Source organism: Tamandua tetradactyla, chromosome 12 (genome assembly GCF_023851605.1).
Source record: "Tamandua tetradactyla isolate mTamTet1 chromosome 12, mTamTet1.pri, whole genome shotgun sequence".
Lineage (NCBI taxonomy): Eukaryota > Metazoa > Chordata > Mammalia > Pilosa > Myrmecophagidae > Tamandua > Tamandua tetradactyla.
Genome location: NC_135338.1, coordinates 9,068,204 through 9,212,382, shown reverse-complemented (window position 1 = coordinate 9,212,382; position 144,179 = coordinate 9,068,204). Strand labels below are relative to the sequence as shown.

Below are 144,179 nucleotides of genomic sequence, written 5' to 3'. Positions count from 1 at the left end.
GTTGCCTTTACTCACTTAGGAAGAAAAGAGTTTTCAATATGGTCGTGCTGTACACAGAGAAACTATGCCAAATCAAAGAGGCAACTGTTTCCAGAGAGTGTGGAGACTGGCTTTGTCTCTTGTTCTAAGACCAGAAGTCCTGAATCACTGCCAGGAGCAGTGGACAGCAAGGATGGGTGGTAAAAGGCAGTCACGTCATCTAGCACAGACCTGGTTCTCCAGAACTCTTTGCCCCATTCTGCTCCAAGGAAAAATGCAAATGGGCCATTCTGGTGAAATGCAAGACGAGTAGAATGCAGTACAACCCTGGAAATTAGAGCAAGGGGAGAAGCTTTCTTTGGTGTCAGGCGTGAGGTTGGCCATAGCTAAGCATAACGGAGAGGGGATCAGCTTACTTTTTAGAACCAGGTTGTTAACTGTATTGTTGTCATGCTTTTTTTCCTGCTAAAAATTCATAAAATTGTCATTTACTGATGTAAAAACAGATGCATAAAGAAGACTCATGGGGAGAGGGGAGAAATTAACTAAACAATGAAATCAGTCACAGAGAACCTATAGTATTATAACTGTTAAGGGCCATAAGTTAGACATTTCAGCCATGGGAGGGGACCAAAAAGATATAAGAATATCCGAAAGTCTTTCTTTTTAGTTTTCCTTGTGGGAAATTGCCTCAGATCACTTAATTTTCATCTGTAACAGTACATTTATACAAACAGCTTTGAGCAGAGTGCCTCTTAACCTTTACTTCTACTCCATTTAACACAAATATTTTGAGGAACAGACTTTGGCTCAAAAGCAACATTTCATAAAACTCAGATATATTCTTTACACAGCACTTTGTCGAGCCTATTCCGCAGATTACTCTTTCTAAAACTGTGCTTTGAAATCAAATGAAACCCCAGAAAGCACAGATTCTCTTGGTTCATGACCTCATGTTTTAGCAGAGGAAAAGTGGCTTTTGTAGCCCATAAAATGTGTTAATGTAGGGTTAGAAATTCTATCCTTCTACTTATACTAGATCCAATCGGCAGAATGGATTAGGCCTTAAATAATCTGACATTAGTATTAAAACAAATATTTTAAAACATGTGTGTCCATTACTGGGATATTAACTATGGAGCTTTATTTCCTGGAGTTGACATATGCTGACCCCAAAATCCTTTAGTAGAAACCGTCACTATATGTGAACTTAGGCAGAGAATTTAGATTATGGCTTACATCACTTTTTCAATTAATGGCAGAGCAAAGATTTGATGACCATTCAAAAACTGATTAGTGAAAGAGATTAAAAAGAGGATACCTTGTGCCACACTTCGCTTCACTGCCTTTGAAGGTGTACGAATACAGTGCTCAGTGAGCAAATAGCCTGTACATCAATGCTCAGATTTCACAACTAAGCAAAGATGGACCTGGCACAAAAAGTACATCAAAGCCTCAAAAGACCACTAACCAGTCCAATTATCAACAAATTGGAAGTGGCATTGTAGCAATGGCAAACTCCAAATGATACCCGAGAAAGCATCGGAATCTCTGAGAAGTGGGCAAAACTTTTATTGCCGGCAGTCTCAGAGAACTCCCATCCAAAGTCTGAGCCCTGAATATTCTTTGCTTCCAGATTATATGGGCTAGTAAGCAAGGCAGGAGTCACTATGGGAATGGGTGGTAAACACTTGAAAGGTACGGAATTTCTTTTGTCTGAGATGGGACATGGGCAAATGACCCCTGTTCCGTGGACTGACCAGAAACAGTGTCTGAGAATGTGACCAGAGGCAAGCAGGCGCCGCAGACATTTTGTTTTACTTCCTGCTTTCTACATACTTTAGGAGTACATCATTTCATACATAAAGTCATCAAGTGATATGCACAAATGCACAAAGGAATATGCATAAATTCATAGTTATACGGTAATAATACTGAGGTTAAACTTATGAACTACCTCATTCCCCCCTTCCGACGATACTATTCATCACAGTATATTTTATAAGACAGCACCATTTCCATTTGTGGAGACTGGCTCATAGCCATGATAATTTGTAGGGTTTGGGTTCCTAAGATGAAGTAGGTGGGAGGCGGTTTTTCTGTCTGTTAATGCCACTATGGTTTGACTCATGCTTTTGAGTAAGCAAGGAAAGAGGCAGGGGAGGATCAGACATATACCAAGCAGCATTAAAACACTTCCAATCAGAGTTTCAAACCCTCCAGAAGTTGAGAACCATCCTCCGAATAGGTTTTTTGGGGTCCCAGCCATTCCAGGTTTGAACTGGGATGTGGGCTAGGGTTCTCATGTGATTGGTCATTTCCCCTATTACCTTCCCTTTGGTCATCTAATTCCAAGCAACAGTTGGAAAGGTTGGATTTTCCACATACCCCAGCTTCCTTGGCTAACAGGTAATCAAGAGCCAATCGATTCTGATAGACGACTGTTCTAAATTTTGTTTGTTGCCATGCCAACATTCAGAGCATGGGCAGTTTCGTTTGTGATTGGTTTCACCACTGCCTGAAGCCAAATGATGCAGTTTAGCATGTAAATTGGGGGGTGGTATCCCCATAACCCATCCTCTGTCCACATTGCCGGCCCATAATACTGGATAGTGCGCTCAGGTGGCCACACCTTGTTTTTCCAGTTCCTTATTTGTGTGCCTCTTTTTTTGGACCCAGCTATTTTCTGATGCATAGACAGGGTATCCTAATAGCTCCCCTTGCTTTAGGGGAATTAGGAAGAAAGAAGGGCAGATGGTTTCTAACACACAGACTCCTGACCATCCTTCAGGCAATTCAGAATAGGCTGCTCTGCCACAGATCCCATACAACCCTTCGGGGGCTTCCCAAACACCTGCAGCTGATATATCACTCCAGAAACCTTTTTGGGTGGGGAAAGAAGCTAATGGTGACGGATCAGGAGCTGTGTGATATTTATTTGAACCCCACCATTCGGTGGCCTTTCTACTCTGATTATAGCACTGTTACCCCCAGACAGACAAGGCTTCCAACAGGAACCAGGAAGTTGCTTCCCCATCTGGCTGTGTAGTTTTTTCCAATTATAGAAGTTGTCAGGTCCCATTTGCTGGGGCTGGGCTAGGAGACGGTTACATTTACTTTTCCTGTTGGCATTAGCTCCCTTGCCTCCCACGGCCATTGGTCCCCCATATTTGTTCCTCCACAGATATAACGGAAGGAAACATTTAGGGAGAAGGCCACCTGCTCTGCTAGCTGAAAGAAGAGATTTTGAGTGCTTCCAGGAAGGGCTGGGGGCTGTTCTTGTATTTCCTTATAGAAGGAATGGAATACTTAGGATTTTTCTCGGATGTAAGAATTCGTGACTCTTTTTATATAAAGGATGGGGCCATAGGTGGATTTTTCTTTTACAGAGAGCACTGGGACATCTTTGTCCCACCAGGTATTATGAATGCTTAGAATGGTAAAATTGGTGAGATTTAATTTTCTTTGTGGGAGGGTACCCCAGGGGCTCCCCACTAGGTTTAATTCACAGTCTCTGGCTGAGTCGGGATCAGGGCAAACCATTTGAGTATAAAAAAGTAAAGACGCTGCTTGTTGGCTTTTTGGAACAGTGGTTTTGCTTACTACTGCTTCTAGTTTGAGGTTTTCTCCCCAGGATTTTAATTCTGCCATAGCTACGTGCTCAGGCTTGCTGGGGTCAAGGCAGATGTAGTGATGGTCTTCTCCAGGGTAGCAGATTGAGTAAATGGATTGATTGTAGGGACAGAAGCCCTTGGGGATACCTGACAAGAGTAATGAGTAAGGAACACTAGGGTAGAGGTAATGGTGTTTCCGGTTTGGGTTGTACGGATGCACTCATAGCAGGAATCCGGGGCAGTGAAGGGACAACGGGAAAGGGGAAACAGGATTCAGTACAAAACAACCTTTTCTTTTTTTTAGCTTATATAGGAAGGGAGAAGTTACCTGGGTACCAAGGATCCCTCCAAATTAGGGTAAAGTTAGTTCTTGGGAAGAATTCCAGGAGATCTGCTTCTAGGAGGGCTAATACCGCTAAGTGAAAAATAAACACAAAGAGTAAGATAAGGACAATTAGTCCGCAGACCCTGCAGGCTGGGATGTCCATGCATCTATTCTTCAATCTTCAGCTGTGCATCAAATTGACCAGCCGGCTTCCAGAGTGGCTGGAGCAGGGCAGGCAGGTCTTTCATGCAGAGTCGGATGCAGTGAGTTCTCTGGGTCAGTTTGGCACTCGCAAGATGGAGTTGAGCCGTGTCCAGGCTTCAGCCGGGAGTGGCGGATCCAGGAGGTGATCTCGGCAACCCTGACAGCTGTAGGAGTAGAAAGGAGGACCGTTTAGGGCCCTAACCAAGGGGTGTTAATGCCGGAGTTTTCCAGTCTTTTACCCAGACTAGCAAACCCGGGGTAAAGGAGTGCACGGGGGTGTTAATTGCAGAGGGAATCTTTCATTTGCCCGGCTGTGCAGCTGAGACAGCTTGGAGCTTAGGTCTTGGCATTGCCTTTTTAAAGTTAATGCTACAAATTGTATAATATTTCCTTGGAGTTCTTTTATCAGTGGCGGAGACCGTCCAAACCGAACTTCAAAAGGGGAAAATCCAGTTTGTTTTGTGGGACTGCATCTTATGCTTAACAAGGCTATCGAGAGAACATCAGGCCATTTTAAAATTGGTTTCCTGACAAGAGTTTTTTCAGATGTGACTTCAGGGTACGGCTCATTGGCTCCACTTTTCCTGAACACTGTGGTCTATATACCGTGTGGCAGTTTCACTTTATGCAGGTGGCTTTGCTGAGATTTTGTATGATCTGGGCCACAAATGCTGGTCCATTGTCAGAGCCCGGGAGCTCAGCAGGCCATACCTCGGAATGATTTCTCTGCACAAGAAACGGACCACTTCCTGGGCTTTTTCTGAGTGAGCGGGGATGGCTTCTACCCATGCTGAGAAAGTACAGACTCCTACTAGCAAGTAGTGATACCTCCTGGCCAGGGGGAGTTCTGTGAAGTGTATTTGGATGTCATCAAATGGCATGTGTCCCACCCCTTGAATTCCCGCGGGTGGGGGCTTGGCCCTTGTCAGGGGTTATTTGGAACACAAGTCATGCGTTTAGCACAGACTACTCCGGCAAGCTGGTGCAGTCGAGGGATGTAAAAGTCCTGTTGGAGAAACTGCTCCAGGGCTGTTTTTCCCATAATGAGGATTTTCATGAACTGGTGAAACTACCACTGAGTGGAGTGCTTCTGGGACTGCTAACCCGCCATCACCGAATTCCCACCACCCATTCGGCAAGAGGGCACTGCCCTCTTGGCTCAGCCAGGAACGCCCAGTCTCAGAATATTTGGGCTGTCCTGGTAGAAGCTGTTAAGGAGGAGTGGGCTCCCCTTAAGGCTGCTGCCTTGACTTCCTTATCTGCCAGATGGTTCTCTCAGGCTACCGTTGTGCTCCCTGACTGATGCCCAGGGCAGCGGATGATGGCAGCCTTCCCGGGGGCCCCTACTGCCTCCAGCAGGACCAGGATCCGTGGGCTGTGCTTTGTTTCCTTCCCTCAGGCATTGATTGATCCTCTTTCTTTATAAGAGGGCCCCATGCACCTGAGCGGTGTTGAATCTCTACCAAGATGCGTTGATTCAAGGCACGAAAAAGGAGGCCAGAGAAACAATAAATATGTCAAAAACCGCTGAAGTCCTGTGAAAGCCACACAAAGCCCCTAGCCAGCTCCACCAGCGCCTCTGTGAAGCCTGGAGACTGTACACTCCTTTTGACCCTGAGGAGCCAGATACCCACAAACTTGTTAACGCTGCATTTGTCGGGCAAGCCCAACCTGATATCCGGTCCTCACGGAGCTTACAATTTCCATGAAGAATCATTAAAGGGTAAATGATGGCATGTTAGAAAATAACACTGTCAACAATATAAGCCACAGTGTATCATGCACATGCCAAAGTGGAAGAGATGGCATATGTGCCCTCAGCTGGTGGCAGGCAGCTCATAGCCAGTTGAAACTTTTTGAGGAGGGTTTGTGAGAGATGAATAGGGCAGTGGCATGCTGGGGGAAAAAAATAGTTCTTGGGGTGGGGGAAGCTGATTTGTAACATTTGCCAATTTCCCTGGTGTAAATACTCCCACTATGGCTGATTAAAAGCTACGAACCTATTATTGAACAATAGTGGAAAAGAGGCGATCATGATTGGCTCTGGTGAGCCAGAGCAAGCTGCCTCCAGCACACCCCTAGATGGGAATTGTACAAATTGTGAAGATTTGTTTCATTAAACTAGTGTTTTGAAAAAAAAAAAAAAAGGATGCGTTTTAGGTCTTGGTAAGAAGTAAAATACATTTTGCCTTATTATCTTACCCTGCCCCAATCCCAACTTCAAGCACAGTTCAAATTATAAACTAAAAATGCCTCCAAAAATTACATTGAGGGCGGTGCAACAGTGGCTCAGTGGCAGAGTTCTGGCCTGCCATGCCAGAGACCAGGGTTCAATTCCCGGTGCCTGCCCATGCAAAAAAAAAAATCCTGCATTGAGGCCCTTCCCATAAAGGTGACAGTGTTGACCTAGCACCAGCAATGCCTTTGAGGTGATTTTCCCAGGTCTTGCCCTGATCTACTTGATTTTTTATCCTGTAAACAGAATACACATTTCCAAGACAATGGACCCAGAATAAAGTTATATTCAAGCACAGAAGTAGACTGAGTTTAAAACTTAGTAGAAGTTGGCCAATTTGTTCTCTCTTGTGGCTAACTGATTGAAGTATGCAATGGCCCCACCAATTCCTGATCCCATCACTCAAGAAATTTTAAAATGTCTCTGGTAAGTCTGACTTTACTTCATCCTGACTGCTGAAATAGAGGCTTTGGAAACTAAAGCACTAGCAAATTTCCTGTGTCAGGGGACATTCAACTGCAGCAGTTCTGGAAACGTGCATGCATACAAAGAAATGAACTTGACTTAAACATATCTAGCAATTTTCCAAGTGCAAACAATTGGCTGAGAAGGTAAAAAAGGCAAGTGACCCATTCATTTATTCATTCATTCATTCATTCAATAGTAAAAGGATTGAGATAAAGCCTAGTTTCCCTTACTTCAACCCTTGCTTCTTTTCCCTTTTCGTTCTCCTTTCTCTCTCTCTGCTTTTATTTGTGACCTTCCCCTTCCAGGGGAACCTTGATTAACAGACAGCCTACAGGCTCACAGAAGCAGCTCTTGAAAGAACTGTTCTGACAGTTGCTGGGATGAGTCTGTGCCGAGCATTCCAAGCAATAAGCATGAGAATCCAGAGCAATCTTCAACCATTCCAAACAGAAGTTTTGTAGAAGTTGGAGATAAAGAAAATTGCTCTGATCTGATCAGCTGGATGAGCCTTTAACCTCTATTTGAGTCACTTGAACTATTTATTTCTCTAGCACAACAAATATTTATTGAGCATCTCTTCTGGCTGGGCACTAATCTAGGGGCTTGGGGTACATCAGTGAACAAAACAGACAATAAAAAGATCCCTGCCTGCCCCCATGAAACCTATATTCCAGTCTTCCATAAGACCATGGATGACTGATTTGGGTTGGAGCAGCAGGTTCTCACAGGTAAATCAGAAAAATAAAGGCTGGAAGCAGAACTCCAGGATTCTAGATCCCCTGATAATTCCCCAAATATTGTGGTTGTACATCATCCTCTCTCTGACTTCTCATTTCCATCCTTTACTAGACACTGCACTTTCTAGAAAGGACCCCTACAATACAAGACTTTCATGAATAGCATGAGGTGTGCAATTCTAAATATAAACCTTAATGCGTTTGACAGAAGGAATGAGGAGAGCAAACACTTAAGAAAAAAAAAAGGCTACTTAACTCTGTGAGTTTAAATATAAAGCACCCAGCTCATAGTGTTTTGTAAGAATTACTAAGGCAATAGAAGGCTACCAGGATGGTCTTTTATTGTCTAGAATTGCTAAAAAGTGGACTGACTTTTAATTGGTCTTATTACTGCTTTAAAATTCTCTCCAGACAATACCCCTCCTTTTTGCCTGCACCCAGACTCACCCCTCCCATTATCCCCTTCCCTGGTGTACCACTGCCCTTTCTAGAATTTGTTTCTTACATTCATCCCATCTGTAAAATCTTTTCTAAGCAGCCCATGTCAAGCCAAGTCCAAGTATGTTTCTTTTATGATCTGCAGCCATTATAAGCTATACCTCTATGCCCATAGTCAAATGCAACCTTAAGTGAGTTGATTACCCCCTTCCTGCGTATCATGCATCTCCTCAAGCAGAATGAAATGAAGGCAGGACCATGTCCGGCACCCATCACCTACCGAATCACCTGATAGATGCACATAATGACTCACCAGCTGGAAGTGTAAGAGGGTGTGGATGAATCCGTGCAAACCAGCACACGTCAAAAGTTCTGCTCCTCTCATTGTTACTAAGTCCATTACCAGCCAGCTTGTGCCCCAATTATGTTCCCTGCAGAGATTTCAGCCACGTCCAGCAAAATCTAATGATCCAAGGCAGTAGCCCTCAGGTATCTCTACTGGAGAGGCCAAGTTGCTTCCCAGCAGGGAAGACAGAGTGAAGTCAGCAAGCACCACCAGGTAACAAAGTTTTAGGATGAAAGGGCAGAACAATTCTGAGTATAAAGTGGGGATTTACATCTGGGTCAGAGGGAGAGAGGGAAGAAAGTAGAAGCTTATCAAGACATAAGGGCCGACCTTAACTTCCTAGGGCTGCAGGAACAAACTACCCCAAACTGAGTGGCTTAAACAACAGAGTTTTTTTTTTCTCATAGTTCTGGAGGCTAGAAGTCTGAAATCAAGGCGTTGACAGTGCAATGGTCCCTCAGAAGCTCAAGGGGGAAGATTCTTCCTTGCCTCTGCCAGCTCTGGCAGCCCCTGGACATTCCTTGGCCTGTGGCAGCATAACTCCAATCTCTGCCTCTGTCTTCAAGTGGTTGTCTTCTCTCTGTCTGTGTCTCTGTGTCCAAATTTCCTTCCTCTGATGACACCAGTTATGTTGTGTCTACAGCTCCCCTCGTCCAGTATAACCTCATCTTAGCCTGATAACACCTGCAACAATCCCACTTCCAAATAAGATCACATTCTCACATACTGGGATTAGGACCTCAATATATCTCTTTGGGGACAGAATTCAACCCACAGCAGGGCCCAACAAGTACTGCCAGGACCTTTGCAACAGAATGTGTCTCACAAACGGTTGGGAGAAGCCCACAGCCCTACTTGACCCCAAATCACTGCGCAGCTTTGGCCACATGTCTCCAAAGGAGCAACACCCCAGGGGGAGAAGAAAGTATGGAGAGGGCAGCAATCCCTAACCAAGAAGTGATATCTGGCAGAGTGGCCAAGCCCAGCAGGCACCACATATTAGGTTTAAAAAACCTAAAATTTATTGAAAGCACACCTTGTTCTAAGCACTATGCTAATGTACTTTATTATTATTATTATATATATGTGTTTTTGGCATGGACGGTCTCCCAGGAATTAAACCCGGGTCTCCAGCATGGCAGGCAAGAATTCTGCCACTGCGCCACCATTGCATCGCTCTATGCTAATGTACTTTGTACACGTTATTTCATGTACTACTCACAATCCTGTGGGGTAGTTTGGCCTCACCACTACCAAATGTCAGTCAGGATGATAGCTGGCTGGATTTAGTCTGCGTATCTGAGACTCTCCCCAGGAAACTTCTGAGGCACTTGGCGGGATGAACCCTCCAGAGGCTGGGCATCGGGGGAGTATTTCAGGTAGCTGTTGCGTTCGTGGGACCCCCATTCGATTTCACGAGCCCGTGAAACCCTAGCAAATGTGGGTGATAATGATAAAATAATCATTCCAGTGAAGGAGAAGGTAGATGACCACAAATCACAAATAAACAAAGTAGTCCACACCCCAGTTTCTGGAGGGAGGATGCTGAAGTCAGGTCCCCAGGGTGGTTCTGTGACTAGGCAGAAGCTGATTAGCACTGATTGCTGGCAAATTGCTGTCCCCTGCAGAGGTGGGAAGAGGGAAGACAAGCCCTGGGGGTGTGCATGGGGGGTGGGCGGTCTCTCACCCTCGCCCTTCCTCCCCACCACCCCCGGGGGTGGCTAATTAGACGATGCTTGTTACCAGCCCCAAAGAAGTGGCCCCTTCTTAGCTACACTTAACATAAGTGTTTCTCAACCACAGCTGTAGGGTGGAGCCACCCGGGGCTTTAAAAATGGCTCCAACCTCCCTCGGAAAGCATAATTTAATTGGCCTGGGGTGTGGCCTGGACACCTGGATTTTGTCAAACTCCCGCAGGTGATTCTAATGAGCAGCCAAGGCTGCAAACCACTGGTTTAGACCAAGCCCTGGAGCAGGAGAGCTCATGGCACCTAACATTTGTGGAGCGGAACCCAGGCACCGCGCCATAGGCACTTTATGTGGATCGTTTGTAATCCTTAAAATCAGCTCACAAATAGGCATGATTCTCATTTTGAGACATGGAGTAAAATAAGTCTGAAGGCTAAGTATCGGATTATAGCAGGACCCAATCCTTTCCCACGTTACCTGTTAGCACTGCGGGACGGACATGCGCAGTCGTTTCAAACATTGAAAAGACAGATAGACAGAGATCAAGATTATCTTCTCGCACATCTTCATTAAAGATTATAAAGGCCCAGAGGGAAGTTCTGGCTGCCTTTTCTGCCACGTTGCATCATTGCCGTGAAGACCCCTCTCATCAGCTTAAGTCCTTCTCACAGTCATGCTGCCAATACTTATGCAAAGGGTTTGCCTCCATAATTGCTTGTACTTAATTTTTTGCATTCTTACAATGGCACTATGCTAGGCGCTCAGGGATATAACAAAGAGAGAATAAACAGTTCTCTCATTTAGTTGACTAGCAAATAGGAACAGTCATATGGGAAGGAGGGAGAGCAAATTATTTGAAAGGCAGTGAACTGCACTAGCCTCGTATTATTTAAAATGTGGTCCTCAAACCTCCACATCTACCTTACTCAAGAACTTTTTAGAAATTCAGAACCATGGCATATCTACTGAATCAGAATCTGCATTTTTTTAAAGATCCCCAAATGACGTGTGCAGATATTAAAGTTTGAGAAGTACTGCCTTGAGCGATCATGGCATACCTTCAGTCCCATTTTGCTGCTTTAGGAACATCTGTTTTATCCTTTCCACCCCCTAGGAAATCTTCCCTACCCTGCACCTTTTTGCTTTTCTTGTTTTTTTGTTTTTTTCCTTAAAGAGTACTGTTGCAATTCTCTCTGCCCTTCTTTATGTACACGAAACCAAGATGAAGGGAAAACTGGGATCTGGTTCATAAGCAAGTATTTGTGAGGTTTCCTTTGGCCCCAGGTGCCCTGGCACAGCTGCTGATATTTAGTTACGTTCTGCCCCAGCAATTCTAGCATTTGGGAGGTGAAATTCATTTTTCTCTCTCTGGCTTATGAAGCCTGGGGGAAAGGAGGTGAGGAAAGCAGTGCTTGGGGAAAGTCAGTATTGGAAATATCCGGTGTGGCCGCGAGGTCAAACCATTTTTGTTTTAGGTTCTGGGGTTTTATTTAGGCCTTGGCAATCTATCCTTTAAGTGGAGATGGGAGAATTTATTGAATAAGGCAACAGACAGAAGTTTGTATTTCTAAAAGACTCAAGGTTTGACTCACCGAGTCATTGTATTACGTTACACCCTGTACAGAGGTGTTCTTCTCTGTGTTTGGGAATAACTAAGCTTGGAGATGTTGAGTGAGGTTCTCTCAGCCATGCTCTTCAGATATTTGTAACATTAATTGCTACATTTATTAAGAGAACCATGGCCTTGTGTCAGCTTACATGAATGTATGAATTTCATTTAATCAAGTAGTAAAGTGAAATGCCTTCTCCAACCCTAAAACCTCCTCTTTAACAAACCTGTTCTTTTCCTCACTTTAGCACTGAGTACATAAAAACCTTCCCGCACAATTGAACCTATGCAAAATAAAGCCTACTCAAGAACAGGAACGCATCTGTACATATTGGGAATCTCTTTGGAGTTTAAGGGACGTGGGTGACTTTGAAACAAACTATTTATTCTTGCGTAGTGGCAGAATTATGCCATATGATGTTTGCATTTGGGGAAAATTAATTATGATCCTAAGTCGTGGGAGAGAAGTATAATTAAACTGAGTAGTGTCATAAGATAAAAACCAAGATTAAAAAAAAACCAAGGCCTGTGACAATTTCCCCTGTCACTGCCCGCCCTCCTCCCACCTCCCCCCCGCCCCCACTACCACCAGAGGCTCTTAAAGGAACATTTAAAACATAAGTCTTTGTTCCTTCAATCTGTGGTGTTCAGGTCAGGTGGACCCTGCAGCGTGGCTGAAATATTTCACACAGTCACTCACAAATATGTCATTTGACCTGCTGTTCTTCCAACAACGTATGAAAAATGTGTTTCTTGCTGAGATAACTTGACATCAAATAAACATAATCTCTTTAATTCTTTCTAAATAGTTCCATATTTTAAGTCTAAACATAATAGAGCACAAAGCTTCTAGGTTTAAAAAAAAAAAAGGTGTTTTTGTTGTTTTTTTTTTTATGAGTGTTTGTTGTTGGACTTTTTTTCTTGCAGTTTGTGTCAGTTTGATTTTAAGGGTGTAATTTACATTTAAAACCAAGCGGATGTATTTCTTTCTGTTTGGGCACAGACACACAAAAGATGGTGATGCTGTTACCTGGTTAAATGTCTATGGGTACAAATATATATGATAAAGACTGCTATCTTTAATCAAGGACAGATGTTCTTTTTGGGCAGATCTGATGAACCATCTTTTATTTGGTAAACTGGAAGAATGTCTTTGCCAAGGCTTGCAACAAATCAGACAATGTTTCCTTACATAAAATTGGTTCTGGGCCATTGTGTTTATTTATCTGAAATAATGGTACTCATTCAACTTTGTAATAACACTGTCATGGCTGAAGGGAGTTTGCTTTAGGTATTATTTCTATTATCTTCTCCTTCTCCCTTCTTTAAACAGAATCTCCAAGGTGAAAGTCTGTATGTAGCTTGGATTTAAGAAGAAAAGAAAAAACATACGCTTCCCTAAAACCTCTCTGTGTAGGGTATTATTTTGGATTGTTTTAAGGTTTTTCATAATTCTTGTTTGGTTGCCATTGGCATTGAGCATTGAACAAAACAGAAATTGCCTTTTTCCTAGAAGAAAATCATATGGCGCCGAGTCATCACATAGTGTTCTATTAATTTCCTTTGCTGATTTATGAGGTCAGCCTAGCTAACCGTTTTCCCAAACAAGAAACGTTTATCTACTGCTCTCCAAGAATGGATAAATTTAGCAACTTGGAAGTGTCTGCTTTGCTTCACCACCACTAGAGTATGCTCTAGTGCCATTAGATCCAGAATGCTTTTCTTCAGATCGTTGGCAAGGTGGATGGATAAAATACAAAAAAAAAAGCCTTTAAATCTAATAACCCAAGTAGTCCTTTTAAGTGTCTTGGTAAGACTGGTTTATAGCCACCAATTTGGTTAAGGTAGAAGTGAAGACTTTAATTTCAATATTAATCCCTGGCAATAAGTTGGTTGAGTTGATCCTTTATATTTGAATTAGCTCCCACTTAGCTCTAATGACTTGGTGAGAAATATTCTTTCCCCATTCATCCACAAGCTGTCTTTCCAAGAAATAACTTTTTCACTTTATTTATAAAATAAGCATCACTTTGGCACCACTGCATAGATGTATTTAGGGTTTCTTGGGCAGAATTGATTCCTTTGGATAAAAGTCTGCAGATATGGATAGGTCTTCCATTATTGTTTGTTTCCACCATTGTTTTTGTTTTTGTTTTTCTTTTCAATCCCAGCTACCAGCTAAATGGCTGATCTTCATCAAATGGCAGGACATTCTACAGACGAGAAGGTTTTAACTTGAGTGTCTATTGCCCTTGTCTCAAGTCCCTGGCAGAAGACCCTTCACCCAATCCTTGGATGCCCTGGTTTGTCTACTGGTGGCTGGTTCTAGTAGAGAAGGGCACTCTACTCATCAATGGGACTCTAGGGCATCCTAGCAGGACGTCCTCCTTCTTATATGCTTATTAAAACAGAGCACTATCTTCTGTCTTTACTCTTTGGAAGAAAACAGATCACTATGACTCTCTCCAGGCATTGTGGACATTCAGTTCCCCTTGTGTCCAGTAACCCAAGTCTTTTGCTCTTGGGTCTTTAAACAGCTTCAGACCCAGTAATTTCCTCCTTATAGATGTCAGCCACTGTTTCTCAAGACTATTTGTTTTCCTAGATGTCTAAGAATTTCCCTCTGCTCAGAGTTCATGACCTCCACCTTGGGTCTCACATTCTCCTTCTGACCAGAAGGTAGCCCAAGGCCTCTTCACAAAGCATGTAGCTGGGTCTTCTCAGACAGGTGGAGGCCCAGTTCAGAGTCCAGCCCTGCAGGTCACTCTGAGGCAATGTGCCCCTGGAACAATTACTGTCCAGAAAGCCCTCTGAGGTGGTTCATTATGCCAGACTCCTTTTGCCCCTGGAAGAGGTTGGAGTCACCCAATGGTCCCATGAATGTCTAACCTTCTGTGATACTTGTTGTTCCCTCGTCCTATGAACCTTAACCAGGTTAAGGGTAGATAGCATTCCAGCCCTCTTTGCAGCTGGAGGTGGTGGATAATCTTCAATTAAAGTTTTCTCTTGTAAGTTTTTGTTGGGGGCACAAAAGGGTGGCTTGGGAGATTTTAGACTCCCCTCCCCCATAATCTCCACTTGGCCTCTTTCAAACCCCACCTCCTAAAAACAAAAGACAGGCTCTAAATAACACCAGTGCATTTGCTATGTAATTTCAGCTTTAACCCAAGTCACGTAGAGAGTGATTCCCTCCAACTTTCGATCAGAACCCCGCCCATATAGACCCCTGGAGCCAGCATTCTCCTTGTGTGGTAAAACCCCACTCAAGAGACCTCACACATCCTTCAGATTTCCCTTCCAGAGACTTAGGGGAGCTAGCCCTTACTGGACTCCAAGCTTCCAGGGACAAATAGGCACAAACTGCCCTAACTCGTGATTCTGAGATTCTATCAGGACTGGAACTCCCCAGATGTCTGGTTTTATAGCACCGTAGAGGCTTTTGGTGATACCCATGAAGATGGTCAACAAATGACCACGATACACCCCTTGTTATCTTGAAGTTCCTTTAGGTTTTGGGCTCACGTGACTTACAGACATTCTTTGGCCAAATGAAGTAAAGGCAGGGCCCTGCCCCTGTTCAAGATAATGGAATAAGACACTTCAGTGCTCTATTCCCCCCAGGAGCTTTGAACAACCAACAGGAACTGGCAGAAACATCTTTCTCAAAGCTCCAGAAAACAGTTAAAGGATGGGGGCACAAATGAAATCAGAAACAAAGATAAATGATAAAGATTGAGATGGTACAATCTAGGACTGCCTAGAATGTATAATGATAGTGACTAAATGTACAAATTTTAAAATTGTTTTTGCATGAGGAAGAACAAAGGAATGTCATTACTGCAGGGTGCTGAAATTAGATGGTAATTAATATTTTTAAATTTCAACTTATGTGTGACACTAAAGCAAAAAATCTTTATTTGGTACAAGATTTATATTTTGACCAGTGCATTTCCTAATATAACTTGTGTAGATAGTTTAATTGAACACCCTAAGTATATGGAACCTTGAGTAGGACATGAGATTTTGTTAGTTTGTCCAGAGTGATGCCCCGATAAATCCCAGAGTGATTTGATCAGTGAATGAAAAAGCATTTGCAAAGTTCTGTTTGGGAAATGGTGAGAATGGGGGAAAATTCAACCTCCCCAAGTTGAACTCTTGATATTCTCGCAAGCAGTGGGGACAACCAAAGCTATACGCTGAGCCCCTAGTCTTGGGGTTTGTTCATATGAAACTTAACCCCACAAAGGATAGGTCAAGCCTACTTAAAATTAGGCCTAAGAGTCACCCCCAAGAGACCCTCTTTTGTTACTCAGATGTGGCCTCTCTCTCCAGCCAACACAACAAGCAACCTCACCACCCTCCCCCTGTCTACGTGGGACATGACTCCCAGGGGTGTGGACCTTCCTGGCAACGTGGGACAGAAATCCTAGAATGAGCTGAGACTCAACATCAAGGGATTGAGAAAAACCCTAGAATGAGCTGAGGCTCAGCATCAAGGGATTGAGAATACCTTCTCGACCAAAAGGGGGAAGAGTGAAATGAGACAAACTGTCAATGGCTGAGAGATTCCAAACAGAGTCGAGAAGTTATCCTGGAAGTTATTCTTACACATTAAGTAGATACCACCTTGTTATTTAAGATGTAATGGAGAGGCTGGAGGGAACTGCCTGAAAATGTAGAGCTGTGTTCCAGTAGCCATGTTTCTCGATAATGATTGTATAATGATATAGCTTTCACGATGTGACTGTGTGATTGTGAAAACCTTGTGTCTGATGCTCCTTTTATCTACCTTGCCAACGGATGAGTAGGACATATGGAATAAAAATAAATAATAGAGGAAAAAATGTTAAAATAAATTTAGTTTAAAATGCTAGTGATCAGTGAAAGGGGGGGTAAGGGGAATGGTATGCATACATTTTTTTTCTGTTTTCGTTTTATTTCTTTTTCTGTTGTCTTTTTATTTCTTTTTCTGAATAGATGCAATTGTTCTAAGAAGTTATCGTGATGATGAATATGCAACTATGTGATGATATTGTGAATTACTGATTACATATGTGGAATGGAATGATCACATGTTAAGAATATGTTTTTTTCTTGTCATATTTTTTTTAAAATTTAAAAATTAATAAAAAGAATAATTAAAAAAAACAGTTAAAGGATTGCAGTAATAGGGCAAGCACCAGATCAAGAAAAAGACTACATAAAAGTGGTAGGAACCTTGTACAAAGAGTGTATGATCTCAAGGTATAAGGTGGAAAATGGTATTGCATGCTATGGGCTGTATTTAACAGGAAAACATCAAGCGTACTACAGCAATACCAGGGGTACATGATGGGGGGAGGGACAAGAGTTGGGGTAGGTTTGGGTTTTCTGCTTGGTAAGGGTGTGTTTATAGGTTAACTTTCTCTTGGGAACAATGAAATTATCTAAAATTAAGAGTGTTGATTGGCTGTTGATTTTGGACAGTATATATGAGACACAGTAGATGGAGGTGGTTTAAAGATTCACTGACTGAGAAGTAGATTGGCAAACAATGGTGTGAACATAAGATCAAACATGGTGCAAGTACTAAAAGGAATGAAGCTGTGAGACGTGCAATGATGTGAATGAATCTGTGGGACATTTGGTGAGGCAAAATAAGCCAGAAACAAAAGAGCAAATATTGTATGGCCTCATGTAGAAAAAAAAGAAAACTGGGGCCTAGGTTGTAAGCTCTTATAGCAGCCACATTTAGTTCAGAGCAAGTATTATTATCTCTGGATTTTGAGGGACTGCTTTATATATGTATAATCTGGTATTTAGAGATAAGAATGAAGCTGATCAGGTCAGGATTGAGGTAATCCAGAATACAGGGGTAAGGAAGACGTTGCCTGTACTTTAGAACTTCACCTACTGTTTGAAACCAAAGGAAGAAAGTTTTACTGTGTCCAGAACCTAAATTTTCTGTAGCACATAATCTAACTCAACTGTCTGGATAGATCATTTAAACAATCCAAACACAGGGAGCCCAGAATAAGAATGAGAGTTTTAATCCTGTATAGCTTAATGTAATGCCTGGATACATCTGTGAGTATATTAAGCAGATAATCAAAAAGTACTGGCAGACTTCTGGGAAGATGGCTGATGAGAGTAGCTCAAGATTAGCCCTGCTCCATGGAAAGTTTGGAGAAGGGACAAGAGGGTGACTGAGGCGGCGATTCGGGAGTGTGGCTGGCCTGGGAGAGCCTCCTGCACCACATGCGGCAGCCCTGGTTGCAGAGGCCAAGGAACTGAGAGGCAGAAAGCTGGAGCCTGGTGCAGAGGCATGGGGCTGCAGAGCCTGCAGGAGTGCACGGATGGGTACACGGGACTGGAAAGTAAGCCAGGCCACGTTCCTTGGGTACGCTACCCTCACCAGCGCAGCCCTGTGACCGGTGACTCACCCCATACCCTGCACACCTGAACCCCATCACCCACTCCCATTCCCCGCAATCCAGGCACCCCCACCCCACCAGCCCCCAATGCACGTGCCTGCCCCCCACCCCCACCCCAAGTGCAGCCCAACCCACCTGTCCTGCACCTCTCCAGAGCACTACCGCCCCCTCCGTGTTTCCTGCAGACTGTTGCCAGTGCATAAAGTTTGCGGGCACTGACCGCCACACCTAGGCTACCCCTGCCCTGCCCATAGTGTTGCACAGCCTCATCCCGCCCTCCCTGAGCTCAGCACATCCGTTTATGGCACTCCCAGACCCATACATGCACAAGGGTCCCCAATCATGTCATTCAGCTCTGGGAACCACATTTTATAGCAGTCCTAGAACCGTGCATGCAAACAGCCCTCAGCTTCAATTCTCAACTCTGAGAAAGTACCGACCTGTGCAGCAGGGTCACATCTGCCCCCAATCCACGAAGGCATAACACTGACCTGCTGCCACAGCTCTACATATGCACATAAAGGGCCACGTGCCTTAGACCAGTGCACACCAGGGTTATGCCCCCCAGACCGGTGCACCTGCACAGCTACATCCTCCCTGGCCACTGGGTGCCCACGTTCACAAGCATCAGCGTAGCATCCACAACCTTTACCCATACCTACCCTGAAACAAATCATCCTGCTGAGTGCTCCACCCCATGCCCTGCTCCCTGCTGTACAACCATCCTGCAAACACTGAAAGAAATCCACTCCCAAAGTAAACCAATCAAGATATCTACATGCCACAAAGACAGCAGAAGATCACTAAGCATATCACAATGCAGACAGATCTAGCCCTGCCTAATGACCAAATTAAACCCCAGAGGAGACACAGATATTGAAACAACTAATCAAAGATGTTCCTACAACTCTACTTAATAAAATAAGTGGGACAGCAAATGACATAAATGAGATCAAGAAGACAGTAGAAGAGCACAAAGAGGAATTTGAAAGAATAAGTAGAAAAATAGTGGAAATCGCAGAGATTAAGGACTCTGTTGACCAAATAAAAAGCATACTAGAGGCACACAACACCAGATTTGAAGAAACAGAAGAAAGAATAAGTGATATAGAGGACAGGATAATTGACTTCAAAGACTCAAAACAGCATATGGCAAAAAAGATGGGAAAAATTGAATGGGAACTCAAGGAAATGATAGATAAAACAAAGCACACAAATATAAGAATCAATGGTGTTCCAGAAGGAGAAGGGAGGAGTAAAGGGCTAGGAAGAGTAGTTGAGGATATAATAGGGGAAAACTTACCAACCCCCATGAAGGACGTAAATATACAAGTCAAAATAGCCCAAAGAACTCCAAACAGAAAAAAATCCAAATAGGCCTTCCCTGAGGCACATACTAATCATTCTGTCAAATGTTGAAGAGAAGCAGGAAATTCTGAAAGTGGAAAGAGAAAAACAATCTACTACATACAAGGGAAATCATATAAGACCGAGTTCAGACTACTCAACTAGTCTGAAAGAGAAAGGCTTCCAGCCAAGAATTCTGTACCCAGCCAAATTGTCCTTCAAAATTGAGGGAGCGATTAAAATTTCACAGACAAAGAAGTCTTGAAAGAACTTGTCAACAAGAGACTGGCCCTACAAGAAATATTAAAATGAGTTCTGCAGGCTGAAAAAATAAGACAGGAGAGGGAGGTCTGGAGGAGAGCACAGAATTGAAGAGTACTATTAAGGGTAATTTAAATAATACAAAGAGAAAGAGGGAAAAGAATGTATAGATCTGACAAATAAAATAAAAAACATAAGATGGTGGAATCAACAAATGCCTTTACAGTAATAACTTTGAATGTTAATGGACTAAACTTACCAATTAAAAGATACAGATTGGCAGAATGGATTAATAAACATAATCCAGCTATATACTGCTTACAAGAAGCTCATCTTAGACACACAGATATAAATAGTTTGAAAGTGAAAGGATGGAAAAAGAATTTACACCCAAGTTGTAACCAAAAGAAAGCAGGAATAGCTATACTAATACCGGACAAAATAGATTTTAAATGTAAAGCCATCATAAGAGACAATTAGCATATATTTATATACTAATTAAAGTGTCAATTCACCAAGAAGATATAACAATCATAAAGTTTATGCTCTCAATCAAGGAGCTCCAATGAGACAGATATTGGCAAAACTGAAGGGAGCAATAGATGTTTCAATGATAATAGTAGGAGACTTCAATACACCACTCTCCTCTATAGACAGAACAGCCAGACAAAGATCAACAAGGAAATAGAGAAGTTAAATAACTTGATAAATGAATTAGACCTAACAGACATATATAGGTCATTGCACTCCAAAGCACAAGGTAATATATTCTTCTCTAGTGCTCATGGAATATTCTCCAGGATACATCATATGCTGGGGCACAAAACAGGTCTTTATAAATTTAAAAATACTGAAATTATTCAAAGCACTTTCTCTGATCACAATGGGATGAAGTTGGATCTCAATAACCACCAAAGAACAAGAACATTCACAAATATATGGAGATTAAATAACACTCTCTTAAACAACCAGTGGGTCAAAGAAGAAATTACTTGAGAAATCAGTAGCTATCTGAAGATGAATGAAAATGAAAATACAACTTATCAGAACTTATGGGTTGTGGCAAAGGCTGTGCTGAGAGGGAAATTTATTGCCCTAAATGCCTATGTTAAAAAACAAGAAAGAACAAAAATCTAGGACTTAACAGAAAACCTGGAGGAACTTGAGAAAGAACATAAAACTAACCCCAAAGCAAATAGGAGAACAGAAATAACAAAGATTAAAGCAGAGATAAATGAATGGGAGAACAAAAGAACAATAGAAAGAATCAGTAAAACCAAAAGTTGGTTATTTGAGAAAATCAATAAAATTGATGGGCCTTTAGCAAGACTGACAAAGAAAAAAAAGAGAGAGGATACAAATAAACAAAATCAGAAATGAGAAGGGGAGCATTAACAGAGACCCTGAAGAAATCAAAGAAATCATAAGAAGATACTATGAACAACTATACACCAACAAACTAGACAACTTAGATGAAAGGAACAAATTCCTGGAGACACACAAACAATCTACCCTGACTCAGAAAGAAATAGATTATCTCAACAAACCAATTGCAAGTAAAGAGATTCAATCAGTCATAAAAAATCTTCCTAGAAAGAAAAGCCCAGGGCCAGATGGCTTCACAGGGGAATTTTATCAAACATTCCAAAAAGAACTAACACCAATCCTGCTCAAACTTTTCCAAAAGATTGAGGAAAAAGGAACTCTACCTAACTCATTTTATGAAGCTAATATCATTTTAATACCAAAACTGGGTAAAGATGCTATAAGAAAGGAAAACTATAGGCCAATCTCCCTAATGAACATAGATGCAAAAATTCTCAATAAAGTATTAGCAAATCAAATCCACAGCACATTAAAAGAATTATACACCATGACCATGTGGGGTTTATACTAGGAATGCAAGGATGGTTCAACCAAGAAAATCAATTAATGTAATAAAGCAGTTTAACAAATTGAAAGGGAAAAATCACATGATCATCTCAATTGATGCTGAAAAAGCATTTGACAAAATTCAGCATCCTTTTCTGATAAAAAAGCTCCAAAAGATAGGAATCAAAGGTAACTACCTCAATATGAAAAAGGGAATATATGAAAAACCATAGCCAGCAACATACTCAATGGAGAGAGATTGAAAGCTTTCCCCCTTGAATCAGGAATGAGACAAGGATGCCCACTGTCATCACTATTATTCAACATTGTGCTAGAAGTTCTAGTTAGAGCAATCAGGCAGGACAAAAAAATAAAAGGCATCCAAACTGTAAAGGAAAAAGTAAAACCCTCATTATTTGTAGATGATATGATACTATGCTTGGAAGATCTGAGAAAACTACAGCAAAGTTACTTGAGCTAATAAACAAACACAACAAGGTGATGGGATATAAAATTAATGTGCAAAAATCAGTAACATTTCTATACACAAGCAATGACCTAGCTGAGGAGTCAGTTAAGGAAAAATTCCTTAACTGCAAAATAGCAACTAAAAGAATCAAATACTTAGGAATGAACTTAACTAGGGATATAAAAGACTTGTACACAGAAAACTACGTAACATTTCTAAAACAAACCAAAGGAGATCTAAATAGGTGGAAAGACATTCCCTGCTCATGGATAGGAAGGCCAAATACAGTTAAGTTGTCAATTCTCCCCAAATTGATCTGCAGATTCAACACAGTACCAATCAAATTCCAATAATGTACTTTGAGGATTTGGAAAAGCTAACTACCAAATTCATCTGGAAGGGAAAGAGACTCCGAATAGCTAAAAGTATCCTAAAAAACAAGAACGAAGTGGGAGGATTAACACTCCTTGTCTTTAAAACCTATTATAGAGCCACAGTGGTCAAAGCAACATGGTACTGATAGACAACACAATACTACCTAACTGTAATACAATTATGTTAAAACACAGAATGAAGCTGCATGTGAGAATGATAGATGGGGGCATAAATGAAATCAGAAAGAAAGATAGATGTTAAAGATTGAGATGGTATAATTTAGGAATGCCTAGAGTGTATAATAATAGTGACTAAATTATTAATTAATTTATAATTAATAGTCACTAAAATGTACAAATTTTAAAAATGTTTTTGCATGAGGAAGAACAAAGGAATGTCATTACTGCAGAGTGCTGAAAATAGATGGTAATTAATATTTTAAAATGTCACCTTATGTGTGAGACTAAAGCAAAAATGTTTATTTGGTACAAGATTTATATTTTGACTAGTACAATTCCTAATATAACTTATGTAGATAGTTTGATTGAACACCATAAGTACTTGGAATCTCAGGTAGGACATGAGATTTTGTTGGTTTGTCCAGAGTGACGCCCCAATGAATCCCAGAGTGATTCGATCAGTGAGTGGAAAAGTATTTGCAAAGTCCCCTTCAGGGAATGGTGAGAATGGGGAGAAATTCAACTTCCCCAAGTTGAATTCTTGATATTCTCATAAGCAATGTGGACAACCAAAACTATAGGCTGAACCCCCAGTCTTGGGGTTTGTTCATATGAAACTTAACCTCACAAAGGATAGGTCAAGTCTACTTAAAATTTAGGCCTAAAAGTCACCCCCAAGAGAACCTCTGTTGTTGCTCAGATGTGGCCTCTCTCTCCAGCCAACACAACAAGCAATCTCACCACCCTCCCCCTGTCTACGTGGGACATGACTCCCAGGGGTATGGACCTTCCTGGCAATGTGGGACAGAAATCCTAGACTGAGCTGAGACTCAGCACCAAGGGATTGAGAAAACCTTCTCGACCAAAAGGGGGAAGAGTGAAATGAGACTAAGTGTCAATGGCTGAAAGATTCCAAACAGAGTGGAGAGGTTATCCTGGATGTTATTCTTAGGCATTAAGTAGATATCACCTTGTTATCCAACATGTAATGGAGAGGCTGGAGGGAACTGCCTGAAAATATAGAGCTGTGTTCCAGTAGCCACGTTTCTTGATGATGATTGAATAATGATATAGCTTTCACAACATGACTGTGTGATTGTGAAAACCTTGTGTCTGATGCTCCTTTTATCTACCTTGTCAACAAACGAGTAGAACATATTGAACAAAAATAAATAATAGGGGGAACAAATGTTAAAATAAATTTAGTTTGAAATGCTGGTGATCAATGAAAGCGAGGGGTAAGTGGTATGGTAGGTATAATCTTTTTTTTTCTGTTTTCATTTTATTTCTGTTTCTATTGTCTTTTTATTTCTTTTTCTGAATTGATGCAAATGTTCTAAGAAATGATGAATATGCAACTAAGTGATGATATTGTGAATTACTGATTATATACGTTAATGTTTTATTTTGTTTGTTAAATTTTTTTTAATTAATAAATAAATTTTTAAAAAAAACAGCATGGTACTGGCACAAAGACAGAAGCACTGACCAATGGAATCAAATTGAGAGTGCAGAAATAGACCACCAAATCTATGGGGAACTGATTTTTGACAAGGCCCCCAAATCCTCTGAACTGGGACAAAATAGTCTTTTCAATAACTGGGCATGGAAGAACTGGATATCAATAGCCAAGTGAATGAAAGAGGACCCCTATCTTACACTCTACACAAAAATTAACTCAAAGTGGATCAAACACCTAAATATAAGAACTAGCACCATAAAGCATCTAGAAGAAAATGCAGGGAAACATCTTCAAGACCTAGAAATAGGAGTTAGCTTCCTGAACTTTACACCAAAAGCACCAGCAACAAAAGGAAAAAATAGATAAATGGGCACACCTCAAAATCAAATACTTCTGCACCCCAAAAGACTTTGTCAAAAAGGTGAAGAGGCAATCATCTCAATGGTAGAAAATATTTGGAAATCACATATCTGACAAAGGTTTGATTTCCTGTATATACATAGAAATCATACTCAACAAAAGAACAATCAATCCAATAATAAAATGTGCTAAAGATATGAATAAGCATTTTTCTGAAGGGCAAATACAGATGGCTCAAAAGCACATGAAGAGATGCTGATTTTCACTAGCTATAATGGAAATGCAGATCAAAATTACAATGAGAAACCACCTCACACCTATAAGAATGGCTGCTATTAAACACGCAGGAAACTATAAATGTTGGAGAGGATGTGGAGAAACAGGGACACTTATGCACTGCTGGTGGGAATGTATAATGGTGCAGCCACTATGGAAGACTGTTTGGCGGTTCCTTAGGAAACTAAATATCGAGTTGTCCTATGACCCCGCAATAGTACTACTTGGTATATACCCAGAAGAGCTGAAAGCAACAACAGAAACAGACATTTGCACATCGATGTTCATAGCAGCATTATTTACGATTGCCAAAAGATAGAAACAAACCAAGTGCCCATCAACAGATGAGTGGCTCAGCAAAATGTGATATATATATATACGATGGAATATTATGCAGCAGTTAGACAAAACAACATCCTGAAGCACATGACAAGAATGGAAGAGCCTTGAAGACATAATGCTGAGTGAAATTAGCCAGACACAAAAGGATGGGTACTGTATGATTCCACTTTTACGATCAGCATAAAGGTATAATCAGAGACTTGTAATATAGAAGATAGGAGACTTAGAGATGTGTAGAAGCTAGAGATGGGTGAACCATTAGCTAATGAGGTTGAACTCCAATGTAAGGGAACAGATAGGAACAAAGGTGATACTCTAGTGGGTCTAGAGGTAATATTACCATATTAAAGATGAACAAAATTGAAAGGGGTTGTATAGACCTACATGTCCCACTGACTCACGCTAGAAATATGAATGAGTTCTCGTAAGAATTACTTCAAAGATATGATTCTTGCATAAAGAGTGTTTAAGTCCAAGGTACAGGGAATAAATTGCTATTGCATGCTCTGAGTTATGTTCAAAAGGAAACCATCAGCACTACCACAGCAACAGCAGAGGTAAATAATGGGGGGAGGGACAAGAGTTAAGAGGAGGTTCAGATTTCTTATTTGGTGAGGGTGTGTTTATTGGTTTTCTGTCTGTTGGAAACAATGAAATTATCTAAAATTGAGAATGTTGATGGACTGTGGACTTTGGGCCCTCTACATGATGCCCAATGAATGCAGGTGGCTGAATGATGCACTGACAGAGAAGTAGATTGGTGAATGATGGTGTATACCTATGAACAAAGGTTGTGCTGCTACAAAAAGGAACAAGGTCATGAGGCATGCCGTGGTGTGAAGGAACATGTGGGACATTTGGTGGGACAAAATAAGCCAGAAACAAAAGAACAACAATGGTGTGGTCACCTTTAGAAAATGCTTATAAGTAAACAGGGGCCTGGATTGTAAGCTTTTAAAGCAGGCACATTAAGTCTGGAGTGGCGATTATTATTTCTGGATTCTGACAGGCTGTTTTATATATATAACCTGATATTTAGAGATAAGAACAAAGCTGAACAGGTTGGGGTTAAAGTAATTCAGAACATAGGGGTAAGGAAGACAGTGTCTGTATTTTAGAACACATGCTCTTTGAGACCAAGGGAAGAAAGGTCTATTTAGTCTGGAAATAAAATTTTCTGTAGTGCATAATCTAATTCAACCTACCTGTATAGCTCATTTGAACAACGGAAACACAGGAAGCACAGAATGAGAAGGAGGTCCTTTAATCTTGTATAAATTATTGTAAATAATCTGGATACATCCTAGAGTATAATAAGCAGATAATCAAAAAGTATTGGGGAAGGCAGCAGGCAGAGTTCTCGCCTGCTATGCCAGAGACCCAGGTTCGATTCCCAGTGCCTGCCCATGCAGGGGGGAAAAAATAATATTGGCAAATTCCCTAAAGGGAGGGGAGAAAAAATATGGAACTATTAAACTTTTCCACTGGGGAAACCCAGATACTGTGGGGACTTTCAAATCAATAGGCCAAACCCTTGATTTTGACACTTGCTCTTGTGAAGCTTATTTATGTAGCAGAGAAGCTTTTCTACCTACAGGTATGACTATGAGTCATCTCTGGAGGACCTCTTTTGCTGCTCAGATGTGGCCTCTTTCTCTCTAAGCTCAACTCTGCAAGTGCAACCACTTCCCTCCCTGCGATGTGGGACATGACAAGGAGGGATGAAAGTCTCCCTGGCTGCATGGGAGAGGACTGCCAGGGATGAGCCCAGCCCTGGCACTGTGGGATCAACAATGTCATCTGACAAAAAGAGGGGAAAGAAGTGTAACAAGTAAGGTATCAGTGGCTGAGAGTTCAAATAGAGTCGAGAGGCTACACTGGAGGTCACTCTTACACATGCTTCAGTTAGACATTGCTACCTAGCATAGCTTGCCAAACCCCAACCAAAACCATTTCTCTCACTCCTAAAGAATACCTAGGGTATTATATAAGATTCTACAAAGTTTCCATGCACTAGGATAACTTTTCAAAAGCTACAACCTCCAGATGGCTCCCTGGACCAGATAAGTCCTGCAATGCAAAGGAGGGGGGTGGGGGCCAACCTTTCCAGAACATAACTAGTTCTATCCCCCTCTCCCATGTTATCAACAGCCCCCTCCAACATGAAATAGTTAGAATGAACATAGCCCAAATATCCCTAAAGAGTGGGCAAAAGATCAAAGGAGATGGTGGACTTATACAGAGAAGGTCAGGTTTAACAAATGAGTATGACTGCTGAATCATTAATGCTGATATTCCTTTTAGCCTCCAGCACCTTAGAGCAGCTAGAAATAAAAACCAAAAACTGTGGAATTGTAACCCATGCCAAATTCTGAAATCTGTTCTACAATTAATTGTTGCAATGTACTTTGAAATTTATTGCCTTTATGAATATATGTTATTTAAAGAGAAGGAGGAGTATAACAGAGAAGATAGGATTTAACAAATGAGTATGACTGCTGCATCATTATATTGATAGTTCTATTGCTCTCCAGTGTCTTGGAGCAGCTGGAGGAGAAAACAAAAAATCGTGGAACTGTTAACCCATACCAAACTTTAAAATCGTTCCATAACTACTTGTTAAAATGTACTTGGAAACTTATTGCTTTTTGTATACATATTATATTTCACAATAAAAAAAAAACATTAACATCAAAAGTTAAAAAAGAACATTAACAAAAAGAGGTAGGATCTTGGGGTGCCCTTGCTGGCCCCTTTATCCTGTCATTGTCTCATTGAGGAGCTAGCCCACTCTCCCAGTGCAGACCCTCGGTCTCAGTTCCAGAGGGAACACAGTAATCCTTGAGCATGTCCGTCCGTACATCTGGCCTGTCAATCTGGGGGTGGCCTGAGGGACCTGCTGACCCAGAACTCGCCCTGTGTGTAGAAAGTGGCAGAATGCTGTAGCGATCAGTCAATTTGTGTTTCCTGGGACAAGGGATTGCTGGCTGTTAGACATACAGTGCAGTGCCCAGATGGTAAGAAAACTGTTTCCTAGGGAAGAGGGGAAATTTGGAACAATGTAATGGAGGAATTCCTAGATCAACAGAGGCAGGCACGGCAAGGCTCTATTTGGCCTGGACTTAGTTACTAAACTCCTTGTATGGATAAACCCTGAGGGAGAGTACTCTCACAAGTCAATCTGCAAAGATTAGGAAAGGCATCTTCTTTTTATCCTTCCTTTTGTTTTGTTTTGTTTTGTTTTTAGATCCTTGCAATCAAGGAAAGTGCTGTTATAATATTAGCTGGACACTAGCTTAAATAACAGGTATCTGAGTCTAAATGCAATGACACATTAAGATACTGAAATGTCTAAGTTTCAACAAAAGGTTACAAAACATAGAAAGAAATAGTAAGTGATGGTCCAGGTAAAGGAGAAGGTTAAAGTATTGGAAACCATCAATGACAAGGACCAGACCTGGGACCTCGCAGACAAAGGCTTTAAAAAATGGTTCTAAATATGTTCAAAGGGCTAAAGGAACACATGGACAAAGAACAAGGAAAACAATTGAACACAAGGAATATCAATACAGAGATGGAAATTATGAAAAGGAACCATATAGCATTGAAGGCCATAGTAACAAAATTTTAAAATTTCCTCAAGGGGTTCAACAGATAATTGGAGCTGGCAGAAGAAAGAATCAGAGAACTTGAAGGTAAGACTATTGAAATCATCCAGTCTGAGGAACAGAAAAAAGAAAAAAAATGAAGAAAAGTGAGCAGAGCATGAGGAACTGTTGGATAGTAGCAAGCATACCAACATGTGCATTGTGGGAACCCCAGAAAGAGGAGAGAATAGTCCAAGAAATAATAGCTGAAAACTTCCCAAACTTTACAAAAGTTATGAATATATACATCCAAGACACTCAATGAACTCCAAACAGGATAAACCCAGACAGACCCATGCCACAGTATATTATAATCGAACTGTCTAATGCCAAAGATAAAGAGAGGATTCTGAAAACTGCAAGAGAGAAGCCACATGCCACATACAAGAGAGTCTCAATAAAATTCAGTGCTGATGCCTCATCAGAAACCGTGGAGGCAAGAAGGCAGTGGGATAACATACTCAAAGTGTTAAAAACAAAAAAAATTGTCAACCAACCTAGAATTTATATCTGGTAAATTGTCTTTCAAAATTAAGAAAGAAGTTGTCATTCTTGGATAAACTGAGGGAGTTCATCACCACTAGACCAGCTCTACAAGAGATGCTTAACAGAATTCTGCAGGTTGAAACAAAAGGACAATAGATAGTAGCTCAAAGCCACATGAGGAAATAAAGATCTCCAATGAGGGAAATGACATAGGTAAATGTGTGCTAATATGATTGTATTTTTGGTTTGTAACTCCACTTCTTACATCCTACAGGATCTAAAAGGCTAATGCATAAAATATAACAATAAATCAGTTAATTTGGACTCATATTGTCTAAACATGTTACTTGTGATAAGAACTACATAAAGGTAGGGGATGGAGCAGTATAGGGACATAATTTGCATATGCTATTGAAGTTAAATTGGTATCAAAGCAAATGAGAGTATTAGAGATTTAGAATGTTAAATTTAATCCCATGTAACTACAGAGAAAATATGCATGCTCATAGATACAGCAGGTAGAGTACAGGCTGCTGGAGGTGAATGGCTGGAGGGAACGGGGAGTTAATGCCTAATGGGTATAGGTATCTGTTTGGGGAGTTTTAGTAATGGATGCTGGTGAGGACACTTCATTATTGTGAATGTGATTAATCCCGCTGAATGGTATGTTTGGAATGGTTGAAATGTGAAAGTTTATATTATATAATTATTCCCACAATTTATAAAAAGTTGGGGGATGGGGAAGAGCAACTAAATATATAATCCTGGATGGGATCTAGCAAGGGAGGAGAAAAGGTTCAAAGAGACAGTATTCAGATATATGAAAAATTGAAATATTGACTATAAACTTTACATCAATGTTAAATTTCTTGAACTTGATAACTGGTGGTTACATAAGTGATTATCCTTGTTCTTAGGAAATGTATGTAGCAATATTAAATGCTTAAGGAGCATAGTGTTTGCAACCTACATTCAAGTGTTCAGAAAATAGATAAGTAGGCAGATAGTATGATACATCAAATGTGGCACCATGTTGAGATTGGTGAATTTGGGTATCAGGAGGCTAGGGGTTATATAGGAGTTTCCTATGTGGGGTTTGTATTATTTTTGTAAATGTCTGATAAGCAGGAAAGTACTTCAAAATAAAAAGTGAAAAATAAAATCAAGCACATGCACACACAAAAAACAAACAAACATTAGTGCAAACCCAGCAAGCTACAGAAAGTTCTCACCTTGGATTCGTCGGCTTGCTAGTTGTGTAACTAAGATTCACTCAGATTCTGTCTGCCTCTGTTTTCTTTTTTGTAAAATAGACGTGATTAGAGAAGTTAGGCTTGGGGTGGCATACTGCCATCCCAATAGTGAAACTTAGTGCTTTTAACTCAAGCAGAAAATTAGTCTTCTGATCAACATATTTATAGAGGGGTTAATCAGCAAAAATATTCTTTAAAATAGAAAGAAGTGCATTATTCCTTCTTGGGTTTCTACTACTTATCAAACAAGCTGTAATTTCAAAATGACAAAGTGCAACAGAGTTGAAGGGGGTGAAAAATAATGGTAAGAGTCACGCAAAAATAATTTTCTTACCACAATATTAAATTTTCACCACCCCATATCTCATAATACATTGACTTTTTAAATATTTTTTATTGTGAAATATAACATATATATATATACATAAATGATAAATTTCAGAGTACATTGTAACAAGTAGTTATAGAACAGATTTCAAAGTTTGGTATGGGATACAGTTCCATAATTTAAGATTTTTCCTTCTAGCTGCTCCAAGGCACTGGAAACCAGAAAAATAATCAATATAATGATGCAGCAGTCATACTCATTTGTTACATCCTATCTTCTCTGTTATAACTCCACCTTCTCCTTTTATCTTTCTCCCACTCTTTAGGGATATTTGGGCTATGCCCATTCTAACTTTTCACGTTGGAGAAGGTTGTTGAAAATATGAATGTGGGATGGGACTAGCTGATGTTCTGGAAAGGCTTGCCCCTCTGGGTTTCAGGACTTATGTCCTAGGAGGCCATCTGAAGGTTGTAGGTTTCTGAAAAGTAACCCTAGTGCATTTGTAGAGTCTCAGATAAAGTCTTAGCTGTTCTTTGGGGTTGGTAGGAATGGTTTTGGCTGGGTTTGGCAAAACATAATAAATAGCAATATCTAACTGAAGCTTGTGTGTAAGAGCAGCCTCTAAAGTAGCCTCTCTGCTCTATTTGAACTCTCTCAGCCACTGATACCTTATTTGTTACAATTTTCTTTACCTCTTCGGTCAGGAAGGCATTGCCAATCCCATGATCGTGTTAGGGCCAGGCTCATCCCTGGGAGTCATATCCCACCTAGCAGGGAGGGTAATGATTTTATTTGCAGAGTTGGGCTGAGAGAGAGAGAGAGAGAGAGAGAGGGAGAGAGGCAACATCTGAGCAACAAAAGAGGTCCTCTGGAGGTGACTCGTAGGCATAACTATAGGTAGGCTTAGCTTCTCCACTACATAAATAAGCTTCACAAGAGCAAGCTTCAAGATCAAGAACTTGGTCTATTGACTTGGGAGCTCCTAATGTTTGAGACAGTATCAGGGGTTTCCCCAGTGGTAAAGTTTAATAGTTCCATATTTTTTCTCCCATCCCTCAAGGGACTTTTTTTTTCTTTTTTTTCTTTTTGCATGGGCAGGAGTTGTACCCGGGCAATGGATGAGAATTCTGCCATGGAGCCACCATTGCACTGTCCACCTCAAGGGATTTTGACAGTACTTCTCAATTATCTGCTCAACATACTCTGGGATGTATCTGGGAGGGCATTACATTAAGCTATACAGAATTACAAGCCCTCATTCCTGGTGCCAGGGGAAGTTGTGTCTCATAACTTATCTGTAACATAAAGGGTTGTAACTTTAGATCACTGGGCCCCCAACTAGCTAATCATCAGAGTCACATGGGATGCTTTTAAAAAATGTTTAGAACTTCAGTTGTATAGGAACGACTAATTAGAATCTCCAGGTGGTGGGCCCAGGAATTTACATTTTTAAAAAGCCCCACCAAGTGATACTGATGATCAGCCAGGTTTGAGAAACACTACCTTAAGAAACCTGGCGACACTTGATCTTTCCTTAGCATGCCTCTTTTCCCACCCTATGTTATGAAACATCTTGATAAGACTCTTTCAGACTCACCTCTGTTGTTGTCCATTGCCTTCAGCCCTCCTTCTGAAGCATTTCAGGACATGCTCCTTTTGATCTGCAGTCTTGGGCACACACTTCTCTCCTCCTATTTCCTCAGGTGCCTCCTTTCCCATGAGTCACAAGTTTACTCACATGCTATTCTGACTGCTTGGATTCCTGCCCTCACAGCTGGCACTGGCATTAATGGCATCTGCCTTCAAGGCTCGCTGTAGACTTGGACAATCCACATCATCTGAGCAATCAGCAGGAGCCTCCATGCACACTCAGCTCTGAGGCTCGGTCCAATAGTCCTGGCTCTGTTAAATAAGTCCCAGTGTCTGTCACATGACATGGGTGGTGATAAAGGTGAAAGTAGGAAACAGCCCCAATTATTACTGGGTGAATTTCCTGACAAACAAGTGGAATAGAGATAAAAAAATAAAAAAAAAAACCCAGAGTCAAGTGGTTATCCTGGAGGTTATTCTTATGCATTACATAGATATTCCCTTTTTAGTTTATGGTGTATCGGCATGGCTAGAGGGAAGTACCTGAAACTATAGAGCTGTGTTCCAGTAGCCTTGTTTCTTGAAGATGACTGTATAATGATAAAGCTTTTGCAATGTGTGTGCAATTGTGAAAACCTTCTGTCTAATGCTCCTTTTATCATAAGCGTTTCATCTCAGGAAGATGGAGAGAGCAAGAGCATGACCTGACTGCCCGTTAGGGTCTTGTGTTATAGATTTTCAAAGAGCACCATCCAAGGACTCCATTGCCTACACCCAGGGAGACCATGCATGGTCCACAATAAGTATAACTTATACGTGGGATCGCTACTTGTATGGATATATTTTTAACTATTCAATCCATTTTATCAACTATTTTAACATTACAATGTTATACATCTATCCCTGAGTAATTTTTCTTTAGATATTGACAGCATCAAAACAAGTAACCTGCAATAGAAGAAAATCTACTAGTCTGAGAATCAGATAGTGGAAAAGTAACTATTTCTGTGATCTAGGGCAGGTAGAGCCTGTGACATGGAAGGCCCTTTATTTTACTAATTAAATACCTTGATGAATTTGGGTAGTTTAGGGTAGGACCTAAAGCAAACTAATTTGCTCTACAGAAAAGGTGAGAAGAATTTGAATTTGCAGAGGCAATTTTCGTGGAGGGGGTGATGGAGAATGAGGATGAGAGTAAGCAGTAACCTTGGGAGAGGGTTCTTGGTTAGACACTCTCCTTTGCATTCAATCAGAACTCATCATTTTGGCAAAACAAAATTTCAGGGGATAATGGAGAAAGGGCTGAGTTTGGGCTGATGCAGTATTGAAAAGTTAGAGGCAGAGTGGGACAGGGAGGTCTACTCTGGAAATATTGGGAAAGAGTTTAGAATTCCACATACCATGGAATTGGTTTCACTGAGTCTCTATGGAGCAAGGAGCTTCCAAGCTCATATAGGTTGCAAATCGATTGTTTTTCTCATAGATTTTTATTCCCAGCTAATTGCCTTTGAAATGGAAGCAGAAAACATGACTTTTTACTTGCCCTATTTTAAAATCATATCCTATAGCTTTTCTTCTAAATATTAGATAATGATAGCTAATAATTATTATGGATCATAATGAACCAGGCTCTGTTCCAGGTATTGTGCTAGTCACTGGGATAAATCTACAATCCGGGTATTCAAAATTTCTTTTTGATCTGATAGATAAATTTTAATAATTTTTTTGCTGAGTGTTAAAAAAACTTCATTTTGTTATGTCTCTGAAATTGAATGAGAACAAAAAGATTTTGAAAATAACATATATCTGTAAAAACTCTAATTGAAGTATTCAATCATAAGCTTCGCAGATTTTGAAACATTGGTACCATATGTTTGTTATGAGACTTTGCTCTGTTGAGACCAGTAACTTTTCTCTTCCTAACAGCATGCTGAATTAACGGTTAGAATTTTCCAGCCATCCTGCCTCAAATGTGTTTTCTTTGAGAGATGGACTCTAATTCCCCTTTCTTTGAGTTTGGGCTGGCCTTAGTAACTGCCTGACCAAGAAAATACAACAGAACCAATATTCTGGGCCATCTGAGGCTAAGGTATAAAATACTTTGCAGTATCCACCAGGCCTCTTACAGGGCTCTGAGAACACTGAGCTACAACATAGGAAGTTCAACTACCCTAAGATTGCGATGCTGGAGAAGTCATGTGTAAGCCTTCACATTGAAAGTTTCGGTGAAGCCTGTGAGCCCATGTAAGTGAAGGCATCTTAACCTTACCATGTAAGTAAAGGTATCTTGACTCCATCCATCAGCTAACTACTACCCACTGACCTTAGTCAATGTACCATGAAGCAGAAGAGTCACCCAGCTGAGCCCTGCCCACATTTCTGACCCACAAAATTGTGAGGTATAATAAAATTATTACTGTTATATACTAAGTTTTAAGGTAATTTGTTACACAAAAGCAGACCTGTGGAACAAACCATTTCAAAATACTTCATAAACATCTAATTTCTCTACTATGGATAAATTCATATTTATAAATTCCAGTGAAGTGGTGAAATAAGTGGATTTAACAAAATAGTTCAAACAGGAAACAATTGATTTAGGGCATTTATATAGCTCTTAATAAGTTTCAGATTCTTCATATGCATAATAAATTCTAACTCCAAAAAGGTATAGTTTGGGCTATTTTAAAGGTATGTTCTTTTAAAAACTTTTTTTCCTCTTTTTCAGCAAAGTAATAAAATGCATATGGCAATGCAGAACAACTTATAAAGAAAGCAGTATTTTCTACCTTGCCACTCCTTTAGTCTTCCTTCTTCAAGACAATAACTTTCAACCTTTTCTAGTTTTAAATCTTCTCATGATTAGATCCTTAAACAATAGATCTTAGAGTTATTTCTTGATCTATCAGTTTAAGTCATTCTCTATCAATTCCCAAGATGAAATGCAAAGGATTTAGCTCATTTCTACTATCCTCCATAGTTTTTATTTTAACTTTTTAAAATTATTTGCTTTTGTGCTTTTACATAATATTCCTTTTTTTTATGTGAGATATTGGAGTTTTTAAAACAAAACATGAGTTTGTTCCCAACCCTCACCCCCACCCCACGAGGGACATAGTGTCCCTGGCAAAGTGGGACCTGACTCCCAGGGATGAGCCCGGCCCGGGCACCACGGGATCAACAACGCCTTCCTGACCAAAGGGGGGAAAGAAATGTAATAAAATAAGGTGTCAGTGGCTAAGAGAGTTCACATAGAGTTAAGAGGCTATTCTGGAGGCTACCTTTATGCGAGCTTCAGCTAGATATTGTTCATTGTCAAGGTGGCCAAACTTCACCCAACATCGTTCGCATTCACCTTAAAAACACTCATCAGGCCTCTATCTGAGATTCTAAAATAGTTGCATGTATTAGATTTACTTTTCAGAAACCTAAAACCTTCAGAAGATTCCTCAGCCAGATTAGTCCTGAAACCCAGACGTGCCAGTATCTCCAAGAATATCAACCAGTTCCATTCAACTATCCCACATTGTCAACACCTCTTTTCAACATGAAAAAAGTTAGAACGGCCATAATCCAATCTCCCTAAAGACTGGAGAAGGATTGAAGGAGAAGGAGGAGTTATAACAGAGAAGTTAGGATTTAACAAATGAGTATGAATGCTGCATCATTATATTGATACTTCTTTTTAGTCTCTAGTGTCTTGAAGCAGCTAGAAGGGAAAACTTGAAATTGTGGAGCTGTAACCCATCTGTTCTATAACTAACTGTTAAAATGTAGTTTGAAATTTATTGGGTTTTTTGTATACATTGATGTTTCACAATAAAAAATGTTTTTTAAGAATGGGTTTTCAGAACTATGAATACAGCCACTAGACTATGAAACTAACTTCTCTAATTATAAACCTAGAGTAGAATTACTGGTTTTAAGCTGTGTACACTTTCCTCTTTACTAGAAAAATGTCTAAGTCTTTTCCAAGGTGATTGTACAATTTACATTCCTGCTAACATTTTCATTGTTTCACATAGTTGCCAACATTATGCATTAATTTTTGCTATCTTATTAAGTGTGTAGTATCCTGTGCTGGTTTCAAAGGAAGTATGCCTTGTTTTGGTCAAAATCCCATTTCATAAGGGTAGTAGAGTGGTCTCTGTTCAATACTGTATGTTTGAAACTGTGATCGGATCATCTCCCTGGATGATGTGATTTAGTCAAGAGTGGTTGTTAAACTGGATTAAGGGACGACATGTCTCCACCCATTTGGGTGGGTCTTGATTGGTTTATTGGAGTCCTATAAAAGAGGAAACGTTTTGGAGAATGAGATTCAGAGAGAGCAGAGAATGCTGCAGCACCACGAAGCAGAGAGACCACCAGCCAGCGACCTTTGGAGATGAAGAAGGAAAACGCATCCTGGGGAGCTTCATGAAACCAGAAGCCAGGAGAGAAAGCTAGCAAATGACAGCCGTATTCGCCATGTGCCCTTCCAGCTGAGAGAGAAGCCCTGACTGTGTTCGCCATGTGCCTTCTCACTTAAGAGAGAAACCCTGAACTGCATCAGCCTTCTTGGACCAAGGTATCTTTCCCCGGATGCCTTTGGTTGAACATTTCTGTAGACTTGTTTTAATTGGGACATTTTCTAGGCCTTAGAACTGTAAACTAGCAACTTATTAAATCCCCCTTTTTAAAAGCCATTCCGTTTCTGGTATATTGCATTCCGGCAGCTAGCAAACTAGAACATATCCCATTATGATTCATGTTTGCTTTTCTCTAACTACTAATGATGTTGAACATATCTTCATATGTCTACTGAGAATTCCAGGTCAATCTTCATATGTCTACTAAGAATTCCAGATCAATAATGAATCTATAAGATCATATGAGTATCTGACAGATTTTTAAAGATATATAAATATACATAGTCTAATTGCCCTCTAAAATGTTATTCTAAATGGGCATTTTTAAATTTTAAATATTTTTGCATCTTTGCCAATAGGGAAGATAAGAAATGGTTTCTCTATATTTTTTATTTCAAATTCCTTTGATTGCTGGCATATTTTAAAATTTGAAATTCTTTTTCTATGGCATTTAACAGAACACGTGTGTCTTTCTGTAATGCCCTATATAGATGGTTTACTGTGATAATATTCCAGGGATTTATGGTATTGGGACTTAAAGTTTCTAATCAATTTGCACAGCTCTTGATAAGACCAAGACATATTTGCCTTTATATAAAGTGAGTTTTTTGTCATAACGATTTCTAAATTATTATTTTTAGGTTAATTTTAGTGCATTAACCATCTGTGAAGCTACCCTGAATGCTAAGAAAAAATTTAAAAAGGAGAATGATGTCCCCTTTCAGAAAGACGGAGTAGACATACTTTTCCCCATTCCCCCTGCTAAGAACAACTAAAACCCCTAAGAATTATATACATACATACACCGACATACACCGACACATAACAAGACTCTAAAAGGTAGAGAAAATAAGGTAAACTAGATAGAAACTGCTAGACCTGAAAAATGACATGGTAATGAGTTCCCTAGGTTTTCTTTTTTGCCTCATATATCCCAGATTGGGTGCTGAAGAAGCTTGCAACCTGACAATGTCAATGGGCACAGACAAACAATTTCCCAACTGAGAGGCCACTCAAATGATCCTGTTTCATTTATTTTTATTATTGTTATTTTTTTGGTTTTCAGGACTCCCGGAGCCAAATATGAGATACCATGGGCCCACAGATCTATGCCTTCACTTTCCTTTGACTTTGATGTTCTATCTCTTATTTGCAATTTCCCCGGCCTTGAATTTGCATTATACAAATGGTAATGTTCTTTGGATGTTTCAACTTGGCTGGGCTACTGTCTGCGGTGATTCAATCAAGGACTATTCTCAGTGTTGCTGCAAAGGTTGGTATTTTGCGGATGTGACTGAAGTCCATGATCAGTTGACTTTAAGAGAAAGAGATTATCCCAGATAATCTGGGTGGGCCTAATGAAATCAGATGAAAGGCATTAAAATCGGAATTAATGAAGAAGCTATTCCACTTGCTCATGTCTAAGAGTTCTAACCTTCCCTTCCTGACATAGTCTGCCCTACGGAATTCAGACTCTCTTTCGCAGCCCCCAGTGTTGCGTAAGACACTCCCTTGGAATAAATATCCTAATATATATCTTGTTTCTCTGGTTGAAATCTGACCGATATATGTATTTTCCTATTCTATGGTATGTATTATAGTAGCTATCTTTAATCCTTTGTGAAATAAAGTAGAGCATAAATAATTTTAAAAGATAATACTCCTTCTATATTGTATTGGTCTGCCCCAAGATCAAATCCAACCATGACATGTCACCTGAAATTCCTTCTCCTTTATCTCTATTGCTTTCCATCTTCATGCCTCCTTTTCTTTCTTCCTTGATCCTACCCCCTCCAGCCTCCTATACATCTTTACTTACTAATTATTTCTCTGCAAGTACATTCTTGGATTGCAGAAAACAAAAAGACCTACACTACTCATTTGACCATTCGATCCCCATGAATTCCCATACTATTTTTTTCCTTTCACTGTCAAACTTCTTACAAACGTATTCTATTTTCACTTCTTCTAATCCCTCCTTCATTAACCAACTGTTAACCTGGTTTCCATATCTACTACTCTAATGAAACCGACTTCTTTAAATTTCAAGGTTCAGATACCTCCCAGTCACTAAATCCAACCATGGCAGGGAATATCTGTAACATTAGCAGCCTTCTTGGACCAGAAAGTGACATTTCTGTAAGAGCCTCTCTTTACCTTAAGACCATCAGAGAGTTGCCAAACTGACTACTTCCAAACTTCTTTTACACAACAGAATAAAGATCAGCATGAGAATGCCACGGTGGCAAGGTCTCTGTTACTCTAGTAGCTAAAAGCAATTTCTGGGTGGGCCATGGTGGTTCAGCAGGCAGAGTTCTTGCCTGTCATGCCAGAGACCCAGGTTTGATTCCTGGTGCCTGCCCATGCAAAAGAAAAACGCAATTCCTAACAGATATACCAAAAGTTTCTCATTTTTCATGTATTCATTCATTACATAAATACTTGTTAAGCACCTACTTTGTTCAGGCACCATTTTAGGCATAGGTATACACAGTAGAAATGAGACAAAGTCTCCCAGGTTTGAATTGCTGATTAGACTTAGAAATGGGGATGTCAAGGGGCAGTTAGATTTAAAAAAATAGAAAAGAAATTTGTAGGGGTGTGGTATTGCTGTTTATACAGGCATACATACATATATACAAACATAATGTAAATGTTATGACATTTATTATAAGAATTGGCTCACGTGACTGTGGGTCTTGGAAAGTCCAAATTCTGTAGGACAGGCTGTAAGCTGGGAACTCGGATGAAGGTTTCAATGAATTCCCCAAAAGGAGAAGCTGGGTGGCTGAACTAGACAGAATGATTCCTTCTGACGGCTGAAATTTTTAGTTCTCCCTTTAGGCGCCTTCCTTCAGCTGATCAGATGAGACGTCTCTCATCACTGAAGGCGAATGCTGAAGTCCTTTGTAGGCTGTACATGTAATCAGCTAGAGATGTCATCAGTAGGCTGATGATTTAAGTCCATTAAATACCCCCACAGGAATAATCAGTCCAGTGTTTGCTACACCAAATAACTGGACAGCACAAACCAGCCAAGTTGGCACCTGAACAGCTTATATTATAAATTAAAGTGTCAGTAAACTAATCCTGGGAAAGAAGTCAGAAAGAGAGAAGCCTAGAACTAAGCCCTGGGCTCTCCAGAATCTGGAGTTCTGACAGAAGCAGAGCATAAGGGGAGAGGCCAGTGATGGGACGAAAACCAAAAGAGCGTGCTGTCATCCGGAGGCCAGAGAACAACGTGCTTCAGCAAAGAGAGAATAGTCAGATGGTAGAGTCGGATACACAGAGAACTGGCTGAGCTTCATCCTCAAAGGAGATTAACCATGAAACTAAAGAAGATTCAGCTTGGGGGCCCCATCCTAACCAGCACAAGCTTCTTACAAGGCTTGCACCTCGTTCTGTATCTGAAGTTTTGTATTCTTTTGTTTGAGGAGGATTACCCAGGTTGTATAAACTCAGGCCCCAGATAGCCCAGATGTGTCTTTCTTTATTGTCCCTTAGCACTCTGTGACACTCTGACCTCACATGCTTCAATTGACACTTTTTCTTCCTCAGTTTCCTGTGACATCTCACTCTCAGCTCTTCTGCTGTTATCTTCTCATTCTCCTCCCATTTCCTAAATGAAGATACAAGCTAAACTTTGGCTGACCCAACCTTGCTCTCTCTACACTATGTCTTTGTCAATTTCTTCATTCACATTATTCCTATGTGAACAACTCCCAAATGTATACTTCTATCGCTGATCTCTACTCCCAAATATGGGCGGAGAATTATGCTCCTTTAAAAATAATTTTCCATAATAAAATTTATCTTTTGATAAAGTTCAGTACCAAAAGATGAAATGGATAAAAAGGGAAAGAAATATATGTTTAACTCAGTATTATTCATTGGCATGCTCTTTTGGGAAAGACATAGACAACAATCTCTCCTAGAAAGCTATTGCTGAGTAACAAATTACCCCAAAACTTAGTGGCTTAGAACAATGACGATTATTATCTTACAATTTCTGCAAAACAGTTATTGCTAAGGCCTAGCTGGATCTTCTTTAGGGTCTTTCTCAGGCTGCAGTCAAGGTGCTAGTGGAGCTCTCATCATCTGAAGGCCCAAATGGGAGAGGAGCCACTCCCTGGCTCATGCACATTATTGCTGGCAGAATTAGTTGCTCGCAGGTCATTGGGCTGGAGGCCTCCGACCCTCACTTGCTGGTGGCTGGAAGTGGTCCTCAGTTCCTTGTCATGGGGACCTCTGCCTAGAACAGCTCACAACATCAAAGATAGCTTCATCAGAAGGGGTAAGTGAGAAGGTAGGAGAGGGAGTGGCAGCAAGAGGGAAGTCATCCATCACTTCTGCCTTATTTTACTGGCAGAAGCAAGTCAACAGGTCCAGACCCCACAGGAGGCTGGGATCACTGGGAGCCATTGTAGCAGTAGCCTACCTCACAGCCCCTGTCTTCTTGAACTTACACTACAGCTGGAAAAGCATTGTACAAGTACCTGAAAAAGACTAAGGTAGGCTGGCACAATTACTGCCAATTCCGCTACAATTAAGCACCTTGCTCCTCTCAGATTGCATGCAACACATTTTAGATGGCCGCTGATTGTTACTGTATTCTGAGATGTATCCATGGAAGGTGCCCCCTACTCTCCACTCCCAAATAACCACTAAAATAATGGAAAAGTTCTTGCTTAAAATACTTACTTGGAGCCAGGTTATATATGGTTATCCAACAGCCCTCACTGTTTTTTTGCATAGCAGCTGACAGAAAAGTACTGTGTCTATGTTTCATTTCCCAATTTATGGTTTAAAGCCATAAAATATCTCTCTTCATTAAAGTATGATCTACCACAATGTGTTATGTGTATGAATACCGAAATGAAAGTTGCCCAGGTCATCAACAGTGTCTTTCCCCTGCTTTAAGAAAACGCAAAAACGGAAAACTCTCCTACTTTAATCTCTCTGATAATTACGCGGCAACTTAATGATTTTCACACGGCTTATATAATCAATCGCAGTAAACACACACCCTTTACGTACGTATTGGTTTACTTTACAGACATCGTTAACACTGCTTGGTCCTCGAGTGTAGTTCCACCCCGCACCAGAGATGGCAGTAGTTGCCTTTCCTCACTCTCCGTTTCCGACCCTGCTTTTGTCTCCATCAGAACCGACCAAGTCGGTACAAAAAGTGGAGGGGGGATTGGGGGAAGATCGAGTCACACACTGTATACCTGTAGCTGGGCTCGCTTTCTTACGAGATGCCCTCTCCCCCCCCTATAATTAGGTAGTTTGGCGCACGCCGTGAGCAGGTGAACCCCGGTGCGCGGCGCTGCCGGGAAGCTCCGGAAGCTGGCTCCCGCTGGGCCCGGCCTTCTCGCCTCCCCCGAGCCGCGCGGAGAAGGGGGCGGGCCGGCCTGCGCCGGGTGCCCTCGGAAGTCGCCGCGGCCGCTGCGCGGGCTTGCTTCCCTCCCGGCCGGGAAACTCCCTGCTGTCCAGGGGTCTGGGGGCCTCCGCCAGCCCGTGGGTGCTCATGGCGACGGGCAGGGGCCGGGCCCGGGGGCGGGCAGCCGGTGCGGGCCCGCGGCGCTCCGGGAGCCTGTGCTGCGGCGCCGCCGTGTTCGCCGCTGTGGCGGCCGTGTTCACCCTCACGCTGCCCCCCTCGGTGCCGGGCGGAGACTCGGGTAAAGTACTCGCAGGGTCGTGCCCCCTGTCCCCCCCCCTCTTGTCCTGGAGCAGGAAAGGACTGTGTCGGATCCCCAAGGTCCCCAGGACGGGGATCTATGCCTCTTCTGGGGAGGGCTGGTCATCTCGGGCTCCCCACCCATCCCCTGTGCCCAGCGCCGAGTGTCGCGTCCCGGAACTAACTGGCGTGTCACCCTTGTTAGCTCTGGTTTCTTTAGTTCTCGGGGGTTTGTTGGTTTCGCCTGATGGGACTTGACTTCTCCACTTCCTCAGTTCGTTTTTTCTGGTTCTGAGTTTTTGCTTTCCATTCCTTTAGCCCCAAAATAGTACTTACCGAGTCCTTGTAGTGTTCCAGACCAGCAACGACAACCACAAAAGACCACGGTAGTGGTGAGCAAGTCTCTTGGAGGGCATGCTGCTGTGGGGAGAGACCCTTCACGAATTGCTGCATCAGCAACTGCCTATCAAGTGATAATGAATTATGGAGACAAGGAAGCGTGGTTGAGAGTGGGGATGGGTAGTGGGTCCTTCAGAATGAATGGTCAGGAAAGCTGTCTGAGGAGGGGATGTTTTCAGTTGAAACCTGAGTAACAGGAAAGAACAGGCCACACAGAATATTTGGGGGAGAACACTAACAAAGCTGGAAGCCGGATGAGGCTTAAAGCAAGATGCTTCTCTTCAAAAGAAAAGCATGATTCATGGGTCATTTCACAGCAGATCCTTAATTGTTCAAAAGATCCAGGTTTTATTTTGCTGCCAGATTCGTGAGTGTACAAGAATACTTAATGGCCAGTATAACTTAAGGTGGTGAATCAATAGATTGGAGAAACTAAATGTATTAGTTATCTTTTGCTGGATAGCAAATTACCCATTTAAAACAGATGTTTATTATCTCACCGTGTTTGAGGGCAGGAATCTCCATGTGGCCTTGCTGGGTTGGCTGATTCAGGGTCTTTCAGGAGATTGCTGTTAAGGTGTGGGCCAGAGCTGGAAACATCTCAAGGCTTGATTTGGGAAGGATCTCCTTCAGGCTCACTCCTGTGGCTGTTGGCTGGAGATGCCACTTCTTTTCCGTGCAGGAGTTTTCATAGGACAGCTAGTTTCTGTCAGTGAGAGATCTGGCACTGGAGTCTGAAAGTGGTATCTCTTTGTTTCTGCCTTATTTTATTCCTGGTAGTGAATCGGTAAGTGCAGTCTCATTCAGTGGGAGGAAATTACGTAAAACATAAGACAGATCCTTGGGGGTCCCTAGGAGACCATCTTTGAGGCTGCAAACCACATATATGTTTCATTTTCAGATCATTGGTTTTCCTCTGTCTTTCAGCTGCTGTTGGACAAAAAAGTGGTAGTTCCCATTAGCATAGTGGGGAATGGAGTTAGTGGTGTTTCCAAGGTGTATATTAAGCAACTGAAATAACTTTGTAACTGAGAGTTGTGACATTGGAGGGCATTACTCAGACGTTAGGTGGACAGTTGCTTACTGGTTTTTGAATCTGACATATTCGGGTGGGATGAATAGTAGTTAACATTTATTGAGCACAGTGTGCCCTGCACTGTTCTATCCTCCCAGCCACCCTATGAAATAGGTACTATTATTCCATTTATAGATAAGAAAACCGAGATTAAGCTACGTCACAAGTCACACCACTAGTAAGTAGGGCAATCAGGGAAAGAACCCAAGTAGATTGATTTAGAACATGTTTTCTTAATCTCCAGTTTGTCAAAGAATTTCATGAAATTCATTGTTAAATCCGCCATCACATGTGTAGTGATATTTAAAGTCTGTTTAAAATCTGATTGGTGCCTTGTCTCTTTTAAAACTGTATGTTTTTCCCCATAAGAATAAAGTTTTTATTTACCTTGAATTGCCAAACTTTTTAGGTGCTTTAATTTGTTTAATTTGATGCTAAGTTAAGTGAGTGTTTCTAAAATATTTTTGTGTTCATTTTGGGAATGGTACATAAGCTGCTTTCTAAATGTATGCCAGTTTGGAAAATTTGTATAATCATATCTTTGATAGTTTTGTTTGTGTTGAATGTACTGTTCTTAAATTTGTGTTTATGAAATATGCTTTCTATCAATAAACAGAACCCATTGCAAAACCAGTATAAAGCATGCATTCTTCTTCCTGATAAGTCTTACATTATTCTCCTTAAATCTTCACATTTTGTGGCTTGTCAAAATTATTCTTTATGCCACCTAACACACATATTTGATTTACTTAAAAGAGGCCAGGGATGCCTAAGCTACTTTGGAAGGAGGGTGGGAATCTAGGCTTCACTTCTATTTGTTATTCTTGGGGAAAATAAATTAGCTTATATATAAGCTATTCGGAAGATACTGTCTTTAGCAGACTTGATATGAGAACGTAATAGTATACTTAATATAAAAAGTATGCTATAAAGAAAGCTTTATAGTATGCTTAACCTTTTGCAAAGCTTAAGCATCTGCTAACTGTGCTGAGCTCTCCACCCATTTGTGAGCCAGACGAAGGAATGTACTTCAGAATTGCTGGGGGAGCTTGGGCTCCATTACCAGAGGATCTTACTGGATTAGGTAGGTTTGGGGTAGGGTCAATTTTTTTGCATGGGCAGGCACCGGGAATCCAACCCGGGTCTCCAGCATGGCAGGCGAGAATTCTGCCTACTGAGCCACCGTGGCCCGCCCGAGAAATCTTCATTTTTAAAAAGCACCCAGGTTATTCTGATGCAACTCGTTGTACAACTTTGAGAAAAGCATTATATAAAGAACTGGGAAAAAGCAAGGACATCGGAGACTCTGTGATTTTTTTTTTTTTGGCTATTTATTTCCTCTTTTCTCATCACATTAAATTTTGAGAGTCAGATTTCTGTTTGGCTCTTTATCAAGAATACATTTATAAGCTCTGAAAGTAACATCTGTCTAGATTTTTGTTTAACATTTGAAAATAGATGATGGAAGTTTGTTACATTTATCTCTATGCCAATAGAACCCCAACAATAAGGCGTATTGACTCTAATGGTAAAAAGAAATTAGAGAAAATACTCTTTCTTAATATTAAATGTAGTACATGGCGATTCTGAATAGAGGAGAAGGAAGTGTCCTTAAAATATTGAGCTTCCATATACATACATATATAGAGAGATAGATAGATAGATACACACACACAGATATATAAGAGAAAAAATTGATTAAAATGGTTTGAAACTGAAGCTATTTATAACATCTAACCCAGCCTGGAATAAAACTATAAAAACCATATCGTTGGCAGTGACTATAAAGGAGAACAGTTCTTTAAAATGTTTTTAGGCCACTAATAATTTCTTTAAAAAAGGAATATTTATGATATAAAAAATACCTTTGGTTTCCAAAGTGCTCTTGAATATCTCCAGAAAACTTAAGCTGTCCTTCAGTAGGATTGGCTTAGGTGAGCAGTGGCTGTCTTGGGTATGGAGCTTCCAAGCAGTCATTCCCCAAAGACAGGATGTCTGAGTGGCAAGGATGATGACAACGTGATAGGTCTTTCTGTCAACCCGCAAGTGCCCAGCTTGCGTTGGACTCTGTGTGTTGCTAGAGGAGGGAGAGGTCGTGGTATCTTGACAGGCTCCTAAACTAGATAGGATAATGGTTTTAACTTAGTGGGAGAGACAGAAATGAAAACAACTAGAATATAAGGCCGTCTAAGTAAGTGCTAAACAGGCTCTGGCAGAAGGCTCTGGAGAAGGAGGAAGTGATTAATTCTGCCAGGGGAAGAGGGGGGGGTCTGTGAAGATAGGTGTCACTGAGGAGGTGACAATTTACTAGGCTTTGACAGTTTGGGGGAAGGATACTGAGGAAAATATTCCAGGGTGAGAAAATGAGTGATAAGAAGTGCAAAAGAGGAATGCTGCGGAGGAACAGTAGGTGATCAGGTTTGACGACGAGCATAGGATATAACCCTCACAAAGGAATTTGAAGCCATAGAGGGACTGTCTCTCATACTCAGGAACCTGGACAGCAGAATAGCCATCAAGAAATTTTAACTTAGGTATGAGCCAGCCTTTCTTTTGTAGGTGAGGATGGGAAGGTTGGGGAATGAGTGATTTAAGTATAAAGACAAATTGAGAAGGAACAAGTCTATTACTGTAGCCCAGACCTGAGAGGATAAAACTAATTTGTAGCTGGGGCAGTAGAAATTAAGTGTACCACTGAGAATAGGAAATGGACATTAATACATTTCCTAATAGGTAATAGTAACTTTCAGTAAATCATTCATCAATTAATATTGATTGGTTTCCTACTTGATTGCACACTCTACACAAATAGTCCCTGTTCTATACTTAGATACTGTTTAAAAACAGGCATGAAATTACTGCATCATAATTTTAGAAATAATTATTCATGGTGAAGAACTAAAGAAGAAGGCTATGAAAATAATAAAATGAGTTAATTGTTGAAAAAAATGTATATCGGTAGTCAGAGCTAACTGGCGTTAATAAACAGCTGGAAATTGTTTCAAGATACCCAATGTAGTTAATATAGAGAACATATCCAAATGCATGTGTTAAGAAAGTATGGTGGGCCACGATGGCTTAGCAGGTAAGAATGCTTGCTTGCCAAGCCTGAGGACCCGGGTTTGATTCCCGGTGCCTGCCCATGTAAAAAAAAAAAAAAGAAGAAAAGAAAAAGAAAAAAAAAAGTATGGCACATTTTATGTAGTACACAAACCATATGTCTGCACATTTTACATATCATAAAGTTGTGCCTATGGACAGTTTTGTGCTAAATAACCCTGCAGCGTGTCACACTAATGCTCTATGACAGTAAGTGTATATTTGCAAGTGACTACAACTCTTTCAGGAGCGAATAAGTATTTTTAAAAACCCGTATTTACCTATATTGCCACTGACCGGTTATTAAAAACTACCAAAGGTAGGTTGTTCAGTAAGACCTAAGGGAGAAGATATTCTTGGGCTAGTTCATGCTGTTAAATCTCTACAGATTTACAGTTTTATCCAGTCACATTAATGCAAAACCCCAATGCAAGCATTTGGATTTCTAAAACTTTGGACGAGTGTCATTTTCTAATAGTAATTATTGGTTTTACATTATTTTTTCACAGGGGAACTGATCACAGCCGCATATGAGCTTGGAGTAAGTATTAGTTTTATTGTTTAATCAATGCTCTCATTAACAGTTTTAGGAATTAAGAAAGTTTAATTAAGCAGGGGATAAAGTGGATTAATTTATTTTCAAACCCCAGTTTTTACTAATTTATAAGTACAGAATGTGACAATTTACTTTAAGTTTTAAATCCAATTAAACTGAATTATAAAGTAAAGCCTTTACTGTATATACAGTAGCTGACTTATTATCATCCTAAATTTTGTATAAGCTGTGGAGAAAAAAATAAATCGGGTTAACAGTTTTAATAAGTTTATTATTTAATAAACTTTATTATAGTGCATGATCCCTTTAGGCAGGACCTTAGGACTGTCAACGTGGTGGTAATCCAATAGCAGTGTGGTCTTTCACTTTCTAACCAGTACAGCATTTCAGAACCTGCTATTTTTTATTCCAACGGCCTTTTAAGGGGTCCTAACGTACTGTGAACCCAGAGAACAAACTGCTTAAGTACTGACAATGAAACATGTCATCCTTTCCCTAGGTGACATGCCATGTGATAGAAGCTGCCAAATCCACTAAAGAAAATATTTATTTGTATTGGCGCAAGAGGATTACAGCAGAAAACCACTATTCAAACATTTAGTCATTGGTGCTTAATCTTTCTACTGCCTGAGAAAAAGAGTTACTTTTCAATTAAAGCCAGTGTGACTGTTCCTTTACTAGATGAAAACCTTCTAACTGTTGCTAATTTTTCTGTAGGTCGCCCATCCTCCTGGGTATCCCCTGTTCACTCTGGTGGCGAAGCTGGCAATTGTCCTGTTTCCTTTTGGTTCGGTTGCCTACCGAGTCAATCTTCTCTGTGCTTTATTTGGAGCAGTAGCTGCATCGTTACTTTTTTTCACTGTTTTCAGGTAAAGTAGTTAAGTTAAAATTGATTTTGAGTAATTGGCAATGTTGCTTTCTTTTGGCCCAAATACGTCTTTTGCTGCTTAAATGGCTTTCCTAACTCATGTGATTTCTTTTACAAATTGACAATAATTTCATATGCATTTGCCCCCACAAATGATTGCACAGTTGGTTCCACTTCATACAGTGGAGTTAAGGTGTCATCAGTTCATTATCACAATTCTCTGGTTAGGCAGAACTAATGAGGTTTGTCATTTTATGAAGATGCATATGGGCCAGTTAAATTCAACAATATGAAGTTCGTCTTTTTGTAAATGGTAAATATCATTTAATTATTCACAGTATTGCTGATGGGCAACTGCCTATCAGGTCCAGTGTTGGTACCTAATTTTATTACATTCTAAATATGAACATGTGTATTTTTTTTAATGAGGCTGTTAACTGAGGAAATCAATTTCAGATGTGGTCTCAATAACGTTTCACTTTGTTCCATAATAATCGTAATGAAGGTAAGCAAATTCGACCCCACTTTATTGATGGAAGGCTTTCTTAGTTTGGAGACCTACCTCACTTTTTAAAAATTGGTCATTAGTTTAGGATATTGGTAAATTCATTTGTCTGGCGTTTCTGTCCCCTTATTCTTAACTCAGTCTAACTCATGCCTAAGGGGATTATAGTGAAAAATACAAATTCTACTTTCTACAAAGGGAAAAACAAATCAAAATACTTCTTCCAAAAACCAATTACAGATGTTATTAAAAAAAATAGTTTCTGTGTATAAATATAATTTGAAAAGAAATCATTTCAATTGCATTTCTGGACAATAATATTTTTATTTGTGTTAAGGTCATAACCTTGACCTCTAGTTAAATTCTTTCTAAATTCTCATTTATACAAAGGTAATTTTAACTCTAAAATTTACTTTCAAATCTCTTTGTGAAAGCTTTCAGATTCAAATATCATAATTGTTGATCATTTACTGAATTTTTACCTACATAATTGGACTTGTTTCAGTTTGCATCTTATAGGTTTTCAGTAATAGCAAGATCTTTACTGAAATGTGAGATGTTTAAAATTACGTCTCTGCTTGATCAGTGTTCTGAAAACTTTCTTTTACTAAGTGGTTAGAATAATTTTTATTAGAATTATTCCTTCTGAGTCTTTTATAATTAAGAATCTGTCAGCTTTTGCATTGAAAAAAAAACTTATTTTTTATTCTTAAACATCTAAGGTGAAATTTAGAAATTTACCTGTTCTAAACCGAATATGAGTTATTGATTTTCAAAGGATATTTTAAGGCAAAAACATTTATGAAGACTAATATTTGTATTTATTTTTGTAGTTTATCTCCATTTTAGAAGATCCTTTATATAACATATACATATATTTTAAATGCTGTGTAGATATAAATAGCTCCTATGCATACAAAGTGATCAGTTTCCCAAAACCTTCCCTTGTTTTTCAACATAATAGTTATTGATGCCATTCCACATGAGAATCACCATAAAAATCATATACGAAAATCTTTGTCTTTATAGAGTTTGAACAATAATTTTCTTTTGAATTGTCCACATTTTTAGAATAGCTTTCATTAAATATTATGCTTGATTATAATAGATTTTAGATTAGCACACTAGCCTGTATCTTAATGATATATTTTTATTGCTCTCATGTTTTAAATCAAAATTCTTAAGATTAAATTGGGTATATGAGTGGTTTTTTGTAATATAGTACTTTGGAAGTAAAGAGTTGCTTTCATTCAGAAAAGAAATCTAACGATATCATCTCTTACACACATTTTAATATGAAAATACTTCATTATTTTGAATACAAATAATTGACAAGGTACACGTCCTGTGGGAACAACCTAGTTCAAGTGGCAAATCTGTTTTGTCAAACAATAGACACCCTTCAGAAAGGAGCAAGCCATCTCTATGGTAATAAGAGTAACAGTAGCCTATTGATTGACTGGAAGAAGACATTATACAATGTCAGCTGGCTTGTTACAATTTCATTTGTTGTATGACCTGAACTTAACCTTAAAAACCTTTCTTCTGTGAACATAAACCCAATAGCAGGGCACAGTTCCTGTATGGCCATTACAGTGACAGCTTCTTTTAGTTCCAGTGTACAGTAACTGTGTTCTTTACAGGTTGACTCCTTTATCAGAATTTGTTTAGGGGACATTTCACTACTTTATTCATTTACAGACTAAATCATAAATCCATTTTGTTGTTGGATATTGAAGGATTTTGATGCAGGAAACAATTTGATTTCCCCCACCCCTAACCCCCCCCATTCACTTAAGAGAACATTACTGTACATGTGGGATTAGTGCTGACTGGTGTGCAGTAAATTAATTCCTTTAACAGGTTTAAGTTTTTTTCAGGTAATTGTTCACATAACATTCACTATATTTAGCTCTTGGGGTGGACATAAAGACCTTCTGTACCTTTTAAACAAAGATTGTATTTCAAAAGCAAATTTCTGTTTAAATGTGTTGATGTAAAAAGCTCCATTTTTTTCAGTAAACATGACTTAGATTGAAAGGACAATTTATTCGTTGTTTTCAATTACTGTGTAATTTTTGCTTTTCTTGCATCTTTCTCTTGCTTTTAAAAGCTGTAAGATGTCATTAACACTGCATTTTTTTGTCAATCTTTCCTAATGGTTGGCAAGAACTCATTTATGTTTGCTTTGCTCTAATGTAGAAGGCGTAAGAGGAAAACAGCGCATAGAAAGCTATATGTGTCACTGTGGTTTATTGAATTAAAAATAGTAATGTGGCAATTGTTTTTCTATGTATTTATGTATTGTACCCATCAGGGGAATTTTTTAAGCATACATTGTTAGGGTAGTTTAATCTAATCCATTTCTTTTATATGAAATAGTATTCATTTTATTAATGTGTATTTAAAATTATGTAATACAGCCAGTGATTTCTAGGAGCTCAGATTTTCTCCTATGAGTCCCTTGAAGTAATTGATTTTTAAATTTGATAGCATGATGTTTAAAGTATTCCTTTCTATTTGAAACATACAAGTCCTATTAATATAAAATAAAAAGTTGTAGGTAATGTAAATCACTAGTAGGAACACCATTTACCACTGGCTAATGCCTGAATTTCAGAATTATCTTCTAAGATACACTGAGTTAGGTCCTATGTACTGAATAAGAATAGGACTAAAAAATCTCTATCATGAAGCATCTGTGTGTTTACATTTCTTATGTTCTGATGTCACTAAGCGATAGAATGGAGTATGTTGATAGCATTGTATAAAAATTTTCTACCGCAGGGAAGATTGAAATTGCTAATGATCTCAAATGAGGTGTATCATTTATCGTTTATTTTGGTAGTTTCAGGACAGGCAATATATTCTCCATAGATATATAGGAGACAGACATAGGAGTCAGGATATCTCTTCAAACTATTATGGGCCAAATGCTACTACAGAAGCATTCATTCAGTACTATTTATTGAGCACTCATGCGTTTTGAAAGTAAAACTCTTAGTTTTTACCATCAAAATTCAGTGCTCATTTTAAAGAAAGTACGACTTACAGTCATTAACCACTAAAGAAGCTGTTTCTCAAAATTTTCTAAATGTATGTTTTAAGAAATTTGCATAAAAACTTTCTAATATGTTAACATCATGCAATAAGATATCAAAATTCTTAATGTCAAACAGGTTATCAGGAATACATGAGTATTTATAATAACTAAAGGTATATTGAAACTCCCTGCATATTTACAAAGAACTTATGGTAAGTTTCAAGTTATATTTAAATATCTCCTGACAGTTTTGTGCCAGTGTTGTATTTATGGGATTTTATTATTTTTATGTTTTATATTTTTAAGCATTGTCATTATTGAAAATTAATTAAACTTTGGAAAAGTAGCACTTGATTCTGAACACTGTCTTCTATTCTTATAACTTCAGCTAAGATCCCATTCAATAAAGAATAGAAAATTAAAATGCCATACCTTAGAGAATGCAGAATCTCCTGCTTAAGAGACATTTGGATTTTCCAGCTCAAAGAGTATTTTAGATTATTGCCATAGAGAATAATGTGAAGCTCTTCCTAATTTCAGAAGTAACTATTCATAAGTAACAAATAGTCACCAAGTTTTTGTAGTTGAAGAAGAATGGAAAGTACTGGAGCATTAATTTCCATTGAGGAGAATATCTGTCTTGATCCCTGGTTAATTGATCATATATTTTTCTCAAACTCATATTAAAATTGCATTGACTCAGACTGGTTAAGCATATTTAGAGCTCGGTTCATTTGCATTTTCTTATAAGTAGAGTGATATATTAGGCTCTAATAGGAGCGATTCATTTGGAAGGGAAAAAGCAGGTCAAAACTCTCTTTTAAGACTGTAGAGTCTTTTCTGACAGCTAGTCAGAGTTAGAATTAGTTCAAGGAAATGTTAATAATGCACTGCCTGGCCTAATCCCTTTGATATCACCAGGTATCCTCCTGTTCATGGGTTAATTGCTTTAAAAGCGAAGGCAATATTCTGAGCGGTGGGCCGCTTCACCTTTTCACAGCTGTTACCATTGAGTGACAACTAAATCCCATGTGTAAGATGAGGAAGAGCTCAATCTCCAATTGGGAGAAAATTTATGTAAACCGCAATCCCTTCAGAATGTGCGGAAGTCATAGACTTTCTTGATTTACTCTGCTTTTCCCAGAAAGCTCTATTGTTCACTTTCCTAAGTCCCATCAACCCTTTGTAGCAGAATATCACAGCGGCAGCAGATAGCTTGAAATATATAAATGCTATCATAGCTCTGATTAATAGCAGTGCTTATGAGTCAAGTCTGATAACAGTGCAGCTCTCCACTCAATTTCAGATACTGCTAATGGAATCTGTCTTCTCCAATTGTAATATGAGAAGGCCTAATTTGCCATGGAGCTTGGAGCTGTCACCAGTAGGGGATTGTGGGGTCAGATGGGAGCTGCCAGGTTTTTGCCCTGCAGCTTGTATCTCTCACTTTGAATAGAGCAGCCCCCTGCCTGCCAGTTAGCTGATAGGCCGCCGTGGGGTTTATGCTGCCATATACAATAGGAAAGGGCTGCATAGGCTGACTTTATAATTGTGAAGCTAGCTCATATTTCCACAGCTACTGTGCTGCATAATTTCTAATAAGTGGTTTTAACAAACGTCAGATTATGAAAAGTTTCCTCAATTACAAAAACTTATAAAACATTCAAATTGCTAAATCTGTTTCCTGCTGAGATTTTGCCCCTGGAACTAGTCATCAGTTATGATGGCCATAATAATAAATGCATATATTTCTTAAAATTATGGATCATTGTTCAGATAGATTTACTGCTTTTCAAAGTCATAAAAATAGAGACAATCTTAATGAACTGAAAAATTAAAATAAACTTCATAACTTCATGCAAGACTTTGTTATTAAATCTCTATTGTTTATTAAGTTGGTTGGTGTTGTTATGGAAGTAGTTTAATAAACTCGTTCTGTTGATTTTTGCTATTTAGATGTTTTAAGTTTCCTTCATATACTTTTTGATATTTTAATGTTTAAAAAATAATGCAGCGTCTAAGTTCTCAGTTAGTGGAACTTGGTATGATAACATGACTTGATCAGTACCTTTGAGAAGAATATGCTGGGATATATTTTTAACCAATTTCAATTCTGCCACTGAATGCAGAATACATTACCAAGATTGAGTAAATAGTAAATTTTGAGGTCTTGTGTACTTTTAAACATGAAAACAAAATGGACCAAAATATGTAATTTGGAAGTTATTTTAAACTAAGCTGTGCCTCAATTAGATATTGCTTCCTACTATGCAAGTTACTTAGTGTACCATAGAAACTTAATAAAATGTAAATGATGACAATTCCTAAAAAATAAAACAAAACCCAAGTTCAGTGTTTTTCTTTTAGATAAAAGGCATAGGTTGAGGGGATATAAGAAAATTAATTGTTTGAAATCTTGAATAGTTTTGTCATTCATTGGTTAATGCATGGATTTTAATTCTAATGGAAATTGTGTGATTACATTTTATTTATGAAAACTATTATAATCCTATTGCCTCCATTTCACTTGTGCATTTTTCCTTTTTGAAGGCTTGTGTGCTTTTTTCCTTTTTGAAGGCTTTTAAATTTTTTCCTAATTTTGTTCAGTGGTTTTGGATCCAGAGTTATACTTTGTACTTTTCCTTTTAATGTACTATTAGTTAATATTTATGTGGCTGAAAAATCAGGATAGAAACAGTTCTCTTTTTGATTGAACCTGGTGAAATAGAACTAACTTCGATAGGCTTTTATCCGAAGTAAGAATGAATTTTTATAAAATGTAGACAAAGTAGCTTATTTGCAAATTCATTAAAGGTAGAAATGTTTTTAATATTTTTAGGTGTGCTGGTGGTAGATTCAGAAATATAACTTTAATGTAACATACCCTAAATTATTTATTTATGTTAAGTAAGTCTAAATTTAAAAATGAGAATATTTAAATCCTACTGCTCTCTAAATGGCACTGACTGTAATTTGCTCCTGGCATATTAGATACTTAGTACATATTTGTTGAAAGAATGTTGAATGAAGTGGCGCCTGATCAGATGGGTTCAATATTGCATCTTTAAGGAGCTTAGCTCCCGAGAGTGACCGTCCTCCAGTAAACTGAAGAGATAAATACATGGGTGTTGATTACGTGAATGAGCCAGAAGAAAACATTTACATCATTTTTCATTAACAAACCTAGAAAGATAGGAACCTGAGAGGGTGGGGGTGGTAGATTTGCCATTGATTGCATTTTGTTTTATGATGCTTCTTCCTCCTAATCCATTGCACTTCTTTATCATTGATGTAAGTTGGCCCGCAGAGTGATTTACTCCTTAATGATGCTCAAATGCTGCATACTCAAGTTCTGCTTACTTCAAGTATGAGTTCTCTGTGTAGCTGGAGAGTAGTGCGCCCGCCATATTGAGTTTTTGCCTGCAAGTAACACTGATGACAAATACACCCATGAATTTTATGAGGCACGTCAAATGTGTGTTCTGAAAGAATTTCAGTTTCTGTTATTTGCCTTTTGATTGAGGGTTAGACAAACATGTGACTACACATGAAAATCAAATACCATGTAGTGGAAAGAAAAGTATACCTTATCATCAATAGCAAACCTGTGTCAGTGGTATAAATTGTAACCTCCTGATTTATCCATTGTGTCAACATGAATAGTATTCCATCAGTGAGAAAACTACTGCACAATTGGTACCTTTCTTAGGAATCTTGTCTAGGCCTCATGAATTTTGTGGTTAAAAAAGAAAACAGTTGTTTTAGCCATGAAATTCTGATGTTCACATTTGTTCGGATGCTCTTAATAGCCTCACATCTACCTTATCCCAGAAGAGATTGCTGTTTTGTTGATTATGTGGGTGAAATTTCAAACTCTAGTCTCTTGTGCTAAACTCTTAGTATGTCTTTCCTCATTGACCAACTACTGTGCGTGAACTCTGTGATTTTAGTGTTAACCAAAGTAAAAAATAATTAGGAAGATTTATGTATAGCAACATATATTTTTATTTATATAAAATGTATTTATATGAATAAAACATACTATAATAACTTTTGCATTATCCGCTGCTTTGATCTATATCATTACTTTCCTACATTGGTGTGAGACTTTGAGAATTGAGTATTTCTCTCTAACACTGTTGAAATTTGATCGTGATGATTGGTATTAAGTGGCATATGACTGTCTTTTACAATGTAATGGTAGGTGACTGTCTCAATACAATTATTAAAATTATCATGGGTGTTTGAAATATAGTATATGAACTTTTTTCTGTATGACCTCATGAGAGTCTTTCTATAACTCAGATTAGATTCTGAAAATATGTATTTCATTTGCAAGAAAAATTCTCCTTTGACTTTCCTCTATAAGGTGCTATGAGAATTAGATTGAGAATAGTAAATACTTTCTCTCATAGCACATCTAATTCATCATAAGGTATTCTTCAGTTGAAATGGAAAGTAGCTTGGAATATTTTGCAATACATTATTACTTCTGGTGAAAAGAGTTCCTATTTTATTCACAACCTCATTTGAATTTATCTTCTTTTTCTCCAATTTACTATTTTATGGATGTAGTTTCAACAATTTCAGTAGAAAAATCTGTTTTTTAATTTTGATAAATTTATTTTAAGAAGCCACCTTACCATGTTAAGCATAATTAAAATAAATTTATTAAGTCCTTAGTTGCTTTTTAGAAAAGTAATAATTGCTTAAGCATCATTATTAAAAATAAATAAATAAAATGAAAATCGGAAGTAGGACTCCTGAATTGCCAAGTGTTTTTTTATTGTTATTTTTATTTGAGAAAAACATCATCAAACATAGTCTGTAGATAGGTCACATTTGTTTTGTTTGTCTTGTATCTACATCTCATCTGTACATTACACTTTGTAAATGACACAAGACAGCTTGACTTATGGGTTCAAAACAATAATTTTATTTAAAATTGCTTCTTCAACAGTGTCACGTTGGATATGCCTTCCATGTATCTTTTTTAAAGATTATTTTGGAAACTTGTGCTTGCAGTGTTGCAGGCAGTAAGATTTATAAATAGTGTTTCATTCTACAGATATAATTTAACTCTGTCCCCCCAAACATAAATATATATGGTAGCCTTTTAAGGGTAAAAACATGAAGTGAATTAGTGTTCAGTTACGGTTACTCCCCAGAAGAGATTACAACCAGCTTGTCTAAATCACTACAGCAGTGCCTTTCATTGAGGAGGATCGTAATTGGCAAGTCCATAATGTGACAGCGGCCTTAGAGATCAAGTCGAATGGTAGATTTATTAAAGGCTGTAGGAATTCTGTAGACTTATAGGAAAACATCTTTCGTTTAAACTCGTTAATACACAGGTAATAAAAGCACTTGCTTGCTCACCTCTCTTTCTTTACAAACCCAAGACTAGATTTGCCTTCTGTCAATGTGATGTTTAGTAACATCACTTAGGCCATCTGCACACTTAATATTTTTTCTACCTCAAATACACAGTGGCTTATTGATACTATCAGAAGGCTCATTGATATTTATTTATTTATTGTACTAAGATGGAAATTGTGAGGTATTTTGTTTGAAATTTCTCAAAACCTGAGAAAATGCAAGGGGCTTTACCTATCAGTATGTGAAAGGCAATATAAATTAGTACATGAACAAAATGTGACCTATATATGCAATAAAATATTATTCAGCAATAAAAAGGAATGAAGTTCTGAAATTTACTACAGATTGATGAACCTCAAAAATAGTATGCAAACTGAAATGAGTCAGAAACAAAAGGACATATATTGTATGATTCCACTTATATTAAATATCTCCAGTAGGCAAATTTATAGAGATAGAAAGTAGATTAGAGGTTAGCAGGGACTAGGTGGAGGGAGGATGGAGATTCATTACTTAATGGATATAGATGTTCTGTGTGGGAATAGAAAATGGATTATGGTTGCACAACACTGTAAATGTAATTAATGCCACTGAATTGTACTCTTAGAAATTGTTAAAATGGCCAATTTTATATTATATAAATTATAATTTATATTACTAATACTATGGTATTTTACCACAATAAATCTAAAAAAATAAAAGTGTACTTGAATTAAAGTATATATATATATGTGGAAAAATAATTAGTTTTAAAAAAACAGCTTTCCTGGGGATATGTTTTATATATAAAGTAGGCTGCTCTAGTTTGCTAGCTGCCAGAATGCAATGTACCAGAAATGGGATGGCTTTTAAAAAGGGAAATTTAATAAGTTGCAAGTTAACAGTTTTTAGGCCATGAATATGTCCCAATTAAAACCAGTCTATAGAAATGTTCAATATAAGGCATCCAGGGAAAGATACCTTGGTTCAAGAAGGCCGATGAAGTTCAGGGTTTCTTTCTCAAGTGAGAAGGCACATGGCGAACACGGTCAGGGCTTCTCTCTCGACTGAAAGGGCACATGACGAGCAAGGCATCATCTGCTAGCTTTCTCTCCTGGCTTCCTGTTTCATGAAGCTCACCGGGAGGCGTTTTCCTTCTTCATCTCCAAAGGTCGCTGGCTGGTGGACTCTGTGCTTCGTGGTGCTGCAGCATTCTCTGCTCTCTCTGAATCTCTCCTGGCTTTCTCCAAAATGTTTCCTTTTTTATAGGATTCCAGTAAAGTTAATCAAGACCCACCTGGAATGGCTGGAGACACCTCTCCACCTAATCCAGTTTAACAACCACTTTTGATTGAGTCACATCTCCAGGGAGATGATCTAATTAGGGTTTCAAATATATGGTACTGAATAGGGATTAGAAGAAACGGCTGCCTTTACAAAATGGGACTATGATTAAAACATGGCATGTCTAGGGTACATACATCCTTTCAAACTGGCACATAGGCTATACTTTTGGTGGGGGGGGGGGGGGGTAGGCAAGCACTGGGAATCGAACCCTAGTCTCCAGCATAGCAGACAAAAACTCTGCCTGCTGAGCCTCCGTGGCCCACCCGAGGCTATACTTTTACTTAAGCAAATATATTAATATGGCATGGGCTCCAGTGTTATCAGTAGTCAAAAAATAAGTGTACTGGCCTTATATAGAGAGGATTTTGTGTTCCTTAAATCTGGTTTCCATATCATGTTTTGATTAGATTAAAATTTAGAATTCCTCTTTTGACATCAATTTTTTTTAGAGAGATGTTAGAAAAATCTTTCTATCCAGTGCCTATTTAATACAGCTAGTAGGTAAAAAATGGTAGAGATATATACAGAATAATGTGAGAACCTAGAGATTGGCCACCTTCCCTACTCTTAGCATAACTAGTTTGGGGTAAACTTCTTGGAAAAGGTGATGTAAATAATGAGTATTAAGAGTTAGCCAAGGTCATGCATCTATGTGATGATGTTAAGAATTACTGATTGTATATGTAGAATGGAATGATTTCTAAATGTTGTGTTAATTTTTTTTCTTTAATTAATTAAAAAAAAAAAAAAGAGTTAGCCAAGGGAAGGCAGAACTGTTCCATAGATGGAGATCCTCGTGTGCAAAGACACCCAGAGTGAGAGACAGCATGTAAGTATAGGCACTTAGAAGTTACCAATGTTCCTGGAACACAAAGTTTGAAGTGGGCCATGTCAAGAAATAAAGGGCCTCATTTGTCTTGAGGAGGAGCTAGGGATGTATTTTATAATTCAAGGTAGTCATTAAAAGGTTGGGGGGCAGTAAAATATAAGATGAGTTGTGTTTTAGATCCATCACTGGTGACTGTGGTGAGCATAGGACTAGAGGCAGACAGCTTGTGGTGCTATTGCATTGGTGGGAGCCTGAGGTGGTGGGAACAGCTAAAATACAGCAGTGGTATAATGGATGGAGAGAAGAGGATGGGTTTAAAAAATATTTATAAAGTAAAAATTAGTAGGTACATTCAAGAGAGTGAAAAGCTTTGATGATGATACCCAGGTCTCTTAGAAAACTAGGTGGATTATGAAAATCACTAAGATAGAGAATACAAGAGCAGGAATTATTTTCCGGGAGAGGATGAGAAATTCATTTTAAACATGTTGACATTGGTGTTATATGGGACACTGGAGTTGAACTGACATTGGAGTGGCATATGGCAGTCAGTTGGACATATAGGTAAGTCTGAAACTAAGGGAGAGGACAGTGCTGGAAACAAATTTGTGTGTGTGTGTTTGTGTGTGTGTGGCTGGCAAGTGAAATCAGGATAGTGGAGAAAGTCACCAAGACAGCTGATGTAGAATGAGAAAAGCAATTGCCTGAGAGTAGAATCTTGGGAAATACCAACTTTAAAGGAATTCACAGCAGAAGAGGAGCCAGTCAGAGAAAACACAGAAGGAAGATTCAGAGACATATAAGTAAAACCAGAGGAAGGGTCCGAGATGTCAACTCAGTACATTATGGGTTGAGAGGGGGAGCAATCACCAACAGTTAGCAACCCATCAGAGAGGTCCAGAAAACCTATTGTATTTGGCAGTTAAATGGCCATTAGGGGGGCTTCACTGAGAACAATTTCAATGAAGTCCTAGCGTGAGAACAGCTGGTAGAGATTGCAGATATGGACGATGTGAGGCTGGTACTGAGTGTACGTATGACTCTGAAACTTGTCTTCATCACTGACATGAGCTTGCCTTTTTGTTGTTTATCTCCATCTCATTAAGGTGGAATGAAGCATGATCAAATGGTGCTCAGGTAATGACTTGCACAATACAATGAGACTGCTGTCGAGCGGGCTCAGTGAGTGAATAGAAAATCTTTCCCAGAGTCTCCAGAAAATCATCTTCACAATCACTGACATCATCCTTTGACTTGGCGGTGTAAATCACAGACTGAGCTGGCCATTACTGTCAGGGTGGCTCAGATCTTCTGTGAATATATGTGTGATGTTTTGGCACTGGGCTACACATCTGTACTCCCACCGTGCACTCGGCCTGTGGGCTTATTAATACATGGTATACCAGCCACTGCTTAGCTTTCAGGCAAGTACTTGGTTGTGATTAAAATCTTGCAGTTTTTGAGTCCAGCTTTATTAAACTCCTTTCATCATGGGCTGCTCTCAACAGTCGAGTCTAGTCTTGCCCTACTGCCCTGTTCCATCCTCTAACAATTTGATGTTCACTTCCCCAGTTCATTTCCTATTCCCTGGCATGATTTTAACTTCCAGTTCTCTCATTTCATTGACACTCCCCTGCTGGTCTTCAGTTGAACTGAAACCTAGAACCTATTGTTCATCCTTTTTATCCTCTCTGTCAGGCCCCAGCTGACTTCACCTCCTTTCCTGTCCAGTCTTGACCCCATGGTTCATTACTTTAACTTCCTTTCCCTCTTGTCCTTATGCCCACCTACCAAGTAAAGCTCCTAACCCCAGCTGCATTCACCTTCTAAAAGCCTGGCTCAAGCTGCTTCAGCCCTTCACCCAGCCCTATAGACTGCTGATGTCGCCCCATATCCAAAGACTCCTGAGTCTCCAGGCTCAGCTGCCGGTTCATTGCTGCCTGCAAATCCTGTATGTTTCCTTTTCCAGCTTGCTGAGTTTTCCCACAGTAGATGTTTCAAATCATCTCTACTTTTCTTAGTATTCTAGTTGGTTCATGTTACCTGCTCAGTAAACATTGCCTGATGCTGAATCTTAACATAAGGCATATTTTTAAAGGCAGTGTGTTAAAATATGCACATTTTAAGTTCACCATTTGACTTATAAAAGACTGTTGGGGGCGGGCCACGGTGGCTCAGCAGTGCCATGCCAGAGGACCCGGGTTCGATTCCTGTTGCCTGCCCATGTAAAAAATAAAATAAATAAATAAAAATAAAAAGAACCTCCACAGAAAAACTCTCTTAAAAAAAAAAAAAAGACTGTTGGAATGTGTGTATACAGGCATGGCTTATATAGATGATTTTGTGAACATAAATAGTGAAGCAATGGGGCCTCCAAAAATGTTTCATATTCTGCGTTTTCTAGGTATGGTTACACACACAACTTTCTGCTCGTAGCCAGACTACCTTATTTTTCACAAGGCTAAGGGAACTTTAGTATTTATTTTCAGTATTTCCTCGCAAAGTGTCCTTTGAAAACGTAATAGAAATAATAAAATGGGAAGGCCATGTCCTTCAGTCTTGGTTGCAAGCTGTTGATTCTGGCTGTGTTTAGAAGGAAAGGACGGTACTAAATGGATGTTGGGGAGCTCTCAGAACGTCTACGTGGGCTGGATCACAGGCTCCAAGCCTGGAACAGCATCCAGAGGCCTCCCACGGGTACGTTCTAGTGAAGCCCCACTGCTGCCCCGTCTGGGCATGAGACACCACAGCCGAATTCTGACATTGTCACTGAAAGTGCTGCCATCGTTGTCTTGGGAGAAAAGGCAAAGATCTCACCGGTCATGTCTGAGCGGATTGTGTCCCTATTGCTGCTTCTTTGCCTCACTAGTTTCCAATTCAAAGAATGGAGCAGGTGCTTCTGACAGAGTCTAGGCCATGTGTCAGTGTTCTTGCTGCAAGGGAGACCGGAAAAATGAGGATCTTGTATTTTCAGCACGTATAATGGGAGGGAGCCATACCTCCTAAGCATACAAAGAGGTTCCAGCTGCTGAGCATAACAAGAAAAAGAAAAAGTCAAAAGATCCGTTACCCATGTGGTTGGTTTTACATTAGTACTACAGCCCAAATTCCTGTAGACTTAGTTTGATTTCTAAGCAAGCTCATTTGATGCTCTAAAGGTCAAGATTATGGGGTTTGGTTTCTGTTACTGTTTTTTTTATGATAGCTACCTTTTCTTCTATAATCTTACTCAGAAGTCTCACAAATTATTTCCCTGCTACCAAGGAAAATCAGGTGGAAGAGCATTTGGATTAGTCATTGCAAAACCAATATGACCTTAGGAAAGAAATTCAGATTATAGACTTTCCTGATGTGGGGTTAGTTGTCAATAAATTGCTAATGTACGTAACTATCTGTGTAATAGTTTAAGGTGATGGGATAAAGTTTATCACTGAAGTTAATTTTACCTACTCTCTTCAATTTTTAAAACCTGATGAAATATTTGAAAAAGCAGTTAACATGGTTCATAATTCCAGTAATTAATGCCAGCAATTCAAACACTCTAGGATGTCTTCCTGAGCTTAATAGCATGTGTTAAAAATCATTGTAGATTAGCAAGTCTTGTGTTTTCTTCCTGAGGATTCATATATATCAGGACTTTCTCAATTCTCTTTAATTAACTGTTTGGTGATTTTAAACTTTAACTAATTGCTTTTTAAAAAAAGTAGGTTAAAGCAAGCTCAAGAGTTTTAAATACAATTCATACTGGTAGCATGTTGTTTGGATAAAACATAGAAATAAACACAATTCTCATAATTTGCAAAGCTCTCATACTATTCTGCTCTTCAACCCAGGAGGTACATATTTAGCCAAATAAAAGCACTATTTATCATTAATCTGAACAAGTTTTTATTTCACATTAAAACTAAAATAACCATCTTTTAGCCCATAATGTAGTGCCACTAAGTTTAACAGTTTGAATCCTAGATGTGCCAATTTATCACCATAGGAGCTGGGAAAAATTATTTGACCTCTCTGGGCCTCAGTTTCTTCATTTTTTTTTTTAAAGAAAGTAAATAACATCTATTCGTTGGTTTATTGCAAAAATGAAGTGAATTAATATAAGGAATGCACTTAGAATAGTACCTGACTCCTGGCAAAAAGTTCAATAAATGTTAGCAATTCATCTAAAGAATTTGTCGGTCTATTCTTTTAATTTTTAATTTTGACATAATTTCAGGCATATAGATAAGTCATAAGAATATTCCACAGTTTGTATATCCTTCATATTTTATGTGAAGTTTCCCCAAATATTAATATTTATTACATTTGCTTTATCCTTGACTCTGTAAATATGTCTATATTGTTTTGTTTTTAACCATTTAAGAATAAGTTCCAACGATATATCAGATAAAGGTCTAGGATCCAGAATATATAAAGAGATTGTTCAACTCAACAACAAAAAGACAGAGAACCCAATTACAAAATGGACAAGACTTGAACAGACACTTCTCAGAAAAGGAAATACAAATGGCCAAAAGGCACATGAAAAGATGCTCAACTTTTCCCTGGCTATTAGGGAAATGCAAATCAAAACCGCAATGAGATATCATCTCACACCCACCAGAGTGGCCATTATCAATAAAACAGAAAACGACAAGTGCTGGGGAGGATGTGGAGAAAGAGGCACACTTATCCACTGTTGGTGGGAATGTCAAATGGTATAACCACCGTGGAAGGCAGTTTGGCAGTTCCTCAGGAAGCTAAGTATAGAATTGCCATATGACCTGGCAATACCACTGCTAGGTATCTACTCGGAGGACATGAGGGCAAAGACACAAATGGACATTTGCACACCAATGTTTATAGCAGCATTATTTACAATTGTGAAGAGATGGAAACAGCCAAAATGTCCGTCAACAGACGAGTGGTTAAACAAGCTGTGGTATATACATACGATGGGAAATTATGCAGCTATAAGATAGAACAAAGTTATGAATTATGTAACAACATGGGTGGACCTTAAGGACGTAATGCTGAGTGAGATTAGCCAGAAACAAAAGGACAAATCTTGTATGGTCTCACTGACATGAACTAACATTAATGAATGAACTTGGATAATTTCAGTTAAGAACAGAGGTCATTAGGAGATAGAAACAGGGTAGATATTGGGTAATTGGAACTGAAGAGATACAGATTGTGCAGTGGGACTGATTGTAAAAATTCAGAAATGGGTAGCACAATATATACTACCTAACTGTAATACAATAATGTTAGAACACTGAATGAAGCTGAATGTGAGAATGATAGAGGGAGGAGGCCTGGGGGCACAAATGAAATCAGAAGGAAAGATATACGATAAAGACTGAAATGGTATAATCTAGGAATGCCTAGAGTGTATAATGACAGTGACCAAATGTACAAATTTAAAAATGTTTTGCATGGGGAAGAACAAAGAAATGTCAATAATGCAGGATGTTGAAAATAGATGGTAATTAATATTTTAAAACTTTAACTTATGTGTGAGACTAAAGCAAAAAATGTTTATTTGGTATAAAATTTATATTTGACTAGTGCATTTCCTAATATAACTTATGTGGACAGCTTAATTGAACACCATAAGTACATGGAACCTTGAGTAGGACATGAGATTTTGTAGGTTTGTCCAGAGTGATGCCTCGATAAATCCCAGAAGGATTTGAACAGTGAATAAGAAAGTATTTGAATGTCCCCTTGGGGGGGAATGTTGAGAAAGGGGGAAAGTTAAACTTCCTGAAGTGGGAAATTCTTGATATTCTCACAAGCAGTGGGGACAACCAAAGCAATAAGCTGAGCCCCCAATCTTGGGATTTGTTCATATGAAACTTAACTCCACAAAGGATAGGCTAAGCCTACTTAAAATTAGGCCTAAGAGTCACCCCCCAGAGAACCTCTTTTGTTGCTCAGATTTGGCCTCTCTCTCTCTCAGCCAACATGACAGGCAAATTCACTGCCCTCCCCCTCTCTACATAGGACATGACTCCCAGGGGTGTGGTCCTTCCTGGCAACATGAGACAGAAATCCTAGAGTGGGCTGGGACTCAGCACCAAAGGATTGAGAAAACCTTCTTGACCAAAAGGAGGAAGAGAGAAATGAGACAAAATAAAGTGTCAGGGCGGGCCGCGGTGGCTCAGCGGGCAAAGTGCTTGCCTGCTATGCCGGAGGACCTCGGTTCGATTCCCGGCCCCAGCCCATGTAACAAAAACGGAGAAACAGAATACAATAAAAACAAGAAAATGTTTAAAAAATAAATAAATAAATAAATAAATAAAGTGTCAATCAATGGCTGAGAGATTCCAAAGAGTCCAGAGGTTATCCTGGAGGTTATTCTTATGCATTAAATAGAGTTCACCTTTTTAGTTAAGGCATAACAGAGAGGCTGGAAGGAACTACCTTAAAATGTAGAGCTGTGTTCCAGTAGCCATGTTTCTTGAAGATGATTGTATAATGAAACAGCTTTCACAATGTGACTGTGTGATTGTGAAAACCTTGTGTCTGATGCTTCTTTTATCTACCTTATGGACAGATGAGTAAAATATATGGATAAAAAAATAAATAAATTATAGGGGGAACAAATGTTAAAATAAATTTAGTAGATTGAAATGCTAGTAATCAGTGAAAGGGAGAGGTAAGGGGTATGGTATGTATGAATTTTTTTCTATTTTCTTTTTCTGAATTGATGCAAATGTTCTAAGAAATGATCATGAGGATGAATATACAACTATGTGATAAGAAAAAAGTTTATATTGTATGTTGATTGTTTTTATTAATAAAAATTTTTAAAAAAGAATAAGTTCCAGACATAATGCCCTTTTGCCATTAAATATTTCAGAGTATGTTTCCTGAAAATAGGAATATCTTACATATCCATACTACAATTATCAAGATCAAGAAATCATCATCGATAATAATACCATTATCTTATCTACAGACCTGGCTCAGATTTTACCAATTGTTCCAATAATGCCCTTTATCGAAAATGTAATAGAATAAAGAGAGAAGGCAGTATGCTTCAGTGAGGGATTTTCAATCAGAAAATCGCAGATTGTGCATTTCGTTCTGTTGTCATATCCCTTCATTCTCCTTTAATGTGGACTAAATCCTCAGGGTTTTCTATTTGTTTGTTGTTTGACTTTCAAGACCTTGATTTTTGATGAGTACCAGCCTGTTATTTGTGGAATGTCCCTCGATTTGGGTTTGTCTGATGTTTCCTTAGATTTAGGTCATACGTTTTTAGCAGGAATATCATAGAAATGATGCTATAGACATTTCAATGCAATAGCTCAAAAAGCACATGATGTTTGTTCTCTTACTGGTGCTATTGTTATTCACGTGGACACAATTGTGTCTGCCAGGTTTTACCACTGTAAATTTACCATTTTTCCCTTTGTAATTAATCTTCTTATAGGGAGATACTTGGAGGCTGTATATATATATATGTACTCTACAAACTTTTACCAACTAGTTTTGGTATTCATTGATTATTATTATTATTATTGTATGGTCACCAATTGATGATTTCTAATTCCACCATTCTTCTAGTTATGATTTGATTTTCTACTGAAAGGAAATACTTTCCCTTCTCTTCACTGTATTTGTTTGTACCACTATACATTCATATTTTATTTGGGTCCATAAGCTATTACTGTAATTATTTAAATGCTCAAATTATCGCTGATTTGGCTAGTTGAGGTCTTTCAAGCTTTAGGAAGTGAATCTGACGTTATATTTCAGAATACATGGGAAAACTAGAAGACAAGTTAGGAAGCTTAAAATAATTGAATCTAATGTAGTAGGAGTATAAATGGATAAGTGAATGATATGAAAATAATTTGGGGAGAAAGAAATTACTTTAGTGGATTGAATCAGGATCATTGGGAACTCTCAGAGAAACAGGAAACTTCTGATATTTATGGGGGGGAATAGAAATCATCTGCAAATAGAAACTCAAAGGAAAAAACAGTGATACTGAAATTTTGGTGATACTAAAATTTTTATTTAATTTTTTTCTACTATGGTTGATTAAAAGCCATAGAATTGCTCCATAATTTTTTAGACTAAACAGGATGCTGGGAAAGTAATAATTAGGGGCCATATAATGTCATAATTATTTGACACAATAGGTTGTTGAATTTCATAACACTGTTATGAAATAGATATTTGGTAGTGGCCTTCAATTTTCAATAATTTCCATTTTATATCAGTAATGAAAAGTTGTTTTGGTTTGATATGCTGCAGTATATTCAACCACATTATCGATTTCAAATCAAGTCTCTGAATCGAAATCCGGATTCCGGTTTGAATTGAAGTATTGGCATTTGGAAGTGAGAAGTTTGTTTTAGTGTAGCATTTGATTCTCTAGGTGTTATGAAAATTCTCATTTTCCTTCCCCTTAAAAAATATTGTTGTTAATTTCAACTTTGAAGTAGAAACAATTAGAAACTAAGAACTTAGCTGCACAGGAAATCTTTAAATCACCAAATACTGTGACCAAGACATTCCTTGCCATATCTTGGGAGTTAAAGGTTGAAAAAAGTATCTATGTCCAAACATTCCACAAGAAGTGAGAATGAGTGTTCTAAATATATATTTTGTAATTTCATTAATTTTTATAATGAAAAATATTTTGTTCTTAATCTAAAACCAGATCATCATTCTTTTTCATGGATGTAGCAAGAAAATTAACACAGATTTATTTCTCTAGCTATTATCTCATCAGGTGTTCTGAACTGGCTTGAATCTTAGAGGTTACTTCTAAGAACTTCATTCTATCCATAGCATATCAAGTGGGTTTGTTCATTTGTTTCTTAATAGGTTAATATATGGACTTCTTAGTTGAAATTATTACGAGATGGTATATTAAACATATAATGGATTTGGATAGTGCTGGGTGCCTGTCATAATTTCTGCTGCTACAGTTTATAAAAAGAAAAATAAAATCAGTCCTTTTTGTTGGGAAAGAAGATTTCATGTTATCTATATTTGCAGGCTTTCTGGCTCATATGCTGGAGGAATCCTTGCTGCGGGGGTGTTTTCATTTTCTCGTCTAACATGGCAGTGGTCCATCGCAGCAGAAGTTTTTAGCTTAAACAATCTGTTTGTGGGGCTGCTTATGGCTCTTACTGTGCATTTTGAGGACGCAGCAACTGCAAAAGAGAGATCAAAGGTAACCTATTTCAATCAAAGTGAGATAATCTTTTTGTTTCAATCTCTATAGATGCTGTATGTCTTTTTAACTGTGGTTTAGATACCATTTATCAGTTTTGATTATTGTTGAGATAATCTAGGTATACTGGAAGAGACAATGGGCTCAGCTCTTTTACTGTCAGTGGAACCACTGTAGCCTTTATAAAACAAGGGTCATATTCCCCCTCAAAGCTCAAAAGTTTTTTGGGGGATGAGGGGATTATTAAATCCCCTGTAAGTCTTGTGAGAACGATAGGCTTGTTGGTTAATTCCACCATCAGTTGATGTCATCATAAGATGTCAAGCGCTAAATTGACCACCTTAAATTATGTACCATATATAAACTGACTTGCTCCCTAATTGCAAAAATGATCAAATTTGTATTTTTCTTTCGAAGAAGAGAATCAAATGTAACAGTAAAGTAGCTCAGAAGAGATTACAAGGAATTCTAAGGTAACTGCTAGAATAAAAATCATTTGAAATGAGAAGGAGTTCTGTCTCATAAGAGCTTACAATACACATGCCGGAAAATGACAAGTCATCTCATTGTAGGCAGTGTCATCGAAGAATATAAATACAAAAGAGCATTTTGATTCATCTGTGGTTCTCATAAACACAGCTGTGGTGCCATTAGAGTTTATTCCTTTGTTTAAAACAAGTTTTTCTGATTGTAAAAGTAATACATGTTCAAAAAAATTGAAAACACCACCCAGAAATAACCAGATTTCTAAGTAAAAGGTGTTAAGTTTCATTTATTTAATTTAATAGGAGAAAAAGAAAAAGGAGAATGAATTGCTGAACTTCAAATGTAGATTTTATTTGAATGAGAAGTACACAAAGTCCTATTAAAAGTAAAACAGTCATTTAAGAACAAACTATAGTGATTTAATGAGAATGAAAAATATTATTAAAACTAATAGTGATTAATATTAGTGCCTGTTAAAGCGTGACTGCTTGTGCTAAAGACATTGATTTTAATCTTATGTATAGTACATGTGCTTGGTTTTAATATAAATAATAGCCTTTTCTATTACAAATTTTAGGTGATTTTTTAAACCTATTATTTTACTTTTATTTCTTTTCAGATAGCTAAAATTGGTGCCTTCTGCTGTGGACTTAGCTTATGTAATCAGCACACAATAGTACTCTATGTTTTGTGCATAATACCGTGGATCCTCTTTCGACTTTTAAAAGAGAAGGTAGGTTTTTGAACTTTGTAAAAATGAAAATTTATAATATTTTATTTAGGCCCAATATAACATTTGTGCCTTCAGAAAACTTGGGACTTTAATTTTTCTCGAGTTTTATGCAAAGCATAAATAACCTTAGGCCCTAGCAACATTGACTGAAAAAAATAGGATTTACAAAAATTATGCAGTATTGATTGCAGTGGCATCTGGCCTGTTCCATAATTTTCTTAAACTGATTCTAAAGAGAACCTCAATAAAAATAGCCTACAAGAACATAAAACAACAATAGCAAATTTCCTTAATTGTTTTATTATGCATTCTCAGACAAAAGATGGTATACCAATAATACCTCATTTATTCATTAAGCTGTTGATTGCCTACTCTGTGCCATATACTGCTTTAGGTGCTGGAGAGACAACTCTCAACAAAGCAAATAATATTCCTGCCATTGTGAACTAACTAATAAAATCTCTGATAAAAGTCTGTTTTCTCTGAACAGATTTCCCTAGAATTAAATATGATTAATTTTAGTTTCTTCTTTCTCTGCAAGGACAAATGATTGTTAATTAAAATGATGTTATAAAGCAAAGTATGAAAATTACTTTGTTATGACATTGGGAAACATAGGTAAGGAGAAGGCAGAGTTGACTTAAAAAGGATGGATGCCCTTTTTTCTGTCAATCTCACAGTTGTTAAAATAATACATATACAAGTCAATGCTTTAGCCATTTTACGTACTTTATTTATTGTTTGTTTGTGAATTATACCCTAGCTACGTTTATTCTACATTTATTGATCATTTTATTTGTCAATTTACTCAGCTGTATTCAGAATTATAATAAACACATTTATAATAAAATTATTATATAGAAATAAGGAAATATTATACCAAAGTTTTTGATAACTGTATTTATGTGTTCACAAAAGTGTTCACATTTTGTTTCCTAGCTTCTTGGCAGCAAAGCAAAAAAGGTAGCATGGAAGTTATAAAATTCTTATTTTGTGATAAAAAATAAATAAATACCAGGAAAACATAACAATTGACAGGAAAGATAAACTTTTTCTTGGAACTGAATTCTGTTGCCACTCATGTAAGTCCTTATGTAAGGTATACTGAAAATCATAATAGGTGATGTTTTTAATAGTGAGTTTATAGAATATGTGGAGTTTTAGCCATATAATGGTTTTAAAGAGTGTATGGTCTTTCCTTATATAAATCTTGATTTTTAAAATGGAGATATGACATAAAAAACACACCTAAACGAAGACTTTTCTACAGAATACAAAACTGCGGAGGTCCAGTATTGATTCTTGTCAGTCAGGTGGATGCAGAGATAAGGGATGGGTGACAGCGTATCCCATCACTGTTCTTACTCTGCTATCAGCCATCCTAGCCAGGCTTCTGACATGAGCAGGAATCAGAGAGGTATATTCCCTAGCAAGAACCTGGAAAGCAAATATTTTGATTCAGTTGAGTGGAAGGAGAGCCATGTGCTCTGCATACAAACACGCAGCCCTCAGAGTTGATCGTGTGGGGGTCTGGAGGCCCTGGACCGAGGTGAGCTGCTGGTGAATACTGACGTTTTGGGAGCCGTGACTCTTCACAAAATCCTTCATTTCTGTTATTTAAATATCAATGATGAAGCTCTTTCTAAGAAACTAAGGTGGTCCAGTGAAGGGTGGTATGGTCGATTTGAGGCAGATCAGAAAGTCCTGGCTCAGTTGGTCTCAACCCTGGCTGTCACTTAAATTATCTGGGAAGCTTAAAAAGTGTGTGTGGGGGGGGTGCGAGGGTAGTTCAGTGGTAGAATTCTCGCCTGCACGCGGAGACCCGGGTTCAATTCCCGGTCCATGCACTTCCCAAACAAACAAAGAAACCAACAAAACAAACATAAAAATCAACAAATGGTGCTACAGTAATAGTATACTCGCATGAAAAAAGAATGAAATATGACCCCACCATACAGCATACAAAAAAAAATGTGTGTGTGTGTATGTGTGTGCATACACATACATATATACGTTAACGTATTCATGTATGTACATTTGTGCTAATGCCTGATACCAAATAATTTTTATTTAATCGGTGTGAGGTAAGGCCCAGGCACTCCCCAGGTGAATCTAATGTGCAGCTAGTGCTAAGAATCACTCTCCTGAACTCTCTGTAATAGCTCTCATGTCATTATCTCCCTGTTTATTTCCTACACAAAAGGAAAATTCTGTGGCAACTACATTTTACCATTCCAAATTTAACTGTAATATACAGAAACTGCCAAATTACAAACATTTACTTTAATGCCACTTTTATGAATAGCAAAGGCGTGTTGTTAAATTAGTTCTTTCTTTCACTCTTTTCGTGCCCTTATTTTTTATGCATCTCATTACCACTATAGAAATCGCAAATGAAATCAGTACTGTAATAAAAACACTCCATTTTCAATTGAGAATGTTTATTTGAAAATGTTAATATAAATCAATTGCTTGTTCTGTTTCTGTTGAATGTGAACCTTAGTGCTTGTATTCATTCTTATGTATAGATTCCTCTTTTTTGTAAAGGAAAAATTGGCAATTTCAAATTATGATATTTCTGTTAGCCCCCCTTTCCCAGCTACTTAAGTGACCAAAATTTGGATCTTTCTAGTGTACTAGAATTCATATTCTTTTGGGCTTAGACTTCATGAAGTTTGTCAATATTGTCATTGATTTCAGAAATAATATCGTATTTGGGGAATAAGATACATTCTTCAATAAGGTATATCAGGCAACATTGTTATGTATTGCAACCAATTCCTTTACTTTATGTTAATTGAGAAAAAAAAAAACATTTGCATGAGCTTGGAGGTTATGTAATAACTGCTTAATTTGTGCCAAACATATCCATTAAATATCCAAAACTCTCCTAGAAAAATGTATTATCAATGTGTGGTTGTAAGAGAGTGTGTAATTGAAATATACTCCTGATGATGGTGATCAAGTGAATTGGTATTAGAACAATATTTGGGGCATAATAAAATCAGCCAAACAGCACATAATCACTTCCAAGTGGGTTTTATCAGCTATACAATGCTGCATGTCATGACATGGTTTTAAATGTAAAAGATACAATAAACATAATCCTCATGAGTTTTTGCTAATATTATTTGCCTCACTCAGATTTCACCTGCCATGCAAAGGAGTTCAGCCTGATGCAATTTTCTAGTAATCCTCAATAATCAGAAGGTTTACCATAGTATTCTGTGGTGACTTAATATAAATTGGGAGCTCAGCTCTGTGTAAACGTATTTGGCGCTTTCCTTGATGTGTTCTTGAAGTTCCAGGATGATTCGAGTAAAATAAACATTGTTATGCAACTCCCTGTGTTCTGATGCAGGAACTGTCTTTGGGCTCTCTGTTGAAGTTGAGTCTGTACTTCTCTGCTGGTTTGCTGCCCTATCTCTACCTTCCTATCTCATCCTATCTCAATCAAGCCCGCTGGACCTGGGGAGACCAGACAACATTGCTAGGATTTTTGACGCATTTTCTCAGGGAAGAATATGGAACATTCAGTCTGGTAAATTCACATTTAAAGCCCTTATAAAGAAATATGCAGCAAAATGTCAGTGTTCTACCTGGACCTTGATTGAGGAAAACAATAACAGTTGATAGAATTTTTATTTCAGTTGCTTTTGTAGCAGAGTTAGTTGTCCCTTGAAATGTTGCACTTAAGATACTTTAGGAAAAAAAACTGGACTCACTTAATCTGACATCATACTACTGTGGGTAGAATATACTTTTCAGGATAATCAATATTAAAAGGCTCTCCTGCCTCTGTTGGAAGCATTGTGGTTTTGTTAGCATTGGGTGTCACTGTGCGCACTGGATCTGTGAATAAAAATATTTGAAAAAGTTGAAGGAAAAAAAATCTTTAATTTGCTTTGGCCAGAACACTTTTTTTCTTCTACGTGTTTGCTGAATAGTGTTCGTGTTATGTATTTTGTTTTTAAAATTGAAGACATTTTTATAAAAGCTTTATAAATAATGATTTCATTGAATGGAAATATGCTCTAAGAAGTTCAGAAGGTCTTGCTTTCCCTAAGACATCAATTAGGGAAAACATTAAATGTGGTTACAGTAAAGGTTATCTGAAAAATGGAAGGATAAGTAGAAAGATTTTTTTTCTTTAAAATTTTTATTTTAAAATTTCAAACTTACATGACAGTTGCAAAAATAATGCAAAACCCATACGGAGAACTCCATCTTATCCCCACCCCACCCCCAGAGACCCAGATCCAGCAATTTTAACATTTTGCCATGTTATATCTGTCTATCTATCTCTCTATCTGTCTGTCTATCTAATCCATCTACCTAATCTATCTGTATCAGTCCATTTTTTGTGCACATGAGTGTAGGTTTTATGCATCATGCTCCTTGAACCCTAATACTGCCATGTTCATTTCCTAAGAACATGGATATTCACTTATGTAACAACCTTAAATGCAGTTATCAATTCAAGAAATTTTACAGTCTATATTCCATTCATTTTACATGTCCCAGTATTGTCTTTTTTGAGCCTGTTCTCCTCTCTTATTAAATCCTGTCCAGGATCATGTATTATATTTCATTGTCATTGTTTCTTTAGTTGCTCTTTCTCTAAAAAATTGTGAAAACATATATATGGCATAAACTTTCCCGTCTCACTCACCTCCAAGTATACCATTCGATGGGATTAATCATAATCACAATGTTGAACTACCCTCATCACCATCCATTACCAGAACTTTCTGATCTTCAGATGGTTTTTAAAATTTTAATATAGAAGGCTGTATTAGGTGTTTTTTTTCTGGTTTGTGCTTTTTATGTCATACTTAAGTCCCAGAAATGTACATGTGATGTGATATTCTATGATAGGATTTATACAAAATTCTAAACCATGCAAAAACTAAATCTGTTCTGTAAGGATGTATATAAAAGTAGTAAAACTATGTATTTACTAAAGCAGAAAAATAATTATTAGAAAATTCTAGGTAGCAGTTCCCACTGGGGGCTGAGGAAGGAAAGGCGTACAAGGATTTTGAAAGACATCTTTTAGTATTGCTGAAGTTCTGTTTGTTGTGAGTGGTAATTCTATAGTTTTTTTAATAAAACTTTATCCCTCAAATATACATTTTATATTTTTGGTATGTGGGAGATATTTCATAATAAAATATATTAATAAAAGATTATTATTTTAACTTAGAGAAATTGATACTTTGTTTATATACTGGCTTATATTGGTTATTCCATAGAAAATATTGTTTGAGGGCCGTTCAGAGTTGAAACCTGTATAATTCACACACAATTATAAAATTATAGACTAATAGATTATCATAAACTCTAATCAAATTACCCAAAAAGACCATAGAGCTCATAATAGAAATGTAAAAAGTCTGTTAATTCATTAATATGTTAATTATTCCTGCTGGAATAGCTTAACTGTTTTTTAGCCAATGTATTATTTCTTAAATTCTTTCTAAAGAACATCAATGTTTAGGTTTCACAGCCTTATCTTTAAAAATTCTATAAGCTCTGAAGTAGACTTTGAATGAAGAGAGATATTACATTGTATATTTTAAACATATGTCCATAAATCAAGATCGTTAAAACTGAATAGCCTAACAGACTTCAGTCTAATGCTTGTGCAAATGTACTTTTCTTTTTTGTGTTTAGGCCAAATCTGAAGTAGGTTCCAGCATGTCTGAAATATTGCTGTAAGTTTGAAATTATTTTTAAATGAAATATTTTAAATTATTTTGAATGACTTCTCTTTTCGCTTCTTTAAATGATACTAGCGATTTCTGAATTTACCTCTTTGTGAAGAAGTATTTCTGAGAAGCCGTTTTCAGCTCTCCAGTTAACTGTTTTTGTACACTGTCAAATAATATTCTAGCATTTCCTTCAATAAGATAGAGCTTAAATTGAGCAATAGATACAATCATGAGTAAGAATGTTAGATTGCTCCATAACATGGTAAAGCTGAATAAAGTGATAGTAAAGCAGAATGAAGTGATAACGAGGAAATGCTGATAAAACAGAGGGGAGACTAAGCTTCTTGCTATCGTCTCCCCATTGAAAAAGGAAAAAGTGATCCACAGGATGGATCTAAGATGTTCCAACTTCCATTGGAGATAACGTTATCCACTGTGGCGCTCTTGGGTTGGAAAAAGTTTATTCCTTGATCTGACTTTTATGTTGTCTTTCTTTTTAGAGACATTTCGTAACATCATATTTAGCAAAGTTTGGACAGTTATTTCTTATTATTTTTGTTTGAGCTATGTTCTTTGAATTCTTTGCAGCTTAATTTATATAGTGTCTCAAGACTTTTCCTCTAGGTTGTGCTTGTAGTTAAGACCTATTTTGACTTCTGTAGTTCAACCTCATTAGAGCCAGCTTAAGCAAATATATTTTTATCAATGCTATCTGCCAGTGTTCTTGGAAAAATGGGTTAATACTTGCTGTAAAACCCATACAGATAAAGACAACTTCAAGAATATCCATACTAATACTGACATACTTTTATAATGTTTTCCATATAAAAATGATGGAAGAATATGTTTCTATAACACTATCATGATCTCCTAATTAATTGATTAATTTGAGACTCTCAAGGGTATTTGAAAGAACATTTTTAAAATATGGAGAGAATGTTTCAACTTTATATGAGACAGTTCATAGGTTCTCACAATTTCTTTTCTTGTTTACTTACTGGCTTACTTGCATCCCTCTGTCCTTCCTTTCTTTCTTAATAACTGTTCCACCAAAAAAACCCCACGTAATTGTTATAGAAAATTTAGAGAATACAGATAAGCAAAAATAAGATTTAAAGGGCTATAATTCTAGCATGCAATGATAAGCACTATTATTACTGTGTTAACTTTTTTACCTGTATCCTTCCAAAATTTTTATATTTGTATTTGTTTTTGAAAATGGGATCATAATTTTTATATTAGCCTGCTGTTTTTCACTTCACATTATATCTTGAACATATTTCCCTGCCACCAGTTATTCTCATATAACATTTTGATGTTTCTGACATTCATTTTATCTATTTCTTTCTATGACTCTAATTTTTGTGGATCACTTTTTTCTTTTTCAATGGGGAGACGATAGCAAGAAGCTTATTTTCCCCTCTGTTTTATCAGCATTTCCTCGTTATCACTTTATTCTGCTTTACTATCACTTTATTCAGCTTTACCAAAGACTCAATGATTGCTCTTTTCTCCCTACATTCTGGTGACTATAACATTCAGGATTACTGGTATATTTTGCCTTAACAAATTCCATATTAACTCCAAAGAACTGTCAACAATAATCCTAGGCCATACTTCGGACTTTTATTAGTTGCACGTAAAGGTGATCTATTTGGGAATTTAAAGGTCCACTTTACCTTAAAATACAGAAGTTCATTTTACTCAGAAAAAATAGACTGGACAAGAAGGATAACCACCTAAACCCACGCTGATTGTTGGAACCAAATCATATTGTACATTGGAGACATAATTTTAGCACTCTGAGTGAGAGCATTTCTAGTCGTTATTTGTTTCAGATGAACAGGCATGTGGAGAGAGGCAACTCATAACTAACTTACAAGAAAATCCTTGAAATGATGGAACCTAATCATTTACCCTTTTCCTGTCAAGCAAATTAAATTTTTCCCCAATGCATGTCTCTAAATTGCAATCCTGGACAAGGAAATTATTGAATCTAACCCTAGGCAGTAGCCATCTTTTAGAGCTTATATTTAGGCAACAGATCTCCTAGAATTAATTTTGAGAACTGACTTCATTCCTTTTGAAGAATGGTTTAAAATGGGCCCCATGCTGGAATCAATTTTTCAAGTGCATTTGAAAATGAGTAAGGATATCTTCTCGTAGTAGATGAGTCTCCATTAGTAAAATGCACATTGTGTGGTTTCTATGATTATGGCATCACATTTTCTCCAGTAAAATTGCCACTAGGGAGAAGAAAGTTCTTTGAGATGAGGAATATGTAGTCATTTCTTTTTTAATGTTGGAGGCTACTACAGCAACAGCTATTTTAGAATTCCTATAATACCTGGAAAATGCTTTTATCAGTTAGTGGAAGAAGTTAGTTTAATTGTAGAGAAAAAAAAGGATACAGTTCTTGGGATTGCTTAAACACTTTTGAACCAAATAACATAGAAAACAAGGAAGGCTTTTAAGAAAGAAGACAACCTAGAAAAGAATTGTTGGAGATTATTTCTCTTGTCCCCTTTTCTTTATGATCGAATGCCAGAAAACTGTGTGCAGTAATGTCCTTTTCAGTTGCAAAATCACTGGAGGCCATGTCTACATTGCTGACAGAAGAAGATTCAAAACCCCTTTTCAAATAACTTAGCAAGCCAATCAGGAATATCCCTTTTGATATCCCAAAATCAAAAATACAGAATTATTTGTTCTGATTCTATCCCAAATTATATAAATTGGTGACCATATGTTAGAATTGGAAAACATGTGAAAACTGTTTAACTCTTTCTTATGGTATTTTTTCTCCTGAATTTAAAATAGTTATAAAATCTGATCCCAGTCCTTAGAGTTGTTCAGTGCCTAATCAGATGTATTTCCCAAATAATATATTTTTTGTAATTAACCAGATTTGTTTTATGCCAACAATAAATTAAGTTGTCTTTTACAGTTCTCAAGTAACAAATATGAGGACTGAACTCTCATTCAACGTTCAAGCCCTTGCAGTTTGGGCAAATATATGTTTAGCAAGAAAGTAAGTAATGTAATTGCTTTTCCTGATATTTTCCCATGTTCATTAGTTGAATTAATGTTTTACTGTGTCATTGTTGGACATTGCCAGTTTTATTTTATTATTTTATAATAAATGTCTCTGCAATTAAGGGAAATATGTTTTGCTTTCTTGCCAGTTTTTTTTTTTCTGATTATAAATAGGTAATTTAGAGAAATTGAGCAGTGTATTACAATCTAGCTTGTAAGTCATTTAATGTATTAAACTTGTGGTTTTATTCCTTACTCTGCCCATAGTCAATTATTATTGTTCCTTTGCAAAGAAACAAACAGTTATTTAAATTTCTTTGATGTTAAAAGAAAACCTAGGACAGGCCACGGTGGCTCAGCAGGTCTATTTCTTGCCTGCCATGCCAGAGACCCGGGTTCGATTCCCAGTGCCTGCCCATGTAAAAAAAAAAAAGAAAACCTACACATAGCACTATTACCTCCAACCTCCATTAACTTTTTCTTCATTTATTTTCTAGTCTGTTCAGTATTATTTAAAATTTGTAAGTAAATGCATATATGTATATATTTTATAGTTTTGTTTTCTTAGTATTTCATGTTATCTTGTGAGCATGTTTCTCACAATGAAAATATCTAAAATCATTTAAATGTCATGTGCTATTCCATCTTATGACCATAGCAGAATCTATTTAAATGTTCTCCTACTTGAGGATATTTAGATTACTTCCACTTTTTCCACTATTAAAAGTGATAATAGGGTGGGCCACAGTGGCTCAGCAGGCAGAGTTCTTGCCTGCCACGCCAGAGACCCAGCTTCAATTCCCAGTGCCTGCCCATGCAAAAAAAAAAAAAAAAAAGTGATAATAAAGCATCTTTATCCACATTTCTGATTATTTAAAACTTATACTTTTATTTCAACTTACTGGGTCAATGAGCATGAATATTTTTAAGTCTCGATATATATTAAATTAATTTCCTCAAAAATTGTAGTAAGATATCGCTATACTACCATATTCTCACCAACACTGAGATTATCATTTTTAAGTCTTTGTTATAATTTTGATACGTGAAATTATTATTTTATTTTGCATGTGTTTATTAAATTTAAGAAAATTAATAGTTTGCATTTCTTCTGTGAATTTTGACTTTGTACTCTTTGCTGCATAGTTCCAAGTTGTCTACAGTATGTAGTTCAAGTTGATTACCATTTGGTTTGTCTATTCCAACTCAGATATTTAAAGCTAAGATCATTTCCTGTTCCTAGTAAAATATGGAAAGTTCTAGAGATCCAAATGTTTTTCATGTAATTTAAAGCTATGTAATGTGTATTATTCATGCATATAAATATTTTATATGTATAGTCACGCATATGTGTACATATATGTATATTCATGCATATAAATATTTTCTTTTTTTTGTAGGGAGAGACAGAATCTATCATTAGTGTGGCTTTTTACAGGAATGTTTTGCATTTATTCATCATTCTTTGCTTGGAGGGCAAATTTAGATATTTCAAAGCCGCTTTTCATGGGTGTGGTAAGTTTTATTTAGATAAATTGTTTGTACAATTTTATGCAAATTTGTTTTTTGTGACTCTTGTACAAGAACAAATTATTTCTGAAACAGTTAAAATTATATATATATTATTATACACAAGGTTAAAGTTATTGAACCATTAAGGCTAAGGCCTCTTTTTTTTTTTTAACCTTTTTATTGTAAAATGTAACATGTATGAAAAAAACAATAAATTTCAAAGTACATTTTAACAGTTAGTTATAGAAGAGACTGCAAAATTTGGTATGGGTTATAGTTCCACAACTTCAGTTTTTTCCTTCTAGCTGCCCCAAGACAAGACTAAAAAGAAATATCAATATAATGAGTCAGTCGTACTCATTTGTTAAATCCAAACTTCTCTGTTGTAACGCCACCTTTGATCCTTTTCCCAGTCTTTAGGGATATTTGGGTTATGCCCATTCTAACTTTTTTCATGTTGAAAAGGAGTGTCAACAATATGGGAGAGTGGGGTAAAACTGGTTGATGTTCTTGGAGGTACTGGCACCTCTGGGTTTCAGTACTTATCTGGCCTAGGAACCTTCTGAAGGTTTTAGGTTTCTGAAAAGTAAACAGTGAGTGCAACTTTTTTAGGATCTCAGATAGAGAGAGGCTGGGGTGTTCTTTAGGGTTAACAGTAATGATGTTGGTTGGGGTTTGGCAACCTTGGCAATTAGCAATATCTAGCTGAAGCTTACATAAGAGTAACCTCCAGAATAGACTCTTGACTCTTTGAACTCTCTTAGCTACTGACACCTTATTTTGTTACATTTCTTTTCCCCATTTTGGTGAGGAAGACATTGCTGATTCCACAGTGCCAGGGCCAGACTCATCCCTAGAGTCATGCCCTAAGGCCTCTTTTTAATAATAATAATTTTTAAAAGCAACATTTCATTAGCACAATATTTAGATAGAAAAATAAAGTCAAGGTAGGTTTATGTTAGTCACTTAAAAAAATGTATTTGCAAATATAGATGTTACTCCATTTCTCCTTGAGTTTTGTTTTTGTTTTTTCTTTTTAATACCAACAGAAGTATGGATTGAAACTGTAGGCTCTTACCAACATATCCCTTAATTTCTTTTATCACTAGTCCCAGGCCTGAACATAACAGCAACCACATTTCTGATTTGCCCTGGTTACCATCTATCTCTGAGACTAGGATATTTCTTCTTATATAAAAATTCTGTAAATGCAGGTAGCTCCTTCTTGGCAGCTGAAATTAATTGACTATTTTGCTGCATTCAGGAAGTCTAATAAATAATACCCCACTTGATCACCTGGAGTTTTGAATCAATTTAGAAAAAAGATAAACCAGTACAACAGGTAGGAGGATTACCTTTATTACCAGCACACTGAGACTGGAGAATGGGGTTTATATCTGTGGGCAGGGAGGCTGCTCTTACTGAATCTCAGAATTGACAGTCACAGACAATGCTGCACAGGACAGGCCTGTCCCTTCCCCACTGCTGTCACAGAGACAGGGTCTGCCCCTAGACAAGTGATTGAGGTGCACAGTTCATTCCAAGAGAAAGAGAGTAAAGGGCAGAGCTATGTAAGCCCCGCCAGGTCAGCTCCTACACTCCCACAGGAAGAAACAAGTGAGGGGTTCGAGAGAGAGTAGGAAGGTTATATACTAGTGGAGCGTCTCCACGTGGAAGGAAACAGGTATAGAACAAAAGTATTTCTCCACTCTCTCTCCCCTTCTACATATTTTAGAAGCTCAAGACTAAGGCTACACCTTTCTTTAAGCCAACTCGGCAGGTGACCTCACTGCCCTCCCTCTCTATATGGGACATGACTCCAGGGGTGTAAAGCTCCCTGGCAACGTGGGACAGGACTCGCGGGATAAGCTGGGATTTGGCATCATGAGATTGAGAAAGCCGTTTGACCAAACGAGGGAAGAGAGAAATGAGACAAAATAAAGTTTCATTGGTTGAGAGATCTCAAGCAGAGTCAAAAGATTATCCTGGAGGTTATTCTTATGTGTCATATAGATATCCCTTTTTAGTTTATGATGTATTGGGGTGGTTAGAGGGAAATACCTGAAACTGCTGAACTGTGTCCCAGTGGCCTTGATTCTCGAAGACGATTGAATAAAGATACAACTTTTACAAAGTCACTATGTGGTTGTGAAAACCTTGTGTCTGTTGCTCCTTTTATCCAGGGTTGCTCAGATGAGGAAAAAAAATATGGATCTAAAAAGAAATAATAGGGGGGACAAAGGGTAAAATAAATTGGATAGACAGAAATACTAGTGGTCAATGAGAGGGAGGGGTTAGGGATGTGGTATGTTTGAGATTTTTCTTTTTATTTCTTTTTCTGGAGTGATGCAAATGTTCTAAAAATGATCATGGTGATGAATACACAACTATTGATAATATTGTGAGCCATTGATTGTACACCCTGTATGGACTATATGTGTGTGAAGATTTCTCAATAAAAATATTTTTAAAAAAAAGAGCAAGCCCACAGTATTGAAATGAATGTGTGGATCTGAAAAGGGATCAAAAGGGGATGGAGCAGTGTTGAGAAACTGAGAAATGAAGTGACGGGGAGTTAGATTGCGAAGTCAGTTAGGACCCGGCTAAGAGCAAGCTTAGACAGGTAGGTGTGTGCGGTATGTTTTTAGAATGTCCTGGCACCTGACCCATCGCCTGAACTGTCCCCCGGCCGTGCCGTGCCCGGCTGTCCCGCAGGTGGAGCGCTTCTGGATGCAGAGCAACGCCGTGGTGGCCGTCCTGGCCGGCCTGGGTCTGGCCGCGCTCGTGTCCTGGAGCAACCGACTGCTGAGCTGCAGCGGCGGCCTTCAGTGTCTGGAATGGCTGTCAGCAACTATTTTTGTAATTTACCAAATATACTCTAATTACAGGTAAGCCATGGTTATTTTTATGAAGAGGCAGCACTTGAGCCCTGGACATTGGAATATTTACACTCCAGGGCTTCATTTCATCTTTGACTCTCACAGATTTTCAAGACTCCGAGTGAGGCAGCTTAGTCTGAATGTAATCCTTCTTAAACTTTTGGGGTTGTTAAACTGCTTGCACTAGAATCTCAGCGTGGGTGATGTGTATTTCAGGCCATGGCCAGCAAGGGTTCAGGCAGTGCCTGTAGACCATCTGGGTATTTTCCTCTGGAGAACCTGAGATACTTTGTGGAATCGGGAGTATATACATAGTATCCCATGATAGAGAGTAAAGGCATTTGAGACTTTTGCATGCTATAAATTCACTTTAGCTTCCAAGAGTTCATCTTTTAAGTAATGCCTCGCCTTTAACCAGTTTGCCTTGTAGTAGTAAACATTGTTTTTAAATAAAGTTCTAAAAGCTTTTTTCATTATTATAGTATACATCTTTTTAAAATTCTGTTTTACTAATACAATGAAAACCTACCTAACATACAATATGTCCAGGTTTCAGATGATAGTTCATTTATTTCCAGCAGGATTGAAGAGAGTCCTTTGGAGTTCTGTTATAGTGAGATTTGACTGACATTTTAAAAGATTGTTTCCCATTTCAACTTAATTTTAAACACCAAAGTTCTTTATAATATAGGGGCAGAGCCAGTGTTAGGAAGGGTGAGTCCCCAGGAGGCCTTGTGGGAAGGGAGTGCGTGTTCCAGAAGCAACTCCACAGCTAGTTCAAGAAGGGTTCGCCAAGCCCACGGTGTTTTTCTCACCTTTTCTTATTCCTGTCTTCTCCTGGCTTCAGGGCCTTTGGGAGTCCAGCTTCAATTCCATCGATGCTTTACAAGGGTGGGTGGTTTGTTTGGTTTGATTTTTTTTTTATTTGCTCCAGGGGAATGGAATACATAGCTTCTTTGCTGGGTTGCAAAATGTAAGGGATCACTCTGCAAAGTAGGGAATCAACATAGGAAACGGTAATCATTGCATCACTTATTACGAAGGCAGGGATAAAAGTTTGTTCCTAGAGGTGTTAATTTGCTCTATGATGCACAATGATTCAACTTTAGACTGTGTTTCTCATGTAATAGACCTGATAATGACCGGAAGGGAATTGTTTGTTCCATTTTTTGATGCTTTTATTCACTTATGGTCTTTTTTTTTTCTTTTTTCATGATAAGCTCTCAGAATTCATGCCAGGTTTTCTTTGAAGTTAGAAAGTCCGCCTCATTATTTAAAAGAGTTGTACTGCTGTAATTGGCAATAGCAAGTAATGCCTTGGAAGAAGTAAACAACTCCACAAGCTATTCTCTCCTTTCCTTTTCATTGGCCTCATTCCCTAGTGATTTCTTGACCTAGAATGGAGAGAGGAACACAAGGAATCATGGAAGAGGTGGAAAGGGTCAACCTCAGGGGACAGGAGAGTCATACAAATATTAAATTTATGTCAGAAATTAGCAGGTTTCCTTTTGCATTTCTGAAAATTCCTTTGGAGTAATTGGAATTAACGTTAATTAGCTTAAAATCCAATGGAATTGGGAACTAACTTTGTAAAATGAACTTGGGTATGCTTTTAGGCAGAATATATATTAAAAAAAAAGACTTACTCTTGAGCACTAAATGATTCCAGAAGTAAAGGGTTTGACTCATTTTTTCAATTGTACTGTCCGTTCCTTCTGCTTTGTTTCAGGCGGCAGTATTCTCTTTTCAAACATATTCATCATCTGAAAGGATATAAAGTAGAATACTTTGAAATACTAGATGTAGGCTGTGAGAAGGGAAAGGAATGGAGCAGAAAATAAGCCTAATCTTATTACAACTGTAGCAAAATATTGCTATTTTAATGTTTTTGATCCTTTTATTTAGCATTTGTAACCAAACGAACAACTATGTGATTGATAAATTTGCAAAGAACCTCCTAGCCTCTATGCCTCATGGTGCAATTATCTTACTCAGAGGAGATTTGCCAGGAAATTCTCTCCGTTACAAGCATTACTGCGAAGGGTTGAGACCAGATATTTCATTAGTGGATCAGGAAGTAAGTATATGAAAATATACTTAGAATATGATAATAAAAAATAATTTTAAAACATGTTTTTTTAAAAACTATCTTTTTTGACAGTGGATAAGTATAGTTTTCATGATCATTCTTAGATAGGATATATATCACATTCTTCTGCTTAACTAAGACTGTTAGTCATATGAGTTGCTTCTTTCTCGTTTAAACTGAATGTTTACGGATTATTGTATTTCACGTTGGATTCAAATAATATCCTAGGTCTCTATTTCACATGACCATGAAAATGTTTATTGTACGTTTATTTAAAAAAATTTTTTTAATTATTTTTTACATTCAGCCCCTTCAACCATTCTAATTAGTATTGCCACTGGCCTAGGGATTAAAATAAATTAGGTTGAATCTAAAATAAATCATACTGTGGGTTCATAAAGATTTCACTCAGAATAGTAATTATAAACCACAATTCTGCTGTCAAATTTTTGTACAAAGTTTGGATTTCGTTTGTTGATCCTATGACAAAAATATGTTTGGGAAGACTTGTGAAAATTTTGAGTTTCTGGAACTAAAGAAATATGTTTAAATTATGAGATCTGTTATTTAAGCCATAAATTTTTCAAAGGGGGCAAATTTATCTCCAGTATTTTTAGAGCAGTCATCAGGAAAAGAGAAATTCTTAACACTGAAAAAATAAGATGATTAGTTTGACCAAATTATTAGACATAATACTTATTCAGTAAATTTTGTTGAATTAATGAATAATCAGTGATTTTCTGAAGAAAATACAAAAACATTTTCAAATATAGGAAATTTTGCAAATTGCATGTATTTTTTGTAAGACGTTTGCATTTATATCATGTACATAGATAATTCATTTGAGCCTCAGGATAGCTTCTGACAAAAGTTAGGTTATTTATTAATAATATGATATTAAATTAAGATTTTAAATACTGCCAAGCTGGCAGCTACTATGGTTGAGAAGCATGGATTTGAGAGTTAATTAAACATAAATTCAAATCCCCATTCTGTCTTTTCCTGGATGTTTCACTTCTGTCACTTTGTGGGATTAATGTCTTTTTCTCTCAGAACTTCTGTTACCTTATTTGTGAAATGGAAATGATCTTTATATAAGTCCCGATGCTTCTTTTGAAGGCAAGAAACAGTATACCTGACTAAAAAACAGCTTGAATTACGGAGTTTTTATCTTATGTAACAAGATGGGGAGTTTTAGGATTAATGATGCAGCATTTCAATGGGGTTAGTGTTCTAGGGCAGCTGTCGGACAGTTCTCTTGAGTTTTCCCTCAGAGTCACAAGGTGGATGCCCAGTTCTAAACATCATATCCCACATCAACCACCTTTAAAGGCAAGAAGAAAGGTGCTTCTTCTGGGGCACCTTGTTTACTCTTGCTCTCACCCTCTATTTATTGGAATATATGCCCCAGAAGCCCCCAGCAGATCTTCACTCAGGCCCCACTGATGGATATTTGGTCACATGCTTGCATGTAAACTTGGCACCAAACTTGGTACCACTTGGTACCAAAAAGGAATGACCGTACCTGAGCAAATTGCTGCTCAGAGATACCTGATCAAAATCAGGACTGCATTGGTGAGGAAGAAGGTATTAGCTATTGAGTTGGCAAGTAACAGTATCTGATACAATTATTCTCACATTATAAGGTTATTACAAGAATCAAAGGAAGCACATTAACGTCTTAGTACACAGTAGTATTCAAAGTTAACATCCCCAAAACTGACACTTTGGGGTAATAAAATTTAATTCAGATAATATTTCTTGAGTACTTACATTGTACACTCAAATTAAAATTAATCTGTCATTTGCTAGTTGAATGACTTATATAAGGTAAGCAAAACATAAGCATAAATGCTCAAATAATGATCTCCAACTCTAAACATGTAAATAGCAGTCTTTTCTTTAAAAAAAGAGGAAACCTGTTAAAAGTATAGAATCAAGTGTTATTTCAGAGATTTTTTTCTGATATAAATGATTTAATCTAAGGAAAATGTAGAGACATGTAATTAAATCAGGACTATAAGAAGTTCAGATAATTTAGCCAAAGAGGCTTTTAGTTTGAGACCTAGATTATCATATGATTGGGTTTCTCAAGGGAGGGATTATATCTTATTCATCATAGGTTAGCAGTACTTGTTCTTTGAATGAATGAATGGAGTAATGATACATCTCTATATTTTGACTAGGTTGCCTAGTCTGGGCATCAAAGAAATTTCAACTTCAGCAAACACATTTTGAGAACTGTTCTGTGCTAGGCAGTGTGCCAGGTGCAAAGGTACATGGATGAAAAGATGCAGTTGCTTCCCATAGGAAGTGAGTAGGCGAAGAGGTATGTTAGAGGGAGGTACAAAGGGCCATATGAGACTATTGCTGTGCCCATAGAAACTGGGGAGGGCATCCTAGAAGTGATAGGTAAGCAGGCCCTGAAAGTTAAGTATGTATCTAGGTATTAATATAAGGGAAGGCCATTCTGAGTAGTTAGTCAGATGCATGGAGATAAAATGGAAGTAGGTACTGATGTTATCAAAGTTAGTCATACCTTGAGAATAAAATCCAAGGTTACATCATTAGAAAAGTAGTACCACATAGCTTGGCTGTGCTGTATTTTTTTTCATTATGTATGTATTTAATGAGTGTATTCCCATTTTGGAATCTTCTCTTTGTACTTGATAAACTTGCTTTTTTTAAAGGATGACATCACTTGTGATTTTTTTCTGACAGATGATGACTTATGAGTGGTATTTGCCCAAGATGGCAAAGCATCTACCAGGTGTCAACTTTCCTGGGAACCGGTGGAATCCTGTGGAAGGAATATTGCCTGATGGCGTGGTCACATTTAATCTTTATCATTTTCTTGAAATAAATAAACAGTAAGCATTCTTTTCACATAATAGCTTCTCTAAACTCTTAAGCTTTTCTAAAATTGTTTATGTAGCAGCTGTGCCTCATCCAAAAGACCAATTTTCTGTACCTATTTCCCTGTCACCAGTGAGATTATCTTTGTAATTAAATTGAATATCTGTGCATAAATGAGGCCAGGCAGAAATCAGTGTTATTGTTCTGGGTAGAGGAAAAATAAAGACAGATTAGCAAAAACAGCAAATAAGATCTTAGTACATTTCAGAGAAATTGGAGATGTGCCTGCCTACTTGAAGTCATTGCAGGTGGATCGCAAGCAATTATAGCTCCCCCAGATGAACACCAGGACCCGCTTTTAAGTGTAAAGCAAATGTTTTCCAGGAATAATCACTATTAAAAATAGCTTACTGTTTTTTACAAAGGATAAGACATTTTATATAAATAAGAAAAACGCCTACAGTTATGCTGGCTGAGATAAAATATAAGGATTGTGAATTCTGTACTTGAGAACACAAAATTATTCTTAAAATCAAGAATAAATATCTCCTTCGACAGTAAAGCATTGAACCTTTTTTCCTGTCTCTGAAATGCTTGGGATTGTCCAGAACTTGAAGAAGAAAGATCTACCTCATTTTTTCTATTTTTTTTCTTAAAGGGGACTTAAGAATTTCTTCATAAATTCCGTAGTTAAGTGCTCTCCTGCTAAAAAACATAATAATGTGATACTTTTAGTGTTTGGAAGCTGAAGTTTACTGTGGCTCATGAGTAATATTCACGAAGGTAATGGTTATAAAGGAGTAATATTTAATTATTCTATTTTGGAATAAAATATTAAGAACCATTAAAAATCCCAGATAGTCATTTTTTTGTGTGAATTTTATTTAATTCAACCTCACAAACTTGTATTGGTTCCAGTTTGTAGTAGAGCCTGGCAATAAAAAGATGAATGAGATACATCTCTAAATTCGAGTAAACCACAGTCTAGTTGTATTTAGACACAGCTGTGAATAGAAGTAACCATAATATGAGGGGATAAGCTCTACACTTGCCTTATAAAGTATCAGACATAGTAAATGTTCAATATGTGTTTATTGAATGGATGATTTAACTGACATTGTAAACCAAGTGTTCTGGGAGCGGGGATAAGAAAGCAATTCATATATAAAGATATAACTTTTACAGTTTGACTGTGTGATTGTGAAAACCTTGTGTCTGATGTACCTTTGATCTAGGGTATGGATAGATGAGTGAAAAAATATGGATAAAAAATAAATACTGGGGGGTGGGCCATGGTAGCTCAGCAGGCAGAGCTGTTGCCTGCCATGCCAGGCCCAGATTCAATTCCTGGTGCCTGCCCATGCAAAATAAACAAATAAATAAATATTGGGGGGATAAGGGGTAAAATAAATTGGGTAGATGGAAATACAAGTGGTCAATGAGAGGGAGGGTAAAGGAGTTTGGTATGTATGAGTTTTTCCTTTTTTCTTTTTATTTATTTTTCTGGAGTGATACAAATGTTTGAGAGAATGATCATGGCAATGAGTACACGACTATGTGATGATATTGTGCACTGATTGTGCATCATGTATGGACTGTATATGTGTGAAGATTTGTCACAAAATATTAAAAAAAAAAAAAAGAAAAAAGGAAGCAATTAATTCTGCTGGGGTAGTGGTGTTGGTGTTTCATTCAACATTTATTTAATAAATTACTTGATAAATAAGTGTTGGGTATCAAGTGTTCTAAGAACTGAATGCAGAAGATGAATGAGGCATGATCCCTGCTGTTGGCCTTTTTCAGAGAAGGTCTCAGGTGGTATTTTGAATATGAAACAGATCAACTATATCGTCTGGTAAACGTGACAGTGTCTGCACAGACGTAATGTTGGACACTCGAGCAGAGCCTTGAAGGCTAGGTGGAGATTTGTCAGGGGAGTGGGAGAGGACTGACTCGGGGCTGCTGCCTGTGCAGAGCCGTGGAAAGGGCCTGCTGAGCACTGGCTGCCTCGGCATGTTTGGGTGCTAGATGCTAGAGGAGGGGGTGAGTCTGGAAGGATGGTGAGTGGATTAGGGAAGGCTTTATCCTGCAGGCATGGGAAGCCTCATTATGGAAATAACGCGTGCTCCCTCTGGAAGATCTTTATTCTCAAAAAAGAATAAAGACCAGAATTGTCTGTCTTTCAAGAACTACTGTTAACATTTTGGGAAACTTTTTTCTATTCTGTTCATTTTTAACAGAAATTATCTATTTACACACACATGCATATACTATTATTTTACATAGCTAAAATGATATTTTAGTCTTCTGTCCAGTTTTTTTTCACATAACATTATATTGTGAGCATTTCCTATGTAATTAGTAAAATGTCTTCATAACCATCATTTTTTGGCTGTTTAATATTTTCATACAGATGCATGGTAATTTAACATTCTATTATCGAACACTTTTGTTGCTTCTAAACTTTTATATTGTAATATAACATGGTGATGACCGTTCTGGCATATAAACTTTTGTCAATATTTTTGATTATCAAAGGTCACAGGATAAACATTGTTTATTGATGTCAGTTTTTAAAATAAAGCTTTTAATTAAAAAGTAGTATGTATCTGTTACCGAAATAAGAAATTATATAAAACTAGAAAAATCTTATCACTCAGAAACAACCAATGCATCAGAAGTGCATATTATTTACAAAGTTAAAACATAATATAAAAATCCTGCTTTTTTCATTGAATGAGTCATAATATTTTCTTATGTTTTTGCAGACTCTTTGTATTTTTAGTTGGCACATACTATAATTTAATAGATGAATGGAACTATTAGTGGATATTTAGTGTGATATCTAATTTTTAACTATAGAATCAATTGGCTGTAACAAATGCCTTTGTGCATATAGTTGTCGTTTGTGGCAGGAGTGAAATTTTGAATTATTGATAAGAGTCTCAGGAATGGAATTATTAAGTCAAAGGGCATGAATGATTTAAAAGCACTGAATAGAGACTTTTACTCCCAAAGTGTTGGACCATTAGCATCATGTGAGAGCCCTCTAAATAAAGCTAATACTTATTGGGCATCTGTTATGCTTTTAAAATTTTAAATTAAGAGGCCACAAAATTGAACTTTTTGGTGTACAGTTCTATGAATTTTAACATACATATAGATTTATATAATCATCACCACAACCAGGATATAAAACAGATCCAAGACCCTGAGATTTCTCCTTGGCTGTCCCTCAGCCCCTGGCAACCACCGAGCTGTTCTTCTGTGCTATAGGTTTGCCTATTCCAGAATGTCGTATAAGTGGAATCATAAAATATGTGATCCTTGATACAGGCATAATTCACTGAGCATAATGCCCCTGAGAGCCATCCAAGTTGTGTCTATCAGTAGTTTGTTCCTTTTTATGACTGAGTAGTATTCTAATGAGTGGATGTGCCACAATTTGTTTATGCATTCACTGTTGAAGAACGTTTGGGTTGTTTTTGGCAACTAAGAAGAGAGAGTAGCTATAAACATTCAGGTACAGGTTTTTGTGTGAACATGTTTTCAAATCTAGCAGTGTGATTGATAGGTTACTTTTCTTACTGTTTAGTTGTGAGAGTTTTTATATATTCTAAATACAAATCCTTTGTCAAATATGATTTGTGATTATGTTCTCCAGTCTGTAACTTGTCTTTTTTGGGGGGGTGGGGAGGGCGGTGTGTGGGCCGGGAATCAAACTTAGGTCTCCCACCTGCCAGGAGAGCATTCTACCATTGAACCACCTGTGTCTTGGTCTCTTAAGAAAGTCTTTTGTAGATCAAAAGGTTTTTTGTTTGTTTGTTTGTTTGTTTGGGTGCATGGTCTGGGAATCGAACCCAAATCTCCTACGTGAAAGGTGAGCATTCTACCACTGAACCACCCATGCACCCTAATTTTGATGAAATCCAGTTATCGTTTTTTTTCTTTTGTGGACTGTGCATTTGGTGTCTTATCTAAGACCTCTTTGCCTAACCCCAGATCACAAAGATTTTCTCCTATTTTACTCTGAGTTCTATAGTTTTATATTTCACATTGTAAATCTATGCTCCATTTTGGGTTAAATTTTGTAAGATGTGAGGTTTAGGAAGAGGTTTATTATTATTTTTTTGCATATGGATGTTAAATTATCCTACCACCATTTGATAAAAAAAAGATTATTTTTTCTGTATTGAATTGCATTTCCCAAAAAGAATCCTTTTAGAGTTTTAATTGTTATTGCTTTAATCTGTAGATCACTTTGGGGAGATGTGACATCTTAACTATGTTGAATTCTTCCAATCCATGATTATGGCATGCCTATTGATTAACTTAGGTTTCTTTAATTACTTTCACCAGCATTTTGGAATTTTACATGTTTTATTATATTTGTATTTAAATATTTAAGTTGGAAAGCTATTGTAATAGTATTTTTTATTTCAGTTTCCAATTGTTCATTGCTATTATATAGACATGCAGTTGATTTTTGCGTGTAAACCTTACAATTTTGCATGTAAACCTGCAACCTTGCTAAACTTACTTATTAGTTATAGGAGATTTGGGGAAGTTCTTGGCATTACCTCCATATACAAACATGTCATCCATAAAAAGGGACAGTTTTATTTCTTCCTTTCCAATATATATATTGTTAATTTCTTTTTCTTGCTTTACTGTACTGACTAGGACTCCAGTATAATGTTGGAAAGGAATGGTGAGAGTGGAGATCCTTGCCTTGTTCCCAATCTTAGGGCCAAAGCATTCAGTCTTTCAGCGGTAAGAAAGATATTCGCAGTAGATTTTTTTTTAATGCCTGTATCAGGTTAAGGAAGTTCCCCTATATGCCTAGTTTGTTGAGTGTTTTTGTCATGAATGGATGTTGAATTTTGTCAAATGTCTTTTCTGTATACATTGATGTGATCACATGGTTTTTCATTTTTAAATCATTAATAAGATGGATTATATAGATCGATTTTCAAATATTCAACCATCCTTGCATTCTCAGGATAACCCCCATTTGCTCAGGGTACCTTATTCATTTCACATATTGATGAATTATATTTATTAATATTTTGTTGATAATTTTTGCATCAATATTCCTGAGAAATATTGCTCTATAGTTTTCTTTTTATGTACTGTCTTTTCCTGGTTTTGGTATCAGGGAAATTCTGATTTCATAAAATGGGTTAGTGAGTGTTTCTCCTCTGTTTTCTGAAAGCGATCTTATAGAATTCTCATTTCTTCTTTAAATGTGTCTTTTAAAATTCAACAGTAAATCATCTGGGCCCAGATATTTCTTTTTTGGAAGGTGTTTTAATTTCTTGGGCTGCTTAAAGAAGATACCAGGAAATTAGTTGGTTGACTTAAAGACATGGAAATTGATTAGCTTACAGTCTGAGGCTGAGGATAGTTCCAAATCAAGGCATCATCCAGTTGATGCCTTCTTCCTGAAGACTGGCTGCTCGTGATCCTGGGCTCCTCTGCCACATGGCAAGACACATGGAGGCATCTACTAGCCTCTACCTAGAGGGTTTCATTGATTTCAACTTCTTGCTTCCATGGTTTTCTCTCTCTCTCTCTCTCTCTATATATATATATATATATGCATTCTGTTTACAGAGGACTCCAGTGATAAGATTAAGTCCCATCCTGAATGAAGTGAGTCACACCTTAACTGAAATAACCTCGTCAAAAGATCCTATTTACAATGGGTTTACACATAAAGAATAGATTAGATTTTAAAACATGTTTTTTTCTGGAGTACATAACAGCTTCAGCCCACCACAGAAGGTTTTTAACTAAAAAATCAATTTCCTTAATCATCACAGGACCATTCAGGTTATCTCCTTCTTCTTGGGTGAGATTAGGTGGTCTGTGACTTTCAAGGAATTGGTCCATTTAATCTATATTGTCACATTATGTGCATGGGGTTGTTTATAGCATTACTTTATCATTTCAGTGTCTGTGGGGTCTCCATTATTATCCCCTCTTCCATTTCTAATATTGATCATTTTTATCTCCTCTATTTTAATTTGTCATTCTAGCTAGGAGTTTATCAAGTTTATTCATCTTTTCAAAGAACTATCTTTTGATATCAGTGATTTTCTCTATTTTTCTATTTTAAATTTCATCAATTTTGCTTCATGTTATTGTTTCCTCCTTCTGCTTGCTTTATTTTGCTTTTCTTTTTCTAATTTCTTAAACTGGAAAGTTAGATTGTTGATTTGGGGGATTTTCTTCTTTTCTAATGTTGAACATTTAGTGATATAAATGCCTCTCTAAGCATATTTAAGCTACTCTTTGATATGTGATGTTATATTTTCATTAAGTTTCAAAATATCTTTATTTCTCAAGATTTTCTCTCTGACCTATGGGTTCTTGAAAAAGTGTGTTGTTTAATTTTTAAGTATTTCAAATTTTACAGTTATCTCAGAACTATTGATTCCTATTTTGATTCCATTATAGTCAGAGAGCATACTTTTTATAATTTCAGTTCCTTTTAATTTTTATAATTTCTGGGTTTTATGACCCAGAATGTGAACTATCTTAGTGAAAGTTCCATGTATTCTTGAAAAGAAAATGTATCCTGTTGTTATTGGATAGTGTGTTCCATAAATGTCAATTAGATCCATTTGGTTGATGGTATTGTTCAGTTCTTCTTTATCTTTATCCTTGCTTACTTTCTGTCTGCTTGTTCTATTGATTACTGAGAGAAATGGTGAAATTTTCAACTGTTATTGTGGGTGTGTCCATTTCTTTTTCAGTGTTATCAGTATTTGGAAGCTTTGTTGTTAGATGCGTAAACATTAAGATTGTTGTGTCTTCTTGGTGGCTTGACCTTTTTATTGTTATGTAATGTCCCTCTTTATCTCTGGTAATTTTTCTTACTCTTACCTCTACTTTGTCTGGTTTTAATATAGCCACTCCAGCTTTCTTCTGATTAGTGTTTTCCTAGTTTATCTTTTTTTTCACCCTTTTGTGTTTACTATACCTATATGAGTAAAGTGGTTTCTTATAGACAGCATATAATTGGATCTTGTTATATTATCCATTCTGGCAATCTCTGTTTTTTAATAGGTGTATTTAGACCATTTTTATTTAATGTAATGTAGTATTGATGTATTTGGATTAAGTCTATTTTATTTCTTTGTGTTTGTTTGTTACCTGTTTCTTTGTCCACTTTTTCCCCTTTCCTGCCTTTTTTTCTTGATTATCTGAGTATTTTTTAGTATTCCATTTTAAGTTATTTATTAAGAGTTTATATCTCTTTGTAATTTTTTTAGTGATTGCTCTCACAATTACAGTATACATACTTAACTTTTCACAATCTACTTTCTACTTAGGATTAATATTTTAGGATTTCAAGTGAAATGTAGAAACCTAACCACTATATAAACCCATTTTACCTCTCTACTTTTGATTGTAGTTGTCATATATATGTGTTATAATTTTGGCATTCAACAAAATGTACATTTGTATAAATATACAAACATATATATAAATGAACTTAAGAGGAAAAAGAATACTCTATAATGTTTATACAGATATTTACCAGATCTATTGCTCTTCCTTCAATCTTGATATTGCAAGTTTCCATCATGTATCATTTCCGTTCCATCAGAATATATTCTTCTAGCATTTCTTTTAGTGCAGTACTAATGTCAATGAATTCTCTTTGCTTTTCTTCACCTGAAATGTCATCATTTTACCTTCATTTTTAAAGAATATTTCTACATATAAAATTATGTGTGGACAATTCTTTTCATTTTCCCCTGCATTTAAAAAGTATTCTTTCACTTCTTTTTGGCGTGTATGGTTTCCTGTGAAAAATCTTCAATCTTTCAGACCATTGTTCCCCGCATGAAATATGTTGTTTTTCTCTGGATGCTTAACATTTGTTTATTGTCCTTATTTAATTATGATATTTCTGGGCATAAATGTCTTTAACTTTATCCTCTTCGGAGTTTGCTGAGTTTCTTGAATTTGTATACTTAACATCATTCACAAAATTTAGGAACTTTTAGACATTATTTCTTTAAATGTATTTGCTGCTCTACAGTCTTTGTCTTCTACTTCTGGGACTCTGATGACATGAGTGATAGACCTTTTGGTATTGTCCTGTATTTTCTTCCAGTCTTTTTTCTCTCTTTGTTCAAGTTGGATAATTCCTATTGATTCCTCTTCAAGTTCACTGATATTCTTTCTTTCTAATCTTATATTGAGCCCATCCAGTAAATTTTTTATTTTTGCTTTTGATTTTTCCATTTATTCTTCTTTATAGCTTCTATTCTTTGCTAAGTTTTTTTTATCTTTTCATTCATTTCAAGAGTATTTATCACTACTTTTTGGTGCATGGTTATAACAGTTGTTTTAAAGTCTTTGTGTGACAATTCTAACATCTGTGTCATCAGGCCAGTGACCAGATTTATCTCAGGCTACAAGTTCTAGCCTGCCTTCTGTGAGTTGTGATTCCAATCTCAGTTCAGTTTTCAAAACATTTGCATTGCTATTGCATCAGTCCCATTTGTACAGTGCTGGTACTCAGTCTGAATCCTGTGTTTGTCTACCCTGCAGCTCATTTCTCAAAGCCAATTTAGATTTAGGGTCAGATTCATACATGCCAAGATCAGAAATAAGCCTGGAGTTCATAACTTTATGGGGTTGTTCTCTTGATCTCCCTTCCTTTTGTGACTGCTCCACAGCTTTCTACTTCCCTGAGGCCTTCTTTCCAACCCTCTGATCAGAAACCTGCAGTTCGATTTCACTATTCTGACATATGTCCCATGACTTTGTCTGCATCTGTGGTCTAGGAGCTAGAGGACAGAGGGAGACAAAAAGCAATGAAAATATGTCCCATGCTTTTGGAACAGCTCCTTTCATAGTTTTAGACACCTGGCCAAGTGCCACTGGCATCACTGTGCCGCTGCCTCCACTGCCGCCACCATATTCCCTGGTGCCTGCGGAAGGTGAGGAGGGAAAGGTCCAGGGATTTCCTCCACTTTCTAAAAGTCCCCTTTCTCACTCCTTGGGCTAGAAAGAAATGGCTTTTCTTGAAGCTCTTTCTTTCCTCACCTGGTACATACTCTGGTTTTCAGGCTGTTTTTGAGTCCAGATAAGACAATATTGGAGTCGGGCAGGGGGAAATAGTAAACTCACCACTGGCTTGGTAGAACCTTGAATACTGGTCCCCTTCCCCAGTCTTCTACCATTTACTTTGCAGAGTCATCAGATAATTGCTCCATGTATTTTGTGCAGGAATTATAGTTGTATTCAGTGGGAGGGGGAAGGTAGAGTGTGCCTACACCATCTTCCCCAGAACAGACACCCTTTTATGTTTGAAAACTGTGCTTTATGTATGAAATACCAAATTTAATCCTTAATAGCTCTAAAAGGTAGTTATTGTACCCCTTTCACAGATGAGGAGATAGACACAGGTAGTTAAATAATTTTCCTAAAATCATAGAGGTAATTAATGGTTAAAAGTATATAAATATTCTAGACCAGAAAAGTGATTTTCCCCAATATGCTTCTTTTTCCTTTTTTTTCCTACTTAGTAATGGCGATTAAGGCATAACCACAAATTAGAATAGAACTATTCAAATATAAATTTTTCTGAACCAAGTTTGTTTAAACTATTTCTCGTACGTATTTTTGTAGTATTTGAATCTCCTGGTGGTTATTCAGTCTAATTAATTTTATTCAGCAAATACTTATTGTGTGCTAGCTCTGAATTATGCTGCATGGATTTCAGAGTTAATGCAGTTATAGAGAGCCTGTCCTCAGGATACTTCTATGCTAGTCAGGGAGATTTACAAATACAAATAATAATACAGTAATAATGAAAGAGATGCAGAACAAAAAGTACAATGGGAGATTGAGAAAGGAGGGACTACTTATAAGTAGGGGCACAAAGAAAGACTTATATTTCTACCAGTAAACATTTTAAATATATATATCAAAGAGTACATATGTTTATGTATTACATAGTATTACAGGGATTTTCCTTATAAAAATTCTTGTCCCCAATGAATTCCTATAATATTAGAGTCAGCTAAGTTTTATCATCTGTATCTGTTTACTTGCTCTCATTCCCCAGAAGCAGCTTTTTAACACTGAGATAAATTTTGAACAGTCTATTCAGGAAAGATTTAAAAAACACAAAATGTTCACAAACAGTTTAAGGGTAATCAAGGTTTAAGGAGTTAAAAATGACCTATCTTGATCCATCATATTTATTTAACACTTACTACTTCAAATTTAAAATATAGCCTATATTTTTCTGTTTTCAATAGAAAAGAAGCATTTGTTTGCATAGGAATTCATGAAGGTGACCCCACCTGGAAAAAGAACTATTCACTTTGGCCATGGGGTTCTTGTGACAAATTAGTCCCTTTGGAGATTGTATTCAACCCTGAGGAATGGATTAAACTTACAAGAAACATCTACAACTGGACTGAAGAATATGGAAGGTACAAACATCCGTTATATTTTTTATCAGTATAGCAGAGCTTTAAAAAGCCTACTAAATTTTGAGATGCCGTTTTGTCTTGTTTCATTGGTATTAATTGCTATCAGTTATTGCAGGAACTATAGGATCTACTTTTGGATAAGTCATTTTGAAATAGTCTGGTTATTCCCTGCTGGTGATGCTCTGAGCATTTTGACAGTTTTCACCAGGGTGCACCATGTAGCTACTGTTCTCGATGTAACTGCTTTTCTCTCATGAGGCGCAGTGATGATCTCAGGTAGTAACATGTACAGCTGTTCACTATGGCTGAACTAGTCATAAGAATTAAACAGAAGGAGAACGTGTCTTGATTATCCTATGTGAAGAACAGTGGGGAGATGGAAGGGAACGGAAGCCATGGTTGAATGGGCACCACAACAGTTAGATGCCATGGCATCTTCCACTGCCAGCTTCCAGAATGCTATCTTGGCCACCATCCTGTATCTCATCATAGTAAAAGTCGAGGAGATTCATGAACTACGGTTGTGTTATAAAAGGCACTCATTTTCCCATGGTAGTTTCCACATGTATCAACTTGTCATATTTTCCTTTCGTCATGAATGGCAGATAGCTTCTCTGTAAGACTGGCCATGATTTGAGTAACTTTTTCTTTACATTTGTTTGGCGTCAGCTCGAGTATATTGTTTAGGATTTTCAGTTTTCCTTTAAGCATTTCTGCAGAGAGTTTACTCTCTCCCTCATGAAAAATGAGTTGACATTTAAAGAACAGTATAAGCCTCCATTGCCTATTTTTAAATTATGAATTATTTAAAGATTATATAAGCTATTGTTTATAATTCAAGAGCAGACAAGATCATATGAAAAAATGCTAATGCTACAAATACATTTTGTGAATCAATCTGAACAAACAAATCACACTGTGGTGTAACCACCAGAGATGGATAATTAGGTATAAATTTAAGCACTCTGTGACCATACAAGGAAAAGTTGGAAAATCACATATCTTTCCAACAGCTGAAGACTCTACAAGTACACAACATCACTTGTTATCTCCACTCTGTCACAGTCTATGTCTAATAAGAGAAGGCTTAATTAAGAGAGAGAGAAGAATCAGCAAATGATTTGGAGTGTTCTTCCTTCAGCAGTGATTTCTCAAAGCAGGAAGTCCCCTCTCTTTAGGCTGAGCTCCTCGGTCCCCAGCTCGTTGGCTCTTAGCTGTGCCCATAGGGTGATGCAGGCATCACCTCTGCCCTGTTGTCTTCCAAGGGTTCTTAGGAACAGCTGGCTCCTCAGACGCCTCCAGCCTCTTTCCATTAATCCCTCATTTGTTCCCATGAGACGCTGAAGCTCATTATGCAGATTAAGAATACTCTTTCCCACAATTCCCAACATGATTGAATTTTCTAGAAGAAAAAGTTTATTATTTTGGTCCCTATCAGTACTTCAAGATCCAGCCTATTTGGAGGGAAGCGGGGGGGGACCTTATAAGATTAGAAAACAGGGAGTGTATGCCATAACAGTAAATGTAGCTGTCAGAAAATAATCACTGTTTTCTTATAACTACAGGTTTGATGCATCTTCTTGGGAATCCGTGGCCAATGAAGAAATGTGGCAAGCAAGGTGACTAAATGACATTTTTGTGTTTTCAGCCTATTTTCAACATGCAGAGAAGTGCTTTTGTCACTGCCCATTTGGGGAGCAGGGCTGAGTGTCATCATAAAAAATGACATGTATTAAGCGATTATTTTGTGCAAAGCTTATGCTAATCATTATACATGAATAATCTCATTGCATCCCTACAACAACCTATGAAGAGGTTGTTTTTATTCCCCTTTTATAGAAGAACAAACTGGAACTTAGAGATGTTAAGTAACTAAAACCACATAGCTAACAGTGATGAAGTCTCAAATTTACTTCTCGCTGATTCTTGAACCTTCTTATCTCCTACCTACACTGCCTCGATGATTGAGTAGAAGTTGATAAGTACAATCTTGTCTCCACTTTTTAATGTGCCACTTAATTATTTAAGCATTTACTTAATACCTTCTAGAAGCCAGACACTGTGCTAAGCATTGAAGCTTCACATATGAGTATGGCAGAGTTCCTGCCCTTAAGGAGCTCATAGTCTAATGCACACAGACATATTAAAAGAGACTGGGTAAGATCCCACAAGGGTTCCTGGCACTAGAGTAACTAGCCAGAAATCTACAACCTCCAGTTGGGTCCCTGGTCCAGATAAGTCCTGACACCTAGCCCAGCATCCCCAGAACATCAGTTAGAGCCACTCCCTACCCCATATTAGTGACAGACCCTTCCAATATCAAAAATTTAGACTTGCCATACCCCAAACAACCCCAAAGAGAGGTATGGAAAGATCAAAGGTGATGGTGGAATTATACATAGAAGATAGGACTTAACAAATGAACATGAATGCTGCTTCATTAATTGATGCCTCTTTTAGTCTCCAGTATTTTAGAGCAGCTAGAAGTAAAAACCTAAAATTGTGAAATTATAACCCATGTCAAAGTCTAGAATATGTTCTACAACTGATTGTGGGGCTGTGCTTGGAAATTTATAGCTTTTTTGTATATGTGTTATTGTTCACAAAAAAAGGAGGGAAAAAAGTCGATTGTGATGATAAAAAAGTATTTAAACCCTCTAGCCTCTTAAATTCTGGAGCAGCTAGAAGGGAAAATCTAAGAGGATCATTTGGTAGCCCATGACAAACCCTGGGATCTGTCCTGTAACCACTTGTTGAAGAGTGCTTTGAAAACTATTGCTTTCTTATTTCTTTGCTTTGTATATATGTTATACTATACAATAAAAAGGTTAAAGAGAGAGAGAGAGAGATTGGAATATTAAGATGATAGGTGCCATACTTTCCTGTTGTTCAGGAAGAGGTCACATTGTCCTTTATGGAACACCTCATAGTGATGGTACTGATTCTCTTGGTTTAACATCCTTTCATTATTTTTAAATAATCCAAATAAATAACACTAATAAACTTTGGCCTAATGTTAATGTAAAAGTCCTAAGATATGCAGGTAGGGGTGCCATGGCTATATGCAGTGCTTCCTTCAGCACAAATGTACTGCTGCCCACTCTGTGCCAGTGCGCTTTGCGCCAAGAATTAATTTATGGTATAAAGGGTTCACGTAAGTTTAAAGAGGTTTTTAAAAATGTCAGCTCTAAAATAGTTATTACAAAAATAGGTAACTATGATTTATGCAGTTACATTTCAGAAAACAACATATTTCGAGTTGTCATTCTAGTTTCAGGGACGAATACTTGCTTTGAAGATCTGACCAGACATATACTGCATGTTTGCACAGTTCCTCGCTGTGACTGAGCATGGGAAAGCTGGGGGCAAGATCACATGAGAGAGCAGGTCGTTATCTGGGCAGGTGTTGATTTAATCAGTGTGCTACCTAGCAGTTTGGACGAGTTCATGTAGTCAAAGGGTCCAGCCACCTTTGGAGAACTGGTCACACGTGCCTTGAGCAGTCAGGATGGAACCTTCAGGAATGTACTGACAAATCCAGCAAGTCTCATTCTTCCTGTATCTGGAGGACCTTGTAATATGATGGTGAATGTAAGCTTTCCTCTGAAAAGTTTTGGTAATCAGTGTAAATGCAATGTCCTGGGAGCTGTGGGGCCTGGGATAGAGAGGAAGAGTTGCTATTGTTTCTAAGCAAACTTCCATGAATGTGCGAAAGTTAAAAATAATACAATAAAGCCTTGTGTACATTCCTTATCAATGGATGAGTCTGGCAGATTTATCTCTGAATATGAAACTGACGACATGATTTTAATGCTTTTCCTATTTCACCCCCACACCCCAGGATGAAAACACCATTCTTCATCTTTAACCTGGCAGAAACTGCTAATATGCCTTCAAATGTGAAAGCTCAGCTCTACACTCACGCATATAACGTATGTCATACTTTTATATACATATGTTTGGTGGGAGGGTAGTGGTGACTGGGGTAGAGATTGGATATATCACACTAGAGGTTTTTTTCAGTTTAGTTTGGGCATTATAAATCAGTATATAAGGAAAAATACTCAAGTGTTTCGTAAATCATTTCTAAATTAAATGGCTGTGGTAGGCAGATATTGCTCCCCAAAAGATGTTACATTCCAATTCCCAGAACCTGTGACTTTTACCTTACATTGCAAGAGGATGTTGTAGATAAGATTAAGGACACTGAGATGAGATTATCCTAGATAATCCAGGTGAGTCCAAATGTAATCACAACAGTCCTTATGAAAGGGAGACAGGAAAGTCAGAGTCAGAGAAGGAGATGTAACCATACAAACAAAGGTCAGAGAGAGAGATTTGAAGATGCTATGCTGCAGGTCTTGAGATGGAGGAAGGGGCCACAAGCCAAGGAGTACAGGTGGCCTCCAAAAGCTGGAAAAGACAAGGCAAGGGCCTCCAGAAGAAATGCAACCTTGTAGATACCTTGATTTTAGAATTTCTGACCTCCAGAATATAAGATACTTTGTGTTGTTTTAAGCCACTTAATTTGTGGTGTAATTTGTTTCAGCAGCAATAGGAAACTAATACAGTGGCTTCCTAGTAAATGCAACCTGGCTGGTTGCCTTCTATGCAAAAGTCATGACCTTGGCTACACTTCAAATGATGGCTACTTGAGATTTCCTGAGAAGACAATGAAGAGTCATGGAGAGTGGCTCCGTCATTTAACTATAGCCATAGAAAGCTAAATGAACCTTCAGAAGATACAACCACACTGTTATGAGGCTTTTGCTCAAATCAATCTTCTCTGATAGGAAATGGGGGCAGAGAGAAAAGGCTTTCTGCCAGATTATTTTAGCAGGTCCCTGCTTTTCTGTGACTTATAGCACTGGGCTCTTCAGACATCTTCAGAGATCGTCTTGGAGCATGCTCTGTAGGAAACAGTGATCCTGGCAAGGAGCAATTAATAAGAGGGCCTAGGAGCTGTGTGTATGAGTGGTTGAGATATTTCTGCTCTCTAGACCACTGTGAATCTACTCAGTCTGGCCATTTGTGTGGTGCTGAGTCTGAATAGCCTGGCATCCAATCAGTATGACTTATTTTGCTTCTAAGTTTAGTGGTCATTGGTTCATTGTTTATTCCTTCATTCGTTCACAGAGCATTTATTGAGCACACACTCTGTATAAATATTGCATTGGAGGCGATCAAGCATTGTCCCCCTCAGCTAAAGCTAGTGGAAGAGACAGAAGATGAAACCCTCAGTTATAGTTCAGTGTTGTAAGTGCTATGAGAAATATACGAGGTGCTGTGGAGACATGAGAACTCTGCCTAAGTCAGAGTAAGCTGGAGAGGAGAGTGGTGAGGAAGGGAGGAAAGGCTTCCAGAAATGTCACTTAAGTGTCATCTTGGAAGATCAGAAGGAAGTAGCCAGACAAATGGTGAGACGAGGCAGGGAGAGAGGGGAGAGAGGCAGGCTGTAGTGAGGGTATAGCGGAGCTCTCCACGGTGCCCCACTGCACAACTGAAAGGGACCAGCTTATAGGTGGCCTGCTTTGTCCTTAATTATCAGATGTAAGTCAGTTAACCTTCCAGGCCTGGGTTTTATCTAAAAATGTTTTAAAGTGGTTTCTAAACTTTACAGGTTGTCTCTTATATCCTGGACATAGCATAACCTCTAGTACCTGTAATTCTGTGGAAAACAAAATCTCATTGGGGGAGATCTGAGACTTGGTACTATGTAATATTCTCATCGGTCATCTGATTGCATAATCAGTTGTCAGGCCACCGCTGAAGCTGATTCGTGCATTTATGAGCCCTCGGGGCCAGTGAGATTTATTCTTTAGTGAACACAGACTATAGATATCTCCTTTGCATTTGTCCTCAGATCTGTGACTTTTTTATAGGCCAAATAAGGCCAAATGTTTTATGAGTCACAGCCCCAGTACTGGTCCTGCAAGATCCTTCTTGTTAGGTGAAAAAAAAAAAAAGAAAAGGATATTTTTATGATTACTTGCATTATCCCACTCACTTGCTTCTGAAGAATAGTAAGTTCAGGTGACATCACATCATAGTGGAGAAGCAGGAAGTAGCCAACTCCATAGGAATAAATTTGCTAAATTGAAGATATCCCCAAGAAACAGAGAGAATCCACTAAGAATAATGGGACCATAACACACACATAGAGGAGGAAATATAGCTCCACATGATGAGAAATGTCCATTTTAAGATACAACAGATGTAGCTTAATGGGTCATCAAAAATAAATTGTCGACAGACGAGTGTAACGTATGGATTAAAAATAGATAAATCATAGGGGGAGCAAATGTTAAAATAAATTTAGTATTTTTTTTTCTGTTTTCTTTTCATTTCTTTTTCTGAATTGATGCAAGTGTTCTAAGCAATGATCATGATGATGAATATACAACTATGTGATGATATTATGAGTTATTGATTATATATCAAGAATGGAATGATCATATGGTAAGAATGTTTGTGTTTATATGTTGTTGTGTTTACTAAATAAATTTTTTTTTTAAAGATCAAAAAAAAATAATAATGGATTGATTGTGCATCAGGAACTAAGTGCTCTGGAAGAGGGCTGTGTGTCTGCTCTGACATCTAAGACCAGAGCAGGTAAATCACAAGTGAGCCCCTCGTTCTCCTGAGCCGTCAGGGAAATGCTCACTGGAGAGCTCCCACCCGTTTGGGACTCCGCAGCCTCCGAGGAAGGTTTTGACAACTTTTAAGGAAGTGAAGAAACTGCACGGTTGCTGAATGCCAGTATGCCGGGCACGTCACACCTGCTCCCTCAGCGAGGAGAGGCTCGGAAAGGGAGGCACTGCATAGAGGGAAGAGACTGTGGGGAAAGGATAGAGAAACTGAGTGTTTTACCCAGAGCATTAAAGAGTGGGAGGCTGACGTGATAGCTTTGATGTATATGAAACGTGCATGGTGACTCTTTCCTGTTCTCTAAAATAAAAGGAACTAAGGGGAGAATTGCTTTAAAAAGCTTGAAAAGTGAGGCTTATTAGACATCAAAATGACATATTACATGGATTGTGGAATTCTTCGCATGGAAGCTATTTAAAAATAGGTTAGGTCTGCATTTTTCTACTCTGGAGTAGGAGTTGGAGAAATAGATAATCTAATTGGGTCCCTTTCACCTGAAGAATTTCATGAATAATGTTCTAATTCAAAAAGCATTTGTCCCTGGAGAAAGCATTATTGCTTGTTCTGTGTTCTCAGAGTCTGCTGGTAAACCCAATTTCCTATAAATCTGACTTGACTCCACATCTATGAGCCCTAAAAAAGCCATGTCTATCCCAGTTAAGGAAATATGCTATTCCATTATGCAAATTTGTATCTGTTTTTCAATTTGTTAAATTTTGAAGATTTTTTTCTCTCTGAAAAATTTACTATCAAAAATTCTAACTCTGTCCAACTGATACTATCTCATATATTGAAAAGCAAACTTCTGAATTTCGGTGGGCAAAAATACAGCTCTATCTCAATTGTGGTTACAGGGCACTGTGAAGATTTTAAATCTCTTGCTTTAAGGAAGTCTGTTAAATTTTGTTACTATGCCCAGCCCACTTGATGATGGACTCATTTAGGTCGTTTCATTGTTCTTGTTCTATAATGTAGAGAAAATTTTATGTAAATGATTTGGGGCAAAATTTAAATACCATCCAGTGCTTTTTCCAGGCAGTCTTCTAAAACAGCTCATTTTTTTCTCCAACAGCTAAATTTAGAGTTTCAAACCTTTCTGCATGTCAAGTAAATAGCTTTCCATGAATTAGAACTAAATCCTTTTCCCAGAACATCTTTCTGGAGGAAGAGCATTTTGTCCTGACACAGTATGTCTTAGGTTCCCCCAGCAACATCCGAAAAACCCCAGAAGCAGTTTTAGATGAAGCCTGTTCACCTCCTGCTACTGTAATAATTGCAGTAACATCCTTGCATTTTCTGCATGGCCTAGCGCCGATTGGAATTTTACTGTAGGCTACTTGGATTTTTGTTTTTTGTGGGTTTTTTTTGTCTTGTGTTATTAATTCCCCTGTGTTTTCTGTTCTTGAAAAAAAAGTCGAGGAGTAACAACGGGGTCCCCACATTTTGCTGTTTTCCAGCTTTATAAGGAGATTGTCTATTTACAAAAGGAACTCCCGATAAACTGGCACAAGAATTATGCCATCGCCTGTGAGCGGATGCTGCGTCTTAGGAAAAGGGACGCAGACCCTGAACTCCTGTTATCTGAAACCATCAGACATTTCCGTCTCTACACGAAGAAAGCACAGAGCGACCCGCAGCTGCCGGATATTTTAGTCGCTGTGAAGCACCTAAGAAAAGAACTGCAAAGTCTGAGAAATATGAAAAACATCAGAGACAGCAAAATATGAAAACCTGCTTGTCATTCAGCTTCCGAAATTCTGAAGTCCCAAAATTTTTCCTCCAAGAAAAGAAAACTGTATACAAATTGAAAACGAAGTCCTCTCCTGGGTAGGACTCCCAGACACAAGTAATATGGAGCAGCAGTGCTGTTTACGGGGCTGTTTGTGACTGAGATGCGCTATTTAGGCGAAATCCTGTGTATGCCATGTCATCACATTAGTATTTTGGTGGGAATCTTGAAAAATCTTCCTAATGTCACTCTTTCGTATGATGGTGCTTGATTGGATTCTAGAAGAGGGTAAACTATTTTCGTAGACCTAAAATTCAACCCTGAGTGTTTTATGGCTCATGCTTCTTGGGATCAGTTTTGAAGATTAAATTCTTAAAATATTGGGCCGCGGTGGCTCAGCGGGCAAAGTGCTTGCCTGCTATGCCGGAGGACCTCGGTTCGTTTCCCGGCCCCAGCCCATGTAACAAAAACGGAGAAACAGAATACAATAAAACAAGAAAATGTTTAAAAATGTTTCCCTTTCTTCCTTCCTTCCTTCCTTCTATCCTTCCTTCCTTCTCTCTGTCTTTCCTTTAAAAAAAAAAAAAAAAAAAAAAAAAAAAAAAAAATATTAATACCAGGGCAAAGACATTTTATTTTTCCTGCAAGTGAAGTAGTTTTTTGTTTTTGTTTTTTTTTGTTAAAGAGAGATAATGAATCTTTCTATACTTCAAATTAAAATACTCTTTTTTAGTACTATGGTTGGTTATTACCTAATCTCATACTTCAAGCAAAATATCAACCTGGTGAGATTTTGCAAATGTTGAAGTTTTATTGTTTCAGTTACTTCTCTTAAGTCACCAAAAAGGGAAGCCAATTTGATGTTTGCTTATTTCAGTTACACAAGCTGATTGGCAAGTAAAAAAGGATTTTGCATTTCCTTAATTAATTTTATATTTATGTTTTACTTCTATTTGGACTTAGATCTGGGCCCAATAATTAGTAGGGTCCCACTGCCAAAATGCAAAAAAAAAAAAAGGCAGGGGATTGGGGGATGGGGAAGTGGCTCAATAAATTCATTTCTGTTACAAGCATCTTTTATACATATTACTAAAGAGAACAGAGTAAGAAATGCAAATAATAGTTCTTTATTTTATTATGACGGCTAATTAATAGCAACCTGTTTTAATGAATAAAGTCACTCAGAGTCCTTCAGCACTTCCTAAGTAGAGGCCAGAATCTGTAGGGATTCTTTTCCCCCCAGTTGTAGAGCTCCTAGACTCCAAGCACTATATAGGCCCCTGTATAGAAATGCTCACTAATGAAGAGGGAGGGCTAGAAGCTTGTCTGCATTCAAAGATCACTGGTGAGTCATTCAGCAAGAAAAGGCCCCTTACCAGGAATAGTCACAGTTCCGTGGCATTGTACTAGCAAAAGGGTCTGATCAAAGGTCTCCTGTGGAGCTTGCATGGTTCCCTTTCATACAACGACCATAATTAAAACCACTAATTCTCTTTTAAAATGCTGCAGGATGCCATGTAGGCATCTGTCTGGAGTGTCCTTTGTGATGTCATAAGCTGTTAAGGACCAGTGCCGAGGGCTTTTGAGTGGAATGCCAGTCGTGAAGGTGCTCCAAGACAGGGGTGCCTCTAAAAGCTTGACAGGGCCTTGACTGCACAATTCGAGCTGAATTTGCCCCTTGTCAGCTGCCAGTAAATAAATCTCAAAGGGGGAAAAGCTGAAGTTTCATTACCTGATCCGTGGGGCTTTGTTGGTTTTGGCATCACACAGGGGAAGCCCTTGCCCCTCCATTCTCCGGGTTTGAAGATGTCCATTGGAGCCTGCAGAGCCTGGGCAGGGCTCAGAGCGGAACCTTTTGAAGAGTGTCAATAGTTGTAACAGTTCAGCTGTTAGGAAGACAAATAAATGGAGGAGCTCATTAATCCGCTTTTGGCTCTCAGTGCCTTTTTGCCCTTTTATCACAGCCTTATTAGGCTCCTACTCATCTTGAACCAGAAAAAAATGAATTGAAGTTGTTGAGTACTAATTGGCAAAGACTTTTAATCATGGGCCAAGAACTTTCACTGACTTGAAAGTAACTTCTCCACAGGGAAGAGCCAAAAACCTGGTTTACCTTAAAACAAAAACCTGTTGGAGTTCAGTGGGGTGTAAAAATTTAAGGAAGCGTTGATAAATTGTCTAAATTTATCCATTTGAAAGAGATAATATAAGATTATGACTTTTCACTGTTCTAGAAATAAAAAAGGACAATAAAAAATTTCAAAATAAACTTTCTGGTAAATTCATTGTCTTTGTTGGTTCAAAAAGGAGATTGCATGCCTATGTGAGCTGAGCATGTTTGTTTCTGAACATATATGTATGTGAATATTCATCTGAGTATCTACATATACATGTGGTGTTTGGAGAACCTTCTTAAAGGTTGTATTTCCTGTTTATACCCCTAAGATTGGCAAATGAAGTCCTCTTCTTGGGGATGTCTGCTTTTCAATTTCGTGTCTGTACTGTAAAGTTACATAAATAGCTGAAAATGCTTTGTGTGGTGATTATTGCCAATTGGTACGTAGTTTGTTCTGTTTGTGCAACAGTGACTCTGGACCACTCTTCTTGACAAAGCAATGACGTAATGGCCACAAGTAGATAGGATCATAACTATTCAAATTTCTGAACACCATTGGTAAATGAAAAACTACTAAACGGAGCTGAGATTTCGGGCTTCATTCCCTGGTGAACTTCTTTTGAAGAATTCTTTCTGTTCTGTTGTGTGAGTTTAGACGCACTGCTTTCTTTTTCGTTCTCTGGCTCCCCTTGGCTGGTTCACAAACACCATAAAATCTGACAGAAGGGGTTTCCTTCAGACTCACCCGCGACATCGCAGGCAATGCGAAGGAGGTGGCGTCTCGTGAAGGATTTGGCCAGCGCGCTCCTAGCAGCATCCCGGGGGTGAAATGGGTTGGCAGATCTACAGGAACCCCACAAGGCCAACTTCTGCCTGGACTTTGGCCTGAGGAGCAAGTGGGAGCCGGCGAAAACTGTCTGCCCTCTCCACAGGCCTCCGTGCCCTGCTGCCCTGGCACAGAGGCTGGCAGTCACTGGAGGGCAAGTGGAGAAGGGGATCTGTGGCTTCCATCTTATCTAACAAACCACTGGGCATGCACAGCACCCTATTCTTATTCTCTCTGATAGGATATGTGCTTGGTTCTTTCTTTTTTTTCAATGCTGGATGTTGGGGGTCACATTTCATTCCTTTTTCCATGTGACGATCTCATTATTGCAGTTTGCTTGGTTCTTGATCCTAACTTTCCTTTTCTGTTTTTTTTTAAAAGACCCATCTTATTAAAACGCCTATGTTCTATTATTCAAAATGCAGCCAAGTTTACTAGTGAACTATTTTGAAATCTTCAAACAGAAATCACGAAATATTATTTCCATCCATATTCTCACTATTGTTTGAGGATAGAACCGTGCTATTTAGCCTTTATGATATTTAAAGAAAGCCCATTTTGAGTGTTAGCATTATTTAATGATTCTGCTAATTTCTTTAGTCATCAAGCTAGGAGATGAAGTGTCGTTTCTTTAATTTACATTTTGAGAGTTAAGCGATGTGAGTCTTTAATCATAATTCCTACCAGTATCCCTCAGAGTTAAACAGTTGTTTAATATTCAAAAAAAAATTGCATACTCCAGATTGAAAAAAAAAGGATCCTGCCACAGCAAATCTTTTTACTTGGTTTTACTTCTGGTGTACTTATAAATGCACCAATGCAGGGTATTACTTAAAATGCCAGTTCTTCTAACTGGTTCCAAGTCCTATGGTGAGGTAAAGAAAAAACTTTGAACCCAGTAGGAGATTCACACTGCTTTGTTCATCCTCAAATTTGTGTGTGTGTGTGTGTGTGTGTGTGTGTGTGTGTATGCAAAACCATTCTAAAGCTAATACTCACAAATAAATAAGTAATGTTTCCAGGGAATTCTGGGAACATGTAAAGGCCAAGATCTTGGCACTGCGTTATAGAGCAAACAAGGAGCTAAAGATTTAGCAGCTATCATATTGAATGAAGATGTCATTGTCAGTACCCTCTAAAGGTCTGTTTGATTTGGATCAGCATGGATGTAAAAAAACCCTCCAGGAACAGCACAGTATGCTTAACTAGATATAGGAAAGTAAGCTAACAGGAATTTATATTGAGTAAGGGTTGTTTCTAAAAAAAAAAAATCTGATTGCTTTTCAACAAAGTAACATATATTTGGTAGAAATTGTATGTACTAGAAACATTAACTTATGTCATATTACCAAAAAAATGTGGGGGGAGGGGCTGAAGAGGCTCAATATATTTCCGAAACTAAATGTGAATCTAGCAATTGTCGGCCTAGGTAAATGGAGTTATCTGGATCTTTTCTGCAGAATCAGAGTGTTATTAATGAGGGTTAATTTTCAGTAATACATGTTTTAGGATATTTTCTCTTGGAAAAGTTTAATTGATAGACTGGGAAAGTTCCAAGATAAAGGTCAATAACACAAAAGCAAATAACTGGACCATATTCCTTTCCCAATGATCTAACTTCACAGAGCACTCAAATGTCTTCATACGTAGTTGCCACTACCTGAGAGTAATGTTGTTCAATTAAGGTTTAATAAAACATAGACAGAAAAAACTAAATCTAATATTTAACACTTTCACAAATCTGGTATAGGTAGTATGGGGGCGTGCGTAACACATGGAAATGGAGTGCAAGCTTCATAAATTAATAAACAGACCATGTTCAGATTTTTTTAAAGAGTATTATCATCTTCTATTTAGAAATGTTATCTGGAAACCGTTCATTTTGTAATATAACCTTTTTAAAAGGAAATATTTGAGTTTTTTTTTCATCTAAAATATTTGTGAGATGGTTGAATGGAAATAATCTAACCCCTGTGGTTATTGTTTGTATGCGGAAGTGTGTGTATGATTAAAGATGAGTGATTAAAGTCAAAACGGAGACACTGCTTAGGAAATCAGGCTCAGTTTTCCCATCCCTGGATTACGATGTTAGGGACCCACGTGAGTCACTCGGTATCATCTAAAATGCAAGAAATCCCTGTGGAACATGCCATCACTGGGACACAAAAACTGAGAGGGGGGCCATTGAGAATTCTAGGGGAGGGGGTGATAAAAGATGCAAGAGCTAGAATCTTCTTATAGTGTATTCCCTCAAAAATAGGTTTTGAAAGTAAAAGGAGAACATTATTTAATTACTTTATTATTAATAGTGCTTTTAAAAACTGATGTCAAAGAATCAGGAATTCTTAAAGTACTATAGTAGAAGATACAGAAGCGTTAAAAGGTGATGTTTATAAGCTGAAGATGATCCATTTATCAAAAAACTAGGGGCCCTTTGAAGACTTAAAAGACAGTCTAGCAAGTGAGAGGAAGTTTTTCAAAAAGGCTTTGCTTAAGAAGAAAGAAAAAGCAAAGTTCGATTATGTAGTGCTTAAAATAGTTCTGTTCACTAATGGCGAGTACTTTTTAGTGATTGTTTGTCATTATTTTTCCACTAAAATTGTAGAATATTTATTCAGTATGTTGACTGTTCTCTACAGCTAAGTTTTGTTTCGATGACCAGAATTTTAGCCATTAACCTACACAGTTTCTGTATTCAATTAGAGGCATTGCCTCAAAGTGTGGGATTGTGTCTAGTTACAGTGATTGTCAAACTGTGGGTCATGAGGTCATTTTTGGAGGGAATTGACCAGCATACTTTTAATAAAATAGGATAAATATATCAGTGCATCTGAAGTAACAAGGGTAAGGATTGCTTCATGAAACTTTTGTTTCAATTTCATTTCAATTACGCCTGTGTGTATAAATTAACACATTATCACATATTAAATAACATATTAACATATGCATGTCTGTACGTAAAAAGAATTACATATAAATCTTTAAATATGTGTACTGGTCCACAATATAAAATGTCCTTCTTATGGTCGGTAGCACTAAAAAATAAATTTGAAAGCCACTGGCCTCGGAGGACTTATCCAGCTTTATTGAACGTTCATACCAAAAGGATATTAAGGATGTTTGCTTTAGCAGCACATTTACTAAAATTGGGATGATACAGAGAAGATTAACGTGGCCCCTGCACAAGGATGACATGTAAATGCATAAAGTGTTCCATATTTTTAACGTCATTGCACTTTTTAGTAGAAAAACTTCAAATTTCTAGTTTAGCTGCAGAGAGGAAGAAGATGAGAAGATGATTCTAAATCAATCAGAAAACAAGTACAATTTTTGAATTAAAAAAAGGATATTAGGGGATCATCTAGGACAACTAGCAGGACTAATCTAGTTTTATAAATGAGGAACCTGAGGCTTTTCCTAAATAAGTGACTTGGTTAATGTCACACAAAGGCAGTTTCAGACCTGGGACTAGAACACGAGCTTCTCAACTCAATTCGGTATACTTTTCCCTCTCTCATCACAATGAAATGAAAGCACCTACATTCCACCATCAGCACTATGCCACATTAAAGTCCCCAGATAAGGCAGCCATATTAAAATTGTGATAATTCCCTAGAGATCAATGATGTATGAAATCAAAAACTGCAGGAAATGGTCTAAAAGCCATACAAGGAACATCTTTCCCTCCTCTGGCCTTCTGGAATGTCATTTCTGCTTTACCCCTTCCCATTTAGACAAGGCCAGTGGTATCCTAGCTTTTGACAGAGAATTTCCCTGCCCATACTAAATTTAAGAATATATAACCAAATTAAAATGTCCCATTTGGTTCCACCGTGATACTAAAAAGTTTAACAGAAAAGCAAAGGCCTCTTTGAAGATCTAAGTGGTTGGTTTCCGAATTATGAACCTACCAATTAAGAGTATAGACAGCAAAGCTTTCTTTGAAATTAGGCTCTCGAGGCATATCTATGATGTGTAAAATATATGTAATAATAACAGCAATTATTATTGTTATATCTGCTAATCACCAGTGAGATTTATCTCTTGAATGCCTTTAGTGATTGGAACTCACCTAGATTTCCTGCATTTAATGTCAGAGGTGGAAATAATTCACCTCTTCATCTCGTGGAGGCGTATAAATTTGGGGCCACTCATGAGACAAAGTCCCCTTCTGATGTGACCACACTATGTCCACTACGTGCATTTCATGAAGATGACCTACTTCACAGGGCCAGCATTTATGGACAATACTCCCCCCACCCCCTTTCACTTGTCCCCTTGTGAACAAATAAATAGTGGATTTACAGAGCCTATACCTGTTGAATACCGTGAGCTAGTTTGTACAAGGTAAGCATGTGAACTTGTGCAAGAACTAAACAAAACGAGAGCTTTGTTTTAAAGCAATCTCACCAGATCTCATAATAATTGTGCTCAAACTATGGTGAAATGTAATTAGGTGACCTACTTGAAACTTTGCTAAGATAGAGACTCTATGTTACTTTTTTCATTATAGTGCTCCTGGGTTAAATAAAAACCATAACAGACACCTCATGTCACCCCTTAAAGCCTCCTATACCAGTGCTACCTCCCGCAGGAACTCACTATGGCATCCTCGAGAGAGAGGGACAGCTATAGTTCTTACTGCCTGCCTGAGGACACCCACACAAGGAGGTGTGTCTGATACATTCATTTTGTTCCTAAAAGGGCCAAGAGCAGAAACTTTGTCCTTCCCAACATTTCCGGTCACACTCCCAGGTTTCCAGCTGCTCTAGAAAGCACAGACCTTTTCTGGATCACTCTAAAGAGACTATATAGCATAGTACTTCGAGCTCAACTCCCAGCTCTACCACTTCCCGGCTGTGTGCTGGCAACAGATTTCTTAAGTTCTTTGTGCCTTGATTTCCTTTTCTCTAAAATGGGGATATAATGGACTTACTCATGGTGTGCTCATAACGATTAAATGGGCTAGTATATATAAAGTGCTTTGAACAGTGTCTGCTACATGCCAAATGTTCATAGTGTTTTCATTAATGTGCCAATTAAAATCAGTTCTTGCCTACTTTATGCATCCAAGGAAAATAATTTTCCAAAACCTGCTGCTGCTTTGTATCTCTCGGATATTTTTTAAAAGCTCAATAAATATGCATCTAGAAAACTTAAATAACACAATTTAGATTACAACAATAATTATAAATAATATATGTCATTTACATCATATGGATAACCGGCAATTTTAAGAGCATAATCATCAGGCACAGAGCACACGAAGACGTGGAATCAGTTCCATCAACAGGGGAAACACGTCTCAACCCGCACACGCAACCCCACACAAAAAGAAGTAAAGTCCCCTTGTCCCCAATTCATTCACAGCCCATTGCCATGACCATCTCTCCCTCCTTCTGGCTCCCCCAAACCATGACCCACCCTGAACGGGGCTCCAGTATTGCTACAGCTTGCCTCCTCTCCCCAGACTTGGATTTTTCCTTCCTCTACCTTCCCCCAAACAGTGATATTATCCGTTGGTCCCTGGGATCTCCCAAAGAACAGGCTCCTCCCAGCACAGCTTCCCCACGCACTTACTTCCAACAGGGTTGGAAAGAAAGCTTGGAGCCCTCAGCGCCACGGCTGGGCTTCCAAAGTCCTGTTGGAGGACACAGTCATAGATTCCCAAGTAGGGATGAGTGGAGTGTCGGTATGTTTGGCAAGGAGTACTCCATTCATTCATTTATTTTTTATTCATTTAATCATGCAACGTGTTTTGAGCTCCTCCTGTGTACCAGATCTGGATCCTAGGTTGACAGAGTGGTACCAGGCCAACAGAAGAGTCCTGTTCCCCACACAGCTCGCATTCTAGAGGAGGAGAAAGCCAAAAACAAGTCCCAAAATCTGCCCAACGGTCATTATTCATCACTGCTACCTTTTACCCAATTGAGGAAACCAAATCTCCTTTCCGTTGTTACACATGCTGATTGAGAATTGTTTACCATCATCCCCTCCACACCAGTTAACTAGTCGCCCACCTGCTGAGATGTCTGCATCTCATTCCTGGGTTATCTGGAGCCTTGCTGATCCCACAAAGTGCTGCCTCTGACCTCAGAATTGCCATTTTCCCCACACTTTCATTTTGGCGCCCCTCTCCCCATACCCTCCCCCTACCACCACGCCAACCTTGGCCTTCCTTGGCTAACCCTCCTCCTTCTACTGATCTCAGTAGCACTGGAGTAAGAAAGCACTAGTGCTGTCTAGTGTCTAGAAATAGTCTCCCTTCTCCCATTGCCACCCAAGTAACAGAGAAAGGAGAGAGGTAGAAGCATGCCAACTGCCTATAGATTGGGTACCTAGCTCTCCTTAAACCCCAACCCATGTGCCCCTGGATATGTGCTGATTTCATTCAGGTCTCAGCATGTGCCCCTGCAGTGCTAGAAAACAGGTCCTGCTTTCACAAAGTGACGAGAAGCACTCATCGCTTCCGAAGTAATCTCACCAAATGTCATAATCTCAATTTTTTCTTATTTTTTATTTTTAACATGGACAGGCTCCGGGAATCGAACCCGGGTCTCTGGCATGGCAGGCGAGAACTCTGCCACCGGGCCAGCATTGCCCGCCCCATAATCTCAATTTAATCATGAGAAAATATCGAACAATCCCAAATTGAGGAACTGTCGGCAAAATACCTGACTAGTGTCTTCAAGTGTCAAGATCATGGTGATGAATATACAGCTGTGTGATGATATTGTGAATTATTGATTATCTACCAAGAATGGAATGATCATATGGTAAGAATGTTCGTGTTTGTATGTTGTTATGTTTAAAAAAAAAAAAGAAAGAAAGAAAATAGAAACTATCAGAGTGCATTGTATGAATAGTAAGCTATGGACTGTCTTGCAAAACTTTTGTTATCACTTATGTCAACCAGGTTGCAAGGTAAAATAGATTTCTTACTGGGGTTTTTGATCAAAAAAAAAAAAAAGAAGAAAAGTGTCAAGGTTATAAAAGACAGGGAAAAACTAAGGAAGTGTCCCAGATTGGAGAGGCCTAAGGAGACATGATAACTAAATGAAATGCAGGATCCCTGGGGCCAGATCCTGGAGCAGAAGAAAGATATTAGTAGAAAATCTGTGTAATTCACATGAAATCTTTATTATAGTTAATAGTGTTGTACTGAAGTTCATCTCTTGGCTTTCATCATTGTACTACGGTTATAGGTAAGATGTTAAATTAGGTGACAGTAGACAAAGTATACGGGGATTCTGTACTATTTTTGCAACTTTCCTGTAAATCTAAAAAAGTTTCAAAATAATACTTTTTAAAAAATTAAAGGGGGCGGGCCGCGGTGGCTCAGCGGGCAAAGTGCTTGCCTGCCATGCCGGAGGACCTCGGTTCGATTCCCGGCCCCAGCCCATGTAAAAAACAAACAAAATACAAGAAAATGTTTAAAGATGTTTCCCTTTCTTCTTCCCTTCCTTCCTTCTCTCTCTGTCTTTCCTTCCCTTCCTCCCTCTAAAAAAAAAAAAAAAAAAAAAAAAAAAAAAATTAAAGGCAAAGCATCCTGTTTTGGGCAGGCGATGGTGGGGCAGTGGCAGAGTTCTCGCCTGCCATGCCAGAGACCCGGGTTCGATTCCCATGCACAAAGACCAAAACAAAAACATCAACATCCTGTTTCCCTCTTACTCCCTGCCCTCCTTTGCTGATGTTTTAGGCCTTGAAATGAACCCTAGATGGGACTGTGACCTTTACTGCTGGGTGCATCAGTGATCAGACAAGATCTAAAGCCAAAGGCCGAAGACCTGCCACCAGCCATCTGTGAAGCAAGGAGGCTGGGGGTGGCCTTGGAACTGAGAGCCCTTTCTAGTGACAGTCCGAGGGGCCTGAGTGAGGACTGGGCATCTCCAGGGAGCCCCAAGCCTCTGTTTCCAGCATCTTGGGGAGACTCAAGACAGGTCCACGGGACTAGCCTCCACTCGGAGTCCCTGAGCTCACACCCAGTTTGAGGACAGCAGGCTCTAGCTCAGATTATTCGCCTGGTCCGGGCGGCCACTATGGGGAAAAGGGAATGGGGGCGAAGCCCTCTTCATACCCTAATTCCTTCGAAAGATGATTCAGGTTTGCGTAGCTTCATTAGCATTTGCAGACAGAAATACGTTTTAAGTGGCATTATGCTAAGTAATTATTCTTAGAGGATGTGAAATTAAACACATTTTACTCGGCAATGAAATTATTCCTGCCACGCGCTGAGTGCTGATGACAGCTTGAGAGTTTGGACAGCTGGTAGGAAAAAGGGGGAAAACAATCAATGTATTAAAAAATAAATAAATAATTACGACCCCTAAATAGTCCACCAAAGGTAAGTCCTTATAGCAAAATAATTTTGGCTAGATGGAGTATTAAACCTGCTACTATAAATTTCACGCCTTGCATTCCTAAAGCAGATGCAGAGTGATGATGCCAAAAATAAATTGGAAATAATGTGACCTGCCTTGTGTACTCTATCCAGTAGAGGGCATAGCAGATAAGCATTGTATGTGTTGATGTCTCAGCAGGGACTGATAAGGCTTGTTTGTAATTGCTTCTGTAAAAATATGTAGCCGCATGCTTGGGTGCTTATTTACATTTTAGGAATGTGGTTCAGAATAGGAGGTTTAGATTTATAACTTTGTTTTTGTCTGTCAATACATGGGAGACTTTTGGTTGTCGCGAGCATTATATTTACCAATGTACAATGTTAAATTGCTGGATTTAATTGTTACAGTACAGTGAATTATTCCATTAATTCTTACTTTTTTTTTTTAATCCCAAGGAAAATTCTAACTTTCCAGGCTTTAAGGCAGGATGAAATGGCTCTGAGCATGTCATCGTCTCCAGAGCACAGTATTTTCTCATTGGATCGTATGAACTTTACACATAGAAGTTGGAAGGAAAATTCGAAGGCTTAGAGATGGGAAATTTGAAGAAGAAAACAACAATGTCTGAAGATTTCCGGAGGGGTTAACTGGTAAGTCATTTTGAAAAGCTGTTGATGCTAATTCTCATAGCAAGAGATACCCTAAAATGATCAGGAATGAGGCACAGAATTGCTAAGAAGAAAGAGAATCTTGTGTCACACTCAGAGTTGGCAAAGGATTATTCAGGTTTCTCTCTCTCCCTCTCTCTCTCTCTCTCCCTGTTATAATTGGCACAGATTTTTCTTGTGTAAACTCTTAATAGGGCAACTTTCCATAATCTAGGCAGGGAGTGTATGGCAGTTCCGGTTAGTTTAAAAAACAAACATAGTCTTCTGCCTCAAATGCACGTATTTGGACCCCAAGGGGCAAACTACATGACATATATAAACAAACATTCATCCATGAGCACTCTCATTTGCAGCTGAAGTGAGAGCTTGGAGAAGAAAAAAAATAGAAGAAAGTAAAACCATATAAGAAACTAACAGAAGAGAATGCCAAAGAAAAGAGTATGGGTGCTCAGGCTGCCAGGAAATTGGCTATTTCCCGAGCAGCGTGTGGCTGGGTGGGCGAGCCCCAGGATGAGCCTTGGCTTTGCCCAGACCTTGCTCGTGGGATGAGAGCTCCCCGTGCTTGGGTCTGACACCCCAGCAGCCTGCACGGTGGGTCTGGAATCATGGCCCTCGCACCCCGTTCCCCCCACCACAGACTCCTCTTCCTTCTGGAGCTCTTTCCAACTGTGGATGCATTTGCAGTTCCCCAGAGGAAGCCTAGCGGGAAAATGGGCTGGGAAGTAATAGGGGTTCGCTTGGGCTACACCTGACCTAAAAATACCACCTTCCAGAGGTCCTGCTTACAAATGGTTTCACGCCCCCAGGAGTGCAGATTATGATAAAGAGCCTGCCCATTAAGGGGACACATCCATCTACCACCTGTGCCTTGCTTATGTTACTCAGCGCAGTGAAATAAGCGTAGTGGTCTAATAATTGCCCGTGACGTGTATTTACCCCATTCTGTGCATCCATTCCTCTGTTTGTGGACATTTGGGTTGTTCACACTTTTTGACTACTATGAATAATGCTGCTCTGACTATCGGTGCACAGATACTTGTTTGAGTCTCTGTTTTCCGTTTCTTTGGGTATATGCCTAAGAGTAGAACTGCTGGGTTGTATGTTAATGCGATAGTTAACTTTTAGAGGAATAGCAGTATTGCTTTCCACAGAGGTACACGCAGATCTTGTTATTATTTCTCCTTTGAGACTTTCGTTTGTTGTTTATATTACACCGTTTCCCTGCAAGTGGACCTCTCCCTTGCATGTGCGCATGTGGTAGGGTGATAGGTGATGGTGGTGAGAGGGGAGATGAGAGGGAATGGGGAAGTCAGGGAGAGGCCATGCATCACTAAAAAGGTTGAGGCAGAAGAAGTCAACCTGCAGGATTGCACATTCACGGCTAAGTTCTAGGATAAGTTCAAGTTTAGTGTGAAAGTTAGGGCCGCAGAGCTCCGCCTGCTCACTCCCTAACGTACTGTCACAGAAAGCTGTAGATGCGCCCAAGGTGACCAGAGCCGTGATTTCACTCCTACATAGCTGAGCTGCCTATAAAAAGTTTAAAACTTACTTCTCTTCTCGGACAGCCGTTTTCTCTTGTCTTAAAATCTTTCCAGTCAGAAGCTGTATGCAACGTTACAAATAACTACTCCCCAGTGAATAAGAAAGTATTTGCAAAGTCCCCTTGGGGGAATGGTGAGAAAGGGAGAAAATGCAACTTCTCCATGTGAAGAATTCCTGGTATTCTCACAAGCAGTGCAGACATCCAAAGCAGTAGGCTGAGCCCTCAGTCTTGAGGTTTGTTCATATGAAACTTAACCTTGCAAAGGATAAGCTAAGCCTACTTAAAATTAGGCCTAAGAGTCACCCCCAAGAGAACCTCTTTTGTTGTTCAGATGTGGCCTCTCTCTCTCAGCCAACATGACAAGCAAACTCACTGCCCTCCCCCTCTCTACGTGGGACATGACTCCCAGGGGTGTGGACCTTCCTGGCAATGTGGGACAGAAATCCTAGAATGAGCTGAGACTCAACATCAAGGAATTGAGAAAACCTTCTCGACCAAAAGGGGGAAGAGAGGAATGAGACAAAATAAAGTGTCAATAGCTGAGAGATTCCAAACAGAGTCGAGAGGTTATCCTGGAGATTATTCTTACCCATTATATAGATATCCCCTTTTTAGTAAAGGTGTAATGGAGAGGCTGGAGGGAATTGCCTGAAAATATAGAGCTGTGTTCCAGTAGCCATGTTTCTTAAAGATGATGTAATAATGATATAGTTTTCGCAGTGTGACTGTGTGATTGTGAAAACCTTGTATCTGATGCTCCTTTTGTCTCCGGTATGGACAGGTGAGTAAAACATATGGATAAAAAATAAATAATAGGAGGAACAAACGTTAAAATAAATTTAGTAGATTGAAATGCTAGTGATCAATGAAAGGAAGTGGTAAGGGCTATAGAAAAACAATAGGGGAAACAAAGCCTAAAATATACTGGGTAGATGGAAATACTAGCAATCAATGAGAGGGAAGGGTAAGGGGTATGGTATGTATGAGGTTTTTTTCTTATTATTTCTTTTTCTGAATTGATGCAAATGTTCTAAGAAATGATCATGGTGATGAATATACTACTATGTGATGATATTGTGAGTTATTGATTATATACCAAGAATGGAATGATCATATGGTAAGAATGTTCGTGTTTGCATGTTGTTATGTTTAGAAAATTTTTTTAATTCAAACAAAAACAAAAAAAAACTACTCCCACGGTCTATCCACCAGGGATCGTTTGAGAGAACAGAATCCATTCTAGCAAGTTTCAGCAGAAAAGGACCTTTTGTAAGGTACAGAAACAAGTCCAGATCTGACCTTTCCAAGATTACTCTCAAAATAGCACTGCACAGTGCGGGCCATGGTGGCTCAGTGGCAGAATCCTCACCTGCCATGCCGGAGATACAGGTTCAGTTCCCGGAGCCTGCCCATGATAAAACAACAGCAACAAACAAACAAACAAAAAACAGCACTGCACAAGCGGCCAAGGAAGCTCCCAATCAAAATGGGACGACACCGTTCTAGCTCCTTACTCAGGAACCACGACACCGTGTCACCTCCATGACTAGGAAATCACTTCATCTGTTACAACCAGAAACACCCCAATGCCAGCTAGAATCCACACCAACAAGAGGGCGGACCCACTGCTGCCTCAAAACACACACCAGCCTGGTGATCAGACACAGTGCAAAGAACAGAAGTGTGGTCTCTTCTCGCGGCTGCCATCCCAAGCCCTTGTAAATGCCTCTGAGTTGCTGAACCACATTCACACCTGAGCCCCCAGCTGCAAGGGTGTCTGGGAAATACAGTGCTAGTTTTCCAGCCCCTGCAGTCCAGAACTCACTCTAGAAGGCAGTGGCATTAAATGTTGAGCATCAATACACCACATCTGCTACACTCCAGACAATTACAGAAATGAATTTACATTTACTAAAGTGTATGCCAAGCAGATATTTTCATTTGGACCAAAAATAAATGCACCTCCAGAAATGGACAAATCAGTAATGCAGGATTGTTTTTAACAAAGGTCTACAGAAAATAAAGGGGGGGGGGGGAATTCTTTTATCTCCTCCATCCCCGGTGACGGGGCATTTGCAAAGTTCGTGCAGTTGTACTTTTTATGTGACTTCCAGAGCACACTGATCTTTGGGGCACTGCTTGAAGGCAGGGTAGGAAGTGCTACCCAAATGCTACCCAGTCGGAACTGGGACAAAACTATTTGCAGAAAAAGAGCAGCTTTTAAAAAAATAACAAATTTCCGGAAACTCAAAATCATGTGACCCAAAAGACGACAAGACATGCCCTGGTCCGAGGCTTTCAGAAGCTGGATGACCAGAGAACCTCGAGCCTCACATGCACTCTTCCCACTGTCCAGCAATGCGGGTAAGCTTGCTTCCTCACTCTCCAAGACGACCACTGCAGGCTTTCTTCTCTCTCCATACTCCTTCCTTCCTTTCCTCCACCTCTTGGCTATTTCCTACTTATTTGAAAACGTAGAAGTCATTAAAAGGGACTCCCCTCTTCCCCGACACTAGACCCACCGGCTCAGTACCCATCACCTTCTCCACTCCCAAGTCTTTCCTCCTCCCACCCCGGGCCAACCCTTCCCCAACCCTGAAATAATGTGCCAGCCGCCGTCTCAAGGACTCTTCTCCTTTGGTTCTCTCCTTCTCCCCTCCCCCTCTCTTTCCCTCTTGTCCTTCCCCCCACCCCATATTACTTGCTCTAGTGTCTTCACTCTGTAAAAGAAGTTTTCCTTCACATCGTCTTCCCACTAGAGCCCATTGTTCTAGCGTCCTCAGTAGGCCCCATGATCTGGCTCTGATGATCCCCTCTCCAAGCTCACCTGCGTCCATTCTGCTCTTGCCCCTACACTTCAGCCACACGGGCCCCGACATCCAAGCCTTATCCCACCTGGAGATCTGGGTAAAAACTGCTTCCTCTATCTGGAAAAAAAAAAAGATCTCGCCCTCCTTCCCATGACCATCCTTTTTAGCCTTTAGAATTCAGCTTAAATATCTCTTTCTTTGGAGGTCTTTCCCTGGCCACCTGATCTAAGTGTTTCTTTCATATTTTTCTCCTTTGTTGGAAAACAGGTCATTTTCTTTTAGTCTCTATCATGGAAGGAAACTGTACGTCCCAACCCAGCTCTTGAAGAGCTCGGGTCAGCACAACTCCAAGATCAAAGAACACACTAGGCAGTGATTTACGTATGGGCTTTATTGGAACTTAAGAACTGGAGAAGGTCTTTCCCAGGGGCAGCCATCAGGAAAATGGAAGTCAGTGCTCTGCAAAAGGGCAGCAAGTGCAAGGGACAGCTTATAAAGGTTTAGGACAAAGACATTCATAGGGCGTGAGAACAGTTTCAGCAGGGTCTCATGACACTGGAGGTTTGTTAGCCACAGTGACCAAGGGAGGGGAGTTTTAATGCTTTGTTTAAAGATATCATCTGTACATTCTTCCCCCTAAGGAGGTCTGAGGACCTCTGTCCTGGTCATTGCAGGCAGCTACGTGCAGTAACTTCTTCTCCATATGGAGGGCAGATCTGGGTCCTCGGTCTCCATAATGGATTGGTTCATTTTTGTTTTTATTACCTCCTTCCCATGCTCAACCATAAGCGCTGAGAGGGCAGGGATCATCTCTCTAAGACTGGCCTGAAACGTGGTAAGCATCAGTAAGTAATTGATAAATGAATGAAATGATTAGTGAATGGGGAGATCTTTAGAAGCTAGAATGGGAAGGTCTATGGCTGGGTAGATGTGAGGGGCAGGGGTTGACAGCACCAGGCCCTTTGGGTGAGCCTCTAGCCCTGGCTTGGAAGGGCGGGAAGCCATTCTGGGATCAAAAACACAAAACCAAGCTGCCTTGCTGAGAGAACAAGAATCAGGATCAGGTTATTAGACTAGGGCTGGGAACAGGAAGCCCATGAAACAAAGGGAGAGAGATCAAGAGCCCCAAGTCTGACATGGGGAAAGTTGAGAGGCACAGGAATCAGGGAGGCCTGAAATTCAAGCTGAAGGAATGAAATAGGGTAAAGTTTGTGAGAGAACACAATAGCAGTGAGACGAGGGTCACAGCCCATACATATCTGGCTGCAGCTTACTCTTAGCCTCATGTCTTCTCTCCCCTTTCCCACTCCAACCAGCCTGTCATCTGGTTTTGCTAGTACTTTCTTATCACTACCTCCAGGTTCTAGAATTTCTCTTCCATCCCCTTGCCCCTATGTGATCAGGCAATATAACACAGAGATGTAGAGCTTAGCCTCTGGAGCCACCAATCTGCCTTGTTTGGGATCTCAGCTTGGCCACTTACCAGTTGTGTGACCTTGGACAGGTTGTTCAACCATAGCTCAGTTTCTCATCTGTAGGTGGGAATAATAAAAACACCTACCTCATAGGGTTATTGTGAGGATAAACTCGTTAACATATGTGAAGTACTTAGCACAATGTCTGGCATAAAGTAAGTACTCATTGGATATGCATTTGTCGGCTAGTGCCTCATGTTTTGCTGTGTAACAAAACACTATACGATGTAGTGACTTATAACAGCAAGCATTATTTTAGGCTGGTGTCTGGCTTATGTGAGCTAGGTGCAGGTGGGCTTAGTTTCTGACAACATAATTGGGTACTGGTCTGCTCAAAGTGTTTCTCATTTTTCTAGGGACAGCAGAGCCTATTCTTCTCATCGTAATGACAGAGCCAACAGAGAAAGCCCAAACATGCAAGGACATATCTAATCTCTGCTGACATTCCATGTACAAACATCCCAGGAGAGAAAGAACTTGTCCAAATCACCTGGACAAGTTCCAGATCAAGAGGTGGGGAAAGTACACTCTGCCCACGTGAAGTCACCGTAAGGGTGTGAATTTATAATCCCATACAGGGCAGGTGGGGTGGTGAACATTGAGGCAATCGTCTATCCAAGAGTCCTATTATTATCACTTTTATGATCATCTCATCTAGGCTGTTTGTAATAAAAGTGCTAAGCTCCCAACCAACCTCCCCACAGCGGATTGGTCCTGCATGACACCAAACTTTCCTCCTCACATGCCATGTTGTGCCTCTTTCCCAACACCCTCCCTAAAAGGTCCTCAAACCCAACCCATCCGCTGTATTCCCATCACTCTCCTAAATGCACTCTCCACTCAAGCCAGTCTGAGTCTACAAACTTTCTCACTACCCTTTGCCAGACCTTCCCCTCTTCCTTCCTTAATCATTTCATCATTTATCTGGTGTGTCCTCATTCAAGGACAACTTTCCGTGAATTTACACCAAACTCCTCCAGTTCCTTCTCTGAGCTCCTGTAATTAAATTTAAATAGAGACCTACTGTCCTTTAAAAACTTATTTTTAATAAATCCCTAATTTTTAATAACAAAGGATTTGAATTATGTATACACTCTTATTTATATATTTACTGAACAGGCCTTTGTTTTGTTCACCCTCCTTTTGTTTTTTGTTTGTTTTGTTTTGTTTTGCATGGGGCAGGCACCAGGAAGTGAACCCTGTTCTCCAGCCTGGCAGGCAAGAACTCTGCCTGCTGAGCCACCTGGTCCACCCTCAACCTCCTTTTGTTTTTGTCAACCAACTCATATTCGGCTGGCCCTGTGCCAGGAGCTGGACCTTTAGTGGTAAACCTGACAGAGACTGCTGCCCTGGATGAGTTTCCAGTTGGTTACTGGACACAGATGGGGTCAACGGGCAATTGCAATACCAAATGGTAAATGCTACCATGGCGGGTGAGTGTGGGAGATATCATGAGATCCCAAAAAGGAATACCCCAGATGTAGATGCAATGGAAAGCCAAAGCTGAGATCTACGGAATGATCCGGGGTTAACTAAACAAGAAGGGGAAGATGCTCTAGACAGAAGGCCATGGACGAAGGCACAGAGCTTTGGGGAGAAGACCCATGGGGATGCAGCAGTTCCCATGGCCTCTCTGAAGATGTTTCAGGAATGGCAGGTAGGTACACATGCCTCATGCCCAGGAAGGAGGGGACAAGTCATAGAGAAAGAGCATGGAAGGATCTGTTGAGACCAGCTACTGAAGAGCCTTGTACGGCCCTCCCAGGAGTTTGAACTTTCCAGGGGACATGGGGAGAGAGGAGGAGCTTGGGGATGTGAGGGTGGGAGGGTCCTATATATCTGTACTCAGGGGTACCCACATGGTATTTAGTCCTCCAAAAGGCAGCTAAATGTAAAGGATATAAAGAGAAAGCAGTGCCGTCCTAGAGCTTGTTTTCCCTATTAAGATACCTCAGCCTAAATCTGAAAATGTGATCTTTGAGATGATCTAATGGTTTCCCATTTTCAGGCAGTCTCTGGCTTTTCTTGCCCAACCATCTCCTAGGATTTTGAACCCTGACTTCCCTGGGCTGGGGGAGAGCTGTTCTAGTACCTGCCTATGGGAGCCGAGATAAGGGGAATCCGTTTTAGGCCCTGCTACCATAGACTGGATCTTCAACGCTTCCCTAATTTGGAGAGGGAGGAAAAGGATTTCATCTTCCTCCATCCGTCCGAAACACTTGCAGACATCCATCTGTAGGAGCCTGAGTGTGTCTGGCAGAGTTTTCCAAGTGCATGTGACCCCTTTGGCTTGCAGAGGGTCGGCAGGACTGGAGGTCCTCATTGCAGGGTCTCTACTCACATCACTCTGTGTGTTCTGGGTAGTGTTTGTCAAGCACCAAAAAAAGAGAAGGAGATCTCAGCATTATGGCACTGTTTCTTTACTAAATCATCAGTAGATCTTGCCCTCCTTCCGTATCACGGAACCAACGCTGGGAGTGTCCGTGGGTTCAGAGAGTTGCCACAATATTCTAGTCCCTTCATGCTCTGGCACTGTCCTCGCTAGTTTGTGCATTCCCTTTCTCCCTCTCTTCTTCCAGCCAGAAGCCTGACCCCCCAGCATTCCAAAGCCCCCACCCAGGAATACCCATTTGGTACCACTTTTTGGCCATAGCTCAATTTCTCTGCCTTATGAGATGGGCAAAAATCTTCCCACATAGCTCCCTATGTACACATTCACAGCACAGTGTGTAATTTTTATAGTAAATTGAGATGCCCCTAGGGGAGGTCAGTGAGCCTTCAAACACTTCATTCACTAGGTCTGTTGCCCAACATACCTTACCATTTTACCGACATAACCTGTTTGCCTTCTTGAGATGACAGTGTGTGTCCCTGTTATTAAGATGGAGCTCAGCTTGCCCACTCCAGCCTTATGGATTTGCAGAGCACCCACTTGTTGTCTCTCAAATACCCTCTTCCAGCAGCATCTGGGTAAGGAGCTGGCATGTGGCATGTGGTGTAGAGAGAGAGAGCTCTGAGACCAGAGACTGTGAGCCAAGCCTCTCTTCCTATTTGCAGGTACTGAGTCTTGAACCAGTTACTTAACATCTCTGAGACACAGTGTCTTCCTCTGTAAAATGCAGGCAATATTTGTTTCATAGGGGCTTGAGAGAATTAAATGTTATAATAATCACAAATTGGCCCATAATAGGTGCTCATTCAAAATCTATTTCTGAATGTTCCAAGAAATGATCATGATGATGAATATGCAACTATGTGACGATATTGTGAATTACTGATTATATATGTCGAACAGAATGATCAGAAGTTAAGAATGTTTGCATTTGTTTGGAGTTTTTTGGTATTTAAAAAAAAATTTTAATTTTTTTTAAAAAGTCTATTGCTGTTATTATACATATACCACGCATTGCACTAGTTGTGCGCTGTCCACATTACTTGCCCCACTTTCTGGCCTGAGAGGCCCTAGTGACAGCTTGAATGTCCCCGCAGTGGTGCAGGCGAGTCGCTGCAGTTACAGATACAGGAACCTCGCGCATTGCAGATCTGCAAAGACGAATCCTGCACTCAGCCTGCACTTACAGGAGCTCTAGCCTCCCCAGTGGCTGTGGGAGGCTAGATAATGCGTTCCACAGTGCAGGAAAGTTAGGCTCCCTGGGGAGAGTCTGACCAAAGGGAAATGGAGAAGAGGGAGAGCTTGCAAGCCCATTCTCCTCCCTTCCTTCTCCTGGGTGGACTCTTCAAGGATGCAGCAGTTCACATGGCCTCTCTGAAGAGGTCCCGCAAGATGGAACAATCAGCTGCACCTAGTCCAAAGCTGTGGTCAACTCAATGCCATGCTCCTTGTGTTTCTCTCCCTGCTTCCCCCTCATTTCTGCCTCCCTGGAATTGCACCTCCACCCCTCCACCCCTGCTTCCCAAGAAATGATTAGCATATCAGCTTGTAAATTATTGCTCTCAGCCTGCCTTTTAAGGAACTTAGGCGAAGGCAGTGCATAAATCCACTTCATAGCTTACCTGGCAGATGGGCATGACTCTGAAGCACAGAGGTAGGAGGACAAGGGTGGACAGACCTTAGGGAGCCCCCCATGTTAATGGTGAGATTGCAGTTCTGGTCTGAGCACTCTTTTATCTGTGAACTGAAGTTTGCTTCTGTGGATCTTGGTTGTGGCTTTGCTTCCTAGAACACATTGTGGGGCCACTCTTCTGCTGCTGTTAGCTCCCTAGATATTTTATCCAAACACTATGGCCTTCCTCAGTCTTCTCCAAGTTAGACACAGCTAATCTCTTCATCCAAAATGAACTGTGGTCTCCAGGCTCACACCTCCCATCATGGTCACCTCCCAGGGCCAAGGGGTGAAAGATCAATGCCCTCTCGTGAAAGGTGGCTTCCAGAGCGGGGTCCGATGTCACAGGTGTGAGCTGACCGTGACAGAGGCCGAGCATGCCCTGGCTTGGCCCCTCATTTTGCCAATTGCAATGTCTTTTGGGTCATCAACTCTCTTCCCTCCTAAACTGAAACATCATTGTGGCCTCATCCTTTTTTTTTAGAGGGATTGGTTCTTTATTTCAAGAAGAAATTTTAACAATTTTCATCATCGAAACAGTTGCATTATTCGTTTCTCTTCCTCCCCATCTGCGCCCAAGAGAGACCACACCAAAAGAGGGTACATTTTAAGCCAATAAGAGACAGGATGCACATCTAACAGACCTCACAGAAACCTTACAAAAAAGGGGGAACTGGATGGGCAAAAGAATTCTAAAAGATTAGCATAATGCCAGCCCTGATTGTAGAGGTGGGGTGGCCAGTGCTGCCCAACTCTAAAGAAGCAAAGTTTCAAAATAATATAAAAATTTTAGAGTTTTGTGTATAAGCGATTCAAGATTTCTCCAGCACTGGCTGATGCAGAGCATGAGATGACACTTTTAGAGACAGCAGCTTTGGACCCAGAAAAGGGCGATGAGATGTTTCATGTGGCTCAATCTGTGGCAAAAGCACAATTTTCTTTTCTTTCTTTTTTAAAAAGGAGGCAGGAGAGTACATCAGTGGTGGCTCCAATGTAAGGGGCACATGATTCATACTGCAGAGCAGCTGGGAAAATGGGTAGAGAAAGGACCAGACAAAGATTTGATCAACCTCATTTTTTTGGATGGGCAGCACTGGGAATTGAACCTGGGTCTCAGGCATGGCAGGCAAGAACTCTGCCACTGAGCCACTGTGGCCTGCCCAATCAACCTCATTTTTATTTAAATAGCAGTGGAGAGCAGTTTCCATTCCGAAATGAGCAGACTTTTTTTTCATAAAACCTTGTCACAATGTCCTCATTAGGAAGTGTCAGAAGAGAAACATTCATGGGTCTTGGAATCAGTAGAGTTGGGTTTGAACCCAGACTCTGGCACCCATTAACTTTGTGAGTTTAGGACAACTTTGTGACAAGTTTGGTAAGCTCAGTGTTCTCATCTCTACCCCACAGGACTGCTGTGAGGATGAAACTAGTTAAATAATAACAGTGCTCAGTACTTCCCCGCCTCACTCTCTTGTCCTTCCCTGTTCACTGAACCTTTGCTTCCCCTAGGGTGGCTCGGAGACATGTGAATGGGCTCTGGCCTGACAGTGAGGAGACTGGACTGCTGATCCTGACTCGTTTTTATCGGCATGGCACAAGGCTATGAATTCAGCAGGTCAAAGAGACAGGTGTTCAGGTGAAAGTATCTTAAAGCGGGGTAAGTGACTGACACACAGGAGGGACCTTTATTTGCCTTTAACTTAGTAAATACTTAAAATGCATCTTCTATTGGTTAAACTCTATGCCAGGTACAGAGGATGCAAGAGTGGAAAATCGAACAATGACCCCTCCTCGGTTACGCAGAGACTTTGACAAGGTGTGGTCAGTGCTTCTATTTACTCCTGGTGGGTAAAGTCATCTCTCCAGAACTTCTTTTCCTGAGACAAGCCCTGCTAGATTGCAGCAGGGCTTCTCAGGCATGCCGGCCCCTAATCTGGAAGGAGCTCCTTGCTGGACTACTTTCTGAGCTGCCTGGGATGAAATCTCCAGCAGTGCTACCTGCAGGAATTCTGCTCCCCCAAGCCCTGAGTTCTAGCCCCAGTGCTACCTTCCCTTCCCTGAGCCTCATTCACTACCCCTGTAGGACAGGCATTACCTACCCATTGGTGGTCCACATTGGTGGTACACATCGTAGCTGATACCCCAACGTCCATCCGTTCCCCACCCCCCGCCATTGTGTAGTAGCCACCCTACAACTGTGAGGATAGTTCTGACATGGTGGAGTACAAGCAGTGAGAATGAATGAATACTTACATAAAATATTTATTGTGATTGCTTGAGTTCTTGTCTCTCCAATAGACTGTGCGCTCCTCTACGGTCGGGGCTTGGATAATCTGGCACATACTATTCCTGCAAGCAAAGCTTACTTTGTGGAATAGGAGCTTGCCAGTAAATGAATAAAGGAAGGAGTATTCCAGGCAAAGAGCAATGTTAGAGATGGGCATTGTATGTTCAGGAACAAAAAGAAGTTCTATATGCGTGTTGCAAAGGATGTATGGTAAGAGTTGTGGATCTAAGGCTGAGCGAAAGGATCCTGCCCTGACGGTGGAAGGTCTTTCATGCCATGCTAAAAAATTTTAATTTGATATTGTAGGGGATAGGAAACCAATGAGATTGCTAAGCAGAGAAGTAATAGTATTGCGTGTGTGTATGTGTGTGTTTTAAAAGAACTTTCTATCAACAATGTAGAAGATGGACTAGATTTGGTTAAAATTGGAGGTGGAAAGATCAGGTAGGAGAATTAGTTTTTTCAGTGAACACAAGCAGAAGTAAAGGAAGTGAGGAAGTGGCAGAAAGTATGGGCAATAAATCTGATTCAAGTCATAAGGAAAATAGTAAGGATGTTCTATTCCTGAGAAAGCCAAGGAGATAGCTCATATGTAGTACACATATAGTAATCTTGATATCCCATGGAGGTGGCATTTGAAGACCAAAAGGGCAGTATTAGCTGCCTATCCCAGCATCTATACACACAAACACACCCACATTCCTTCCTGCCTAGTGCAATCCCAATTTTGTTCAAGTATCCTCCTTCCCACATGGCCAAGTACTATAGTGGAAGCCAACTCCAGCCCCAGCTGCAGAGGTTACCTGGTTGGTTTAAGAGCAGGTTCGGGAAGGAGCAGGGGGGCAATTCTGACCAACGAGATAAAAGGGGAAGTCTGCTGGGTTGGGTGGGGGCTATGGCTGGAAACATTTCCCTCCGTCCTAAGAGGAAGCCCCAGGTAGAAACAGTCTCTTGTCTTGCTTGGAAGGTTGTCCTGTCTCAGCGACTCCGGCACCTGCTGAAATTATATTGCTACCAGCCCCAGGATGGAGCCAACAGTGAAGGGGGATACAGCATGAAGGCACAGTCAAGCCACTGAATCAAGCAGACTACCTTACTTTATTGTTTAAAGCCATTCCATTTAGGGTTTCTGAGATTTGCATCTGAAAGCATCCTGTCTGTTATGCCTACCTTATTCAACGCCTAAGCCATAGGGCGCTTGTCTGCTGTGAACTCACCCCTCTGGGTATGCTAAATTCTCTCTTAATGGCAGGAGAACAGGCTGTGCCTGACTTGTTCACTGCCCCATCCTCCAAACCTAGAACCTGACAGTTGGAAGGCGCTTAATGCATCAATGGATGAGTGAAACACCCCTGAGCTAAAACTTGAATTGCATTTATCTAGCTAACCCCCACATCCCCTAGATTTTGTTTTCTCCATTAAGATTTACAATTAACAGATTGTAATTTGATGTTCTGCCTTTGACAAGTGTAAAAGATTATAGCAGAATTAGCCCTATCAGAATAACCTCTGCATTTGCCATGTAAGAAGTTTGTCAACTTCTTGCAGGATGTTTTCAGAATTTCCTATAAATATCTCCTTGCAAACACTTAAGGCCAGAAAAATGCACACACCTCTCGGAGAATTGTTCTGCCTCCTTCTAGTAAGTTGTATGAACTAACTGGGAATCCTTTTTTTCCCTGGCTGCCAGGAAGCTCCAAGCCTAATCTTATGCGAAATCGCAGGAACTACATTCCACTTCATAATCAATGCTTGCTTCTCCCTCCTTTCCAGGGCTTTGCTTTTTTCTAATTTTAGTTGAATGACCTTATTGTGTTTGTCTTTTATTGTAAGTTGCCTCAAATCCTTTTTGGAAGAGAGGTCCATATTAAAAAAAAAAAAAAAAATTTAATAGCTCAATTCTAAAAAGCCATGCAGAGCTCGAGTTGGCACCACTTGCTCTTTGTAATAGCCTGGGAGGGCCCCCAAAGTAGCCTGGTGCTTTATCTTTACAAACACATGTCAGTTGGAGCAGCAGTGCTCACCGGAGATCTCAGGAGACAAGGGCAAAAATCACCCGTCATTTTCTACTGAATGGGTGTCTGGAGGACCATTCAGGCTCCTAGTGGCTGGATTTCGTGGAAAGGATTAACATGGAAAGCCCTTGGAAAATCAGCTTCGCCCCCGCCTGCACTGGCTATTGTTGCAGAGGTGAGAGTTCTGTCTAGTTTTAAAGACAGAATCTCACTCTCGCCTGGCCCCCCAGCCCTACGGGCTTTGTATGTGGGGGACCCGTGCCCTTTCCTTGGACTCTGGGCCACAGGCCTCTCCAGCCATCCATCCATGCCCACTGGCAGAGGGTGCTCTTGTACAGTATATCTGACTCCTCCCACGCGCGCAAGCTCTCAGAGCCTTGGTGTCTCCAGCTGGGCCACTCCACAGGCTGGGGACTTTGGCACCCTGCATGCCGGACAGACTGCTGGGTTTCCTTAAACGCTGGCTCAAGCCCTGCCCTAAAACCATTGCTGAGCTCACCCTGTCCACCGTCAAAGCTCGTGCACCCCAGTTTCCCTACAGATCTAACAGAACGAAGCTACGGATGTGTTGGGGAGGAGGGTGGCACGGGAGTTTGGTTTGCTTTAAATCTCGTGTGCGGTTTGGGGAGAGAGCTGGAGACAGGGAGAGAAAATCTGCCCTCTCAGAGCTCCGCAATAAATTTCGTGTTTTAATTGGAAATTTGGTAAATCTGCTAAAACATTTAGCGGTTTAAAATTGTCCTGCTCTGCAAAGAAACAAAGGCTTCTGGTTTACTCTACATCTTTCAACAACTTTAATTTCATTTGTAGATTACGGATGGAAGTAGCATTTCCACTCGATTGCATACTGGGCATTAAGAAGACAAAAACCTTCATTGTTTGCAACCCTCCGATTTTTTTTCTTCTTTTTTTCAGACATTAAGCTGTAGGTGGCATTCTTTATAACTGATATCAGAGCACTTTTATCAGGCGTTTAGTTGACAGGATTTACTGCAAGCCCATCCTAGGTGTGCGAAGCAGGGAAAACAAGAAAATATTTCGTTCAGGTGGGCAGAGAGAGAGGAGCACGCGGGCCGGTCAGCCTGATCCGGTAACCGCTGCTTTTGAAACTGCATAATTAGAGATCTTTAGAGTTCTTCGAAGGGAATTAATTAGTAGAGAAAGGCTGTTTTGTTTACGGCTCTCGGCAGCAGCACAATCGAAAGCAAGCTTTGATATTGGTAGCAAATTGGACTGAATTCTCCCAAAGCCAGGAGTGCTTCACACAGAGCTTTTCTTGTCTGCGGAGGTTGGTTCCATTTGTGTGTCACTTGTCATCGGGTGGAGCGGAGCGAGGTGGGGTGCTGCAGTGGGGCCCCAACGCCCTATTGTCAGAACACCGGCGGCCCCCGACGGCGGCCTGTCACCCACCGCCCACCTGCCCACGGTGCTGGGCAGACTGGGTTCAGTGTTTAGGTTCACCTGTCGGGATGGTGGCTCCGTGGGTGACTGTGTTTCCAGGCCGGGACCCCTGCACCTGGGAAGCACCAAAGCCCTAATTGTCACTCTCCCGGGCTCGCGGCATCAGAAACACCTGGTTGCTTCCATATTACGGCAGATTTCTGGTCCCACCCCAGACCTATGGAACCAGAACCTCCTGGGATGGAGCTTGGGAACCTGTGTTGTTAAGTCGCTGCCCAGGTGCACCTGTCACGTCGCCAGGTTAGGGAACGACGGATCAAAACCTTTTTGTGACCTTCATGAGCATGAAGCGAGGGGAGAAGGGCAGGAGTGCCCAGGGAGACAACCTCAGGCCAGAAAAGGGCAGACATAGCCTGGCCTCAGAGAATTCAACTAAAGCTGTCTGGAGGAGGTGCTGCTCTTTGCAAAGTGCAAACAAACCCTCCCCTTGCCGGACCACTCTAGACACCTAGCCTGGGCAGATGGGCCATTCTCTAGGCCAAGAGATACTGCAGGGCAGCTCCCAGCCCAACTGCTCCCTTTCCCCAGGGATCCCATTTCATGGTGCCAGGTCATGTTTGAAAGGACCAGCAAACAGAGAGGAGTGAGCCTAGTTGCTCTTATGAGTTAGCTGCATTTAGTCAGCCCAGTTTCATCTGATTGTCTGGGTGCCTAATATTCTGGATCCTATCTTGTCTTGGGCATGATGGTAGCTCAGGGAGCTCTTCTTCCGTGGTACTTACCCACCAATACCTCTGGATCTTACAGGGGATCTATTCCTAGCCCTTTACTTCCGTTTTATTTGCAATGCAAAATTTTACAAGGAATGGTGTTTGTTACTTGCATTATGAGCAATCCAAGGATGTTGTTAATTGAGCAAACAACAACAACAAATTTCTCCCCATAATCGCACTCTGCAGAGATAACCCCTGTGACTGGTGTCAACCACTGCATTTTAAGGGTGCAGATATTAGGGTGCTGAGAGGGGAAGCCAAAAAGGGATGCTGGGCAGACCAAGGACAGGGGTCCTCCGCCCAATACTCGCTCCACCTCACCCTCTTCTTTGAAGGAGGCCCCACCCGGCTGTCAGAAACACCTCGATGTCATCAAAGACAAGGTCACTAAACCATTTTGGGGGGTGTATCATAGCAGGGGTCAGCATACTGCTCTGGAAACCTGAAGTCACACCTCCAAACCGGATTCTTCTGGATTACAGGAAACCCGCCCTGTAGTTGATCCCTCCTCCACCCCTCTGGCCTTTTTACCTATCAAGTTCTCATCACCGGGTACCACTTTTACTGAACCTGGTTCCCAGGGGTTCCAGCTTCTCAGTGACGAAAGCAGGGCGAGCATACACCATAACGTGGGCCAAGCAGGGTTGGTAACCATGGCAACTGCCACCATCTTGGAAAATGTCATGAGAAGAGCAAAGAGGGTGAGGCTGGAAGAGTCACAGCCCCCCAGCAGAGGCCATTGTGTTACTCTAAAGAGTTATGCTAAATGCCTCATCCCCTCTTCCCAACATTCTTGGGGACCCCAGCCCACCATAGTTGGCATACCCTTCTCCAGCCTACAATCTGTTGAAGGGGTAGGGAGTGCCTAAGGTATAAAATTAAATATCTTTGATTCCCAAGTAATGGGGGAATCTAGGCGCACTTCTGTTACAGTGGGAATCTTATGAAATTTCAACAACACGAGCAAAGATGGAGGTTTATGGTCCAGGATGTGTTTTGTTTTGTTCAGGAGACCCAGTGAAGAGTCAGGCTCAGCCACGTCTTCAGCACATAGAGTCACAGTATCACAGTAATGATATCATTGCATTAGCTGCCATGTATTAAGCACCAAACATGTGGCAGACAGTGGGCTAGAGGCATCACATAAATTATCTCATCTAATCCTCCAGCCAGATCATCATCTCCATTTTATAAACAAAGAAACTGGAACTCACCGAAGTTATCCAAGGTCACGCGGACAATGGCAGATGAAGTCAGGTTTCCAATCTAGGTTTAGTTGATTGCAAGGTGGTAAGCAAAGGCAGGCTTGGTGTCAAATCTTCTTCCTGGATTTCCCACACCCTGGGACGGAGCCCACGGAGGAAGGCAAGGTCAGCCAAAGGGAGGAATGGATGCCAAGCAAGCCTGTCCTGTCCACCACTTGTGTTGGGTAGAACTTTGAGAAATGCCATGTCACCTGAAAACATAACAACCGCAGGCTCGGCTGAGGCTAGGAATCTCTTATTCTGCCTAGCTGATTTATTTATTTTATGTTTAATCCCTTGTTCCCTTAGAAAAATGATCTCCATCTCTTTTGAAACCCTGTGCCAATAGCTCTGTTGACTGCAGTAAGGTACACTGACCGCAGAAACTGATAAAGAAATAAAGGCTTCTGTCAGCTCTCAGGGTGGAGGGGAGCCCGGGAAGCCCTAACAAGTGAGGGACCTAATCAGCAAGCTCGGAAGTAATTTTCAGGGTAGCCAAGAGCCCAGAGTGTTTTTCTCCTTCCTTTCTCTCTCTCTCTTTCTCTCTTTCTCTCTCTCCCCTTCCCTTCCTCCCTTCCTTTCTCCCTTCCTTTCTTTCACCCCTTTAGATTCACGTCAGTAAAGCCAGGTTGGTGGTGGGCCTCTCTGAGAACCCGCTTGTTTTGTAAACTTAGTCTGAATCTCCTCAGTACTTGTTGGGAAAGACCTCGGTTTTCATTCTTTTCTCTTCTGTGGGCCCTTCCCTCGTTCCCTCCTCCCCAAGTGTTTTACCATCTGATAATCCCCGTTGGAACCCTTAGCAGATAAAAGTCATGTTCTGTGCAGATTGCTTCCAGGACAAATATGGGGTGGTAGATGATCTAGCATGAGGTTTCAGGAGGGCTTAGGATGGGGCATGCAGAGGACAGCGCCTCTTCCTCCTAAGACGTCCAGTAAAAGCAAAAGCAAAGTAATTCCCAAGCTCAGACGGAATGCATGTAGATCAGGTTCATTTCCAGAACTGTGACTGCCTGCGTTTAGGTGATATTAGAAGCCACCATGACAGCAAAGTAGTTTTATGCAAGCGGCTTAGTGAACACTTTGAGAACTAGTTTAGTGAAGCTATCAGGTTGAAAAATACCAAGCCACAAAGTTTTAATGAAACTAAGTGTGGACCGACATATCATAAAGAGCACCCCAGATGACTTAAAAGATCTTTGGGTGGAAATTAGAATGGATCTTTGGGATTTATTTGGCAAAGTCTGTCTATCTTGACTTTTTTTTTTTTTCATTTCATAGTAAGGCTACTGAAAAATGTGTTTCGTTTGGCTAAGGCTGGAAGAGAACAGCAGCTATTGGGCTGTTACACTGATGCTGCCACTGAAATTTAGCTGCATTAATTGACCGATAAGGACCCAGGCATCAAATAGCAGAGAGAAAGGCCATCGAAGATTTTCCCGCTTTATTTCTCTCTGCACTTCATTTAGGTCTTAAGCCATATTGGTGATGCAGATTTGAATAAAGCCACAGCTTAAGCAGTGATTAGATCTCAATAGCTTGGATTTTCTATGAAATTGCTGCATTTTTACTAGATGTATTTAGAAATACTGGTGAAAACTGACACCTTAGGTAACTTTATCATTTAAAATGAAGCTTTGGGTAGATAAAAAATGGAGGGGGGTGCTGGTATTAGGCAGCAGGCCTTTGACTCAAGCAGTGTCAGGGGTTAGAATTAGACAAAAGCCACGCTCAGCATGGCTTGGGTAAGAAAGAATGCAGATAAGTCAACCCACCACCTTCCTCTAAGCCCACTCTTCCCAAAAATGTTAATCGAAGCAGTGATCCCATCACCTGAAGAAAAATAAGAAAGGCAAAAGGAATATATAATGCAACAAGGAGCTTTTTCATTCTGAGATTTTTTTTTTTTAATCACAAAGCAATATTTTTAACTCTCAAGTTAACCTGCTAATCCTTAAGCTGGTGATATGACAGTGTCAAATGTGATGGGATTTTGTGATTCTCATTATTGTTATGTATTGTTCTTTGCCTGGTAGTCCATATTAATATTTATAAATGCCGTTTTTATAGAACCAAGAGGACCAAAACCCATTATTAAATTTTTTAAATGGACAGACCTCACATCCAATATAGTTGATTACAATTTAGAACAAAAAGGATTTCAGTAGTAATCTACTTCTTGATTCTTGTTGTTGATTTGTATAGATAGCAGACTTCCTGGCGTTATTTGTTTTATTTTTTTAACTGTAACATCCAAATGACAGGGAGCGACAGAGTATTGATTGTGCTGCACAAGAAGGAGGCAAAAGTCACCACGAGCAGGTGAGAGGCATAGCAGAGAAAAGGTGTGATGTAAAATGCTGTCCCCTGCCAAGAGCCACGGCAAAATGAAAGGACCGGTTAGACTTTTTTAAAAAGAGGGAGGTTGTCCATTCAGTTGTTTTCAACTGTCTCATTTCACTCCCCAAGTGGCCTCTGATGGGTTCAGTGGGCATCCATGTGCGGGAAAGAAGAAGTCTCTGGTATAGAGAGAGGTAAATAAAATATTCCGTGTCCGAGCCATAGACGAGGGTCAACACTGAGGAATCATCTGCACGGCCCATTCTCTCTTCAGTTCCATGGGATGCAATCAAGCATCCTTCAAAGCCAAAAAGGAGAAAAAAGTCTCTCTATCCAGCTCAGGGACATGACTATGTTCACAGCTCAGGGTGGCCGAGAATAACCTCCAGACTCAGAGAAGAATGTTTTGGGAAGGTAGATGTTGTATGGCCCTAACTGACACTCTCCCTAGTCCCACCACTCCCTCTGTCCCAAAATGGGCCAGAATAACTTGTAATTAGCAAGAGCTTGTAGGAATAGTTGGCTATGTGTTGGTGGGGCAGTTGGGTGACTTGGTTTCAGAAGAACAGTCAAAGAGGAGGTAGGGTAAATGCTCTTGGCTCATGAAACCAAGAACATGGAGCAGTTACAACAAAGAAAAGTCTCTGTCCTTTTGGAGAGATTAATTGCAGGAAGGTGTTTCATGGGAGACAAATTTATTCTTGTCTATAAATACCATTTTTTCCCGACCCAATCTCCAGAGCCTGGGCCTCAGAATGACACCTAAGTAGGACTTGTGGCTCTTCCTCTTCAAGCTGTGTGCTCTTGGGCAAGTCACTTTATCAAGTTTCTTTGATCATAAAATGGGGAAACTCACACCTACCTCACGTTGATGTTGTAGGATTAAATGAGACAGCTGCATATTGCACAGGGAAAGCATGCAAGAAATGGTGGCTTTAGATTATTAATAAATTATGATTTTGGAAATTTCAGACTCTAGCTAAACGGCCCTTCATTTGTGAATCATTTTCTCTAATTTATCCTCTCTGATTTGGGGATTGCAGCCCATGCCTGTGGATTTTCGTGACACTAGGTTTGCACAAACATGCCTTTACAAACTACATGGGTATCTGGGAGCACAAATTACTTGAAGAATTCTAGGACTTCTGGGATAAAATATATGGACATTGATTTTTCAACACATCTAAAGAATTTTCCGACACCAGTGAGGAAAGAGCAGTCAGAACTGACGCCTAGTGGTTCTGACAGTCCTACTGTTATAGTGCAGAGTTAAGGCTCTGGTGGTTGTCTTAGCTCCCGGCTGAGGAGTATTGTATGTTCAAAGCAGCAACCGTGTAACTCAATTCCAATGAAACTCAAGGTTGGTGAAGCAATGAGAAGGCTATTCATCGAGACAGATCTTTATAGAAACTGGCCTCACTTTCTGGGGAAACGTATCTTATGTTTCAAGCATGTGTAACGGCCTGGGTTTGCAATGTGCCCTTAGTATCAGAAAATATGCTAAGGATGCAGACTTTTGGGTGTCTCAAAAACTTTGTCAGTCTGTCTCTCCATGAAGCTCCATTTGATGCCTTCTTTTCTTTAAGCACCTTTACCTGAGCTCCTCCCAGAGAGAATCTTCCTAGGTTGAAGTCAGAAAAGTTTGCCTTGGGCTTTTTTCTCCTCCCTCTCCATAGAAGACCTCAGACTCCATTCCATGCCCTCCTCAGGGCAGTTGGTGACCTGAGTCTATTTTTGTTGTCTTCGCTCTCCACCACCGCTCGCTGACCCAAACTATTCTCACACTGACTGATGGAAATTGACATGTCCTCTGTACCATTTTCTCAGGACGAGCCTGAGAAAGCGCTCTGACAACCTAGGAGCCAACCAACCAGATGCATGATCAGAATCGCGTGGATAGATCTATGGACCGGCACTAGCTTTACGTAACAGTGACTCACTCTCCCTCAGAATATGGTTCCTTTACAGCAGACATCTTCTATGCCCTTTTTCGTATCACCTCAGCCCACCTTTCAGCCTCAGCGGTTGCTGTGGCAACCGCTTGTGCATGGTTGCAGCGCTACCCCACCTTTCCTTGGCTGTGCTTCCTTCCTCCTGCTTTCTGCCCTGGGGCTTCTCTCTCCCCACACGCTGGGGCAGCCAGCTCAGCCCTGCTGCAAGTGCACAGGCAAACGTGGGAGGATTAGAGAGTCAGCCCTCCTCAAGGCAAACGTTGACCGATGGAGATAAGAACCACTGGGTTTAAAACTCCCCTATCCAATGTCGGAGAATTTCTACATGGTTCCTGGGATGGATCCCCTGCAGGGTTGACCCCAGTCACCCATAGTGGTTCCAGCTCAGAAATGCACCTTTGGATTGGCTTTCTCTTCCTCCTTGCTGCATGCTTCCAGTACCCCACTCCAGATCTCTAGGAACACTTCTCAGGATAAACTACCTGCACATAGACATTTTTCTCAGGCTCCCCTTTTGGGGAACCCAAAGGCAAGACATCCTTTCCAACAGAGTATGTCTTAAGAAGGTTCCCTTAATCTAAGATGATACCTCTCCAGTGGTGGAGCTTCAGTGCTGTGGGATATTTGAGGGGGTAGGGATGGGCGGAGCTAATCTTCTTAGATTCCATAGCTACCAAGACTTAATCTCTATGGCTTTTGTCATGTTAGATTGTCATGACCTGCTTATTTGTTTGTCTCTCCCACTGTACTGAGCACAGGGACAGTATCTTTTCTTTCTTATCCCTATGCCTAGCACAGTGTATGGCATGCAGTAGATGCTCAATAAAATATCTTTTTGATAAATGAATGTGTGAGTGAGTGAATACAAGAGGACCGTGGCTCCTCTTATATCAGACATCATAGCTGACTATTTACCCTACCTAAACCTCAAGGTCCAAAAATATAAAATATTATAATATAACAATAATAAGTATTAGTAATGGTCGCTAATTATTGTGAGTTCAACTAACACCACTGGATTATATACTTGAAAGTAGTTAAAGTGGGAATTTTTGTCTCGTACATAAAGCTTTTTTAAAATACCACAAAAAAAAAAGCATAGAATTAAGTTAAATTTCAGGGGGGCGAAAGAAAAACAATCACAGAATCTCATGCAGAATCCCACCCCGACACAAAGAACATATTTTTCATTACATGTCCCTTTTCTTTTCAGTAGTGCCCCTCTGGTATCATCCTGTCATCATCACTGAACTCCTTGCTCTGACTACTAAATAGCTGCTTCTATCTCGGCCCCTTTCTTCTGCCTTCCCGCAGATGACCCTTTCGGTATAACTTGGATGTGCACAGACTTTCCCTCAGAGATTCCTCCAAGCTAAATGTAAGGGGTTATTACAGCAAGAATTTCAGGTTCTTTCTATGAGGTTTCAGAATGTCTCAGAACCAGTGACCAGGCACATCATCTCCATATTGTATCTGGACTGCCCCATAATAAAACACCAAACTGTCTTGGGAAGCTGGCACAAAAAAAGAGAAACTTGTCTTAAAAGGGAACTGTAGGGCCATGGTGGCTCAGCAGGCAAGAATGCTTGCCTGCCATGCCAGAGGACCTGGGTTCGGTTCCCGGTGCTTGTCCATGTAAAATAAAAATAAATAAATAAATAAAAAATAATAATAAAAAGGGAACTGTATTAGTTAGAGTTCTCTAGAGAAACAGAATCAACAGGGAACACTCGCAAATATCAAATTTATAAAGGTGTCTCACGTGACCACAGGAACACAGAGTCCAAAATCCGCAGGGCAGACTGTGAAGCCGACAATTCCAATGCAGCGTCTGGATGAACTCCACAGGAGAGGTTTACCAGCAGAAGCAGGAAGAGAGCCTGTCTCTTCTGACTCCTCCTTAAAAGGCTTCCAGTGATTTGATTAAGCATTACTCATTGCAGAAGACACTCCCCTTTGGCTGATTACAAATGGAATCAGCTGTGGATGCAGCTGACATGATCATGATTTAATTCTATGAAATGTCCTCATTGCAATAGACAGGCCAGCACTTGACCAACCAGACAAGCAGGTACCACCACTTGGCCAAATTGACACATGAACCCAACCATGACAGGAACCTAGGTTGCTAAATATCTGTGTTCATGTTCCCTTACTATCTGTCTGAAACACGTGCAACCTGATGCTTTTTCTCTACAGCCATTTTGGGAGGTGCTGAACCAAGCAGATCTGATGGCAGGAGCCCTAACAGTTAATGTAGCTCCCGTGATCGAGCAGCCACTCTTCTGCAACCAGGAAGGCTGAGCACCTCTGCATTGTCCCACAGCTGGAAGATGGATTTTCTGACTGAGTCAAGTGTAGTCTTAAAGAGTTAATTGTTGTAAAGCATTTGGAACAATTCCAGGTTTTTACATCCTCTTATTTTAAATTTCGTTTCCTATTTAATTAGATGAGAAATTGGGCTCTTAGCAATGCCTCTGCTACCAGAGTAGTCGTTGCATAGAACAGAAGTTTCATCCTGCTTTGCTCACAGTCATGATAATTAGGATGCTTTTGGATGCAAGCATTGGAAACTCTGAATCAAACCAATCTGAGCAATAAGGAAATTTACTAATTCACATAACAGGAAGAAAAGTGGTAGGATGATCTCCAGGGTTGGTTGATTCAGCAGCGCAAAGATATCCCATCATCGAGGACCCAAGTTCTTTCCATCTCTCTATTCTGCCATCTTAAGTGTTTGCCCCCCCTCACCCCAATCAAGATGGCTGTAGCAACCCCAGGCCTCACATCCAGATCCAAAATTCCATGTGGTTTGAAGATTAAGAAGACAACAAGGTTCATAGAAGATGACACAGAGGTAAAAGAGACTACCTCTCCCTTTTGGGGAGAAGAAACATTTCCCGTAAGAGCCCCATAAGACTTTATCTCACATCTCATTATGTAGAATGAGGTCACCTGCTGTAATAGTCAGCTTAAATCGAATTATACCCTAGTAACAAATAATCCCCAAAATCTCCATGGTTTAGCAAAGCGATGGTTTCTATCTTGCTTCATGCAAAGTCTACTATGGGTCCAGAGGCTCTCCAGAGTATTTATCTCCATGAATTGACTCAAAATCTTATGGAACCTGCATCTGAAAACATTCTTCCACAATCACTGTGGCAAAAGAAGAGATGGAGGATCTTTTTTTTTTTTTTTTAATATTGAGGTACCTTCACACACCATGGAGTTTATCCAAAGAATACAATCAGTGGATTACAATATCACCACATAGTTGCGTATTCACCACCATGATCATT

The 144,179-nt window shown here is 39.2% G+C and overlaps 1 protein-coding gene, 3 long non-coding RNA genes and 1 other non-coding gene across 7 annotated transcripts; 3 read left to right on the top strand and 2 right to left on the bottom strand.

Moving 5' to 3' along the window:
- Positions 1-40,972: 40,972 nt before the first annotated feature.
- LOC143651777 (uncharacterized) lies at positions 40,973-43,679 on the bottom strand. The gene is made up of 3 exons (XR_013160210.1): positions 43,516-43,679; positions 42,953-43,079; positions 40,973-41,197 (listed from the first exon to the last, which is right to left on the bottom strand). It is a non-coding gene; the product is annotated as an uncharacterized LOC143651777 (long non-coding RNA).
- On the top strand, positions 42,467-107,403 carry TMEM260 (transmembrane protein 260). Its single transcript, XM_077122547.1, has 16 exons — positions 42,467-42,617; positions 47,699-47,730; positions 48,463-48,614; positions 68,702-68,879; positions 69,985-70,098; positions 73,460-73,639; positions 75,775-75,815; positions 78,760-78,843; positions 80,249-80,363; positions 83,076-83,248; positions 85,145-85,316; positions 88,050-88,198; positions 98,474-98,650; positions 100,216-100,269; positions 102,492-102,582; positions 106,756-107,403. Exons 1-16 carry the CDS (start codon positions 42,467-42,469, stop codon positions 107,023-107,025), a joined length of 2,133 nt encoding a protein of 710 aa, XP_076978662.1. The 3' UTR covers positions 107,026-107,403.
- LOC143651776 (uncharacterized) lies at positions 84,378-124,990 on the bottom strand. Of its 3 annotated transcripts, none has more exons than XR_013160207.1 (4): positions 124,894-124,990; positions 108,760-108,913; positions 84,886-85,002; positions 84,378-84,633 (listed from the first exon to the last, which is right to left on the bottom strand). It is a non-coding gene; the product is annotated as an uncharacterized LOC143651776 (long non-coding RNA). The 3 variants fall into 3 exon arrangements; XR_013160208.1 differs by having other exon boundaries at positions 124,816-124,928; XR_013160206.1 differs by lacking the exons at positions 108,760-108,913; positions 124,894-124,990 and adding an exon at positions 108,404-108,561.
- LOC143652751 (U6 spliceosomal RNA) lies at positions 113,090-113,192 on the top strand. The gene has a single exon (XR_013160814.1). It is a non-coding gene; the product is annotated as a U6 spliceosomal RNA (small nuclear RNA).
- Positions 118,778-127,911, top strand: LOC143651778 (uncharacterized). Its single transcript, XR_013160211.1, has 3 exons — positions 118,778-118,961; positions 125,164-125,320; positions 125,990-127,911. It is a non-coding gene; the product is annotated as an uncharacterized LOC143651778 (long non-coding RNA).
- The last annotated feature ends 16,268 nt before the right edge of the window (positions 127,912-144,179 follow it).

Excerpts from the sequence above, each read along its gene's own strand:
- TMEM260 (XM_077122547.1), top strand. The coding sequence starts at position 42,467 with ATGGCGACGGGCAGGGGCCGGGCCCGGGGGCGGGCAGCCGGTGCGGGC. Across the intron at positions 83,249-85,144 it reads CAAATATACTCTAATTACAG|CATTTGTAACCAAACGAACA; the intron begins GTAAGCCATGGT and ends CCTTTTATTTAG. Across the intron at positions 100,270-102,491 it reads GAAGAAATGTGGCAAGCAAG|GATGAAAACACCATTCTTCA; the intron begins GTGACTAAATGA and ends CCCACACCCCAG.